Here is a 144179-nt window from a genome sequence, read left to right as displayed (position 1 = left end):
CATCACCGTCTCCACCACTCCCCTGAACGGGGGTGGGGTTCGATGGAATTGGAGGGCATAACCCTTCTGCAACGTCTGTTCTAGCCAGCGTGAGAGGGTACAGCTTCGCTGCCACTGCCAGCAATGCAGAGAAAGCGGGCGCGCACGAAGCTGTGGTGCATTCAGTAGGAAGGACCTGTATTCCTCTATGGCCCTCGCCGCCGCTATTCCCCAACACTGGGTTGGTGGAATAGCCCAAGGCGGGCCCCCCTCGAAAGGGAGAGGAAAATTCAGCACGTTCTGAGAGAATCGGGGGCCTTGATACGTTAGTTACGCCTGTAACTCTAGTATTCTGGCCCTCCGTGAACGTAGCACGGGTTTGAACTGGCTGAGGTATTAACCTGAGACAGAGCGCCTTCCCCGGATAGCAATTGCGTCATCATGCCATTGTCTGACCGAGACTGCTGCTTGCCATGAGAACCATCCACTACAGTACTCCTAAGAGCCTGGAAAGTGTGGTCTCTAACTGGTACCATAAGGTGGCGCCAAGATACCTCATTTTTACTAGTCTCATGAGACTGCTCAACTGCGCACTCTTGGTGTGGTGAGCTGTACTCAGAGTAGTGGGTATCATTACGTTCTGTATTAAACGGGGGCGCCGATACATTGGTTACACCTGTAACTCTAGTATTCTGGCCCTCCGTGAACGTAGCATGGGTCTGAACTGCGCTGACTGAGGCATTAGCCTGAGGCCAGGCGTCGTTCCCAGCTAGCGGCTGCGTCTTCATGTCATATTCTGACTGAGACAGCTGCCTGCTATGTGAGACCTTTACTACAGTGCTCCTAGGAGTCTGTAGTGTAAGGTCTTTATACGGTGAGCTAAGGCTACGCCTTGCTACCCTTTTCTCCTTCCTCTCCTGTGTGTGTTCAACTACGCACCTTCGGTGGGTTGAGCTACACTCAGGATGGTGGGAGAAAATCATGGGGCGTGAAGTACTCTGAACGTTTTCAATTGTGTCATGGAAAAGGGGCTCTTTTGTGACAATGTCAGTGGGAGCCAACACTTTATTTACACAAAAACAATCATTTCCCTCCATGCCCCGAACAATGGGGTGGGGGGGAACAGTGAGCTCTGATGCGTCCAGCGCCGAGCCATCTCCCGTTCTCGCCCCCTCGTCCCGTCATTGGCGTCGTCGCTTCTGGTTGCCCTTCTGGTGCTGCCAGGACGACTTCACCACGACTTCCCTCGCCGGCGGAATCGTCGCAACCACGGGTGCCGCTGGTGGTCGACGTCTGTCGCCTGGCACGTCGCCTCCCCGTAGACCTACTGGGGGCGTTGGAGGGTGGCGGTTTAGTCGGCGCCTGGCTAGACCTCCCTGCCAATGGCAGGTGTCTAGCCAGCTGCTTTCTGTCTTCGTTGAGCTTTGCAAATCGCTCCGTCGCCTCCTTAACGGCGACCCCAAAGAGGCCTTCGTCAGAGAGGGGGGCGTTGAGCAGCGAGGCTCTGTCCGTCTCCTTCATGGCTGTCATCGACAGCCAGAGGTGACGTTCCATGACCACCGAAGTGGCCATTGACCGGCCTGCACATATTGCCGACGCAGGTGAAGAATAGCGCCAGAAATCCTGGACGCCTCTTCAACCTCCTCGCTGGTCAACTCAGACCTTCCCGTTGTTAGGCGGGATAGGGAGGCCGCGAGGAGAGCAATGTTGTTTGCTGCCGACACAGCTTGGGCTCCCAACGTGAAAGACTTATCAGCCAGCTGTGCTGTGAGTCTGTCTTTCTGCGCTGGCAGGGTGGCTTTCTTGGAGGCCGCCCAGAGACTCGAACCCGGCACCAGATACGCCGCCATGGCGCTCTCGAGCCTAGGGATTCCCTTGGCAGCCCACTCACGTCCAGCCACTCTCGTGAATGGGCAGTACACCCTGGCCGGCGAACGCGCCGCAAGGGGTGCTTCCCACGAGCCCTCGACATATTTGCCAAGAGAAGGCATAGCAGGAGCCAGTGGCTCAGCTGCCTTCCTTGGCCGAGAATAAGGGCCGCCCTCCATCATATCTACCTCCGCAGGGGGGGGAATAGGGGGCAGCGCTATCTCCAGTCGCTTAGCGGCCCTCTCAATGAGTCCAGGGAAGTCTGCACGCAGAGAGGCCGCTGCGAAGGACAGGGCTACTGACGTGTCAGAGCCCGCGTCATCTTCGCCCAAGGAGCCATAAGACCTCTCGCTCCCCAGAGGGAAGGGGGTCTTAAAGGTTTGCGTCAGAGGGTCGGATTGTTCCATTGGAACATCCATCTCCGCGTCTCTCTCCTTGTCATCCTCCGAGTCTGCGCTGTCTGACGACGCCTCTGAAGCAGAGGCGAGTAAAGACAGCACATCCTCCAAAGGGATATCCTCCCTAAAAAACGCCCGGCGCTGCTTCCTCTCCTTCATAGGAAGGAGGGCGCAGGAGGCGCAGTTAGGGGGATTGCCGGTCCCGTCCATGGCATGCTGCGGACCCAAACACACGAAACAAAGGTCGTGGGGGTCCGTAGACGCCATGGAGGTACATCGGCATTGAGCCCTGAAAAGGGCTTTTGGGGGTGGAAAATCTCCAGGAGTGCTCATTTTAGAAGACGACGATGGCTGGATCATCGACGACGAGTTCTTCATGAGTCTTCTTACTTCGTCTCTTCTTGCTTCTTCACAAGTCCAGTCGCTGAAGATAAAGGGAGGCTGATTGAGGGGAGGCATCCCCTCTTATAGGGACACCTGTACTCCTATTGGCTGCAGGTGTGTGCATAATTTTGTCTCAGGCTGATGCTGCCTTAGGGCAGAGGGTAAACCACTAGGAGCAGAGCTCCCCTATGGGGCGGAGCTCCACGATATAGAACAGCTTAAACAAATGCAAATGCAGCAACTTTGCTGTTATTCTGGCGGAACTTTTTGACGTGACTGTAAATTAGCCGTAGTTGGCTAGCAAGCGAGGGATAAGAACGTTGCCAGCCAGTATGGCAATGGAACGTTTAGAACGAACGACTGGGTCGCGTCTCTAGCAACCGTAGATTTGTGTCGGGACTATATCTTGTGGAAGGATGAAATGGCACGGATAAATGAATCAAAATAACGTTTTTAATGAAAATATGTCAATTATTTGAATATGTTGGTAACCCGTTGTATAAAAGTGATAATGCCTTCGAAGCCGGTGTTTGTTGGATATATTAGCACGGTTTGTCTGCCCTCGACTTCGTCTCGGGCCTAACAACACCTGTGCCAATATATCCAACACCGGCTTCTCGGGCATTATCACTTAAATAATACTCCCAATGAAAATCCAAAATAAATCTCTCAGGATGTTGCACAGTTTTATCAGCCGAGTCAACTTCCAGTATGGATTCTTTCTTAGACAATGTAGCCAACATTGCTAAGAAGTTAGATAATGATTTCAGGGATTTTTGTGATGGTGATGTATCCAAAATTGAGATAAAAGCTTGTATTAAAAGCCTTAAGGAAAATAGATCCCCTGGAAATGATCGTTTAACAAGCGAGTTCTATAAAACATTCAATGATCGATTGATTCCTTTCATTCTTGCTATGTTCCAAGAATCAATAAAAAAAGGGCAGTTACCAGCTTCCTTAACGCAAGGTGTAATGACTTTGATTCCCAAACCTAATAAGGATAGTCTTTTTTATATAGACAACTGGAGGCCCATTAGCCTGTTGAATAATGATGGGAAGGTATTTGCCCTTGTATTTGCTAAGAGGTTGAAACAAGGCTTACATCATTTAATTGATGAAGAACAATCTGGTTTTATGCATGGTCGACACAAGTAATAACATCAGGTTGATCTTAGATATGATTGACTATAATGACCTCCCTAGTTTGTTGATTTTGTATAAAGCTTTTGACACTGTATAACATGAGTTTAAGTTCAAATCAATATGTTTTTTTGGGTTTGGTGACTGAATTTTTTCAGTCCATTATTTATATAATGGTTGTACTAGCTCTGTGAAATTAGCTCACGGGACATCCCAAAGATTTGATATTGGGCGTGGCATTCGGCAGGGCTGCCCAATTAGTTTATTTTTATTGGTTACTCAAATTATGGCTCTTCATATCAAGAAAATGAATTTAAGGTATTTCAGCACTTGGCAAGGAATTTAAACTATGTCAACTGGCTGACGATACCACCATATTTTTGAGAGACAGGAATGAGGTTTCTAAAGCAGTTTCCTGTATTGAAGACTTTTCCTTGGTTTCAGGTTTGAAAATTAATATCAATAAGCCAGTCTTATTTCCACTCAAGGACTGTGTTTTACAGGAAGTACAGTGAGGGAAAAAAGTATTTGATCCCCTGCTGATTTTGTACGTTTGCCCACTGACAAAGACATGATCAGTCTATCATTTTAATGGTAGGTTTATTTGAACAGTGAGAGACAGAATAACAACAACAAAGTCCAGAAAAACGCATGTAAAAAAATGTTATAAATTGATTTGCATTTTAATGAGGGAAATAAGTATTTGACCCCTCTGCAAAACATGACTTAGTACTTGGTGGCAAAACCCTTGTTGGCAATCACAGAGGTCAGACATTTCTTGTAGTTGGCCACCAGGTTTGCACACATCTCAGGAGGGATTTTGTTCCACTCCTCTTTGCAGATATTCTCCAAGTCATTAAGGTTTCGAGGCTGACGTTTGGCAACTCGAACCTTCAGCTCCCTCCACAAATTTTCTATGGGATTAAGGTCTGGAGACTGGCTAGGCCACTCCAGGACCTTAATGTGCTTCTTCTTGAGTCACTCCGTTGTTGCCTTGGCCGTGTGTTTTGGGTCATTGTCATGCTGGAATACCCATCCACGACCCATTTTCAATGTGCAAAATCAGCAGGGGATCAAATACTTTTTTCCTTCACTGTATATGGTATCCCAATTAAAGATAAGTTACCTTATCTTGGAATTGTTATATGCAAGGATGAAAAACAAAGGAGTGAATTAAACTTTTACCCCATTATTGAGAAAACAAAGAAATTGAACCTCTGGTTACTGAGAGAGATTTCATTATATGGTTGGGTTTTATTGTCCAAAGCTGAAGGGTTATCCAGATCGGTTTATCTCGTTATCACTTGACTTACCCCCTAAAATTGTAAAGGACTTAGTTAAGATTCTTTATTATTTTATTTGGAGAAACAAGCCTCACTATCTACGGAAAGATATTCTCAGTAATACCCAAGAACAAGGAGGTCTTGAAGTTTTAGATTTCAATACTCTAAATAATACATTTAAAATAAATGTGGATTCTGTGAAGTATATTAAGAACCAGAACCGTATTTGGAATGTCTTCCCTAAGTATTTATTTGACTCTGTTGGTGGTTTAGAATTTCTGCTTCGGTGTAATTTTGATGTTGATAAAATCTCAGTAAAATTGGCCAAATTCCATAAGCAGGCACTTTTAGCTTGGATGTTAGCGTATAAACATCAATTTCCCCCTCACAGATACTTTCTATGGAACAACAAAGATATACGATAAAAAAAATAAGTCTGGTGATATACAATGGGGGAATGCATGGAAAATTCCTAACAAAAATGGTATCAGTAACAAGGTAAAGGGAGTTTCATTTAAAATGTTACATAGAATTTATCCTGTGAAACAACATGTTTTGGAAAGATTCAAGCTGAATATTGACTATAATTGTGATTTCTGTGGAATGGAGAAGGAGACCATTTTTCATTAGTTTTTGTCCTGTATTTATAAATAATTATTTTGGATTGACATATAGAAAACAGGACCGGTTGTACAATTTTAATGGTTTTGATTTAATTATTTATTTAAGAAATTCTGACATTGATAAAGATGTAGTGTATTTAATTAAACTGCTAATAATATTAGGTACATTTCATATTCACAAATGCAAATGGTCTAGTTCAAAACCTTTAAATGAATTTAAACAAAATGGCACTAACTAAAATGAAAAACAAAAAGGTAATTCGAACTTGTATTATTAATTAATATGATTTGTTTGTTTAGGATTCCTGGCAATGTAAATAGTTTGTATGCTTGTTTGCATGTGACTATTCCTCTTTTGTTTTGTTATTTGTTTGTTGATAAAAATTACATGAAAATAAACATGCTGACTAGACCGGGCATGCGTCCGCGATCTTGCGCATGTTGATTTTGTCCATCCACACCAGATGCGATCAGGACACGCAGGTTGAAATATCAAAACGAACTCTGAACCAACTATATTAATTTGGGGACAGGTCGAAAAGCATTAAACATTCATGCCAATTTAGCTAGCTAGCTTGCATTGCTAGGTCATTTGTCCTGGGATATAAACATTGGGTTGTTATTTTACCTGAAATGCACAAGGTCCTCTACTCCGACCTATTAATCCACAGATAAAAGGGTAAACAGAGTTTGTGTCTAGTAATCTCTCCTCCTTCAGGCTTCTTCTTCTTTGGACTTTATATGGCGGTTGGCAACCAACTTTAAGGTGCATTACCACCACCAACTGGACTGGAGTGTGGACCGCAGTTCATCTTTCAATCACCCACATGGGTATATGCTCCTAAAAAAACAATGAGGAGATGGGCGAGGCGGGACTTGCAGCGCGTCAAGCGTCACAAATGGAACCAAGTTCTATTTTAGTGCCTGGCCATGCAGACGCACGCGAGCAGTTTGGATGCAATTATTGTGTACATTTATATTGCAACTCTCACACATGTAACGCGAGCGTTGTGGTCAGCATGTTAGACTTGCTTTCAATGAGTGACAGATTTATAACATTTCTATGTGAATTTGTTCTGTTTCCTAAAAAGTTACATATTGCAGCTTTAAATAATATTGACGTGTTTACACAAAACTCTACTGTAGCCTTACTCAGAATTGCAGACTGCAAATCATACATGAATTTAAGCCATTCAGACTATTCTGCATGATCATTCAGTCTCGTTCTTCTCTAGTCCCGATTGTGGCGACGCGTTCGATTTACATAGAAAAAACCCTTAACATCCCTTGTTTGTCAGGAATGTTGAATACAATTATATTTGAACTTATACTGACGATTGTCCGTGGAGTTGATCCTTCAGTGGGTTGAAATTTTAGACAATATCCACAGGAAAGTATTAATAAACTGACTTCAAAACACGGGTCTCTGTGTAGCAATCAAGATTTGTTTGCTCGTGACCTAAGGCACGTGCACAAGACAGAAGTACATGCATGCATACCGAAGTCTTGTATGTGTTTACATGGTTTTGCGCATGTGCCAGGTGATACTCTACCGGCGCTCTAAAAAGTTGGGTAAATAATACTTTTCCTGGGGGGATATTTTGTCTCAAATTTCGACCAACTGAGGTACCAACCGCTCAGACAACCGGTAGAGTAAGTTTAAATGTAATTTTATTAAACATAAGGAAACTTCCCAAGTTTTTGCAGTGGCTTGTTTAACTGTATACCAAAAATTGGTATCTGTCTGATTTATTAGGCAAGTTCTCCTCTAGTTTAAAGTCACTGACTTCACTCCTCCCTCTCTTTCTCAATCCCCCTGGCCGCTCAAAGGTTCCCAGTTGCATGTGACGGTCACTTGTTAGCCAGGCCAAGAGGAGTAGCAGTCTGTCCACACCGACACAGCCCAGTCCTATTCTATTCAACTACAGGTAGGCTGTACCTCTATTCTAAGATGTCATGTACACACTTCATATGATTGTCCGTGGGTCCTGTATGATTATGCTGTCCCACTTTACTGTAATTCTAAATCCCAGACCACTGAACAATATGAGTGCGGTCAATGTCTTTATTGCAATTGTGCAACAATAACTGCAGATGATCAGATCTCACAATACCTGGACAGGTGTGACCCTGTTGAGAGAGATTGTGAGATGCAGGTTTACGTTTATTGTCATGAGTCTTGTCTTAGAGGCAGAACTGAGCGTTTTCCCCTTAGATAGGCCAGCTGCAAAGTCAAAATTGGCTATATTGTAAAAATTAATGAAAACAAACATTTGCTTTTTGGTCTTAATTTAAGGTTAGGTTTCAAATCTATGACTTTGTGGCTGTGCCAGCTAGTGACCACTCTGCAATGCTAACCTGCTTGTGAGACAGGCAAAAATATCCTAAAGGTTAATGGACTCATACTGGAGCCTAGAACACAGCCTGATCAGAACACAGCGAGACCGCAGAGTCAGAAAATGCACGTGATAACGGACATATGCGTGTTGTTCCATTATCACGTGCCTGGTCTGACTCTGGTGTCTCGTTGGGTGAGAGGTTGTTCAACTTGAATGAATAAATAAATCGGTGTATAGACGACAATACCTCAGCTCCCTTTTTGGTAAAAAAAAAAAAAAACATGACTAGGCTACTTAATGAAAGCTTGGATCAGATTACAAATGCAATATTAATGGGTTTTTCAGTTTAGAGAAATTGGCCAATTCTAAGATTTGAATCCAATATTTCTGTCCCTGTGTTAATGTGTCAGTGGTTAGGTTGTACTTTTTGAACTGTCCCTGTGTTAATGTATCATAGTGGCTAGGTTATTTGATCTGTCCCTGTGTTAATGTATCATAGTGGCTAGGTTATTTGATCTGTCCCTGTGTTAATGTATCATAGTGGCTAGGTTATTTGATCTGTCCCTGTGTTAATGTATCATAGTGGCTAGGTTATTTGATCTGTCCTTGTGTTCTGTGTCTCAGGCTTCAGTATGAGTAGTAAGAAGCTGCTGGTGGATGTGGACTGTGGGGTGGATGATGCTCAGGCTATCATGATGGCACTGGCCGCCCCTTATGTAGAGGTCCTGGGCATCACCTGTGTCCATGGCAACACCAATGTGGAGAACGTGTGCAAGAACACGCTGCGGGTGCTCCAAGCCTGCAACAGACTGGAGGTATAGTGTTCATCTGTGGTACACAATTACATTTATCGTTTATTTAGCTCAAATTGTTTTGACATCTTTGTCTAAGTAAACAAACACCCAATGGGATCCAGGGATGTGCTTATATCATCACATGATACATAGAAAGTGCATTTAACGGTAAAGCTTATACACAGTGTACAAAACATTAGGAACACCTGCTCTTTCCATGACAGGCTGACCAGGTGAATCCTATGATCCCTTATTGATGTCACTTGTTAAATTCACTTCAATCAGTGTAGATGAAGGAGAGGAGACAGGTTAAATTATAATTTTTAAGCCTTGAGACATGGATTGTGTATGTGTGCCGTTCAGAGGGTGAATGGACAAGACAAAACATTTTATGTGCCTTTGAACGGGGTATGGTAGTAGGTGCCAGGTGCACCGGTTTTAGTGTGTCAAGAACTGCAATGCTGCTGGGTTTTTTCACGGTCAACAGTTTCCTGTGTGTATCAAGAATGATCCACCACCCAAAGGACATCTAGCCAACTTGACATAACTGTGGTAAGCATTGGAGTCAACATGGGCCAGCATCCCTGTGGAACGCTTTTGACACCTTGTAGAGTCCATGCCCAGACTAATTGAGGCTGTTCTGAGGGCAAAAGGGGGTGCAACTCAATATTAGGAAGGTGTTCCTAATGTACATTCGGTGTATAGACTAAAGTATGCATACCCTTATACAGAGAGAGGGGAAGAGATCACATGATGGGGAAGGATGCTATGAGAGTCTGTTGACCTCTCTCTCTTCCTCTCTGACAATACATGGTTGTTCTGTCTTAGACACATGACTGTGGAGCTCTACCCAATTATAGAGCTCTGGAAACTGATTTGACATGATGTTCTATTGAGTGTTTACAGCAGTAGCACATAGAGCAGAATTGTGGAGAGGCTGGAGTTTATATCAAATGTTGCCATGACAACAACAAAGTAGTTTGTTTAAGAAACAGATTGGCACCCAGACTAGTTTTTGACTCTGTATTTTGGGATGCCCACTGACATAGGCACGGCTCTTGAATTCATATCAAGTGAAAGTGTAGATGGAATACTATAAATGTTGTAATTTGCAACTATTGCATTCGGGGTTCTGACCTGTGTTCTGTGTTCTAGATCCCGGTATTCCGCGGTGCTGCCAAGCCTATCCTGGGGAATGTGATCAGTGCGGGAAACTTCCATGGCCAGGACGGGCTAGGGGATGCTCCAGACCCAAACGCTCCTGGGCTGGACATGCTGCAGATGGAAGGGGCGGTACCTGCACTGATCCGGATAGTCAACGAAAACCCTGGAGAAGTGAGAGCGGAGCAGACACAGGCTACTCAATGTGTGTGTGTGTGTCCCTGTTGTAAATGCAGGTGTTTCCCTGTTTCTCCCAGGTATCTCTGGTGGCCACGGCTCCCCTCACCAACCTGGCTCTGGCTGTAAGAATGGAGCCATCCTTCCCCAGCAAACTCAAAGGCCTCTACATCATGGGAGGCAACACAGAGTGTAAGGGCTATGATTTATTTGCTTCAGAAGGTCAATTTATCTAGTATATGAATGGTAAATAGATAAATGGGTCGATTGCCATAGGTTTTAATATGTGGTACCTGTGTTCTGCCTGTCTTCAGCCAGAGGAAACACCACAGTGTGTGCAGAGTTTAACTTCGCTGCCGACCCGGAAGCAGCTTACATCGTCCTGAATGACTTCCAGTGTCCCACTTACATAGCTGGCTGGGAGTTCACCTGCTACAGCAAGCTGCCCTGGGTAACATGAATTTCATCTAATCAATAAATAATAAAACACTACCTTCCACATTATGATTGAAATTGTTTTTCACCTAACAGTCGTGGTGTGATGACTGGCTGGCCCAGGAGTCAGAGAAGGCTCACTTCATGGCCCGGATCTTCCGCCACAGTATGGAGGAGTCGCACAGCGAGCGCTCCCAGACAGAGATGGTTGACGGCATGGGCTTTGTGTCATGTGACTCCTACGCCATGGCGGCGGCCATCGACGACACCTTTGTGACCGAGAGCAACCAAATGGCGGTGAGCGTGGAGCTGACGGGCACACACACGCGTGGCATGATGATCCTGGACACGCTGGGCATGCTGAAGAAGACTCACAAGGCCTTCGTTATGAGGAAGGTGAACATGGTGAGGTTTGAGCAGATGATGATGGACGCCCTGAAGTAATCTCTAGGTCTGCTACAGCTAACCACTAGATTGTAGAACCAAACTAACAACCAACAACTACGTGAACGCTCTATGGGACCGTAACCAGGGAAAAGTGACAACTCCAACCTCATCGGGTCACCCCAAGACCATACTTAATCAGTGACACTATGATCCATCTTGAATGAAAACATTACTACAGTGGTAATTGTAGACCTCTATTCATGAATGAGTTTAAATACATTTCATATTTAAATTTTTTAAATAATTTCTTACATTTTGTAATAGTCTGAAGGCATTTATAGATGTTAGAAGTATTATGATTGAGTCACGGTATTGTCTTCAGAAAATAATTTTAGGCCAGAGAATGTCCTCATTCTCAGTACTACTGCTGTTCACACTGAACGATGTAGGAATAATAAAAGCATTGGGCCAGTAACCGAAAGGTCGCTGATTTGAATCCCCGGGCCGGCGGAAAACAGACACATTTCGGTTGAATGCATTCAGTTGTGCAACCCCCTTCCATTTTACTGTATTATTGGCTCACGCTGATGTCAAGAATCATGCCTTGTCATTCAGATAAAAATGTAAAATAAATCGATGGAATTAAAGCTCATACCAGCAGTTGTGTGCATTTAACAATCCATTATGTCACGCAAGCACATTCACAACACTTAATCTGTTTCATGATACATTTATTACACCCAGTTGTTCAAAACAGATGCACAATGTAGAAATCAATCATCAGAGCAGTCAAGGGGAAGGACAGTCCTGGGTGTAATCATTACGCCAAATCTGTTGCAAAACATTTCACAACAAAGCGTTTACTCCAAATGGAAATCACAAAGGAGAGTTTCTATTAGAATAATTCAGGTAGGTCCTTCTCCGTTTCAAGTGAAGTTAGCATAATAAAATACAATCCCCAAACTGACCCATTTAAGTTAGTTTAGCTACTATTTACAATTAATCATTTCAGTGCTGTCAGTGTTCCAGAGATTTCCAATGTTGGTCCATTAGTAGCCTTTCCTTCCCTGGAATCTAGACCTGTTATCTAGCTGTAGAAAATAGGGTGATCAGAAACTAGTCAGTTCCATAAGGCTGATTTCTACAACAAACTTAGTGATGTAAAAAAACACATGACAGCTCAAAAACATACTCAAAAGGCAAAGCCTTATAACAGTTCCACCCAAAACAAGCTGACATTTATGGTTTAAAAAATTGACTGCAAAAAAGGCTGAGACCACCATGGCATTAGCTATCGCTGAACACTGTTCCATGCTGGCATGTGATCACATTGGAGAAGCATGTAGAGCTGCTTTCTCAGACTCCACTGCTGCTACCCACTTCAAAATGCACAGGACAAAGTGCACAGAAATGATTAATGGAGTTCTAGCACCATACTTTCTGAAAAAGTTGGTCGCAGATGTGGGTGACCAGCGTTTCAGCCTCCTCGATGAGTCCACGGATGTACCTGGGGATTGTGATAAGGTACTTTAGTGACACCAAGCAGACAATTGTATCAACATTTCTGGGGCTTGTTGAGTTGGAGGGAGGAGATGCCAAATCTATAGCCTGTGCTGTTGTGGCTTTCCTCGAAGTGTTGTCTTAAAAAAGAGAAACTCCTGGGGATATGGACTGACAATATCTCTTATGACGGGGATTAACAATGGGGTCCATAAAGTGCTGAAGGAGGAGTATGGCCTCAAAGATCTGGTTCTTATTCGCTGTGTGTGCCACTCTGCAGCTTGCTGTAAGTCATGCTTCCAATGACACCATCCCCCGTAGTGTGGAGTACTTGGTACAAGAGACTTATAACTGGTTTTCAGTGTCTCCAAAGCGCAGGGAGGCCTATAAGGCCATATGAGACCATCAACTGTGGGGAGAAACCTTTACAGATAACCAAGGTGTGTGCCACACGTTGGCTCTCCATTGAACCTGCAGTTTCACACATTTTGGACCAGTGGGAGGAGCTTAGGCTGCATTTCGCAGTCACCAAGTCCAGTGAACTGCCCTTTCCCACCTGGACAAGAGGAACACCTACGTGAGAATGCTATTCATTGACTACAGCTCAGCATTCAACACCATAGTGCCCTCTAAGCTCATCACTAAGCTAAGGATCCTGGGACTAAACACCTCCCTCTGCAACTGGATCCTGGACTTCCTGACGGGCCGCCCCCAGGTGGTAAGGGTAGGTAACAACACATCTGCCACACTGATCCTCAACACGGGGGCCCCTCAGGGGTGCGTGCTCAGTCCCCTCCTGTACTCTCTGTTCACCCATGACTGCATGGCCAGGCACGACTCCAACACCATCATTAAGTTTGCCGACGACACAACAGTGGTAGGCCTGATCACCGACAACGATGAGACAGCCTATAGGGAGGAGGTCAGAGATCTGGCCGTGTGGTGCCAGGACAACAACCTCTCCCTCAACGTGACCAAGACAAAGGAGATGATTGTGGACTACAGGAAAAAAAAGAGGACTGAGCACACCCCCATTCTCATCGACGGGGCTGTAGTGGAACAGGTTGAGAGCTTCAAGTTCCTTGGTGTCCACATCACCAACGAACTATCATGGTCCAAACACACCAAGACAGTCGTGAAGAGGGCACGACAAAGCCTATTCCCCTCAGGAGACTAAAAAGATTTGGCATGGGTCCTCAGATCCTCAAAAAATTTCTACAGCTGCACCATCGAGGCATCCTGACTGGTTGCATCACCGCCTGGTATGGCAACTGCTTGGCCTCTGACCGCAAGGCACTACAGAGGGTAGTGCGTACGGCCCAGTACATCACTGGGGCAAAGCTCCCTGCCATCCAGGACCTCTATACCAGGCGGTGTCAGAGGAAGGCCCTCAAAATTGTCAAAGACTCCAGCCACCCTAGTCATAGACTGTTCTCTCTGCTACCGCACGGCAAGCGGTACCGGAGTGCCAAGTCTAGGTCCAAAAGACTTCTCAACAGCTTCTACCCCCAAGCCATAAGACTCCTGAACAGCTAATCATGGCTACCCGAACTATTTGCACTGCCCCCCCCACCCCATCCTCTTTACGCTGCTGCTACTCTGTTAAGTATTTATGCATAGTCACTTTAACTCTACCCACATGTACATATTACCTCAACTACCTCAACTAGCCGGTGCCCCCGCACATTGACTCTGCAACGGTACCCCCCTGTATATATAGCCTCCCTACTGTCACTTTATTTTACTGTATATATAGCCTCCCTACTGTCACTTTATTTTACTTCTGCTCTTTTTTTCTCAACACTTTTTTGTTGTTGTTGTTTTATTCTTACTTTTTTTGTTTAAAATAAATGCACTGTTGGTTAAGGGCTGTAAGTAAGCATTTCACTGCAATGTCTGCACCTGTTGTATTCGGCGCATGTGACCAATAAAATTTGATTTGATTTGATTAGATTTTTGAATTGGTTTTATACTCCATGTACAGTGATCCTCAAATCATATTGTATCTGACTTTTTTGAAGTCAGTGCTGGGTGAGGTACAGTTGGCCATCAAGGCTTTTGAGGGAGAGCAAGTAGATCCTCTTAAGCTACTTGACAGCTTGGTTAGCCTGATCAAGTCGGTGAGCAGCAGGGTGCTGAATCCACTGGCAAATGTTGATGTACTCAAAGGGCCAATAGATGGATACATCACTCCCAAACCGTACCTTGGTTACCTTTTTGAGTCAAAGGCAGCTGAGCTCCACCTTGCGCCTGAGGATGAAAACAATGTCCGAAAGCGGTGTGTAGCCTTCACCATCTCCCTCACTAATGAGTTGAGGGTGACACTGCCGGACAACATCGAAGCATTGCAGTACATGTCAGTTTTCAATGTGGAGGAAACTCTAAAGCACAATAAGAGCCCTGGAGAAATAGAGAAAATAGCCAAGCTCCTTGGCTACTCCCCTGCAGAGACAGACAAGATTGTCCAGCAATGGCGTGCCATCCATCTTAGCAAATGGAATGAGACAAAAAACACACTGGGCTTCTAGAGTGAGATTTGTAAGTTCAGGGATGCAGCTGATATAAACCCGTTTCAAGAATTTGCCATGGCTGCTGTGTCTGTGTTGTCCTTGCCACACTCGAATGCTGAAGTCGATCGAGTATTCAGCCAGATGAGTGTGGTAAAAAGCAAACTTAGAAATCGGATGACCTTGCAGACCCTTAACTCCATCCTGTACATTCGATATGGACTGAAGCTGTCTGGTGAGGCATGCTATGAGCACCAGCTGCCTGATAATGTTTTGCAGCTTTTTGGCACATCAGCTGCTTACTCATTTAAGTCAGCTCCCTCAGTTGCTGAACCTGCCATAGAGAGCCTTGACCAAAATGACGATGACCCACTCCTTCTGTGAGCCAGCACAGCCTGTGTGTGTGGAGGGGGGTCTGGAAAAAACAAACAATTAACCTGAATTAGGGCCAGACTAGTTACCATCATTTTCTCACATTGCCATTGACAGTTTTTTTCTATTGTCTCTTTTTGGTCCATTTAGATTTTTAATGTAGATTGTATACAAATAAATGGTTAAAATGTTATGGTTAAAAATGTTCATGTTTTACTGTGACTTGTTGTAGGCTCCTAAGTGGACCATAAGGTTAAAAACCAAACTTAAGAAAAATTAAAATTAAATAAAAAAAATTATAAAAAATTAAAATTAAAAACTAAGTAACTCCGCCAGAGTGTCTCTTTTGGGTCACTTTTGCCAGTCCCAAGCCCGGATAAAGGAGGAGGGTTTGAATTGTGACATAAAAAAAAACAGGAATCGACAGAAGAAAGTTCATTTGTAGTCCTAAACATATTTAGGGTGTTTTTTACTCACTTTTTGTCTCTCCCACAACGTTATTCCTCTCTCCTACAGCATCCATCACAATTACATGCACATGGCCAATTATGCAAATTAGGTGATGACGTCATTTAGCGACTTTTAGGACAGGCAATAGCTACTTTCCTTACTGAGGAGTTGGCAACACTGTCAAACACTGAGTCGAGAGAGAAGAAAATGGTCAAGCCAGCAGAGGTAGGGTCCCGCGAGTGCACAGGACAGTCAAGAGTGCAAATGCAACTTGAGAGTTTATAAATGTGACACGAATATCTTGAACTGTAAGCAAAGAAACGTGATTCAAACGTATAATTTTTTTTGCTGAACGCATTACACAGTACCACCAGCAATAGTCACTTGTCATTGTCAAGTTTTCGCTCTCAATTCCTCAAATTGCTCTCTCAAATCTTGGCACCTTTGGCAGGGTTGCCAGGTCTATCTAAAATGTCTAGGCCAATGACCTCTGAAAACCCGCCCACAAGGCCTGAAAACTCGCCCAAAAATGTTTTTGCAGCAAGAGAGGAGTTGCCACATTAATTTTCCATAACGTTATCAGGCGAGTTAAGGAATACTGACGTCATTTTTAACATAGGCTAAGAAGCAAAATTCAGTTTTCCATCAAAATTATAATTCTTGCGAGTTTAAGAATATGTCGCAAGAGAAAATATAAATCGCTCTTATTAACCACTCCAGATCATTTTACATCAATGGATGTCGATTTAACTTGTTTTGACTGCTATGATTAAGCAATAAGGCCCGAGGAGGTGTGGTATTTTGGCCAATATATCACGGCTAACGTACATAGCCCTTAGCCATGGTATATTGGCCATTTACGACAAACCCCTGAAGTGCCTTATTGCTATTATAAACTGGTTACCAATGTAATCAAAACAGTAAAAAAAAAATAATGTCATGCCCATGGTACATGGTCTGATATACCATGGCTTTCAACCAATCAGCATTCAGGGCTCAAACCACCCAGTTTATAACTGTAAATAAATCCTGTTTGCACATGTGCATAACTATAGTTACATCAGACAGGAGAGTTTGAGTGATGAAAGTTGGACAGAGGACCTTGAAATCTCTGTGCAAGAAACACTTGGGATGGATTTCAAAAAACAAATGTTAAGGCTATTTTCTAGCCATTGTGCCATTATTATGTGCCAGATGTTAAGACTACAAACCCTTATAAATGGCCTATTTGCGAGATTGAGTTGTTATTTCAATAGGCATAGACTATTGATCATTTAGAACTGAATCCGTACACACAGCATTCAAAAGGAGGACTGAGGACAAAACAACACCATGCATTCACCAAACATTGCACTGAGGAAAACAGATTTAAAAAAATAAAAATTAGAGTAATTGTCTGATTGGGAACTACCATTGTCTATCAATTACAGAATCACAAATTATTTATATTTGACATTGGAAGTTTTATTGACTAGAGTCAATAATAGAGGAGTCAAATCGCATAGGGAGTCTCATCAGATTATCAGCAAGCCAGAGCCATCTGTGGAAAGAGCACAAGTACAACAAAGATATGTGCAAACAGAATACATTTATAAATTTAACATAAGATTCCAACTAAAACAATTACATAAACTCTGTCCCAATGAATCTCTGCCCAACTCCTCACTTCCTCTCGCATCCTTCTCAAAACTCATTGGAGGTCTTAGGCAAGGAACCTTGGGTCGTCTCCTCCGATGGGGTTTTAGAAGGAGGCACGATGGTCAGTCCTTGCATCCATAGCTCTGTCTATGAATTTGAGTGGTTACATTTCTCCAGCCCCATCCCTCAGCTTTTTACGAAACAGGGGTGTTACGGATACAGGTATCCTGTGTTTTTGTGTGTTTCTACTCTTTCTGCCCTAATCACAGGTGTCCTGTATGTTCCTGATTGGTGGTCGTTGAGGTGTCTGCTGATTGGACCAATCAGTGAACATTCCTGTTAATTGCACCACCTGTTATTCGTTTGTTCAATCACACATCCCATTTTATAAAAACCAGACTTGTGTTTGTTGGAGGAAAGAGAGACTTTTTGCCATATGTGAGTATGGACACGGTGGTGTCCTGTGTGTTGTGTACGCACTAAGTTGTTGGTTACCCTATTGGTAACATTATTAGAATATATTTCTTTACCTGAGTGTGGATACTGTTGTATCCTGTGTACTTATTTAATTGCTGAGTACCCTGTTTAGTAGTTTTGTGTGTTTTTGGGAAAAGGGGGTTTAAGCTAGTTGCCCTTGGGGCGTACATTACCCGAAGGGAAGAAATCTGTCTATAAACACCAGTTAGACCTGAGCGGACCACCCACTGTATTTTTGTATGGTAGCAGTAGCCTAGCGGTTCTTCAGGCAGGCTAGATCAGTTTAGGGGTTTTACACTATTGTTTCATTTCTTGGGTCCTGCTCAGCCCTTTTTCCCAAACCCTTACCGTGTGTTCATAAATAAACACTTTGTGTTTGACGGTAGTTCATGGTAGTTGTGTCTTATTTGTTCTCACTATTCCATGCCACACTTATAATTTACATGAATTTATGTTACGGGTCTCATGTCCATCCACCCTAGATGTTTAGAGCCACGGGGTTCGTAACAAGGGGCAAGGAGAACACTGTTATTGTTTCAACTGCTAATTGCCGCTTTAAGAAACACATAAATGAGCATACAAGTATGTTTAAGCATACATGACTGTTGAGAGTGTGGTGCCATACCTTTAACTCCCAGGTGCAGCAGAGCTGACACACTAAAGATGATGTTGCGGCAGATGTCTTGACCACCCTCTGGCTGTTCTCTAGACAGCGGTAGCACTGGAAGGTGTCCCAGGCACTGTTTGTGGCCACGTCACCTCCCTCAGAACCAGTGAAGATCTCCAGGTTTTTACAGTCGGGCATCAGCATAATCTATAGAGAGGGCAGAACAATACAGGAGATGGAAGTCGAAGTCCCAAATTAAAATCCTTGTACAATCCATAGATATTGGTAAAAAGGTAAACAAAAAGTATGGCATTGGAGTTTGAGGAAGGTGTAGCGATACATATGTGCAGAGTTGTGTAAGGCATAAGATGAGTTGGTGATCACTGGTCCAAACTTGAGGTCCTCTGCCTCATTGGTGTAGTGGTCTAGGGCGATGAAGTAGAAACAGGACTCCACCTGGTCAAACACACTGACCTGACTCCTGAGAACAACTGGATTGAGAGAAAGAGGAAAATAAGATGTCAGGAAGTGTCACAGACAGAGTTCAATTGGAGTTTAAATGTTTTAACATCTTAATGTTGCATTCAAGGTAGGTAGCAGTGTCAAGACTGCGGTGTCAAAAGAGAAAACTATGCTTAATAATTTAGCCAAATAAGTGATAACAAGATGTGGGACCATGCTGAGCCGTGCTGTAGGGCAAATCCACGGACACAGACTGATGCTGACACTCACATTTCTCACTTTAAAATGTATGTCACACAAAAAACAATGATTTCAAAGGGAAACAAACCATACAACTATGCACAAGGCCTACTTTTAACAATTTGCAATCATTGGTTTCTTTGACATACATTTTAAAGTGAAAAATCTGAGTCTCAGCATCACTCCCTTACCCTGGAATTGCCCTTTACCAATCCATGCCACTTGTCAGTCAGTATTGAACAGCATGCTGTCAATTCCACTGCGCTCCCAAGTGGTGAAGTGGTCTAAGGCACTGCATCTCAGTGCTAAGGTCACTACAGACCCTGGTTCGATTCCAGACTATCAAATCCGGCCGTGATTGGGAGTCCCATAGGGCGCGCACAATTGGCCCAGCGTCGTCCGGGGTAGGCTGTCATTGTTTAACTAGTTAAGAACAAATTCTTATTTACAAAGGTTAAAACACACAACCCACCACGTGGATAACTATCCTATAGGTTCACTGCATCCCTTACCTACATTACTCATATTGTTTAGCAATGACTATCACATACATTCAGTATAAAACCATCCTTCAAACCAATATACAGCAGCTTTGGTTAAACCACATAGCTAACGTTAGCTTCCTAGCTAGCTGACGTTCACATAGCGTGCCTCATCAATAGCCTGCTTTAATAACAGAAGACCGAATAACAACCTACTTACATTTCAATACATGAAATCAGTTGGTTAGCTAGTTTCTCCACTGAAAAACGATCTAATTTACTCTATATATTTGAAAGCCATGGTCAAAAATCCGGTTAGAGCGCAGTCAAGAAGTGATTGGTCCAAAAACCTGACCAATTGCGTTTCAGTAGACTGCTACAGGCTACATTCAATGGCTAGAATTTCCCCATTAAATTATAGTAAATTGATTTGGGAGAGCAAACTGGGAAATTGGTGTGAGCGGGAGAAAAGACACCGGTGTGGGAAGCGGCTCACTTGCGAGTGTGCAGTAATTTCTGAATCTTGATATGTAGTAAGTACTTCTCAGGTGAACACATATCTGCTCTCGAATTAATTTACTGCGTGCGGGAATGAAGTTCTGTTCGCTCAGTCACACTTGTAAACTCTCAAATTTAATTTGTGCGCGCCACACCGGCCTGCACTCGCGGAACCCGTCCTCTGCTCGCTCGCCCACATTTCTTCTCTCTCGACTCAAGCGTTTGCTCACGCAATGATGTTTCATCTTGCTCGCTCGCGCGCGCCATCTAGTGCTCCTTCGACTTTTGGATCGGATTTGACACCATACATAACTACAATTATCAGGCTGGTGCAGAACGCTGTGCACTTTGCAATGGAAATGTGGCTTAACCAACCAGCATTTACACAATTGATGGTAGGCCTATGCTTTAAAATAAAGGATGATAAAAGTTACTGTTAACGTTAGTCTTTGCTAACTGAGGACCAGACTGCTAGCTAACGTTAACGTTACCTTCACAACGCAGTCGTGTTGGAGACATGCGTTGAAGTCCTCCCTTATTCCAGAAAATGCATGCCCTTCCATCCTATTTGTCCTCATAGTATTTAGGCATTGTGTTGCACTTACATTTAAGACAGCTATCGGATCAATTACGCAAGAAATGTAGAAGAAAATAGCTATTTGACATGACCGTTTTTATGAAAGGAACCATCTTTGATTCGTAAAGTATCCTGGGAATACGGATGTGAACTATATGTAAAATATAGTTAAACTTAAGTTGGCGATTTTAATATGTACTTCTTCAAGTCTACCGCTAGGTGCCGCTCAAGGCTCACAGCTCTCAGAACATCAAAAGGAGCAGAATGGCTAGGATTCAAAAATAGCAACTTTGAGTCTCCAACATGTTAATGCCATCTCGTTGATTTTAACCTGGCTGGTTCTACATGGATGTGTGGCTGATGGTGATGAGTCATTCTCCCGTCAGACAGTGACTGCAAATTATTTGAAATAATAAAACCAAGGCAGAAAACAGATGGGCATGAATTGTATCAACAACTTTGATTTATTTAAACGATGACAATGTACATCCATGTCAAAAGCAGAGGCAGACATACTGTCCATGAAGGCACATGGACTGATTGGGAGAAGGTGGAGGCAGGCAGGGGTGGGAGAGCCTGGCTGTGTCTCAATAGTCTAGCTTCCTTTCTTTGCTGTCTCCCTATCCTTCATCCCCTCCTAGGGTCTAGGCAGGCATCCCAACATACTTCCTCCATATTAATAATAATATAATGTAATAATGCTTTTATATACAGTGTTCGATAAGCGTGGATCAAGGGCACAAGGACAAAGATGGAAGGAACCCACTTTTAACTATTGAGACACACCCACAGTTTGTGTTCCACTCTGCCCCAGCCATCCTCCACATGAAGGGCAGGGGTTTATACAGGAGGGCGCAAATACTTCGCTAGAGCATTGCAGATAGAAATGTAATGTTTAGATCTGGCACGATTCCCATTTCTAGAGAATCAGATCTGATCTAAATAATAAATTTCGAGCTGAAAGTTCTATAATGTTGCACTCTTTACATAAGCCCCAGGTGTGAGCAAGGGTCTGGTTTGACCAGGGGTCTCAGGGGAGGGGCCAGCTCCATGCAAAGGTGGTTGGTTGACCAATCAATCACACACCATCAATAACAAACAAGCAAACCTGGTACAAAGTGTCCCGCTTTTGAACGTTTTGCCCAAATCCCAATAGAGTAACCACAGTCTGAGTCATAATACCCTTCAAACAGGGAAATGGTTCCAATCATTTTTCCACCATTCATTTTTCCCATAGGTGATTTTAGAAACACTTAAAATAAAGGGCTGTGTTTCGTGTAAACTTACCCTGGCGTGACGTTTTGATAACCGTGTAAATCTCTCTAGGTCAAGGTGACTTATCAATATATTCGTCTGTATTTTTACCCCCCAAAAATGAAATGCTAATTAGCTGCTAATGTGGCTAACATAAAGAACTACAAATGCCATGATGATCTGGACGAGACTGCAGAATCGAGGCAAAGGTAAGGATCTCTGGATTAACTAATGTTAGCTAAATGTAGTAATGAATAAATTCGATTAATTTCTTTAAATGGACAATTCTGTGAACGGTCTTGTGCAAGTTGTAAATTTACACAATACCTGTTAGCAAAGGTATCAGCTAAAGATGACATGCAGGAGCTTGCAGGGATTTGTAGTTTTGCATGTCTATTTTGATGCTAATTAGCACTTTCGAATCTGAAAGTAAATAAAGCCTAAATATATTGATAAAAATCACCTTGTCCGAGAGAGATTTATATGGTTATCAAAACGTCACGCCAGGGTAAGCCTACACGAAACACAGCCCTTATTTTAAGTGTTTCTAAAATCCACTATGGGAAAAGTGGTGGAAAAACGATTGGAACTATTTCCGTTTGACCGCTAGGTTTTATGGGTATTATGACACCTCCACTGTGGGACTCTATCGACCCCTAGTCAGTATCCTAACTAGGATTTTTTTTTTTTTTTAAGGATCTGGTTGGAATTAGCAATAGCAAGGATCCTGAAATGAGGCAAAGAGTATGTAGGACGTTTAGACAATGCAAGTTGCTTTTCTGTATATCTACAGAGTGAAAAAGACGCCACACCAAGGGGAGCCTGGCTGTCTGCATGCAGCCCTCTGCAACAAGACGGCACATAGAAAAAGTACAGTAGTCAACATCCTGTCCAACAACTACCAGCAGTCTCAGATTGGACGGATTCAGGCATCACATGGGGTAGAACTCATGATGAGGATGTCAGAAGTGTAAAATCACATGTCCATTGGATATGGTAAATGAGAGCACACCAAAAAAAGTATAGAACATTCAAAAATTAAAGTACAAAATTCAGTGCAACTTTCTAAATAGCATTTGATCTTCAGTTTACACAGATTCCTTCCCAATTTACAGAAAATAAAATAAAGTCAAAATAAAATATATCCCCCATTGCTGACGGTAAACATGGGTCACACTGTACAATTGGTGGTGATTTATGGTGGAACCGCTACCCCTGTGTAGCCATCTGTCAGTCAAGTATCACGTATTCTGTAAGGACCTATAGCATTTCAAATCCTTTCAAATCTCCAAGGGTTAGTCAACACCCTCTATGTAGGGTAGAGGAAAGGGAGGGAGTGAAGGGTTTGGAACAGAGCCATTCAGGAAGTTCTGCTCCAGACTCTTGGAGGAGCAGGACTTTAAGGCACTTGGGTCTGATCTAGCACAGCCTCAGCCAGGATCTCTGGCTTAAACTTGCTACATCCATTTTTGGACTTATAAATTAATGATATATATACACCCATTGATTCTTGAAGAATATAACTTATAAATGCCTCATGAGCTTAGTTCAACAGTAGTACCCAATCAGAACCCAACATAAGCTTGTTTTACTCCAAAGTTTGTAAATAATGTAAATGTAAACAAACACTGTATAGCCTCAAAACATGGTTAAAACTATAATTTTGATATATTGGATGGTCAGTCCTCTGTCTATGAATTTGAGAGTGGTTACATTTCTCCAGGCCAATCTCAGCTTCTTTTTTTTTTTTTTACCAAAACAGAGGCGGGGTGTCCACGTCGTTAATGTTTCAATTAAGGGTTCTAGCTTTAAGGACTGTTCTGACATCTCTCATTTATCATTTTAACTTTGACTGTCTGGGAAAGGTCATCCAAAAACAGACTGTTTGGAGTCAACCTCTATCTGAACCAACCAGCAGACAAGAGAACATGAAACACAAAGCAGCACTGAAAACAATTATTCCTTTTCGGAACAAAAAGAGCGCATGCACGCACATATCAACTACCGTAATATAAACTCTTCACAGACGTTTTGACTTTTAACCTCTTGTACAAATTAAGGATTTATTTCAAATAAATTAATTCACCTTCATAGATCATCGTCATAGTAATAATAATATTAGTATCAATATAGCAATATATCCCTTCAGGTAAGCAAAGTCAAGGCCAAAGTCTGATTGGTTTACCACTAAAAGGACACTGGAGGTCTTTCAGCCTGACAATAGATATGGTTTCCTTCAGTCACCAAGATTCTTCATTTAATAATGAATAGGATGAAACTGTCCCAGACACAGATCATATATACTGTAGGTTTCAGGTTTTTGCCATAGAATGGTTAAGGTTGGGACTGGGACCTGGGCAAGGTAAGCTGACCCTAGATCTGCGCCTACGGGTTACTTTTACCCAGAGCATTCTTCATCAAGATATAGTTTGACAGACCTGTCACTTTAAAGATGGGGAACCACATTTTGTTTTCTGCTTCGTTTGCCATAGTCATTGTAATCCCCTTCAGAAGAAGAGCTGAGGAGAAAGGAACAAAGGCAGTTATCCACCACCATAAGATGACTGACAACTTACTTGTCTATTACTTGCTGTTTCGCTAGAACACACAACCCTGTGGAAAACAACAAAAAGCAACAGGTCCGTGAGGCTGATATACATTCTTCAGTCACCAGCAGGGGGCTCCACTATGGCTCCAGTGACAGTGCAATACCCCAGCTGACCAGACCAGAGATGGGGATGGTAGAGAGCACATGGAGTAGTGAGCATCTACTTTGCACCAGTGTCTGGGTGACATCAGCCCCTCAGGTCAGTCTCTCCAAGTCACAAGCCCTCTGTGTAACACACAGTTACCTCGACAGTCAGAGTTGGGAACGGAATTCTGCAGGATACACCCAATTCCTTCTGATATTTTATATCTGTCTCTTTTGTACAGTAGCATTCACATTCACGCAAAAAGATAGAGAGCAAGTGATAGAGAGAGTGGGAGAGAAAGAGGAAGAGATGGAGGGGTAAAAGAGAGGGAAGAAAGGAGAAGCAGAGAGAGATAAAGCGATTGAATGAGAGCGTCCTCAGACAGAAGCCCTGAGAGGAGTGGCTCTGGTGCGGCCTGAGGACGTCTCTGCTGGTTGCTAGGTGCCAGAGGGCCTCTGGTCAGTACATTTTAGGTGCGTCTGCGAGCAACCCGGGGCCGGGGGCCTGGATTGTGGCCCCCCGCCTGATGTCAGCCTGGTAGCTTTTTTATGTGGATCTACAGAGAGACACAGAGGAGCACAGACATGTCACACACACCTGTCGTTATACAGGATAACATTACCTTGGGTACATAGAACAATAGATACATTTGGTAAAAGATAAAAGGACAGATGATGCTGTGTGATTGGCTGACCTCACTGAGGATGGCCCAGACAGCTGAGTCTTTGACAACAGAGAGACGCAGCGCCACCACTGGGTTGAAGGAGGTGTCTACAGCCCCCTCCGCCACACCCTTCTCAAACTGACCTAGGGAGAGAAAGGGGGGGGAGCTGTGATTGAGGACCTTTGACAGGCAGTTTGTACATTGTTTATCAGTCTGTGGCAGGAACAATGCGAGTGGGTAATCTAATCAGGGTGTGTGTGTTCTGAGTAAAGAAAGCTAACAGGATAAGAGGGTTGGGTGCCTGTCCACTCACCGATTCTGTAGTAGCGGTCTTCAGTGTGCTTGTACTTCTCTTTGGTCTTTGGTCCAGTTTCCTTCAGACACAGACATATTCTGATTATTTTCGTAATGTTATGCATACACTAGGTAGAGAGCCTTGTTAACTAGTATCTCCCGCCTCATGCAGTGATATTTATTGGAGCAGGCAATGCTCATGATCTTTTCAATAACCAAATCAATACACATTTTGAGTGATGAGTCAATAAACCAAATCAGAAACAAGTGCTGGGTCTGATCTACTGACTCTGTTTACGTGTCATTGCACACTGTCGTCTGAATGTTGTCTTTGCGATGTCTGAATGTTGTCTGTGCATTGTCTGAATGTTGTCGTCTTACCGAGAAGGGCAGTATCTCTACGGTGGTGTTTTCTATCCTGTCCCCAGGGTGTTCCTGGTTCCCACTGCGGAACAGGAACCTGCCAATCACACAACACCTATTAATGCATATTCACGTCCCACGGCACACTCATGAATATGCATGCTTACAAGCAACACTGTCCTGTCACACAATGTGCTGTGCTTTTGGAACGACACATCTGACAAGTCTAAACCAAGCCTGAGGCAGCAATGGCGCATGCGCACACACACCCCTCCACTTAAGGTGTTAATGAAGCTTGTCACACATCACATGGCTAATAGATGCAAATCAAGCCCAGACACCAACACTGGAGAGAGGTCACTGACTGCTATGAACAAAAACACAACACATGAAACAGAGTGATGAGTTGTTCTCTTTTCTTCTCTCTTTCTCCCTCTCCTCTCTGTCAATCACTCTGAAGCTCCCTGACTTATCCAACACCTCTATAGCCTCTTTACTCATTTATCCCATCCACATCCCCTCATCTAGCTCCTCTTCCACATCCCTTTCTTAGCCCTTCCTTTCTCCCTCCAAACCCTTCCGCTATTTCTTTCCGTGAATCTCACTCGCAGTTTCGGGAGTTCTTATTTTAGAACACTCTCATTAGCACACACTGAGCCCCAGAGAGACAGGCACGCTAAAGCTTGTGGAAGAGTGTGTGAGTGGCACGACCTCCCTTTTCCCTCTCAGAAATGCACACACTTACACACACAAGCATGCGTGCACACAAACACAGCTCCCTCTCCCTCCTCACCTCTCTATGCTGACGGGCCTGTCGAACTTGAAGAGGACGTAGTCTCCAGCAGTAGGGTTGATGGCCCAGAAGAAGTCTTCTCCTAGGTAGGTCTTCTCCAACGTGTGGCCCTGGTACACCTACACAGCACAATGTCAGCTAAATGCACTCAAAACCTCTCAGTACACTTCTCAAATAATTACACAAATCAAACTTTTGAAATGCATTTAAATCATTAATACTGGGAATACTACCTTATTGAAATAAAAAGCCAATATTGAGGCTTTAAAACAATAGACATTTTTCAACTCATAAGAAGGCCAAGCTAGAAAGTTGTGTTGTGGTTTAAGGGTGATGTACCTTGAGAGATGTGGACACCTCAGCAGGCGGGTTCACGTGGATTTTATGGAGCAGGGGTTTCAGGAAGTCCTTATCCTAAACAGGAAGTCAAGGGGAAAGGAAGAGGAAGTGAGACACCAGCAGAGACGACAGGAAGTGGTCATACCAGGGGGAAGTCAGCATGGCCTAGTATGATGGCCGTGAGTTGGTGGGCTGAGGTGATATTTGGGTAGATGGGGGTGGTGTTTGGGGGTACTTAAGACATATGGTACAGGAATTTTGATCTAAGGCTGATGCAGGGAGAGTGATCCAGAGGGAGTGTGATAGAGAGAGGTTTAGGACCCACAGTGAGTTTCTGTATCTTTCCAGCCAGAGAGGAGTGCAACCCCACATGTTGAAAGAGGGAGGGCCTGAACCGCACACGCAGACTTGACTTCTGCCTCTCACAGTGCTTCTGTAGGGAGAAAGGGTAGATGGAGAGAGAGTCAAGAGAGTTGTTGAAGATACCACCCACATACAGGTAAAAGTCAGTAAATTAGAATATTTTGAAAAACTTGATTTATTTCAGTAATTGCATTCAAAAGGTGTAACTTGTACATTATATTTATTCATTGCACACAGACTGATGCATTCAAATGTTTATTTCATTTAATTTTGATGATTTGAAGTGGCAACAAATGAAAATCCAAAATTCCGTGTGTCACAAAATTAGAATATTACTTAAGGCTAATACAAAAAAGGGATTTTTTAGAAATGTTGGCCAACTGAAAAGTATGAAAATGAAAAATATGAGCATGTACAATACTCAATACTTGGTTGGAGCTCCTTTTGCCTCAATTATTGCATTAATGCGGCGTGGCATGGAGTCGATGAGTTTCTGGCACTGCTCAGGTGTTATGAGAGCCCAGGTTGCTCTGATAGTGGCCTTCAACTCTTCTGCGTTGTTGGGTCTGGCATTCTGCATCTTCCTTTTCACAATACCCCACAGATTTTCTATGGGGCTAAGGTCAGGGGAGTTGGCTGGCCAATTTAGAACAGAAATACCATGGTCCGTAAACCAGGCACGGGTAGATTTTGCGCTGTGTGCAGGCGCCAAGTCTTGTTGGAACCTGAAATCTCCATCTCCATAGAGCAGGTCAGCAGCAGGAAGCATGAAGTGCTCTAAAACTTGCTGGTAGACGGCTGCGTTGACCCTGGATCTCAGGAAACAGAGTGGACCGACACCAGCAGATGACATGGCACCCCAAACCATCACTGATGGTGGAAACTTTACACTAGACTTCAGGCAACGTGGATCCTGTGCCTCTCCTGTCTTCCTCCAGACTCTGGGACCTCGATTTCCAAAGGAAATGCAAAATTTGCTTTCGTCAGAAAACATGACTTTAGACCACTCAGCAGCAGTCCAGCTCTTTTTTTCCCTTAGCCCAGGTGAGACGCCTGCGCTGTTTCTTGGTCAACAGTGGCTTGACACGAGGTATGCGGCAGTTGAAACCCATGTCTTTCAAGCGTCTCTTGGTGGTGGATCTTGAAGCCCTGACTCCAGCAGCTGTCCACTCCTTGTGAATCTCCCCCACATTTTTGAATGGGTTTTTTTCACAATCTTGACTAGGCGCGGTGATCCCTATCGCTTGTACACTTTTTCTGACCACAGTTTTTCCTTCCCTTTGCCTCTCTATTAATGTGTTTGGACACAGAGCTCTGAGAACAGCCAGCCTCTTCTGCAATAACCTTTTGTGTCTTTCCCTCCTTGTGCAATGTGTCGATGGTCGCCTTTTGGACAGCTGTCAAATCTGAAGTCTTCCCCCATGTTTGTGTAGGCTTCAGAACTGGACTGAGAGACCATTTAAAGCCCTTTGCAGGTGTTTTGAGTTAATCAGCTGATTAGTTTGTGGCACCAGGTGTCTTCAAAATGTAACCCTTACACAATATTCTAATTTTGTGACACACGGAATTTTGGATTTTCATTTGTTGCCACTTCAAATCATCAAAATTAAATGAAATAAACATTTGAATGCATCAGTCTGTGTGCAATGAATAAATATAATGTACAAGTTACACCTTTTGAATGCAATTACTGAAATAAATCAAGTTTTTCAAAATATTCTAATTTACTGACTTTTACCTGTACACAAACAACCAAACAGGGTGTGTACGTACTGCGTCTTTCTCCGGGTTACACACTTTGACCCAGAGGATGTGGTCCAGTAGCCAATCAATGGGCTTCTCCTTATAGAACATGAAGATAAACTCTACGATCAGATTGAGATCTGGAGCCTGGAACATCTTACCTGAGAGGAGGAGGGAGAAGGAGAGAGGTAGATGGGGAGGGAGAGTGAATTGAGGAGAGAGTGAATCGAGGAGAGGGGGGTATGGGGAATCGAGATTGAGGGGAGAGAGTTGAAAAAGAGGGGAAGGAGGGAGGAAAGAGAGAAGGAAAACCAGTGGGCTGGCTATTCAAACCTAGCTTCGTTTTTTTACACTCTAAAAAGTCTCCTTTCTGACTTTCCTTCATTTTAGCTGACAGTCAGTGTTCGTTAAGGGTCAAGGATTCCTTGTTAAGCCTCAGTGACCGTTCGTTAAGGACCATTAATTGCTGACTAATAGCTTGTTAGAGGGTTGCTAAATGCCCAGAGTGTGTGTGTGTGTGTATGTGTGTGTTACCGATAAAGCCAAGCTGGGAGAACTCGAGGATCATCCAGTCCTCGGAGGAGAGCTGCAGGGCAAAGTTCTTCATGGTGGCAAAGTAGTTGGGCTTGGCCACAATGTCATCCTCCAACTGGGAGGAGAGGGAGGGGGTGGAGAGGGAGGGGGTGGAGAGGGAGGGGGTGGAGAGGGAGGGGGGTGGAGAGGGAGGGGGGGTGGAGTGACTGGTGAGATTAGGCTTGAAGGGGTTCGGCCATCACACATCTAGTCATCTACTTATCACACATACAGCTGACCAACATGGAACACCACACAAGTCTCTCACTAAGCTACTTTCTATAGGCACTGAATGTCGTCTACAAACCTACAGTAGACTGAACTAAACACTGTCAATGACAGCATTCAGTACCTCTGCCCACTCCTCCCCTGAGTGGAGACAACGTCAACACAGGATGGAAGATGAAAACAACCAAAACAGAAAGAAGGAAAGAAAGAACGAGAGAAGGGGTTAATAGAGGATGAGATGAGATCCAATGTGGTAGCTCATTATACACTGAGTGTACAAAACATTAGGAACACCTGCTCTTTCCATGACGTAGACTGACCAGGTGAAAGCTATGATCCCTTACTGATGTCACTTGTTAAATCCACTTAAAATCAGTGTAGATGAAGGGGAGGAGACAGGTTAAATAAGGATTTTTAGGCCTCGAGACAATTGAGACATGGATTGTGCCATTCAGAGGGTGAATGGGCAAGACAAAATATTTATGTGCCTTTGAACGGGGTATGGTAGTAGGTGCCAGGTGCACCGGTTCGAGTGTGTCAAGAACTGCAACACTGCTGGGATTCACACTCAACAGTTTCCTGTGTGTATCGAGAATGGTCCACCACCCAAAGGACATCCAGCAGACTTGACACAACTGTGGGAAGCATTGGAGTCAACATGGGCCAGCATCCCGGTGGAACGCTTTCGACACCTTGTAGAGTCCATGCCCCGACGAATTGAGGCTGTTCTGAGGGCAAAAGGGGGTGCAACTCAATATTAGGAAGGTGTTCTCAGTGTATCTATATATGTTTGTGATCAATGGAAGGGAGGGAGCAGCAGGTGGTTGATATAACAGATAGAACAACCTGTACAGTATATCTGATCTTTACATACACTAAGAGGAGGAGAAAAGGGCTGTCCAACTCTTGATGAAAGAGCATGCAACTCTGCTGCAGACACAGTATGTACACCTTGTACCAACACACACACAGACTAGCAACTGGCCTCGTTTAATGTAAAGAACACGTCCAAATTGGGCACGCCTTGTTCCAAACTGCTGGCTCACCAGTGTTTCCATGGTAACAAACCCTATGATGCTGAAGTGTGTTGGTACAAGGTGTACTACAGCTCTGCCCCAGACACATACTGCTCCTGCCGGCATATTCCAATGGGAACGCAGGTTTAGTAGGGCTAGGGGCAGAATGTGCGTTCCAAGGACATACACACCTGGACATAGTAGACTCCTTTGCTCACAGCATACATCATGAGGAAGGAATAGTCCAAATTCTGCTTGGTCCGCCATCTACAACACACACAAACACACGATTATGAATCCTTTCCTCAAACCCTGTTACTAAATGACTGATGAGTGGTGGCTGGAGGGAGCAGGTGTGCACATCACTGCCTGACGGCAGGTGTTGGGACCAGCACACGAGCATACACACACATACAGGGAGGCGGACGCACGCACGCACGCCACCCACAAACGCACGTACGCCACCCACACTAATGAGTTGCATTGTACTTCATTCCACCTCAGCAGCAGGGATTCCAGGGGGCTTCTCATAAATATTCAATGAGCAGAAATTAAATCAAGCGCTAACAAAGGGCAGCACACATCTAACCGAGTTCAAACATTGTTTACTCTCCAAAACATCAGCTCTCTATCAGCCCCCACACACAGAGTGAGAGACAGCCAGAAAGACAGACAGCGAGAGAGCCAGCGAGAGAGAGACAGACAGACAGACAAAGAGACCGATGGACCGCGACAGAGACGGACCGCGGCAGAGACAGACCGCGGCAGAGACAGACCGCGGCAGAGAAAGACCGAAACAGACTGCGGCAGACAGAGAGCGACAGACCGAGAGCGACAGACCGAGAGCGACAGAGCGACAGACAGAGAGCGACAGAGGGACAGACCGAGAGCGACAGAGGGACAGAGAGAGCGACAGAGGGACAGACCGAGAGCGACAGAGGGACAGACTGAGAGCGACAGAGGGACAGACCGAGAGCGACAGAGGGACAGACCGAGAGCGACAGAGGGACAGACAGAGAGCGACAGAGGGACAGACAGAGAGCGACAGAGAGTGACAGAGAGTGACAGACAGAGCGACAGAGGGTGACAGAGAGCGACAGAGAGAGCGACAGAGAGCGATTGAGACACAGAGAGAGAGGTTTCCACAGCACAGTCAATGTAGGAGGGAGGGGGAAGGGGGAGGCAGGGAGAAGGGAAGGAGATAGGGAGGGGTGCAGTCGACCTTGAGCTGACTTTGAGGGATGCCTGTGGAATACTGAGTGCCTGGCCCACCCCTTACAGCTCATCCCTCTCTCCTCTCTCATTCTCTCCGTATTGTCATTGGCAATGCCCACCGGACGTGGCACATCAACAACAAATAACCAGAACAAAGTCATTTTGGGGTGTGAGCAGTGGAGATTGGCTGGAGATGTACAGAAGTGATGGAGTGTGTCTGTTATTTGAACGTTTGCCAATGTTTGTCACCAATTGAAGATGAGGAAGTTCTTCTGATTCTTTACAGATTCAAATGTTGAATATTTTACTTCACCTGACCCGCTCTCTGGAGTCTCCGAAGGTCTCCTTGAGGTCTTTGAGATCTGGGTAGTAGCTGGCAGGAGGAGAGATCAGCTCCAACAAACCTGAACTGAATTCTGAAGAAAACCTGGGATAGACGCACGCACGCACACAAAAGTTGTCATACTACTTCTGTCCTCTATAAACAGCCAGGGGGATTATCAGACAGGAAACAGTCATCACAAAGACAGGACGCGATGTCACTCACTCTTTCTCCAGTCCAGTAACCACGCTTTGGACGTATTCAGTTTCCGTCTGCAGAGACACAGAATATAATGTTCTTATTTGTATGAAACAGTGTGTGTTTCAATGTGTGTGTGTGTGTATATATACACACACACACACACACACACATAGAGGGAAACAAGTATTTGATCCCCTGCTGATTTTGTACCACTGACAAAGACATGATCAGTCTATAATTTTAATGGTAGGTTTATTTGAATAGTGAGAGAGAATAACAACCAAAAAATCCAAAAATGTTATAAATTGATTTGCATTTTAATGAGGGAAAAAAATATTTGACCCCTCTGCAAAACATGACTTAGTACTTGGTGGCAAAACCCTTGTTGGCAATCACAGAGGTCAGATGTTTCTTGTAGTTGGCCACCAGGTTTGCACACATCTCAGGAGGGATTTTGTCCCACTCTTCTCCAAGTCATTAAGGTTTCAAGGCTGACGTTTGGCAACTCGAACCTTCAGCTCCCTCCACAGATTTTCTATGGGATTAAGGTCTGGAGACTGGCTAGGCCACTCCAGGACCTTAATGTGCTTCTTCTTGAGCCACTCCTTTATTGCCTTGGCCATGTGTTTTGGGTCATTGTCATGCTGGAATACCCATCCACGACCCATTTTCAATGCCCTGGCTGAGGGAAGGAGGTTCTCACCCAAGATTTGACGGTACATGGCCCCGTCCATCGTCCCTTTGATACGGTGAAGTTGTCCTGTCCCCTTAGCAGAAAAACACCCCCAAAGCATAATGTTTCCACCTCCATGTTTGACGGTGGGGATGGTGTTCTTGGGGTCATAGGCAGCATTCCTCCTCCTCCAAACACGGCGAGTTGAGTTGACGCCAAAGAGCTCCATTTTGGTCTCATCTGACCACAACACTTTCATCCAGTTCTCCTCTGAATCATTCAGATGTTCATTGGCAAACTTCAGACGGGCATGTATATGTGCTTTCTTGAGCAGGGGGACCTTGCGGGCGCTGCAGGATTTCAGTCCTTCACGGCGTAGTGTGTCACCAATTGTTTTCTTGGTGACTATGGTCCCAGCTGCCTTGAGATCATTGACAAGATCCTCCCGTGTAGTTCTGGGCTGATTCCTCACCATTCTCATGATCATTGCAACTCCACGAGGTGAGATCTTGCATGGAGCCCCAGGCTGAGGGAGATTGACAGTTATTTTGTGTTTCTTCCATTTGCGAATAATCGCACCAACTGTTGTCACCTTCTCACCAAGCTGTTTGGCGATGGTCTTGTAGCCCATTCCAGCCTTGTGTAGGTCTACAATCTTGTCCCTGACATCCTTGGAGAGCTCTTTGGTCTTGGCCATGGTGGAGAGTTTCGAATGTGATTGATTGATTGCTTCTGTGGACAGGTGTCTTTTATACAGGTAACAAGCTGAGATTAGGAGCACTCCCTTTAAGAGTGTGCTCCTAATCTCAGCTCGTTACCTGTATAAAAGACACCTGGGAGCCAGAAATCTTTCTGATTGAGAGGGGGTCAAATACTTATTTCCCAAATTAAAATGCAAATCAATTTATAACATTTTTGACATGCGTTTTTCTGGATTTTTTTGTTGTTATTCTCTCTCACTGTTCAAATAAACCTACCATTAAAATTATAGACTGATCATTTCTTTGTCAGTGGGCAAACATACAAAATCAGCAGGGGATCAAATACTTTTTTCCCCTCACTGTATATACATATACATATATATACACACATACACACACACACACACACACACACACATATACAGTTGAAGTCGGAAGTTTACATACACTTAGGTTGGAGTCATTAAAACTCGTTTTTCAATCACTCCACAAATTTCTTGTTAACAAACTATAGTTTTGGCAAGTCGGTTAGGACATCTACTTTGTGCATGACACAAATAATTTTTCCAACAATTGTTTACAGAGATATTATTTCACTTATAATTCACTGTATCACAATTCCAGTGGGTCAGAAGTTTACATACACTAAGTTGACTGTGCCTTTAAACAGCTTGGAAAATTCCAGAAAATGATGTCATGGCTTTAGAAGCTTCTGATAGGCTAATTGACATCATTTGAGTCAATTGGAGGTGTACCTGTGGATGTATTTCAAGGCCTACCTTCAAACTCAGTGCCTCTTTGCTTGACATCATGAGATGTCAAAAGAAATCAACCAAAAAATTGTAGACCTCCACAAGTCTGGGTCATCCTTAGAAGCAATTTCCAAACGCCTGAAGGTACTACGTTCATCTGTACAAACAATAGTACGCAAGTATAAACACCACGGGACCACGCAGCCGTCATACCGCTCAGGAAGGAGACACGTTCTGTCTCCTAGAGATGAACGTACTTTGGTGCGAAAAGTGCAAATCAATCCCAGAACAACAGCAAAGGACCTTGTGAAGATTCTGGAGGAAACAGGTACAAAAGTATCTATATCCACAGTAAAACGAGTCCTATATCGACATAACCTGAAAGACCGCTCAGCAAGGAAGAAGCCACTGCTCCAAAACCGCCATAAAAAAGCCAGACTACGGTTTGCAACTGCACATGGGGACAAAGATCGTACTTTTTAGAGAAATGTCCTCTGGTCTGATGAAACAAAAATAGAACTGTTTGGCCATAATGACCATCGTTATGTTTGGAGGAAAAAGGGGGTCGCTTGCAAGCCGAAGAACACTATCCCAACCGTGAAGCACGGGGGTGACAGCATCATGCTATGAGGGTGCTTTGCTGCAGGAGGGACTGGTGCACTTCACAAAATAGATGGCATCATCTCAAGACATCAGTCAGGAAGTTAAAGCTTGGTCGCAAATGGGTCTTCCAAATGGACAATGACCCCAAGCATACTTCCAAAGTTGTGGCAAAATGGCTTAAGGACAACAAAGTCAAGGTATTGGAGTGGCCATCACAAAGCCCTGACCTCAGTCCTATAGAAAATTTGTGGGCAGAACTGAAAAAGCCTGTGCGAGCAAGGAGGCCTACAAACCTGACTCAGTTACACCACCTCTGTCAGGAGGAATGGGCCAAAATTCACCCAACTTATTGTGGGAAGCTTGTGGAAGGCTACCCGAAACGTTTGACCCAAGTTAAACAATTTAAAGGCAATGCTACCAAATACTAATTGAGTGTATGTAAACTTCTGAGCCACTGGGAATGTGATGAAAGAAAGAAAAGCTGAAATAAATCATTCTCTCTACTATTATTCTGACATTTCACATTCTTAAAATAAAGTGGTGATCCTAACTGACCTAAGACAGGGAATTTTTACCAGGATTAAATGTCAGGAATTGTGAAAAACAGAGTTTAAATGTATTTGGCTAAGGTGTATGTAAACTTCCAACTGTATATACACATACACACATACATATATATATATATGTGAGAGTGAGTGAGTGAGTGAGTGAGTGAGTGAGTGAGTGAGTGAGTGAGTGAGAGAACGTGCACGTGAGCATTGGCGTGAGAGTATGATAATTTTTCCCCCCACCTCTCCAACGAAGACGATGATGACACAGTCGAGTTTCTCCTCAGGTGAGAGCTTGTCGATGAGCGAGTGCAGAGTCTCGGCCAGGTACGACTTCACTTTACGCTTTACGGTAGGAATACCCATCACCATGGAGACTGGGCGGAAATGAGAGGACCCGGGTAAGAACAGGGTCAGACCATAGAGGAAGAAACACAGGCAGAGAACAGGACGTGTTAAATGTGGTAACTCTTAAGTCGCATTGTATTTTAAGAAAACAAACATTTTCAGTTCATGGAGGGCAGAAGTTCAACTAAGGAAAGAGAGAGAGAGAGAGAGAGAGAAAGAGACAGACAGAGAGAGCAAGGGAGATGGGTGAGACAGCAGCTACTGTTATTCTCCTGGCTATCAGTCCTACCGTATGTGTCCTGAAGGGGGAAGAGAGACAGTTCTGTACCTTAGATGGGGAGATTCAGTGAAAACCACACCACACTGGAATAGAAGAGACTGTACTACAGACATATCACTCCATTTGTACTACACAGACACAATAGGCCCAGGGATCCCTTCTCTGGGGAACAGGGCTGCGTGTGTGCACTACTCAATAGCACTCTGCTCTTCATTCTCGCTGAGGACCACATTATTTACTCCCTCGCTCCCACCCTCTCTTTCTTATTTTAGACTGGCGAGCGTGGGATGTTTGCCTTTCAAAATTCAAATTGTGGGGCAGAAAAAGGAAAATATTCACATGTATTCTTTCTCCCCAAAACAATATCCTTCTGCACCAGGAGTGAGAATGAGAACAACAGGGAGTAACACAAACAGTGACTGTAGCACTATGGTACAGAACTTCACATCTACAGTGTGTGGGTGTTTATTCTCTATTCTGGTGCCAATATGGAGAGTAGCTCTAGGGCAAACACTGGAAAATAAGGGGGAACGGTCAGGGAAGACAATTCACAGACTGAAAGACTGTGAATGAATGAGTGTGTGTGTGTGTGTGTGTGTGAGTGAGAGAGAGAGAGCGCGAGAGAAGGAGAGAGCAAGACAGAGAGAGCGAGAGCGAGAGAGAGAGAGAGCGCGATAGAGAGAGAGAGAGAGAGAGAGAGTGCGAGATCTGAGAGACAAGGCAAGAAGGGCCCTGTATGCCATCAAAAGGAACAAAATTTGACCTACCAATTAGGATCTGGCTAAAAATACTTGAATCAGTTATAGAACCCATTGCCCTTTATGGTTGTGAGGTCTGGGGTCCACTCACCAACAACAAATTGAGACTCTGCATGCAGAATTCTGCAAAAATATCCTCTGTGTACAACGAAAAACACCAAATAATGCATGCAGAGCAGAATTAGGCCGATACCCACTAATTATCAAAATCCAGAAAAGAGCCGTTAAATTCTATAACCACTTATATTTACATTTTAGTCATTTAGCAGACGCTCTTATCCAGAGCGACTTACAGTTAGTGAGTGCATACATTTTCATACTGGCCCCCCGTGGAAAACGAACCCACAACCCTGGCGTTGCAAGCGCCATGCTCTACCAACTGAGCTACAGGGGACTACACTGAAAAGGAAGCGATTCCCAAACCTTCCATAACAAAGCAATCACCTACAAAGAGATGAACTTGGAGAAGAGTCCCCTAAGTAAGTAAGTGTGGTCCTCTGTAGCTCAATTGGTAGAGCATGGCGCTTGTAACGCCAGGGTAGTGGGTTCGACCCCGGGACCACCCATACGTAAAAATATATGCACACATGACTGTAAGTCGCTTTGGATAAAAGCGTCTGCTAAATGGCATATTATTTATTTATTATTAAGTAAGCTGGTCCTGGGGCTCTGTTCACAAACACAAACAGACCCCACAGAGCCCCAGGACAACAACAACCCAATTAGACCCAACCAAATCATGAGAAAACAAAAAGAGAATTACTTGGCACATTGGAAAGAATTAACAAAAAAACTGAGCAAACTAGAATGCTATTTGGCTCTAAACAGAGAGTACACAGTGGCAGAATACCTGACCACAGCGACTGACCCAAAATTAAGGAAAGCTTTGACTATGTACAGACTCAGTGAGCATAGCCTTGCTATTGAGAAAGGCCGCCGTAAGCAGACCTGGCTCTCAAGAGAAGACAGGCTATGTGCACACTGCCCACAAAATGAGGTGGAAACTGAGCTGCACTTCCTAACCTGCCAAATGTATGACCATATTAGAGACACATATTTCCCTCAGATTACAGAGATCCACAAAGAATTCGAAAACAAACCCAATTTTGATAAACTGCCTTATCTACTGGGTGAAAAACCACAGTGTGCCATCACAGCAGCAAGATTAGCAAGATTTGTGACCGGTTGCCACAAGAAAAGGGCAACCAGTGAAGAACAAACACCATTGTAAATACAACCCATATTTATGTTTATTTATTTTCCCATTTGTACTTTAACTATTTGCACATTGTTACAACACTGTATATATATATATATATATATATATATATATACACATAATATGACATTTGAAATGTCTTTATTCTTGTGGAACTTCTGAGTGTAATGTTTACTGTTAATGTTTACTGTTTATTTCACTTTTGTTTACTATCTACTTCACTTGCTTTGGCAATGTTAACATATGTTTCCTATGCCAATTAAGCCCTTAAATTGAATTGAATTGAATTGAGAGAGAGATGAAAGTGGTGGAGTGTGATCTGTGCAGCATGGAGAGTCGGTCCTTGTTTTGCTTTGTGTCCCTTCACACAGCACAGAACAGCACAGAGACACACAGGACCAGGAAAGTAGGTTGAGGATGAAAGGAGAGAGATTAGGGAGAGGAAAAGAGACCAAGAAAAGAGTGTGAGGCAGAGCGAGAGAGAGCGACATAGGGAGGAAGAAAGAGAGAAGCTGGTGAGAGGGAGAACACAAGTGCAAATGGAAGCTAAAGGGACACAATGAGGGAGGGGGGAAACAAACACTCACCAAAACCATCCCTCCCTCCAGTTTTGTTTACTTCTCATGCCATCACTCAACCCCTTTCTCCCCCCATCATCTCTCTCAGAAAAGAACCCTAATCATCACATCCATCTGTGCCTCAGCTCCTCTGACAGAGGAATGGTGATTGGTGAGCTGACGTCTGCGTACAAACAGAATGGGGCGGGGGGTGTATGTGTGTCCAGTGTGTGCATGGGTGTATAGTAAGGCCTAGTAGAGATAGAGGGGTGATGTGTTTGAGTTTAGATCCTAGACAAGGGATCAACTAGATTCAGCCGCGGGCCAATTATTTATTGAGCGGATGGTCAGGGGGCCGGAACATGTAATTTTGTTGCTCAGAAAACTTAGGGGACAAAATAAAACCACCCGCGAGCCAAATAGAGCCAGTTGGGGAACCCCGTCCTAGATCCTAAGCCCCTCAGACACCAGATCCAATACCAGTAGGGATTAATGGACCTCAAGGCAATCAGCTTCCCCCTGCTAACTGCTAGCTAGGCTAGTACATAACACTCAAACATCAGGCTACATGGCAATCATCGTCAATCACTCATTCCCAAACAATTATATAAAAATAGAACATACAAAACGATAGACAAATGTACCAAAATAAAACCAGAATACATATGAATAGATACAATACACACAGTCTTTATGTTCCCTATGAGTCATGCCTAAAAGACAGGCTGGAGAGAGAAAGTCCCTCCTACTCCCATTCTCTCATCATCTTTTTCATTAACTTTTTTTCTCTCTCCATCTCGCTCTCTGCATTCAGATGTCCCAATTTGCACTGCTTTAAATAACCCTAATGTCAAACACCCTCTCTCACACACACACACACACACACAGAGAGAGAGAGACAGAGACAGAGAGAGAGAGAGAGAGAGACAGAGAGACAGAGAGACAGAGAGACAGAGAGACAGAGAGACAGAGAGAGAGAGAGAGAGAGAGAGAGAGAGAGAGAGAGAGAGAGAGACAGAGAGACAGAGAGACAGAGACACAGAGACACAGAGACACAGAGACACAGAGACACAGAGACTGAGAGACCGAGACAGAGACAGAGAGAGAGAAATTGAGGAAGAGAGAACGGAAAGAGAATGAGAGGGAGAGATGAGAGGATAGAGAGTGAAAGACTTGATGAGAGAGGGGGAGATTGAGAGGGGAGGGCCGGTAGGGAGCTCTTGACCCTAAACCAAGTTATTGTCCATCACTTGTTAGATATTAACTGAATTGTTAGATACTACTGCACTGTCGGAGCTAGGAACACAACAGTACACCCGCAACAACATCTGCTAAATATGTGTATGTGACCAATAAAATTTGATTTGTCAGGAGAGCAGCAGCACAACAACCACAACAAGTTTCCATACAGTATGACCCCCCCCCACACCAGAACACAAAAACAACTCTCAGGCTAAACTAATCAGCCAATAACGGCAACAAAGGAGCAGGCATCACAGTGGAGTAGGATGTCAACAGACACCCTATGAGAGGATCAGAGCCTCTACCTCAGAGAAAAACCAGACAAAGAGCTATCAAAAGGCTTCAAAAGACCTGTCTGCATCCACAGATCACACACATGTTACACACATAACACCAAAAAACTGTTGTCTTCCTCTTTCTTTGTCTCAGAGTCCGTCTGGGCAAACATCAAACTGATGTCACTGGGCTTTGATGAGACAAAGGAGATACAAGAGACACAGTGTTGTGTGTTTGTTCCAAACTGCCAGCTAGTGTCCTCCACCCTTTAGAACATGTATGTCCTCCCTAAAGCCTGTCTAGTCACTGGGAAGTCCAATTAGTCATGTTAACACTCTCCTCACCTTACTTACCGGCCCTTGACCCTGCTCATCCTCCTAACCCTGTCTAACACACACACACCTCTTTAGGAGAATGTGATATAGTGACCATGCTGTGTAGGACAATAGGGGTCTGAGTGAGACTGGGGCCTAGATTGGCCTCCGGGCTACAATAGCAAGACTAATCGCTCACCACTATGCCTGAAGTCACAAACACACACTGACCTCAAAAGGTCCTGATGGGAGGCCGTGTAACACACTAGCCTAGGACAGGGCTGACAATAGGAATGTGTGTGCGAGCGAGCGTGTGTCTCTCTTACCTCCGGTGCGGCCCATGCCCACCTGGACAGCGGGTTGCAGGCTGCCCTCATTGTTGAGCAGGTGAGGCATGTGGTGGTAGATGTTCGGCACCTGAAGGGGCTTCCTACTGGCTAGCTCCTTCAGCAGCTTCTGGGTCTCATCTGCCATAATCATACAGGAAGGAATCGGAGATGGTAGAATGGTTGAGAATGATATTTACAACTGGTCGAATGGTTGAGAATGATACTTACAACTGGTAGAATGGTTGAGAATCATAAAATTACAACTGGTAGAATGGTTGGGGGGGGGGGGGTTGTAATGGAAATCAATTTTAGATCCCCACAAGGATAGTAAAATATATGGTGTGTGTACCTGAGAAGTTGGCGAGAGCGTCCTTACTGCCGTTAGTCTCAGCGATGGCCCGTCTGAACTGCTCCAGGATGTTGTTGAGCTCTGAGGAGCGCTGCAGGGTCCGGTGCTCGGCCACACGGAGGCGCTCTTTCAGGGCATGGAACTCCCTCTGGTACGCTACCAACTTCTCTATAGGGACAGAGAGAGGGGAAGGATTAGTTATCCTGCTCTTTATTCCAACATTAACTCTCACTGTGTCCCAGTGTAGGCTAATAGTCATGTAACAACTTCTAATACAAAATAGATTATTAAGTGTTGTAAGAACCTTTACAAACTGTGGGGGCAGTATACTTCCCCTTTAGTGCTGTGGTAGTAGATAGTGTTGTCATATCTTGAAAATACTGAGTATTATGTGGTGGTGGTTTAGTGTTATGAGAAACCCTGTTCCTGGTACTGTTATCTGGACTGGGGAGTTGAAGGAAGGTTATCAGAAGGTTGAGGGGAGGTTGTGGTCAGAAAGGAGGAGATGGACAGGGGTAAGTGCTCCTGCCTGGGTTTTACTGAGAAACCAGCCTGTTATACAGTGTGTGTCTTTGTCTCCTCCTTTTTGATATGTATGTGTGTGTGCATACGTGCAAGAGAGAAAGTGTGCACCTCAACCTTCCTAAGCCCAAGTCAACATGCGAGGATTAGCTCCACTAAGACAATGCTCTTATATAATTCATACAAGAAGCTAGACCACACACAGCAATGTGGAAATGTGAATGAATGTCTCAGAATGTACAGTAGTTATTTTTGTGCATATGCAAGTGTGTTCTCGTTTTTTTCTTTCCTCAGACTCACTCTTCCTAGTACTCCCTCCATCTATCAAGCTATCTTTCCATCTCTTTATCCCCCTCTACCTAAGGTTGTTAAAACTGAAGAAAAAAACCTGACGATAAGCATAGAGTAATAGGTGGTTATGTTGCCCTTAGTGGACGGTATTGAAGGCATCCCCCGATGTACTGGGGACCAGGACAAACATTGAATACTGAAGTCTATCTGCTGTGATCTCGCTGCAACTACGGGGGATACAAGGCGCAACGAGGCGCAATGAGAGAGTATGGTGCTGAAGCACGAAATCGACGGTGTATGATAGGCAGCCTAGTCTTTGCAAGTCTGATCTGCAATGGATTTGTTATAATGTTTATACTGGTCACAAACTGTGTGGTAGTCTTTTCAACATTTGATTGAGCAAAAGTTGTGTGCTTAAGGAAATAGACGCTTGGCTCAAATAGAAGCCTGTCTCTAATAAGCGCTGGTTGTGTTCAGTGATTGAAGCATATAAACGGCTGGGCTATTAGTGAAAGTTTTACGGTACACAATTACAACACACTCAGTCTAGAATCATGACATTGCTGTGTGTGTGTGTGTGTGTGTGTGTCCCCTCCCTGGCCTGCACGGTTGTTTCCCTCTAACCATAGAGAGGAAGCAGGTGCAGGGGGCCGCCCAGAATCAACAGTATGTGGTGTTGCTAGAGAGGAAATGCTGAAGAACCTGCCTGTTCTGAGACGCAGCACACAATGAGAGAACACACCACCCTAACAGAAAGTCTCCTTGAGTTATTCACTCTCTGACAGGATCAATAACACACACCCACACCTCTTTGTTGGCAGTGAAAGAAAAAATTAATATCACATGTTGTGAAAACACACACATCCTTTATGATGTGCAGTCAAAATCACTACCACACATAGGCTACTAGCAACATACACTCCAAAATGCAGTTGATGACTTTGCACACCTACAGTTGAAGTCGGAAGTTTACATACACTTAGGTTGGAGTCATTAAAACTCGTTTTTCAACCACTCCACAAAATGTCTTGTTAACAAACTATAGTTTTGGCAAGTCGGTAAGGACATCTACTTTGTGCATGACACGTAATTTTTCCAACAATTGTTTACAGACAGATTATTTCACTTATAATTCACTGTATCACAATTCCAGTGGGTCAGAAGTCTACATACATTAAGTTGACTGTGCCTTTAAACAGCTTGGAAAATTCCTGAAAATGTCATGCTTTAGAACAGGGGTCCCCAAACTTTTTCCTGTGAGGGCCACATAACTTTTCCCTTCTCTGATGGGGGGCCGGTGTCAGTTTGTAACAGAAAAAGTGTGACGATCGTAGGGGAGCTTAAAAAATGTATTGTTTTCCAGAAAGCCACACATAACCAAATAACCCTTTCCAGGTTCTTTACAGAAAAAAAGTCAGGAAACAAATAATAACACTATTAATGAAATAAATAATAACTAAATAACCCTCTCTGAGTTCTTCACAGAAAAAACAGGAAATAAATAACACTATTTATGAAATAAATAATAACTAAATAACTCTCTCTGGGTTCTTCATAGAAAAAAAAGCCATGGAACATTAACTTTCTGTTGTGCCATGCACAATCTTAACAGATAAAAGTTCAGCTCAGTTGTCAGAGCAGAATCTCTCTGACACATATGAGCAGTCTCTTAAAGTTCTTGTGTTCCTTCCTTATAATCCTTTTGTAGGTTCCAGTAGGCTTGTAGACACCGCTGTTTGCAGCTCTCTCTCATCAACTTCCCTGTGAAAACCACAAAGGAAGCAGGTTGAGAAACTGAACTAAGTGATACAGCACCTACACAGCACAATACATTTCACTACCAGTATGGTTGTAAAGATGGATTTTATCCCAGTAGATTTTATTATGATTATATTTGTTTATGCTCAGAATGACTCATTCAAGTCAGAAAAGTGAGCTTACCTATGTATGTTCATCAGTGTGAACTGTGGGCCTGCATCTGGCTGGTGAGAAGTTGAATATCAGGTTCCATTCTAGTTACAGCCAGTCTCAAGCACTGATGCAAATGTTCATCTGTCAATCTTGATCTCATCGGAGTTTTCAGCAGTTTCATGCGAGAAAAGGTTTTCTCGCAGATATACGTGCTGCCAAAAACTGTGGACATTTTCATTGCGTGTTTTTTGATGTTTGGATATGTGTCGTTTGGGAGGGCGGCATAGAAGTCAATGAGACTGTTGGGCTTGAATGCGTCTTTCAGAACATCACAGTTCTGTAACTCAGCCAACTCAAACTGATATGAAGGCTGGGCTTCATCAATGTCGGCAACAAAGGGGTTCTGAAAAAGACGGATTTCTTTTGCATGAACATGTAGTTCACTGAATCGCACACCGAACTCCGCCTTCAGCATTTCCAGTGCTTCCACGCACTTTTCAGCTGGGAACGGGACCGCTGGGTTCTCTGTCGACAGGTTTTGGGTAGCAGGAAGATGGACGAAGTTGCGCTTTTCACTTGTTCCAAAAGCAGCGCTAATTTCACCTCAAATGCTTTTATGTGTGAATACATGTCGCAAATGAGTTTCCCCTCGCCTTGTAGCTGCAAGTTAAGGCTGTTAAGTATTTCTGTCACGTCTGTTAAAAATGCGAGGTGCCATTTCCATTCTGGGTCGATCAGCTCTGGGACCGTTTTGTCTTTTAAATGAAGAAATGCGTTAATTTCGGGTAGCAGCTCGTAAAAACGCCTCAAAACTCTGCCCCGGCTCAGCCATCGGACCTCTGTGTAGTACAGCACATCTCCGTGCGTAGACTCCAGTTCAGACAGGAATTCTTGGAACTGCCTGTGTTTAAGTCCCTTTGCTCTGATGAAGTTTATGCACGACACCACAACCTTCATTACAGAATCCCACGTCAACACTTTGCAGCACAGTGCTTGCTGGTGAATTAGGCAGTGGACTCGTAGCGGGGCGGTGAGACCCCTTTTTTCCAACTCCCGGTTCATGTGTCCTATTAGACCGCGAGTTTCGCCCACCATGCTAGGAGCCCCGTCAGTCGTGATGCTAGCTAGCTTTGACCAGTCCAGGTCCAACTTCTCCATGGTTTGGCACACTTTGTCAAAAATATCCTCTCCCGTTGTAGTCCCTTTGAGACTTTGGAGGGCTGCCAGCTCCTCGCATATCTCAAAGTTTGCACTAACTCCACGAATAAAAATGAGCAGTTGCGCTGTGTCTTGCACGTCCGTGCTCTCATCCAGTGCTAATGAAAAAAAGTCAAATTCTTTCGTCTTCTGCTGCAGCTGGGCATATACATTACTCCCGATTTCTTCAACGCGTCTGGTGATTGTACTCGCCGACAGACTTACGGCATTAAATGCATCTTTCTTCTCGGGACACACCTCCTCCGCGACAGCATCCATACATTTCTTAACAAACTCTCCGTCAGTGAAAGGCTTACCGCTGCTTGCTATCAGTTTAGCAACCCGAAAGCTGGCCCGAACGGATGCCTGGTTCAGCTGAGCTTGGCGTACAAATGTATTCTGCTGAGATAGTAGTCCACTTTTTAGCTTTGAGAGTTTGTCTGCTCGTATTTGGCCTTGCAAGCTATCGTACTTGTCTTTGTGACGGGATTCATAGTGTCGGCGAAGATTGTATTCTTTGAATACCGCCACCGTCTCTTGACAGATGAGACAAACAGCCTTTTCTTTGCATTGAACAAAAAAATAATCGTTTGTCCACTGCAGGTTAAATACCCTGCATTCTGAATCAATTTTTCTCTTACCTAACCTTTTCGCCATTATTCCGTTCTCTCTTTGACAGGGCCGGGCCTAGGATTTTTTTTCTGGAGGCCAAATAGGAAAAAAATCCGATAGCGTCTCTGGTATTGTTCAGAGGGCCGGGCCAAATGTGCTGATGGGCCGTATCCGGCCCGCGGGCCGTAGTTTGGTGACCACTGCTTTAGAAGCTTCTGATAGGCTAATTGACATCATTTGAGTCAATTGGAGGTGTACCTGTGGATATATTTCCACAAATCTGGTTCATCCTTGGGAGCAATTTCCAAACGCCTGAAGGCACCACGTTCATCTGTACAAACAATAGTACCCAAGTATAAACACCATGGGACCACGCAGCGTCATACTGCTCAGGAAGGAGACGTGTTCTGTCTCCTAGAGATGAACGTACTTTGGTGCGAAAAGTGCAAATCAATCCCAGAACAGCAGCAAATGACATTGTGAAGATGCTGGAGGAAACCGGTACAAATGTATCTATATCCACAGTAAAACGAGTCCTATATCGTCATAACCTGAAAGGCCGCTCAGCAAGGAAGAAGCCACTGCTCCAAAACCGCCATAAAAAAGCCAGACTACGGTTTGCAACTGTACATGGGGACAAAGATCATACTTTTTGGAGAAATGTCCTCTGGTCTGATGAAACAAAAATAGAACTGTTTGGCCATAATGACCATCGTTATGTTTGGAGGAAAAAGGCAGTGGCTTGCAAGCCGAAGAACACCATCCTAACCGTGAAGCAAGGGGGTGGCAGCATCATGCTGTGGGGGTGCTTTGCTGCAGGAGGGCCTGGTGCACTTCACAAAATAGATGGCATCATGAGGAAGGAAAATGATGTGGATACATTGAAGTAACATCAAGACATCAGTCAGGAAGTTAAAGCTTAGTCACAAATGGGTCTTCCAAATGGACAATGACCCCAAGCATACTTCCAAAGTTGTGGCAAAATGGCTTAAGGACAACAAAGTCAAGGTATTGGAGTGGCCATCACAAAGCCCTGACCTCAATACTATAGAAAATGTGTGGGCAGAACTGAAAAAGCCTGTGCGAGCAAGGAGGCCTACAAACCTGACTCAGTTACACCAGCTCTGTCAGGAGGAATGGGCCAAAATTCACCCAACTTATTGTGGGAAGCTTGTGGAAGGCTACCCGAAACGTTTGACCCAAGTTAAACAATTTAAAGGCAATGCTACCAAATACTAATTGAGTGTATGTAAACTTCTGACCCACTGGGAATGTGATGAAAGAACTAAAAGCTGAAATAAATAATTCTCTACTATTATTCTGATATTTCACATTCTTAAAATAAAGTGGTGATCCTAACTGACCTAAAACAGGGAATTTCTACTAGGATTAAATGTCAGGAATTGTGAAAAACTGAGTTTAAATGTATTTGGCTAAGGTGTATGTAAACTTCCGACTTCAACTGTACTTCCTACCGTGACACTGACCTTGTGTGTGTGACCTCCATACCCCTCACTGATTTATGCTGCTGACGGTGTGTTCATGAGTGCTGAAGAGGTACATATGCAGTTTTAGTGTGTGTGTGTGTGTGTGTGTGACATTATTTATGTGGGTGGCTGAGTTAACTTGATGCTGAAATGTTCTCACTTTCCCTCTCTCTAAGTGTCCTCTTCATCTTGAGATCCAGGCATCTCTCCAAAGTTCCAATCAGGTCAATTGATTTTCTAAAACTATTTTACACCCCCTCTCCAAATATCTCATCTTCGCCTTCACAGCAACACCCTGTATATGGGCAGGAGACACTAATAGTTCCCATACAACACGTTGAGACTGGCACAATAAAAATCAATCTAGACATCCATTAGTGCTTTGTTGTGTGTGTCATACCCATTAGAGAGTAAAAATTGAGAATGTGTGAAGAGGAAAGCAGTTGGTGCGCGTCTGTGAGTGACTGTCTCCCTATTGAGGTGCACCTGCGACTTCCATGCCATCCCACAATGCCTTGCAGCAGCCTGGAGCACGGCAACACGTTTCTAGGCTCTTTTCTTAAAGTAGGTCAGATGTTCCAACACGGAGGGGGGGGGGGGAATGATGAACACAGACAGAGAAGAGCAGTCAAATCATATTGTGTCTCCAAGCCACTGATGGCTAAGCTGCTAGCCATCAAGCTAACGAAGTTGGTACCAGATGAGTTTTGCAATGGAGCCCTCTTTGTCTGGAGAACTAAATGAACGGTTCCAGCGCTGTAGGAGCTGTATCTATTACGCTTTGTTTCAGGACAAACCGGATCACTCGGAGTTCCAATGCAGCAAATTGTTTACTTGCCAAGGATTATAGGCTTGAGGTGGCTTCCTTGATCACGCAGGTCGCCAGCCTACGTAAGAAACTGGGGAAAACGCAGAGTGGAATGTTCACATTTTCTACACTGGTGGCTGGACGGCGTTCGCGCTTGTTGGATGCGTCTCCGCCTTCTCGTTTGTCGTTATCCGACTGGCCGGTGTTGCCCGGTGCTCCCCCATCTGATAGCGCCGTTGAAGGAGCACAGCATGATGAGAAAGGCAATCAACGATGGTCGCATGTCACGAGCCATGGAAGCCAAAGACAGCAACCTCCCGCAAAACAGTATACACTACCAACGACAGGCCCGGAACGGATACAAACAACTAATAGTTTCGCCGTCCTGGAGCCTGATCTTCCAGCACCTTCGTCGCTGGGGGTGCCTGTGTCTCTGGCCGCAGTGCCTACTACTGCGATTTCGAAGTCGACGTCGGCAACCTTCCGTCCCTGCTCTGGATCGAGCGGGGATTCTCCATCTGTCGGAGGCCTGCATCCTGTGAAGCGTGGGAGTGGGCGGATTTCCTCGTCCTTCTCGCAAGCCGTGATTTTGGGCAGCTCCATGGTAAGAAATGTGATCGTTCCTGGTGCAAAAACAATGTCCTATCCCGGAGCTTGAGTAAATGACATTACTAAGCTGCTCCCGAATGTACTACATCAGGACATGGAAATCGATTCTATCGTAGTCCATGTGGGTTTTAATGACATTATGAAGGGCAGCTCTGAACAGTTGAAACTGGATTTTAAAAGAGCTGATTGACTCTCTGCTAGACACTAACAAAAAACCCATCATATACAGTGGGGGAAAAAAGTATTTAGTCAGCCACCAATTGTGCAAGTTCTCCCACTTAAAAAGATGAGAGGGGCCTGTAATTTTCATCATAGGTACACGTCAACTATGACAGACAAAAAAATCCAGAAAATCACATTGTAGGATTTTGTATGAATTTATTTGCAAATTATGGTGGAAAATAAGTATTTGGTCAATAACAAAAGTTTCTCAATACTTTGTTATATACCCTTTGTTGGCAATGACACAGGTCAAACGTTTTCTGTAAGTCTTCACAAGGTTTTCACACACTGTTGCTGGTATTTTGGCCCATTCCTCCATGCAGATCTCCTCTAGAGCAGTGATGTTTTGGGGCTGTTGCTGGGCAACACGGACTTTCAACTCCCTCCAAAGATTTTCTATGGGGTTGAGATCTGGAGACTGGCTAGGCCACTCCAGGACCTTGAAATGCTTCTTACGAAGCCACTCCTTCGTTGCCCGGGCGGTGTGTTTGGGATCATTGTCACGCTGAAAGACCCAGCCACGTTTCATCTTCAATGCCCTTGCTGACGGAAGGAGGTTTTCACTCAAAATATCACGATACATGGCCCCATTCATTCTTTCCTTTACACGGATCAGTCGTCCTGGTCCCTTTGCAGAAAAACAGCCCCAAAGCATGATGTTTCCACCCCCATGCTTCACAGTAGGTATGGTGTTCTTTGGATGCAACTCAGCATTCTTTGTCCTCCAAACACGACGAGTTGAGTTTTTACCAAAAAGTTCTATTTTGGTTTCATCTGACCATATGACATTCTCCCAATCCTCTTCTGGATCATCCAAATGCACTCTAGCAAACTTCAGACGGGCCTGGACATGTACTGGCTTAAGAAGGGGGACACGTCTGGCACTGCAGGATTTGAGTCCCTGGCGGCGTAGTGTGTTACTGATGGTAGGCTTTGTTACTTTGGTCCCAGCTCTCTGCAGGTCATTCACTAGGTCCCCCCGTGTGATTCTAGGATTTTTGCTCACCGTTCTTGTGATCATTTTGACCCCACGGGGTGAGATCTTGCTTGGAGCCCCAGATCGAGGGAGATTATCAGTGGTCTTGTATGTCTTCCATTTCCTAATAATTGCTCCCACAGTTGATTTCTTCAAACCAAGCTGCTTACCTATTGCAGATTCAGTCTTCCCAGCCTGGTGCAGGTCTACAATTTTGTTTCTGGTGTCCTTTGACAGCTCTTTGGTCTTGGCCATAGTGGAGTTTGGAGTGTGACTGTTTGAGGTTGTGGACAGGTGTCTTTTATACTGATAACAAGTTCAAACAGGTGCCATTAATACAGGTAACGAGTGGAGGACAGAGGAGCCTCTTAAAGAATAAGTTACAGGTCTGTGGGAGCCAGAAATCTTGCTTGTTTGTAGGTGACCAAATACTTATTTTCCACCATAATTTGCAAATAAATTCATTAAAAATCCTACAATGTGATTTTCTGGAAAACAAATTCTCAATTTGTCTGTCATAGTTGACGTGTACCTATGATGAAAATGACAGGCCTCTCTCATCTTTTTAAGTGGGAGAACTTGCACAATTGGCGGCTGACTAAATACTTTTTTTCCCCACTGTATGGCCCTGTGCCCACTCTGAATCGTGGCATTGAACGCTTTAGCAGGATTCTTGCTCTTCACAACTGGCTACGTGATTATTGCAGCTCAATGGGTGTAACATTTGTTGACAATTGATACCTTTTGGAAACAAAACACATTTTATAAGGAGGATGGGATCCACCCAAATCATTTGGGTTCCTGGATTCTTTCACAGCATTATAAGGCTGTGTTGAGACAATGACTTAGCAATGACCCAAGCCCAGCTCAGCTAATCCCTACCATTGTGACGCAGAGTTGTCAAAATGCTTCAGCAAATGTACATTACATCAGGGGCGTCGGTAGACACAATGTGGGTAACCTGGTTTGTGTCCCTCTAGCTGCCCTGGGTACCTCTGCTGACCCTGCAGCTGTTGTGTGCAGCGATCATGTGCCTAGGAACCAGATTTATACTGTTAACGCTGAGCCGGTGTGCCCGAGGAGGCAGTCCACTGTGTGCAGCTCACCCTGCACTAACATAAAGAACATTAGCACATCTACTGCTGCTAAACTTCCCAGTAAAGCAATAAAAACAAGTAAGCATCCCAGAAGAAAAGTGCTCAAAATAGCCCACGTTAACATTTGTAGCTTAAGAAACAAGGTTCATGAAATTTATAATTTGCTAGCAACAGATGACATTCATATTCTGACTATCTCTGAAACTCACTTAGATAATACCTTTGATGATACAGTGGTAGCAATACAAGGTTATAACATTTATAGAAAATATAGAAATGCCAATGGTGGAGGTGTCACTGTTTATATTCAGAACCACATTCCTGTGAAGATTAGAGAGGATCTCATGTTAAATACTGTTGAAGTAATATGGCTACAGGTTCATCTACCTCACCTAAAGCCAATTCTGGTGGGAAGCTGCTATAGACCACCAAGTGCTAACAGTCAGTACCTGGATAACATGTGAAATGCTTGATAATGTATGCGATATCAATAGAGAGGTATACTTTCTGGCTGATTTAAATATTGACTGGCTTTCATCAGGCTGCCCACTCAAGAGAAATCTTCAAACTGTAACCAGTGCCTGCAACCTGGTTCAGGTTATCAGTCAACCTACCAGGGTGGTTACAAACAGTACAGGAATTAAATCATAAACATGTATTGATCATATCTTTACTAATGCTGCAGAGATTTGTTTGAAAGCAGTATCCAAATCCATTGGATGTAGTGATCACAATATAGTAGCCATATCTAAGAAAACCAAAGTTCCAAAGGCTGGGCCTAATATTGTGTATAAGAGGTCATATAATACGTTTTGTAGCGATTCCTATGTTGTTGAGGTAAAGAATATATGTTGGTCCGTTGTGTGTAATGAGGAGCAAAGAGACACTGCACTTGACACATTTATGAAATTGCTTATTCCAGTTACTAATAAGCATGCACCCATTAAGAAAATGACTAATTACGGTTAAATCCCCGTGGATTGATGAGGAATTGAAAAATTGTATGGTTGAGGGATGAGGCAAAAGGAATGGCAAATAAGTCTGGCTACACAACCGATTGGCAAACGTATTGCAAATTGAGAAATCATGTGACTAAACTGAATAAAAAGATGAAGAAACAACACTATGAAACAAGGATAAATGACAAAGAATGATAGTAAAAAGCTTTGGAGCACCTGAAATGAAATTTTGGGAAAAAAGGCAAACTCAGCTCCATCATTCATTGAATCAGATGGCTCATTCATCACAAAACCAACTGATATTGCCAACTACTTTAATAATTTTTTCATTGGCAAGATTAGCAAACTTAGGCATGACATGCCAGCAACAATTGCTGACACTACACATCCAAGTATATCTGACTAAATTATGAAAGACAAGCATCGTAATTTAGAATTCCGTAAAGTGAGTGTGGAAGAGGTGAATTTTTTTGTTGTTGTCTATTAACAATGACAAGCCACCGGGGTCTGACAACTTGGATGGAAAATTGCTGAGGATAATAACGGACGATATTGCCACTCCTATTTGCCATATTTTCAATTTAAGCCTACGAGAATGTGTGTGCCCCCAGGCTTGGAGGGAAGCAAAAGTCATTCCGCTACTTAAGAATAGTAAAGCCCCCTTTACTGGCTCAAATAGCTGACCAATTAGCCTATTACCAACCCTTAGTAACCTATTGGAAAAAATTGTGTTTGACCAGATACAATGCTATTATACTGTAAACAAATTGACAACAAACTTTCAGCATGCTTCTAGAGAAGGACATTCAACAAGCACAGCACTTACACAAATTACTGATGATTGGCTGAGAGAATTGATGATAAAACGATTGTGGGGGCTGTTTTGTTAGACTTCAGTGCGGCTTTTGACATTATCGATCATAGTCTACTGCTGGAAAAAACGTATGTGTGGCGCAGTGGTCTAAGGCACTGCATCGCAGTGCTAACTGTGCCACTAGAGATCCTGGTTCGAATCCAGGCTCTGTCGCAGCCGGCCGCGACCGGGAGACTCATGGGCGGCGCACAATTGGCCCAGCGTCGTCCAGGGTAGGGGAGGGAATGGCCGGCAGGGATGTAGCTCAGTTGATAGAGCATGGCGTTTGCAACGCCAGGGTTGTGGGTTTGATTCCCACGGGGGGCCAGTATAAAAAAAAAAAAATGTATTCACTAACTGTAAGTCGCTCTGGATAAGAGCGTCTGCTAAATAACTAAAATGTAAATGTAAAATGTTATGGCTTTACACTCCCTGCTATAATGTGGATTAAGAGTTACTTGTCTAACAGAACGCAGAGGGTGTTCTTTAATGGAAGCCTCTCAAACATAATCCAGGTAGAATCAGGAATTCCCCAGGGTAGCGGTTTAGGCCCCTTACCTTTTTCAATCTTTACTAACGACATGCCACTGGCTTTGAGTAAAGCCAGTGTGTCTATGTATGCGGATGACTCAACACTATACACGTCAGCTACTACAGCAACTGAAATAACTACAACACCTAACAAAGAGTTGCAGTTAGTTTCGGAATGGGTGGCAAGGAATAAGTGAGTCCTGAATATTTCCAAAACTAAAAGCATTGTATTTGGGACAAATCATTCACTAAACCCTAAACCTCAACTACATCTCGTAATGAATAATGTGGAAATTTAGCAAGTTGAGGAAACTAAACTGCTTACAGTAAACCTGGATTGTAGACTGTCATGGTCAAAGCATATTGATACAACAGTAGCTAAGATGGGGAGAAGTATGTCCATAATTAAGTGCTGCTCTGCCTTCTTAACAACACTATCAACAAGGCAGGTCCTACAGGCCCTAGTTTTGTCGTACCTAGACTACTGTTCAGTAGTGTGGTCAGGTGCCACAAAGAGGGACTTGGGAAAATTGCAGTTGGCTCAGAACAGGGCAGCACGGCTGGCCCTTAAAAGTACATGGAGAGTGAACATTAATGACATGCATGTCAGTCTCTCCTGGCTCAGAGTGGAAGAGAGATTGACTTCATCACTGCTTGTTTTTGTAAGAGGTGTTGACAAGCTGAATGTACCGATGCATACCCCACAAGACATGCCACCAGGTCTCTTCACAGTCCAAGTCCAGAACAGACTATGGGATACGCACAGTACTACATAGAGCCATGACTACATGGAACTCTATTCCACATCAGGTAACTGATGCAAGCAACAGAATCAGATTTTAAAAAACAGGTAAAAATACACCTTATGGAACAACAGGGACTGTGAAGAGACACACACAAGGGTATAGACGCATGCATACGCACACATTGTGATATTGTTGTATGGTGGTATTAAACATTTTGTATTGTAGATAGGTAGTGGTGTAATAATGTCATATGATGTACTGTTTTATATTTTGTTTTATATGTAATGTAAGTACTTTAATATGTTTGGACCCCAGGAAGAGTAGCCTTGGCAGCAGCTAATGGGGATCCCTAATAAATACAAATACAAATCCCCAGGTTAATATGATGGAACTGGAATGTCTCTTTATCTCATCTGATGTGGAGCTAAAAGCTAAATCAACTGACCAACAGCACAACAGGTCAATCCCTCTCAGAGGTTAAAACACACAGCATGAAGAGGTTGCAATTGCAAAACACGCACAGAAGACATATGTCACACACACACACACTGCAGTAGTTGTGGTTATTGATCTCTGATCGTGTTCCCCTGAGGGTAGAGCTGTGTCGATCCAGTGCGGGGTGATCTTGTGACGCTGTAAGTGATACAGCCTATACACGTTGCTACAGAGAACCCACCCACACCTCTACTGTTTCTGCCTCCAAGAACAAGACTCCTGACAGAGCTTAAACCGCAGCCCTAAATCTTTCCCTCACCTAGGGCTGGGCGGTATACCGTATTTTACAATATACCGGTATTGATGCATGGACCGATTTTGGTTTTTACTTTACAACGCTCCTTGAGTCATCTCTCTCCGCTCTCTCTCCATGCCGCTTTCCACACAGATCCAGCCCCGCCCCGTCACTCAAGGAGCGCATTTGTTGTTGCTTGACCACGAGACTCGCGTTCAAGTCTGCATGGTCAATGCAGCACATACAACAATGTTGATGACAACGATGTTTCCACTTTGCTTCTTAATATAAATCCACTAGCGTTCTATAATGATATAAATCCACAAGCATTCTATAATTACACTAGTTTGTTTCTTACATTTGCAAACAGCTATTTTGTTTTTTCTTAGCAAGTTTTAGCTAAATCGTGTAAACCGGTAATCACGAGTTAGCTAATAAATGTACTGAGTCAGAGAAAACGTATCTAGCTAATACAGCCTGATACCAATGCTGTTGTAGGCCTAAATCAGCATGTTGTTTATAAAACGGCATCTTCTAAATCAAAGAGGAATAGGCGAAGCATGAATATGTTGGCTACATGAAGAAACATTTAATGTAGCTAAATATTATAGGGTCCCCTAGGAAACGCTGACCCTTACTTTGGTTCCTACCCTGTCACAATAACTCCTCCCTGGCATTTTCATTCGTTGTCATGTCAAACACTGTATTAAAAATGCACACTATTATTTATATGCTAACTGTAGAATTAGAATAAACATTATATTTCCATGATTACAACAGTTCACCCAAGGGTGTGTTCGTAAATTCACTCTGGAGTGCCAGAGTGCGTTCAGAGTGCACGCTGGGCGTTCGTAAATTCAGAGAGTTGTCAGATTGTCCGTTTGTAAATTCAGAGTGTTTAGCTCTTGGAGCGTTCAGAGCGCACACTGGACGCTCTGGCCGAGGAGTAGGGTTGATCCGAGCGTTCTGACCTCACAACGGCAGTCAAGCACCCAAGCTAACTAGCTAAAGTTGGCTAGCTTGCTAGCTACTTCCAGACACAAATGAGAAAACACCTCACTCTGACCATTTTACTTAACACGTACTCCAACTGCATACCACCTCCCTCTGGTTTTTAATGAAGTTATTTTTCCCCTTAATATTTACGTCATTTAGCAGACGCTCTTATCCAGAGCGACTTACAAATAGGTGCATTCACCTTGTAGCCAGTGGGATCACCACTTTACAATGTTTTTTTTTTGTTTTAGTTTTTTGGGTTGGGGTTTGGGTTGGGGTAAGGGGGGGGTAGAAGGATTACTTTATCCTATCCCAGGTATTCCTTAAAGAGGTGGGGTTTCAAATGTCTCCGGAAGGTGGTGAGTGACTCCGCTGTCCTGGCGTCGTGAGGGAGCTTGTTCCACCATTGGGGTGCCAGAGCAGTGAACAGTTTTGACTGGGCTGAGAGGGAACTATGCTTCCTCAGAGGTAGGGGAGCCAGCAGGCCAGAGGTGGATGAACGCAATGCCCTCGTTTGGGTGTAGGGACTGATCAAAGCCTGAAGGTAACCATGAACTGTTATCTAGAGCGTTGGTGACTAACTGTGCTGCTGGTAACAATTTAATAACGTTTTTTTGCCAACGTTTACTGACACCGGTCATATTCAACCGGGTTCGTAAATTCATCAGTTATTCTGCGCTCTGGCACACTCAAAAGAGTGTGCTCTGAAATCGTAGTAGATAGCCAGAGTGAATTTAGGAACACACCCCAAGTGTTTTGATCTAAATTGCAAGTCAAATCGCAATTGCAACATTTGGTAAAAAATAAGGCCTAGTTTTTCCCCCCATATCGTGCAGCCCTACGTGGCAGTGTGGAAATTATCTCAAATGAGTGCAGGAAATGCAGAAATTGATGGAAATGCAGGAAATAATTTTGGGTTGAATTGAACAGTTTAAAACAATCAGAATGGAGAAATACCAATTGAAAATCACTTAGAATGTACAGTGGGGGAAAAAAGTATTTAGTCAGCCACCAATTGTGCAAGTTCTCCCACTTAAAAATATGAGAGAGGCCTGTAATTTTCATCATAGGTACACATCAACTATGACAGACAAATTGAGAAAAAAAATTCCAGAAAATCACATTGTAGGATTTTTAATGAATTTATTTGCAAATTATGGTGGAAAATAAGTATTTGGTCACCTACAAACAAGCAAGATTTCTGGCTCTCACAGACCTGTAACTTCTTCTTTAAGAGGCTCCTCTGTCCTCCACTGCTACCTGTATTAATGGCACCTGTTTGAACTTGTTATCAGTATAAAAGACACCTGTCCACAACCTCAAACAGTCACACTCCAAACTCCACTATGGCCAAGACCAAAGAGCTGTCAAAGGACACCAGAAACAAAATTGTAGACCTGCACCAGGCTGGGAAGACTGAATCTGCAATAGGTAAGCAGCTTGGTTTGAAGAAATTAACTGTGGGAGCAATTATTAGGAAATGGAAGACATACAAGACCACTGATAATCTCCCTCGATCTGGGGCTCCACGCAAGATCTCACCCCCGTGGGGTCAAAATGATCACAAGAACGGTGAGCAAAAATCCCAGAACCACACGGGGGGACCTAGTGAATGACCTGTAGAGAGCTGGGACCAAAGTAACAAAGCCTACCATCAGTAACACACTACGCCGCCAGGGACTCAAATCCTGCAGTGCAGACGTGTCCCCCTGCTTAAGCCAGTACATGTCCAGGCCCGTCTGAAGTTTGCTAGAGTGCATTTGGATGATCCAGAAGAGGATTGGGAGAATGTCATATGGTCAGATGAAACCAAAATATAACTTTTTGGTAAAAACTCAACTCGTCGTTTTGGAGGACAAAGAATGCTGAGTTGCATCCAAAGAACACCATACCTCTGTAGCTGTAGCTCAGCTGGTAGAGCACGGCGCTTGTAACGCCAAGGTAGTGGGTTCGATCCCCGGGACCACCCATACACAAAAATGTATGCACGCATGACTGTAAGTCGCTTTGGATAAAAGCGTCTGCTAAATGGCATATTATTATTATTATTATACCTACTGTGAAGCATGGGGGTGGAAACATCATGCTTTGGGGCTGTTTTTCTGCAAAGGGACCAGGACGACTGATCCGTGTAAAGGAAAGAATGAATGGGGCCATGTATCGTGAGATTTTGAGTGAAAACCTCCTTCCATCAGCAAGGGCATTGAAGATGAAACGTGGCTGGGTCTTTCAGCATGACAATGATCCCAAACACACCGCCCGGGCAACGAAGGAGTGGCTTCGTAAGAAGCATTTCAAGGTCCTGGAGTGGCCTAGCCAGTCTCCAGATCTCAACCCCATAGAAAATCTTTGGAGGGAGTTGAAAGTCCGTGTTGCCCAGCGACAGCCCCAAAACATCACTGCTCTAGAGGAGATCTGCATGGAGGAATGGGCCAAAATACCAGCAACAGTGTGTGAACACCTTGTGAAGACTTACAGAAAACGTTTGACCTGTGTCATTGCCAACAAAGGGTATATAACAAAGTATTGAGAAACTTTTGTTATTGACCAAATACTTATTTTCCACCATCATTTGCAAATAAATTCATTAAAAATCCTACAATGTGATTTTCTGGATATTTTTTTCTCATTTTGTCTGTCATAGTTGACGTGTACCTATGATGAAAATGACAGGCCTCTCTCATCTTTTTAAGTGGGAGAACTTGCACAATTGGTGGCTGACTAAATACTTTTTTTCCCCACTGTATGTGTTGCCACTGTAGGGTCACGCACGACTCATGAAGCAAATTTAGAACTTTTATTATTCAAAAAAATCAAATACCGTCAAATACAGTCATACCAAAAGAAAAACATATTGCCCAGCTCTACTCTCACCTACCCATCTTTCGCTCACTCCCCTCTCCTGTCTCTCGCTTCTCCTCTCTAACTTCCTTCAATCTCTACCTCACATGCTCTAGGGATGGAGAGAAAAAGACTTGACTGATCCCTCCCCCAGCCTTCTTTTTCCATTAATCCTCACTATTTCTCTACGTCACTCACTCAGTCACTCACCCTGGAATGTTGTCCTCTCACTGCCCTCACACTAGACCTGGGCGATATGTACAAAAAGTCATATCGCGATAAACGTAACTATTTTGATCGATAACGATAAATACAATATTTTTTATGGACAGTTAGGCCTACTTTCCATTAGCGGCAGGGATTTTTTTTTTACAGTGCCAAGTAAGACAACTGAGATTGTTCAACAAATATTCCATTTAATTTAACATAACAGTGGCGCAACGGTCTAAGGCACTGCATCTCAGTGCTTGAGGCGTCACTACAGACCCCCTGGTTCGATTCCAGGCTGTATCACAACCGGCCGTGATTGGGAGTCCCATAGGGCGGTGCACAATTGGCCCAGCGTCGTCCGGGTTTGGCCGGTGTAGGCCATCATTGTAAATAAGAATTTGTTCTTAACTGACTTGCCTAGTTAAATAAAGGTAAAATAATAAAAAAATATCCAAGGAATGCAACTATTGATATTTTGATGTGCAACCTGCCAAAATAGGATCCAGAATGATCATATATATTTTTGGCTCTTCAGAAATGAATTTGCCAACATCTTTGTGCATAGGCCTATTGGCCTAGCTATATTGTTCACCTCCTGAGAAAGTGGGAACTCAAATCCCTTAGCTAGATTGCTAACTTAAAATATGAGCTTGTTGAGTAAATGTAATGACCTACAAAACATTCCAGCACTAGGCCTAGGCTACTTGATGTAGGCCTATTCACCGCAAATGGCGATCTGCTCAACTCTGCGGGCTCATCAAAACCATACTACATAGCCTACGCCAGTTGTAAAGTGGTGTCGAACTCAATACTGAGAGAGGAATAAATTATATACACACAGAAAGCTGCGACTCCTCTCTAACTAGAAAAACAGCAGTTGCTTTGAAAACTATATTTCCTGCAACTGCATTTTGAGCAACGGTCAAATGGTTGTGCTTCTCAGAATATGGAGTGACTCCCGAGTGGCGCAGTGGTCTAAGAGATCCTGGTTCGAGTCCAGGCTCTGTCGCAGCCGGCCGCGACCGGGAGACCCATGGGCGGCACACAATTGGTCCAGCGTCGTCCAAGGTAGGGGAGGGTTTGGCCGGCAGGGATGTGGGTCCGTTTCCCACGGGGGGTCAGTATGAAAAAAAAAAAAAAAAAAACATGTATGCATTCACTAACTGTAAGTCGCTCTGGATAAGAGCATCTGCTAAATGACTAAAATGTAAAATATATATCTCTCCGTGCGCACAGTGGGAAGAGGGAGTGGCTCACTCACACAACAGCCGACAGCGAAATGGGGACAGGCAGATACTTTCTCTCGTTATCATGCCAAACCCCTTTGCCCTTTCAAGGCTGGCACACACTCCTCAATATCCCTCCATCTGTCCCTGCTCCTTCTACACTCTTCTCCTCACCCTGCTCTCTCTGTCCATATCTTACATCTCCCTTCATCCACAAACAAAGGCTAAACCAGCCAATGGACATCTGCACTAGCAAATGAACATCACCCAGCCACAACCATGAGTGACAGAGAGGAAATTACTACATCACTATGAGGCAAGGCAGGTCCATAATGCTGATGGTGTAAGATCAGAGACAGGCTAGATAAGACACAGAGAGAGAGCAGTAGGAATCATGTCGACAGATCAGTCAGGCAGCAGCCTTAAAGGAATGAGGTGGTGTGTGTGTGTGTGTGTGTGTGTCCAATGCTGCCCATGTGGTCAGCACAGTAGTACATAGGGGACAAGAACAACTCTAAAACTGTGTGACAATTGTCCCGTCAGTGGGGAATGCAAAGGCGGATGGGAACGGGAGGAGCGATGAATGAGGAGCAGACAACCTGGAAAGAGGAAGATAATGAGAAAATGGAGTGTTAGGCCGAGGGACTGTGGACGCTTGTTCTTGTTTAATCAAGAGTTGAGAACAGGAGGTAGGCCTATGTCTGGGATAAAGGGTGTGTGTGTAGGGATTGTTCTGCCATTGAAATCCTTGGGCAGGCCGAACAGTGTGTCAAAAAATAAAATAATTGGGATGGAAAAACACTTTCAGTCTAAACTTAAAACGACTAAAAACAGATATAAGGTACAGTGCCTTCAGAAAGTATTCACATCCCTTGACCTTCTCTACATTTTGTTGTGTTACCGCCTGAATTTTACAATGGATTATATTGAAATTGTGTCACTGGCCTACACACAATACCCCATAATGTTAAAATGGAATTATATTTTTTAGAAATTAATTAAAAATGAAAAGCTGAAATGTCTTCAGTCAATACGTATTCAACCCCTTTGTTATGGCACGCCTAAATAAGTTCAGGAGTAAAAATGTGCTTAACAAGTCACATAATAAGTTGCATGGACTGTGTGTAATAATAATGTTTAACATGATTTTTGAATGACTACCTCATCTCTGTACCCCACACATACAATTATTTGAAAGGTCCCTCAGTAGAGCAGTGAATTTCAAACAGATTAAATCAAAGATCAGGGAGGTTTTCCAATGCCTCGCAAAGGTCACCTATTTTACAACCCTAAATCCGTAAACATGGGTACCCTCATAGATATCATCCTGACTAACTTACCCTCTAAATACACCTCCGCTGTCTTCAACCAGGATCTCAGCAATTACTGCCTTATTGCCTGCGTCCGTAATGGGTCCGCGGTCAAACGACCACCCCTCATCACTGTCAAACGCTCCCTAAAACACTTTAGCGAGCAGGCCTTCCTAATTGACCTGGCCCAGGTATCCTGGATGGATATAGATCTCATTCCGTCAGTAGAGGATGCCTGGTTGTTCTTTAAAAGTAATTTCCTCTCAATCTTAAATAAACATGCCCCATTCAAAAAATACAGAACTAAGAACAGATATAGCCCCTGGTTCTCCTCAGACTTGACTGCCCTTGACCAGCACAAAAACATCCTGTGGCGTACCGCATTAGCATCAAATAGCCCCCGCGATATGCAACTTTTCAGGAAAGTTAGGAACCAATATACACAAGCAATTAGGAACGCAAAGGCTAACTTTTTCAAACAGAAATTTGCATCCTGTAGCACTAACTCCAAAAAGTTTTGGGACACTGTTAAGTCCATGGAGAATAAGAGCACTTCCTCCCAGCTGCCCAGTGCAATGAGGCTAGGAAACACTATCACCACCGATAAATCTACAATAATCGAGAATTTCAACAAGCATTTTGCTACGGCTGGCCATGCTTTCCACCTGGCTACCACTACCCCGGCCACCAACTCTGCACCCTCCGCTGCAACTTGCCCATGCTCCCCCCGCTTCTCCTTCACACAAATTCAGACAGCTGATGTTCTGAAAGAGCTGCAAAATCTGGACCCCTACAAATCAGCTGGGCTAGACAATCTGAACCCTTTCTTTCTAAAACTAGCCGCCGAAATTGTCGCAACCCCTATAATCAAATCAAATCAAATTTTATTGGTCACATGCGCCGAATACAACAGGTGCAGACATTACAGTGAAATGCTTACTTACAGCCCTTAACCAACAGTGCATTTATTTTTAACAAAAAAAGTAAAAATAAAACAACAAAAAAAGTGTTGAGAAAAAAAGAGCAGAAGTAAAATAAAATAACAGTAGGGAGGCTATATATACAGGGGGGTACCGGTGCAGAGTCAATGTGCGGGGGCACCGGCTAGTTGAGATAGTTGAAGTAATATGTACATGTGGGTAGAGTTAAAGTGACTATGCATAAATAATAAACAGAGTAGCAGCAGCGTAAAAAGGATGGGGTGGTGGGGGCAGTGCAAATAGTCCGGGTAGCCATGATTAGCTATTCAGGAGTCTTATGGCTTGGGGGTAGAAGCTGTTGAGAAGTCTTTTGGACCTAGACTTGGCACTCCGGTACCGCTTGCCGTGCGGTAGCAGAGAGAACAGTCTATGACTAGGGTGGCTGGAGTCTTTGATAATTTTGAGGGCCTTCCTCTGACACCGCCTGGTATAGAGGTCCTGGATGGCAGGAAGCTTGGCCCCAGTGATGTACTGGGCCGTACGCACTACCCTCTGTAGTGCCTTGCGGTCGGAGGCCAAGCAGTTGCCATACCAGGCGGTGATGCAACCAGTCAGGATGCTCTCGATGGTGCAGCTGTAGAATTTTTTTGAGGATCTGAGGACCCATGCCAAATCTTTTTCAGTCTCCTGAGGGGGAATAGGCTTTGTCGTGCCCTCTTCACGACTGTCTTGGTGTGTTTGGACAATGATAGTTCGTTGGTGATGTGGACACCAAGGAACTTGAAGCTCTCAACCTGTTCCACTACAGCCCGTCGATGAGAATGGGGCGTGCTCACTCCTCTTTTTTTTCCTGTAGTCTACAATCATCTCCTTTGTCTTGGTCACGTTGAGGGAGAGGTTGTTGTCCTGGCACCACACGGCCAGGTCTCTGACCTCCTCCCCTATAGGCTGTCTCATCGTTGTCGGGTGATCAGGCCTACCACTGTTGTGTCGTCGGCAAACTTAATGATGGTGTTGGAGTCGTGCCTGGCCATGCAGTCATGGGTGAACAGAGAGTACAGGAGGGGACTGAGCACGCACCCCTGAGGGGCCCCCGTGTTGAGGATCAGTGTGGCAGATGTGTTGTTAGCCTACCCTTACCACCTGGGGCGGCCCGTCAGGAAGTCCAGGATCCAGTTGCAGAGGGAGGTGTTTAGTCCCAGGATCCTTAGCTTAGTGATGAGCTTAGAGGGCACTATGGTGTTGAATGCTGAGCTGTAGTCAATGAATAGCATTCTCACGTAGGTGTTCCTCTTGTCCAGGTGGGAAAGGGCAGTGTGGAGTGCAATAGAGATTGCATTATCTGTGGATCTGTTGGGGCGGTATGCAAATTGGAGTGGGTCTAGGGTTTCTGGGATAATGCTGTTGATGTGAGTCATGACCAGCCTTTCAAAGCACTTCATGGCTACAGACGTCAGTGCTACGGGTCAGTAGTCATTTAGGCAGGTTATCTTAGAGTCCCTGGGCACGGGGACTATGGTGGTCTGCTTGAAACATGTTGGTATTACAGACTCAGTCAGGGACGTGTTGAAAATGTCAGTGAAGACACTTGCCAGTTGGTCAGCACATGCTCGGAGTACACATCCTGGTAATCCGTCTGGCCCTGCGGCCTTGTGAATGTTGACCTGCTTAAAAGTCTTACTCACATCGGCTACGGAGAGCGTGATCACATAGTCATCCGGAACAGCTGGTGCTCTCATGCATGCTTCAGTGTTGCTTGCCTCGAAGCGAGCATAGAAGTGGTTTAGCTCGTCTGGTAGGCTTGTGTCACTGGGCAGCTCGCGGCTGTGCCTCCCTTTGTAGTCTGTAATAGTTTTCAAGCCCTGCCACATCCGACGAGCGTCAGAGCCAGTGAAGTACGATTCAATCTTAGTCCTGTATTGACTCTTTGCCTGTTTGATGGTTCGTCGGAGGGCATAGCGGGATTTCTTAAAAGCGTCCGGGTTAGAGTCCCGTTCCTTGAAAGCGGCAGCTCTACCCTTTAGCTCAGTGCGGATGTTTCCTGTAATCCATGGCTTCTGGTTGGGGTATGTACGTACGGTCACTGTGGGGACGACATCATCGATGCACTTATTGATGAAGCCAGTGACTGATGTGGTGTACTCCTCAATGCTGTCTGAAGAATCCCGGAACATGTTCCAATCTGTGCTAGCAAAACAGTCCTGTAGCTTAGCATCTGCGTCATCTGACCACTTTTTTTATTAACCGAGTCACTGGTGCTTCCTGCTTTAGTTTTTGCTTATAAGCAGGAATCAGGAGGATAGAGTTATGGTCAGATTTGCCAAATGGAGGGCGAGGGAGAGCTTTGTATGCGTCTCTGTGTGTGGAGTAAAGGTGGTCTAGAGTTTTTTTTCCTCTGGTTGCACATTTAACATGCTGGTAGAAATTAGGTAGAACGGATTTACGTTTAACCCTATTACTAACCTCTTTCGTAAAGTCTGAGATCCCCAGAGATTGGAAAGCTGCCGCGGTCATCCCCCTCTTCAAAGGGGGTGACACTCTAGATCCAAACTGTTACAGACCTATATCCATCCTGCCCTGCCTTTCGAAAGTATTTGAAAGCCAAGTTAACAAACAGATCACCGACCATTTCGAATCCCACCGTACCTTCTCCGCTATGCAATCCAGTTTCCGAGCTGGTCATGGGTGCACTTCAGCCACGCTCAAGGTCCTAAACGATATTATAACCGCGATCGATAATAGACAGTACTGTGCAGCCGTCTTCATCGACCTGGCCAAGGCTTTCGACTCTGTCAACCACCGCATTCTTATTGGCAGACTAAATAGCCTTGGTTTCTCAAATGACTGCCTCGCCTGGTTCACCAACTACTTCTCAGATAGAGTTCAATGTGTCAAATCGGAGGGCCTGTTGTCTGGACCTATGGCAGTCTCTATGTGGGTGCCACAGGGTTCAATTCTTGGGCCGACTCTTTTCTCTGTGTATATCAATGATGTCGCTCTTGCTGCTGGTGACTCTCAGATCCACCTCTACGCAGACGACACCATTTTGTATACATCTGGCCCCAGTGGCGGTTCTAGACACATTTTACTAGGGGGGCCAAGGAGGGGCCAGTGTTTAATCAGGGGGGCACACATAAAAAAACTGGCAACACATGATATTCAAAGATTAAACTTTATTTTACTTTAAAATCATATGACATTTATTATAACACGTATTTTGTACAAGAGTGCAGATGCAAGAGAGATAGTGCCATAAAAATGGAAAAAAAAAAAAAAAAAAAAAAGTACAGGGTACAAATACAGGGTTCATATTCAATGTGAACAAAACTCCAGGATACAACAAAGGGTACAACAATGTGCCATTTCCTATTTATGGAAGCCCCACTACTGTGGACAGTTGATTCCACATTTTGTTTTAAGAAAGAAAACTTTCTGAGTGATTTATAAACAAAACACACTACCCTGTATCCATTTAGGTAAAATAAACCAAATCAGAAAAGAAATTCAATTCAAAGAGGCTTTACTAGCATGACCATATTGACATACAGTATTGCTAAAGCACATAAACAGGGAAACGTGTTACACATTAACATCCAGTAGTCCAATAGGATGCAGACAATAAACATTAAGTTAACATTCGTTTAAAAGCAACAATCATGTCAACACAATGTAGCATATGAACAACACTGATGGATATCAGCAACAACATGAAAACAAGAATATTACAGGTGTCTGTGTGTGTGTGTGTGTGTGTCTGTGTCTTTGTGTACTTCACTGTCAGTTGATGAGCAGGTGTACAAAAAAAGGCTTTACAACATATATGGGCAAGTCCATTTAGGACAGCACATTTCCACCATAGTTCACATTAGGAAAAAATGACAGCATGAATGCTCACTAAACAAACATATACTACATATACCTTTTTATACACATTTTTTTTCAGTAATTTTTTAAGAGTGAAAGGGAAGTAAGCAATCGCTCATCATAGGATCATACATATTTCAGTTACAATATTAGTGTTAGTTAGATCATCATGTCAAAGCTGGACCTGCAAAGTCTGAACGACACAAGTGTGCAATGATTGGAGTGATTTTGTTTCTTTTTTTTCTTGCTTTGCTTGTTTTCAAAAGGAAAAATCATAGTTGGTAAAAAATAAAATAAACTTTAGTTGAAAGGTATCACACTGTATAATTTACAAATATCTAAAGAGGTTTAGTGGATGCCATAAAACATCTGTGGAGCTTGAAGATTTGTAGTACATAGATGTTTGGCAGAGATAATTCAAAATAATAAAATCATAAACTCTATCTATCGATCGATCGATCGAGAGAGAGAGAGAGAGAGAGAGAGAGAGAGAGAGAGAGAGAGAGAGAGAGAGAGAGAGAGAGAGAGAGAGAGAGAGAGAGAGAGAGAGATGTTTCCTTAGAGCAGTACATGCAGCAATCACTTAATGGAGTGATGTCATAATGGGCCACAAAACTTTGGGGATGTGGATGGAAAGTTACAGGCAGGAGAGGGGAACCAACAGAAGCAGGTCTTGAGACATGAGTTTGCCCCTTTTTGAAAACCTCTTGAGAGAGGATTGGTGGGATATATATACATACATACAAACATACATACACTCTAGTAGTGTGTGGAACTACTGGTACTGTGAGGAAAAAAAGATAGATGATGTAAAATGAAAAATAAAACAAGCTTCAGCTTCTTAAGACACGGTGGGTTCATCTAAGTAGACACATGTAACTTCATGTGGACACCAGACTGTCTTTGTCTACACATCTAACTTCATATGGACCCCAGACCGTCTCTGTTTACACATGTAACTTCATATGGACACCAGACTCTTTGTCTACACATGTAACTTCATATGGGCACCAGACTGTCTCTGTCTACACATGTAACTTCATATGGACACCAGACTGTCTTTGTTTACACATTTAACTTCATATGGGCACCAGACTGTCTCTGTCTACACATGTAACTTCATATGGACACCAGACTCTTTGTCTACACATGTAACTTCATATGGGCACCAGACTGTCTCTGTCTACACATGTAACTTCATATGGACACCAGACTGTCTCTGTCTACACATGTAACTTCATATGGACACCAGACTGTCTTTGTTTACACATTTAACTTCATATGGGCACCAGACTGTCTCTGTCTACACATGTAACTTCATATGGGCACCAGACTGTCTCTGTCTACACATGTAACTTCATATGGACACCAGACTCTTTGTCTACACATCTAACTTCATATGGACACCAGACTCTTTGTCTACACATCTAACTTCATATGGACACCAGACTGTCTGTCTACACATGTAACTTCATATGGACACCAGACTCTCTGTCTACACATGTAACTTCATATGGACACCAGACTGTCTCTGTCTACACATGTAACTTCATATGGACACCAGACTCTTTGTCTACACACGTAACTTCATGTGGACACCAGACTAACTCCATTCATTTTACCGGTGGTATTGAGAACAGATAAACCCACCGTGTCTTAAGAAGCTCAAGCTTGTTGTTTTATTGTTCATTATATCTCTTTTTCCTCACAGCGGCACTCATACGCTACTAGCGTATATATCATATAGATACACTACAGCAACAGGATACGGCGGTTGTGCTGTCTGGCAAAACGGTCCACAAATACATCAAGATCCAGAGCCTTGGCCCTTCTGGACTCTATGCTCAGGACACCAAGATCACTGAGTCTCTCATCACTAGTGGTGGACCGCAGGAAGGTTTTTATCAGTTTCAGTGTGGAGAAACTGCGTTAGCAAGAGGCTGAGCTTACAGGAAGGGTTACAGCACCACACGTGGCAGGCAGGCAGATGGCAGGATACAGTTTTTGGGTGCGCCACTCTAATTTACCCGTGTAGAACGTTGCCGTGTAGAGCGTTGCATTAGTTCCGCTTTTGGCGCTCGCGTGTAAAATAGTTATAAATTCATAATTTTTTATTTGGTCAGCACGGGGGGGGCCACAGGGGTGGCCAGGGACATTTCCAGGGAGGCACGGGCCTCCCCCGGCCTCCGTGTAAAACCGCCACTGTCTGGCCCTTCATTGGACACTGTGTTAACAAACCTACAAACGAGCTTCAATGCCATACAACACTCCTTCAGTAGCCTCCAACTGCTCTTAAACACTAGTAAAACTAAATGCATGCTCTTCAATCGAACGCTGCTGGCACCCGCCCACCCGACTAGAATCACCACTCTCGACGGGTCTGACCTAGAGTATGTGGACAACTACAAATACCTAGGTGTCTGGTTAGACTGTAAACTCTCCTTCCAGACTCATATTAAGAATCTCCAATCCAAAGTTAAAATCTAGAATCGGCTTCCTATTTCGCAACAAAGCCTCCTTCACTCATGCTGCCAAACATGCCCTCGTAAAACTGACTATCCTACCGATCCTTGACTTCGGCGATGTCATTTACAAAATAGCCTCCAACACTCTACTCAGCAAATTGGATGTAGTCCATCACAGTGCCATCCGTTTTGTCTCCAAAGCCCCATATACTACCCACCACTGTGACCTGTACGCTCTTGTTGGCTGGTCCTCACTACATGTTCGTCGTCAAACCCACTGGCTCCAGGCCATCTAGAAATCACTGCTAGGCAAATCCCCGCCTTATCTTAGCTCATTGGTCACCATAACAGCACCCACCCGTAGTCTGCGCTCCAGCAGGTATATCTCACTGGTCATCCCCAAAGCCAACACCTCCTTTGGCCGCCATTCCTTCCAGTTCTCTGCTGCCAATGACTGGAACGAATTGCAAAAATCTCTGAAGCTGGAGACACTTATCTCCCTCACTATCTTTAAGCATCAGTTGTCAGAGCAGCTTACCGATCACTGCACCTGTACACAGCCCATCTGAAATTAGCCCATCCAACTACCTCATCCCTATATTATTATTTATTTTGCTATTTTGCACCCCAGTATCTCTATTTGCACATAATCTCTTGCACATTTAGCATTCCAGTGTTAATACTAATTGTAATTATTTTGCACTATAGCCTATTTATTGCCTTACCTCCATAACTTGCTACATTTGCACACACTGTATATATATTTTCTGTTGTATTTTTTGACTTTGTTTTTTTTACCTCATATGTAACTCTGTGTTGTTGTTTTTAATCGCACTGCTTTGCTTTATCTTGGCCAGGTCGCAGTTGTAAATGAGAACTTGTTCTCAACTGGCTTACCTGGTTAAATAAAGGTGCATTTTTTTTTTTTTAAGGAATGGCGGCTTCCTGGAAGGAATGGCGGCACTGTGATGGACTACATCCAATTTGCTGAGTAGAGTGTTGGAGGCTATTTTGTAAATGACATCGCCGAAGTCAAGGATCGGTAGGATAGTCAGTTTTACGAGGGCATTTAAAAAAAAATATTTGGTAGATGGGTTAAAAGAAAGCAGACATTGAATATCCCTTTGAGCATGGTGAAGTTATTAATTACACTTTGGATTTGGTGTATCAATACACCCAGTCACTACAGAGATACAGGCATCCTAAAGGCCTCATGTCCACCAGATGCGTGCAATGACTGTTTATGAAATTCTGTTTGTACCACCGAACGGTAAAGCAACGCACAAGTTTAAAATATTGAACGCATGCGGTACACAGAACGCACCGCAGCCTTGTTCCCACGGGGGGCCAGTATGGGAAAACAATTTATGCACTCACTAACTGTAAGTCGCTCTGGATAAGGGCGTCTGCTAAATGACTAAAATGTTAAATGTAGTGCGGACTAGGCTGTGGTGCGTTCTGTGTACCGCATGCGTTCAATATTTTCAACTCGTGCGTTGCTTTACCGTTCGGTGGTACAAACAGAATTTCATAAACAGTCAAGACCGTTAGCTAGCTATCTAACTAACTACAAAGCTTACCACTTTGCTAGATAGCTTAGCTAATACATTGCCAGGACCTAGCTTCCACTTTTCAGCTAATTATTTCACATTCAACTGACCAGGTAATCCAATCGTATTGGCAATGTGTCTCCATGCACCATTTCTAGCATGGAGGTCCCGGTAGTAATCGGCGCTTTAGTCGAACACGGCAGGGAACCTAGAGACAGAGAAAATTATATTCTCCATGCTGCAACATTTCTGCAGCCTTGCAAGGCAATGCAGACAAGACAACATACTGCAAAACACATGCGCATCTGGTAGACATTCAGCGTAACTCCGTTGTCGGAGAGGAAGGAAACCGCTCAGGGATTTCATCATGAGGCCAATGGTGACTTTAAAACAGTTAGAGTTTAATGGCTGTGATAGGACAGAACTGATGATGGATCAACAACATTGAAGTTACTCCACAATACTAATCTAAAAAGACAGTGAAAAAAAGGAACCCTGTGTACAAAAATATTCCAAAACTGCAAAAAATGTGGCAAAGAAATTAACTTATGTCATGAATACAAAGCGTTGTGTTTGGGGCAAATCCAACATCACATTACTGACTACCACTCTTCATATTTTCAAGCATGGTGGTGGCTGCATCCTGTTATGGATAAAGGCTTGGGCGATATACCGTATACCTGGTTTTTCCAATACTGTTGGAACTCTGTATTTAGACATGTTTTTAATGCATTTGAATATTTGTAGCTACTTTAAGTAAATACCTGAAGTCAACTTGTGCAATAAGTTGGGAGATAAAGAAGATTGCGTTCTTCATTTCACTAGTCACAATTTTTCATTTTGACGCTTACCAGTAGTCCCCACTCATGTGGTGTTTGTTTACAAGCACACAATGACTTGTTAGCATTGCCAACCTTCGGATTACAGAAGCAGTGGAGTTTGAAAATAGCGCCCCTTGCCTTCAGTGCCGGCATTACCGAATATCCCAGTATGGCACAAGGTTGGTATGACAATCTGGATACCGCCCAAGCCTATATGGGGGGATTGTCTAATTTGATATACACAACATGCCTACCACTTTGAAGATGCAAAATATTTTTTTTTTGTGAAACAAACAAGAAATAAGATTTTAAAAACTGAAAACTTGAGCGTGCATAACTATTCACCCCCCCCCCCAAAGTCAATACTTTGTAGAGCCACCTTTTGCAGCAATTACAGCTGCAAGTCTCTTGGGGTATGTGTCTATAAGCTTGGCACATCTAGCCACTGGGATTTTTGCCCATTCTTCAAGGCAAAACTGCTCCAGCTCCTTCAAGTTGGATGGGTTCCGCTGGTGTACAGCAATCTTTAAGTCATACCACAGATTCTCAATTGGATTGAGGTCTGGGCATTGACTAGGCCATTCCAAGACATTTAAATGTTTCCCCTTAAACCACTCGAGTGTTGCTTTAGCAGTATGCTTAGGGTCATTGTCCTGCTGGAAGGTGAACCTCTGTCCCAGTCTCAAATCTCTAGAAGACTGAAACAGGTTTCCCTCAAGAATTTCCCTGTATTTAGCGCCATCCATCATTCCTTCAATTCTGACCAGTTTCCCAGTCCCTGCCGATGAAAAACATCCCGACAGCATGATGCTGCCACCACCATGCTTCACTGTGGGGATGGTGTTCTCGGGGTGATGAGAGGTGTTGGGTTTGCGCCAGACATAGCGTTTTCCTTGATGGCCAAAAAGCTCAATTTTAGTCTCATCTGACCAGAGTACCTTCTTCCATATGTTTGGGGAGTATCCCCACATGCCTTTTGGCGAACACCAAACGTGTTTGCTTATTTTTTTCTTTAAGCAATGGCTTTTTCCTGGCCACTCTTCCGTAAAGCCCAGCTCTGTGGAGTGTACGGCTTAAAGTGGTCCTATGGACAGATACTCCAATCTCCGCTGTGGAGCTTTGCAGCTCCTTCAGGGTTATCTTTGGTGTCTTTGTTGCCTCTCTGAATAATGCCCCCCTTGCCTGGTCCGTGAGTTTTAGTGGGCGGCCCTCTCTTGGCAGGTTTGTTGTGGTGCCATTTTCTTTCCATTTTTTAATAATGGATTTAATGGTGCTCCGTAGGATGTTCAAAGTTTCTGATATTTTTTTATAACCCAACCCTGATCTGTACTTCTCCACAACTTTGTCCCTGACCTGTTTGGAGAGCTCCTTGGTCTTCATGGTGCCGCTTGCTTGGTGGTGCCCCTTGCTTACTGGTGTTGCAGACTCTGGGGCCTTTCAGAACAGGTGTATATATACACTGAGATCATGTGACACTTAAATAAAGTCCACATGTGTGCAATCTAACTAATTGTGACTTCTGAAGGTAATTGGTTGCACCAGATCTTATTTTAGGGGCTTCATAGCAAAGGGGGTGAATACATATGCACGCACCACTTTTCCATTATTTACTTTTTATAATTTTTTGAAACAAGTTATTTTTTTCATTTCACTTCACCAATTTTGACTATTTTGTGTATGTCCATTACATGAAATCCAAATAAAAATCCATTTAAATGACAGGTTGTAATGTAACAAAATAGGAAAAACACCAAAGGGGATGAATACTTTTGCAAGGCACTGTATACGCTTGCATTGTTATTATTAGCAGCTTGGGTCTTTTTTAATAGAGGAATATTTCACTTTTCTCATAGGAGTAACAACGTGAATTTGTGCATGAGGCAGAAATAATGTGATGCGACTCGAGTTTCGCCATCAGCTGGAAGACGGTGTCCCTTTTTGGTCAGTGTCAGTGGCGGAAAGGGAGAGCGGAGGGATGTTGAGAGGCGGACACAGTCTGCTGCTCTCTCCCTCTGTTGAGACTGACCATCAGCCCAGTAAAATAAAAATAAAAAGCAAATTATTTAAATGTATGCTCACTCAGCTGTGCCTCACAAGTAATACAACAACAGATCTATTACCGGTGTGATCATATAGCCTACCTCAGATTTTGAAATATAATTTTTAAAAATGGCCCGAACAATGCATTGGCAGGGCAATTCAAGCAAAGCTAATATGCGGTGATAATGTATTGGGCCTATAGAATACTGCACAAACCTCATTGCTACAGTACTGTTTTTAATTGGTTAATGTTGCATAGGCTTACATTTTTTAAGTAATGTTAAAAACAAAACTGAGCGGTAGATCTCAGCTTGCATTTTGAATCAGAAAGTGATCTGGACTCAGAAAAGGTTGGTGACCACTATTCTAGAGTTTTCCCTGTTAACACTATCAACGTTTCCTTTTACTGTGGAAATTGTGATCGAATCAACGCAATATTAGCCACTTTCAATGCAACATACGAAACAAAACGAACGACGCAAGAGATTTTGTTGTAGGCGGAACGCATCCCAGTAGGATTCTATTGCACTGACAAGCACTACTCAGCCCGTACTCTACACAGACCAGAGTGGCATAAACAATCAGAGCTGCAGTCGGCCTATATGCAAATAGACTACCTGGCGCCGATGAAGATGGCGGCCTCGCGACTAGCTCTTAGGAAACTGCAGTATTTTGTTTTTTTATGTATTATTTTTTTACATTATTAGCTCAGAAAGTGTTTGGCATCATTACATACAGCCGGGAAAAACTATTGGATATCAGAGCGGCTGTAACTCACCAGCATTACGACCAGGAATACGACTTTCCAGAAGCAGATCCTTTGTTTGCTCTCCCCAGGGCAACTGAACGGATTCCAGCGGCTGACCCAAAACATCGCCGGCGGAGGAGAGGCACTCGGAGTGGCCTGCTGGTTCGACTTCGGAGGCGCGCACACCACCCACCACTTCCAAGTATACTACTCGCTAATGTTCAGTCTCTGAATGCAGAACAGCGCCGGAAGAAGATGGCTGCCGTTTTACAGCCCTCTAACCAATTGTACTATTATGTGTGTTTTTCCGCGTTATTTGTAATTTATTTTGTACATAATGTTTCTGCCATCGTCTCTTATAACCAAAGAGAGCTTCTGGATATCAGGACAGCGATTACTCACCTCGCGTTGGACGAACACTTTTTCTTCAACGAGGCGTTCGCGAAGGATATTCTACAGACTCCCGACAAGGCCCAGATCCCCGTCATTCGCGTGAGGAAGAGACGGAGATATCGTGGGACGTAGGTCGGGGTGCCTTGTAAGGATCCGACGGCGAACGAGTAAACTGCCTCTCCCATCAATCCTATTAGCCAACGTTCAAGCTTTGGAGAATAAAATGGACGATTTAAGATTACGGTTATCCTACCAACGGGACATTAAAAACTGTAATATCTTATGTTTCACGGAGTCGTGGCTGAACGACGACAATGATAACATTCAGCTAGCAGGCTATACGCTACATCGGCAGGACAGAACGGCAGACTCGGGTAAGACGAGGGGTGGCGGTCTCTGTATATTTGTAAACAACAGCTGGTGCACCAAATCAAATACTAAGGAAGTCTCAAGGTTTTGCTCGCCTGAGGTAGAGTATCTTATGATAAGCTGCAGACCACACTATTTACCAAGAGAGTTTTCATCTATATTTTTCATAGCTGTCTATTTACCACCACAAACCAATGCTGGCATTAAGATTGCACTGAATGAGTTGTACAAGGCCATTAATCAACAGGAAAACGCTCATCCAGATGCAGCGCTCCTAGTAGCAGGGGACTTTAATGCAGGGAAACTTAAATCCGTTCTACCTAATTTCTACCAGCATGTTAAATGTGCAACCAGAGGGGAAAAAACTCTAGACCACCTTTACTCCACACACAGAGACGCATACAAAGCTCTCCCTCGCCCTCCATTTGGCAAATCTGACCATAACTCTATCCTCCTGATTCCTGCTTATAAGCAAAAACTGAAGCAGGAAGCACCAGTGATTCGGCTAATAAAAAAGTGGTCAGATGACGCAGATGCTAAGCTACAGGACTGTTTTGCTAGCACAGACTGGAACATGTTCCGGGATTCTTCAGACAGCATTGAGGAGTACACCACATCAGTCACTGGCTTCATCAATAAGTGCATCGATGATGTCGTCCCCACAGTGACCGTACGTACATACCCCCAACCAGAAGCCATGGATTACAGGAAACATCCGCACTGAGCTAAAGGGTAGAGCTGCCGCTTTCAAGGAACGGGACTCTAACCCGGACGCTTATAAGAAATCCCGCTATGACCTACGACGAACCATCAAACAGGCAAAGAGTCAATACAGGTCTAAGATTGAATCATACTACACTGGCTCTGACGCTCGTCGGATGTGGCAGGGCTTGAAAACTATTACAGACTACAAAGGGAAGCACAGCCGCGAGCTGCCCAGTGACACAAGCCTACCAGACGAGCTAAACCACTTCTATGCTCGCTTCGAGGCAAGCAACACTGAAGCATGCATGAGAGCACCAGCTGTTCCGGACGACTATGTGATCACGCTCTCCGTAGCCGATGTGAGTAAGACTTTTAAGCAGGTCAACATTCACAAGGCCGCAGGGCCAGACGGATTACCAGGACGTGTACTCCGAGCATGTGCTGACCAACTGGCAAGTGTCTTCACTGACATTTTCAACATGTCCCTGACTGAGTCTGTAATACCAACATGTTTCAAGCAGACCACCATAGTCCCCGTGCCCAAGAACTCTAAGATAACCTGCCTAAATGACTACCGACCCGTGGCACTGACGTCTGTAGCCATGAAGTGCTTTGAAAGACTGGTCATGGCTCACATCAACAGCATAATCCCAGAAACCCTAGACCCACTCCAATTTGCATACCGCCCCAACAGATCCACAGATGATGCAATCTCTATCGCACTCCACACTGCCCTTTCCCACCTGGACAAGAGGAACACCTACGTGAGAATGCTATTCATTGACTACAGCTCAGCATTCAACACCATAGTGCCCTCAAAGCTCATCACTAAGCTAAGGATCCTGGGACTAAACACCTCCCTCTGCAACTGGATCCTGGACTTCCTGACGGGCCGCCCCCAGGTGGTAAGGGTAGGTAACAACACATCTGCCACACTGATCCTCAACACGGGGGCCCCTCAGGGGTGCGTGCTCAGTCCCCTCCTGTACTCTCTGTTCACCCATGACTGCATGGCCAGGCACGACTCCAACACCATCATTAAGTTTGCCGACGACACAACAGTGGTAGGCCTGATCACCGACAACGATGAGACAGCCTATAGGGGAGGAGGTCAGAGATCTGGCCGTGTGGTGCCAGGACAACAACCTCTCCCTCAACGTGACCAAGACAAAGGAGATGATTGTGGACTACAGGAAAAAAAAGAGGACTGAGCACGCCCCCATTCTCATCGACGGGGCTGTAGTGGAACAGGTTGAGAGCTTCAAGTTCCTTGGTGTCCACATCACCAACGAACTATCATGGTCCAAACACACCAAGACAGTCGTGAAGAGGGCACGACAAAGCCTATTCCCCCTCAGGAGACTAAAAAGATTTGGCATGGGTCCTCAGATCCTCAAAAAATTCTACAGCTGCACCATCGAGAGCATCCTGACTGGTTGCATCACCGCCTGGTATGGCAACTGCTTGGCCTCTGACCGCAAGGCACGTACGGCCCAGTACATCACAGGGGCAAAGCTCCCTGCCATCCAGGACCTCTATACCAGGCGGTGTCAGAGGAAGGCCCTCAAAATTGTCAAAGACTCCAGTCACCCTAGTCATAGACTGTTCTCTCTGCTACCGCACGGCAAGCGGTACCGGAGTGCCAAGTCTAGGTCCAAAAGACTTCTCAACAGCTTCTACCCCCAAGTCATAAGACTCCTGAACAGCTAATCATGGCTACCCGGACTATTTGCACTGCCCCCCCACCCCATACTTTTACGCTGCTGCTACTCTGTTAAGTATTTATGCATAGTCACTTTAACTCTACCCACATGTACATATTACCTCAACTACCTCAACTAGCCGGTGCCCCCGCACATTGACTATGCAACGGTACCCCCTGTATATATAGCCTCCCTACTGTCACTTTATTCTATTGTATATATAGCCTCCCTACTGTCACTTTATTTTTACTTCTGCTCTTTTTTTCTCAACACTTTTTTGTTGTTGTTTTATTCTTACTTTTTTTGTTTAAAATAAATGCACTGTTGGTTAAGGGCTGTAAGTAAGCATTTCACTGTAATGTCTGCACCTGTTGTATTCGGCGCATGTGACCAATAAAATTTGATTTGATTTGATTTGATTTGGTTAACAAGCTCGACGAACTACGGGCAAGGATTTCTTTCCAGAGAGACATCAAGGCCTGTAACATACTCTGTTTCACGGAAACATGGCTCTCTTGGGATATTCTGTCGAAATCGGTCCAGCCAGATGGGTTCTCAGTTCATCACGCAGACAGGAATAAATATCTCTCCGGGAAGCAGAAGGGCCGAGGTGTGTGTTTCATGATTAACAACTCATGGTGTAATTGTAGTAACATACAGGAACTCGAGTCCTTCTGTTCACCTGACCTAGAATATCTCACAATCAAATGCCGACCGTATTATCTCCCAAGAGAATTTTCCTTGGTTATAGTCACAGCCGTGTATATCCCCACTCAAGCCGATACCACGACGGCCTTCAAAAGAACTTCACTGGACCTTATACAAACTGGAAACCACATATCCTGAGGCTGCATTTATTGTAGCCAGGGATTTTAACAAAGCAAATTTGAGGACTAGGCTGCCGAAGTTCTATCAACATATCGACTGTTGTACTCGCGCAGCCAAAAAATCCTGGCAAAATCCTCGACCATTGCTATTCAAACTTCTGGGATGGTTATAAGGCCCTCCCCCGCCCTCCTTTCGGCAAATCTGACCACGACTCCATTTTGCTTCTCCCTTCCTATAAGCAGAAACTCAAACAGGAAGTAGCCGTGCTAAGGACTATTCAACGCTGGTCTGACCAATCGGAATCCACGCTTCAAGATTGGTTTGATCACGCGGACTGGGATATGTTCCGGGTGGCTTCCGAAAATAATTTAGACGTATACACTGAAACGGTGACTGAGTTTATCAGGAAGTGTATAGGTGATGTTGTGCCCACTGTGACTATTAAAACCTACCCTAACCAGAAACGGTGGATAGATGGCAGCATTCGCGCAAATCTGAAAGCGCGAACCACCGCATTCAACCATGGCAAGATGACTGGGAATATGGCAGAATACAAACAGTGTAGCTACTCACTCTGCAAGGCAATTATGCTGGCAAAACATCAGTATAGAGACAAAGTGGTCGCAATTCAACGGCTCAGACACGAGACGTATGTGGCAGGGTCTACAGACAATCACGGATTACAAAAGGAAAACCAGCCACGGAAGTCTCGCTTCCTGACAAGCTAAACACCTTTGCCCACTTTGAGGATAACACAGTGCCACTGACGAGGCCCACTACCAAAGACTGTGGCCTCTCCTTCTCCGTGGCCGACGTGATTAAGACATTTAAGCATGTTAACCCCCGCAAGGCTGCCGGCCCAGACGGCATCCCTAGCCGCGTCCTCAAAGCATGCGCAGACCAGCTGGCTGGTGTGTTTATGGACATATTCAATCTCTCCCTTTCCCAGTCTGCTGTTCCCACAAGCTTCAAGATGGCCACTATTGTTCCTGTACCCAAGAAAGCAAAGGTAACTGAATTAAATGACTATCGCCCTGTAGCACTCACCTCTGTCATCATGAAGTGCTTTGAGAGACTAGTCAGGGATCATTTCACCTCTGCTTACCGCCCAAAATAGAGCCACAGACGATGCAATCGCCATCACACTGCACACTGCCCTATCCCATCTGGACAAGAGGAATACCTATGTAAGAATGCTGTTCGTTGACTATAGCTCAGCATTCAACACCATAGTACGCTCCAAGCTCAACATTAAGCTCGAGGCCCTGGGTCTGAACCCTGCCCTGTGCAACTGGGTCCTGGACTTCCTGACGGGCCGCCCCCAGGTGGTGAAGGTAGGAAACATCTCCACTTCGTTGATCCTCCACAACGGGGCTCCACAAGGGTGCGTGCTCAGCCCCCTCCTGTACTCCCTGTTCACCCATGACTGCGTGGCCAAGCACGCCTCCAACACCATCATCAAGTTTGCAGACGACACAACAGTAGTAGGCTTGATTACCAACAATGACAAGACCGCCTACAGGGAGGAGGTGAGGGCTCTGGGAGTGTGGTGCCAGGAAAATAACCTCTCACTCAACATCAACAAAACGAAGGAGAAGGTGGAAACCTTCAAGTTCCTTGGCGTACACATCAACGACAAACTGAAATGGTCCACCCACGCAGACAGTGTGGTGAAGAAGGTGCAACAGAGCCTCTTCAACCTCAGGAGGCTGAAGAAATGCGGCTTAGCACCTAAAACCCTCAAACTTTTACAGATGCACAATTGAGAGCATCCTGTCGGACTGTATCACCACCTGGTACGGCAACTGCACCGCCCACAACCGCAGGGCTCTCCAGAGGGTGGTGCGGTCTGCCGAACGCATTACCGGGGGCAAACTACCCGCCCTCCAAGACACATACAGCACCCGATATCACAGGAAGGCCAAAAAGATCATCAAGGACATCAACCACCCGAGCCACTGCCTGTTCACCCCGCTATCATCCAGAAGGCGAGGTCAGTACAGGTGCAGCAAAGCTGGGACCGAGAGAATGAAAAACAGCTTCTATATCAAGGCCATCAGACTGTTAAATAGCCATCACTAGCACATTAGAGGCTGCTGCGGCCTATTGAAATCACTGGCCACTTTAGGAAATGGAACACTAGTTGTAACTGCCTCTGTCGCCAGTTTATTTCATGTATTTGCACTTTTTATTATTTAATTTCTTCTGAATTGTACGTTTACAGCAAGACGGAACTAATTATTGGTTCCGCCCGAGTGTTGTCACCCGAGCGCCTTTAGCGACGCACCGAGGAAACTTTACCGCCAAAAGCGAATTATTTTTCCACTGTTATCGTGTTTAAGTGCATACTTACAAAGAAAGTATACAGAAGAAGATAAAGGACATTTAAAAGGATGTTTAGTACCTCTGTGTGATAAGCAGCAATGAGGTTTGTTGACTACTTATTTTGCAATGAGGGTGTTTGTGTTTACGTGCGTCAGGTTTGGTGTAAAATATACATAAAGTGGCTAGCTGTATGAGCTTGATTATAACGCCAGATGTGTGAGACATGCATATGGCATTATTTTGTTAATGTATTTTTTCTTTCTTTAAACCAGTTCTCACGGGTTAACCAGCATTAAAGCCCTGTATTCAAATCAAGATCTCTTGCCTCATGCCTGTCACTGGAGGAGCTACAGTGAGAACTCATCTGCTCTGCATGAGTAGACGAGGAAGACAGTACCAAAGAGCCGTGATCCATGGACAAGAAGGGACATCTCTACATCCAAGAGTGTGCATCTGCTCCTGACATTTACACAGCCGCAGCATCCACAGAAGAATCCAGGCGCCTTACCATGAATCCAGCTGATGCAAAGAAGCTTAAACTATTTCCCACAAGAGACTGACACATTTTTGCCTTCATATTCATACGGTATAGTTGTGTGTATGTTTAAGTGTTAACTATATGTTTAAGTGTTAACTAAGCTACAACCAAGAGACTGAATTTTGCATTTCATAGAACAACGTGATATTGATTTGTGTGAAGTAGATGTGAATATGTTCTAAAAAATTATATTAGTGGTAAAAATAGTATAAATGTGAATAGCTAATGGGAGCTGAATCACTTAGCTACAGGCCAAATTAGATTTAACCCAAATTTAAGTACACCAAGTAACAATGTCAGAGCCTAGTCTTACCTCTGGGAGAAAGCAGGTTAATGTAGGTGAAAGTATAGAGCAGCAGTGCATAGACATGCAACCACAGGCTACTAAAGGCACAAGAGCTAATGACCACACTTCCTCACAAGAACCACGAAGAAGCCAAAGAGACCGAAAGTTAACAGAAAAGGGCCAAGAACTGTACAATGAGCAAATAAGAAGATTTGCTCACCGTTTCACTGTGAGCTATGAGGAGTGGAAGGCTATTGCTAAAGACGCCAAGCAAGCTTTGAGTGGACAATGCTCAAACAACCTGCTACATGAACACATAAGCGAAATAAGTGCTGCCTCAGAGAATCTGAACATTGCTTATGATGAGTTAAGGAGCATAGACAACCCTGACCAAGACACGCGTCGCAGAATTGACACCTGTGATGCTGTAACCAGGAAGATCATCCAAACTGCAAAAGATCGTTTGGAGACAGCAGATAACGGTGGAGGAGATGAACAACGAGGCAACAGGGCGACATCGTCTATATTCAAGTCTGTAGCCTCAGACAAGATAAGTATCAACTCCCAATGCACTAAGTCCTCTCATGCTCAAAGCAGCTCCAGACATTCAAGTCGGATTTCTGTTAGCAGACAAGATGCCGCTGCTGAAGTTGCTGCCAATGAAGCTACTCTAGAAGTACTACTAGAACAAGAGTGTTGCATTGAGGAATTGGAAAGGCTTGAAGCTGAAGCTGCAGAGAGACAAAAGGTGCTAGATGCAAAGCGGAGACAACTGGAGCGACTAGAGATAGTTAAAAAGTTAAAGGCTGCTAAGGCACGTCAGCGAGTGTATGATCAGAGTGAGTGCTCAGATAAAGAAATAAGCAGTCTACTCCATCAAAGTGTCTGTATGAAGGAAAAGGAAGAAGTTAAACATGAAAATAATCTGTTGCAGCACCATTCTTCACCACAAGACCGGGCACATTCAAAGCAGGATGACAGCACAGCAGCTCTTGTTAGAGCACTTGCAGAGTCCATCAGTGCAGGTCGTCTTCCTATACCTGAACCAACAATATTCAATGGCGACCCACTCAGATTCAATGACTGGAAGGTTTCATTTCAGACACTCATTGATCGGAAAAACATTCCAGCCGAAGAAAAGATATATCACTTGCGAAAGTATGTGGGTGGACCTGCTAAAAAGGCTATAGAGAGCTACTTCCTGCTTGGTTCAGAGTCAGCCTATCACGCAGCATGGAGGATTCTCGAGGAAAGATATGGAAATCCATTCCTCATAGCCAAAGCATTCAGAGATAAGCTGGAGGCATGGCCCAAGATAAGCTCCAAAGGCAGTATCGAACTTCAAGAGTTTGCTGATTTTCTTCGGAGCTGTGAGGCTGCTATGACTCAGATCAGAGGCCTCGAAGTACTTAATGACTGCAATGAGAACCAGAAGTTACTTGCAAAGCTTCCAGACTGGCTGACCTCGAGATGGAACAGAAAGGTCATAGAAGTGGAGGAAGAAAGTCACACATTCCCAAGCTTCCAGCAGTTTGTAAAGTTTCTCACACGTGAAGCTAAGATTGCAAATAACCCAATAACATCTCTCCATGCTCTGAAACCTGCTGAAGGTGAGCAGATCAAGGTTTTAAAGAACAGAGCTCTCGGAGCAAAGGTACTAGCAACTAACTCAGATGAAAAAGCTTCCTCCACAAGCTGTGTTTTTTGTGAGAAGTCAAGTCACAGTCTACACAAGTGTTGGAAATTTATGAATAAAACCATCTCTGAGCGAGTCAAGTTTGTTCAAGGGATGAAGTTGTGCTTTGGCTGTCTGAAGCCTGGCCATCGCTCAAAGGAGTGTGAAAATAGAAGGATCTGTGATACTTGTGAGAAAGGACATCCAACCTGCCTACACGATAATCGCAGCAAAGAAAGAGGAATGTCAACAAGGACTGGTGGAGAAAGGGAGAGTGACAAGTCAAGAGAAGGAACGACAGATCGTTCACAAGAGAGGGTGACAAAACCACCACGCGAGGTAACATCTAACAGAGTTATCCAGAATGTTAAAGGCACCCATACATCCTCAGTCATTCCTGTGTGGTTGTCCACTACAAGTAAGCCAAATCATGAAGTTCTTGTGTACGCTCTTCTCGATACACAGAGTGACACGACCTTCATCCTTGAAGAGACAGCAAAGGTGCTTCACACTAAAAATGAACCAGTCCAGTTAAAGCTCTCCACAATGGCTTCAAGAAATACAGTGGTGCCTAGCAGAAGGCTGACTGATCTACAAATAAGAGGATTCTACTCCGATAAGATAATCTACCTGCCAGTAACTTACTCAAGAGAATTCATCCCTGCAAACAGAGATCATATTCCCACACCAGAGACTGCCAAGGCATGGTCTCATCTTGAGCACATTGCAGATGAAATTGCTCCTCTGCAGAGCTGTGACATCGGCCTACTAATTGGCTACAACTGTCCTCAAGCTCTTGTACCAAGACAAGTGGTTGCTGGAGAAGAAAATGAGCCCTTTGCTCAGAGAACAGACTTGGGTTGGAGTGTAGTCGGCTATGGCAACCCATGTCTTGACTTTGGAGATGCCTTTGGAATAAGCCATCAAGTCATTGTGAAGCAAGTGACATCAGTTCTTCCAAATCTCCCAAACGAAGTGCACTATGTCTGTAGAACACAGATCAAAGAAGTAGTCCTTCCAACAGACGTCATCAAGGTGTTGGAATCTGATTTTGTAGAAAGAGCTTCAGAAGACAACCCAGCTGACCACGCCTCAAGGGGTGTCACAGCAGAACAACTCACAGCTTCTAACTGGTTCACGGGTCCAGACCTTCTTTGGCAAAAAGAGCTACCAACTGGAGTTGTCATGGTGGGAGAGATTGAGAGCAGTGACCCAGAGGTCAAGAAAGCTCAGGTTCATGACACTCAGGCAGAAGAAGCAAAAACAATTTTAGATCGTCTACACAAGTTCTCAGACTGGGCAAGAATGGTGAAGGCTGTTGCCAGACTCAAGCGCCGTGCTAAGGAAATCAAAGGTCTCAAGCCAAAGTCCTGTGAGGCCTCGAACTTGGAGGAAAGGAAAGAGGCGGAGCTGACCATAATCAAGATGGTCCAGGAAGCAACTCTCTCTCAAGAAATTCAACGCCTTAGACATCATAAGGAGACAAAGGTCAAAGACAAAGCCAACCAGTTGCACAAACTATGTCCGTTCCTGGATGATCAAGGTGTAATCAGAGTAGGAGGCCGCTTAGCTAATGCTGCCCTACATCCACATGTGAGGCATCCAGCAGTACTTCCTAGAGACAGTCATGTTTCTGCATTGCTCGTCAAGCACTATCATGAGAGAGTGTACCATCAAGGTCGAGGAATGACTATAAATGAACTCCGATCCAATGGCATATGGATCCTGGGTTGCAGCAAGCTTGTTTCATCCCATATTCACAAGTGCACAAGTTGCAGAAGGTTCCGAAGATGCACAGAGCAACAAAGGATGGCAGACCTTCCAGAAGAGCGGATGGAAACAACTGCTCCATTCACTTACTGTGGAATGGACTGCTTCGGACCATTTCACATTAAGGAAGGAAGAAAGGAGCTAAAGCATTATGGGCTGTTGCTCACCTGCATGTGTTCAAGAGGAGTTCACATTGAAGCACTTGATGACTTGACCTCAGATGCCTTTATCAATGCTCTGCGTTCATTCATCGCCATTCGTGGATCAGTAAGGCAGATAAGGTGTGATCAAGGGACAAACTTTGTCGGAGCAAGGCGTGAGTTCATTGAAGCACTGAAAGAGATGGATCAAGAAGAGCTCAAAGATTTGGGCTGCGAGTTCATCATGAACACCCCTGCCTCAAGTCATATGGGTGGAGTCTGGGAAAGACAAATCCGCACTATCAGAAGTGTCCTGGCGTCCATTCTAGAACAGTCGTCCAGACAACTTGACTCTTCTTCCCTACGAACATTTCTATATGAGGTTATGGCGGTTGTGAATAGCAGACCTCTAACCACTGATCATCTGAACGATTCTACCAGTCCAGAGCCCTTGACACCAAACCACATCTTGACCATGAAATACACAATCATTCTCCCTCCTCCTGGAAAGTTTGTCAAGGAGGATCTCTACCTCCGCAAAAGATGGCGCAGAGTTCAACTCTTAACCAACAACTTTTGGGTACGATGGAAAAAAGAGTATCTCCTGAATCTCCAACACAGACAGAAGTGGACCAAAGATCGCAGAAATGCAAAGGTCGGTGACATTGTTCTGTTACAAGATGCTGCCACACCACGAAACCAATGGAAGCTAGCAAGAGTCATCGAGGTCTATCCTGGAAGTGATGAAAGAGTGAGGAGACTCAAGTTACTCATCAGTGACTCCTCCCTGGATGGAAGAGGAAAGCGTACAGCCAAACCTGTTTACCTGGAGAGACCCATTCAGAAAACAGTTACATTGCTAGAAGCAGACTGATGGTTCTATCATACACTCACACACAGTTTATTAGTTGTTTATTAGGACAGAGTTTCATTTTATTTATTCATGCAGTAGGTTTGTCTCCAAGTTTTAAGAAATCACTTGTGATTTGGTGGGAGTGTAACTGCCTCTGTCGCCAGTTTATTTCATGTATTTGCACTTTTTATTATTTAATTTCTTCTGAATTGTACGTTTACAGCAAGACGGAACTAATTATTGGTTCCGCCCGAGTGTTGTCACCCGAGCGCCTTTAGCGACGCACCGAGGAAACTTTACCGCCAAAAGCGAATTATTTTTCCACTGTTATCGTGTTTAAGTGCATACTTACAAAGAAAGTATACAGAAGAAGATAAAGGACATTTAAAAGGATGTTTAGTACCTCTGTGTGATAAGCAGCAATGAGGTTTGTTGACTACTTATTTTGCAATGAGGGTGTTTGTGTTTACGTGCGTCAGGTTTGGTGTAAAATATACATAAAGTGGCTAGCTGTATGAGCTTCATTATAACGCCAGATGTGTGAGACATGCATATGGCATTATTTTGTTAATGTATTTTTTCCTTCTTTAAACCAGTTCTCACGGGTTAACCAGCATTAAAGCCCTGTATTCAAATCAAGATCTCTTGCCTCATGCCTGTCACTGGAGGAGCTACACTAGTCACTTTAATAATGTTTACATATCTTGCACTACTCATCCCATATGTATATACTGCATTCTATTCTATAATATTCTACTGTATCTTAGTCCATGCCGCTCTGTCATTGCTTGTCCATATATGTATATATTCTTAAATCCCATTCCTTACTAGTTTTGTGTGTATTGGGTATATGTTGTGAAATTGTTAGATATTACTTGTTAGATATTACTGCACTGTCGGAGCTAGAAGCACAAGCATTTCGCTACACCCGCTATAACATCTGCTAAACACGTGTATGTGACAAATACAATTTGACTTAGACCATCGACATATATAGATCTGTGACGTTTACTTTGAACTGGATTGTGTTTACAGCATGAGCGGTTGTGAGCATAGCTCGTGAGCGGAGTTGAGCGGTTGGAAATCCCGCTCAGCTCATCGCTCATGGAGCGGTGTGCAAGCTCCAGCACTCCATGTGCTTTCCTACCGCTCTGCTAAAAACCGCTCCTGAGTTGCCTAGTGCCAGTCAACTTAAAAATCAGCTTGAAAATCTATGGCATGACTTCAAAATGGCTGCCTAGCAATGATCAACAACCAACTCGACAGAGCTTGAATTTTCAAATATTGTACAATCCAGGAGTGCAAAACTCAGACTTAGCCAGAAAGAATCACAGCTGTAATCGCTGCCAAAGGTGATTCTAACATGTATTGACTCAGGGGTGTGAATGATTACGTAAATGAGATATTTCTGCCCCCAATTCCTGCTTGTGCTTTAGTTTTTCCAAGGAAGTAGGTTAAGGTTCAGCAAGCTAGTGGAAATCAATCCAGCTAAAAGTAATCTATAGAGATTTTCTACAATGTCTGAGACATTCCGAAATTACATTCTTAAAAATTGTCGCAGTAGCTGCCGGCTGCACTGTGCCTCCTAAAACTACGGAAGCCCATCTCCACCACCAAAAACAGATCATACAAATATGTTTTTTCATTTGTAACATTGTGTGGTGATTTCAGAGGTGGCACCACATGTCCCAGAGTGGTGGGGGGGAAATTGTTCTTGGGGCCCAGAGTTTTTCCTTTTCTGGTAGTAGGCTAACCTAACCAACTCCAGACCGTAGTTGTAGCGTATGACATAGCAATAAATCATCTTTTAAAAAAGTTATACAGTGAGGGAAAAAAGTATTTGATCCCCTGCTGATTTTATATGTTTGCCCACTGACAAAGACATGATCAGTCTATAATTTTAATGGTAGGTTTATGTGAACAGTGAGAGACAGAATAACAACAAAAAAATCCAGAAAAACGCATGTCAAAAATGTTATAAATTGATTTGCATTTTAATGAGGGAAATAAGTATTTGACCCCTCTGCAAAACATGACTTAGTACTTGGTGGCAAAACCCTTGTTGGCAATCACAGAGGTCAGACGTTTCTTGTAGTTGGCCACTAGGTTTGCACACATCTGAGGAGGGATTTTGTCCCACTCCTCTTTGCAGATCTTCTCAAAGTCATTAAGGTTTCGAGGCTGACGTAAAACCTTCAGCTCCCTCCACAGATTTTCTATGGGATTAAGGTCTGGAGACTGGCTTTTGGTCTCATCTGACCACAACACTTTCACCCAGTTCTCCTCTGAATCATTCAGATGTTCATTGGCAAACTTCAGACGGCCCTGTATATGTGCTTTCTTGAGCAGGGGGACCTTGCGGGCGCTGCAGGATTTCAGTCCTTCACAGCGTAGTGTGTTACCAATTGTTTTCTTGGTGACTATTTTCCCAGCTGCCTTGACATCATTGACAAGATCCTCCCGTGTAGTTCTGGGCTGATTCCTCACCGTTCTCATGATCATTGCAACTCCACAAGGTGAGATCTTGCATGGAGCCCCAGGCCGAGGGAGATTGACAGTTATTTTGTGTTTCTTCCATTTGCGAATAATCGCACCAACTGTTGTCACCTTCTCACCAAGCTGCTTGGCGATAGTCTTGTAGCCCATTCCAGCCTTGTGTAGGTCGACAATCTTGTCCCTGACATCCTTGGAGAGCTCTTTGGTCTTGGCCATGGTGGAGAGTTTGGAATCGGATTGATTGATTGCTTCTGTGGACAGGTGTCTTTTATACAGGAAATAAACAGAGATTAGGAGCACTCCCTTTAAGAGTGTTCTCCTAATCTCAGCTCGTTACCTGTATAAAAGAAACCTGGGAGCCAGAAATCTTTCTGATTGAGAGGGGGTCAAACACTTATTTCCCTCATTAAAATGCAAATCAATTTATAACATTTTTGACATGCGTTTTTATGGATTATTTTGTTGTTATTCTGTCTCTCACTGTTCAAATAAACCTACCATTAAAATTATAGACTGATCATTTCTTTGTCAGTGGGCAAACGTACAAAATCAGCAGAGGATCAAATACTTTTTTCCCCTCACTGTATATGGGCTATGATGGAACCAGATTATTTTTATAAAATCAGGTCACATGGTTTAAAAAATTAAGAAAACTCCAGAAAAACTCCTGGCCCTAGAGAGGATGAAAACATTAAAACCCCTTACACAGACAAAGTCAACAACTGCGATTGGACAAAAACGAACAGGGCTGAGCTCGGTTGCATGGTGTGGGCCTTTGCATCTGTAATTAAAAAGATACTCATACAGTATGTCATCACAACTGAGTTGATTAATTCCTGTCAATAATTTGGGATTAAAAAAGGCCTAGATAGCCTAGCCACCCGAAGTGTGTAAAATAAAAAAATAAAAAATTATATACACTGCTCAAAAGAAATTAAGGGAACACTAAAATAACACATCCTAGATCTGAATGAATGAAATAATCTTATTAAATACTTTTTTCTTTACATAGTTGAATGTGCTGACAACAAAATCACACAAAAATGATCAATGGAAATCAAATGTATCAACCCATGGAGGTCTGGATTTGGAGTCACACTCAAAATTAAAGTGGAAAGCCACACTACAGGCTGATCCGACTTTGATGTAATGTCCTTAAAACAAGTCAAAATGAGGCTCAGTAGTGTGTGTGGCCTCCACGTGCCTGTATGATCTCCCTACAACGCCCTTGGCATGCTCCTGATGAGGTGGCGGATGGTCTCCTGAGGGATCTCCTCCCAGACCTGGACTAAAGCATCCGCCAACTCCTGGACAGTCTGTGGTGCAACGTGGCGTTAGTGGATGGAGCGAGACATGATGTCCCAGATGTGCTCAATTGTATTCAGGTCTGGGGAACGGGCGGTCCAGTCCATAGCATCAATGCCTTCCTCTTGCAGGAACTGCTGACACACTCCAGCCACATGAGGTCTAGCATTGTCTTGCATTAGGAGGAACCCAGGGCCAACCGCACCAGCATATGGTCTCACAAGGGGTCTGAGGATCTCATCTCGGTACCTAATGGCAGTCAGGCTACCTCTGGCGAGCACATGGAGGGCTGTGCGGCCCCCAAAAGAAATGCCACCCCACACCATGACTGACCCACCGCCAAACCGGTCATGCTGGAGGATGTTGCAGGCAGCAGAACGTTCTCCATGGCGTCTCCAGACTCTGTCACGTCTGTCACATGTGCTCAGTGTGAACCTGCTTTCATATGTGAAGAGCACAGAGCGCCAGTGGCGAATTTGCCAATCTTGGTGTTCTCTGGCAAATGCCAAACGTCCTGCACGGTGTTGGGCTGTAAGCACAACCCCCACCTGTGGACGTCGGGCCCTCATACCACCCTCATGGAGTCTGTTTCTGACCGTTTGAGCAGACACATGCACATTTGTGGCCTGCTGGAGGTCATTTTGCAGGGCTCTGGCAGTGCTCCTCCTGCTCCTCCTTGCACAAAGGCGGAGGTAGCAGTCCTGCTGCTGGGTTGTTGCCCTCCTACGTCCTCCTCCACGTCTCCTGATGTACTGGCCAGTCTCCTGGTAGCGCCTCCATGCTCTGGGCACTACGCTGACAGACACAGCAAACCTTCTTGCCACAGCTCGCATTGATGTGCCATCCTGGATGAGCCACTTGTGTGGGTTGTAGACTCCATCTCTATGCTACCATTAGAGTGAAAGCACCGCCAGCATTCAAAAGTGACCAAAACATCAGCCAGGAAGCATAGGAACTGAGAAGTGGTCTGTGGTCACCACCTGCAAAACCAGTCCTTTATTGGGGGTGTCTTGCTAATTGCCTATAATTTCCACCTGTTGTCTATTTCATTTGCACAACAGCATGTGAAATGTATTGTCAATCAGTGTTGCTTCCTAAGTGGACAGTTTGATTTCACAGAAGTGTGATTGACTTGGAGTTACATTGCGTTGTTTAAGTGTTCCCTTTATTTTTTTGAGCAGTGTATATACAGTGGGGGAAAAAAGTATTTAGTCAGCCACCAATTGTGCAAGTTCTCCCACTTAAAAAGATGAGAAAGGCCTGTAATTTTCATCATAGGTACACGTCAACTATGACAGACAAAATGAGATAAAAAAAATCCAGAAAATCACATTGTAGTATAATAATAATAATAATAATAATAATAATAATAATAATAATGCCATTTAGCAGACGCTTTTATCCAAAGCGACTTTCAGTCATGCATGCATACATTTTTTTGTGTATGGGTGGTCCCGGGGATCGAACCGACTACCTTGGCGTTACAAGCGCCGTGCTCTACCAGCTGAGCTACAGAGGACCAAATTATGGTGGAAAATAAGTATTTGGTCAATAACAAAAGTTTCTCAATACTTTGTTATATACCCTTTGTTGGCAATGACACAGGTCAAATGTTTTCTGTAAGTCTTCACAAGGTTTTCACACACTGTTGCTGGTATTTTGGCCCATTCCTCCATGCAGATCTCCTCTAGAGCAGTGATGTTTTGGGGCTGTCGCTGGGCAACACGGACTTTCAACTCCCCTCCAAAGATTTTCTATGGGGTTGAGATCTGGAGACTGGCTAGGCCACTCCAGGACCTTGAAATGCTTCTTACGAAGCCACTCCTTCGTTGCCCGGGCGGTGTGTTTGGGATCATTGTCATGCTGAAAGACCCAGCCACGTTTCATCTTCAATGCCCTTGCTGACAGAAGGAGGTTTTCACTCAAAATCTCACGATACATGGCCCCATTCATTCTTTCCTTTACACGGATCAGTCGTCCTGGTCCCTTTGCAGAAAAACAGCCCCAAAGCATGATGTTTCCACCCCCATGCTTCACAGTAGGTATGGTGTTCTTTGGATGCAACTCAGCATTCTTTGTCCTCCAAACACGACGAGTTGAGTTTTTACCAAAAAGTTCTATTTTGGTTTCATCTGACCATATGACATTCTCCCAATCCTCTTCTGGATCATCCAAATGCACTCTAGCAAACTTCAGACGGGCCTGGACATGTACTGGCTTAAGCAGGGGGACACGTCTGGCACTGCAGGATTTGAGTCCCTGGCGGCGTAGTGTGTTACTGATGGTAGGCTTTGTTACTTCGGTCCCAGCTCTCTGCAGGTCATTCACTAGGTCCCCCCGTGTGGTTCTGGGATTTTTGCTCACCGTTCTTGTGATCATTTTGACCCCACGGGGTGAGATCTTGCTTGGAGCCCCAGATCGAGGGAGATTATCAGTGGTCTTGTATGTCTTCCATTTCCTAATAATTGCTCCCACAGTTGATTTCTTCAAACCAAGCTGCTTACCTATTGCAGATTCAGTCTTCCCAGCCTGGTGCAGGTCTACAATTTTGTTTCTGGTGTCCTTTGACAGCTCTTTGGTCTTGGCCATAGTGGAGTTTGGAGTGTAGACTGTTTGAGGTTGTGTACAGGTGTCTTTTATACTGATAACAAGTTCAAACAGGTGCCATTAATACAGGTAACGAGTGGAAGACAGAGGAGCCTCTTAAAGTAGAAGTTACAGGTCTGTGAGAGCCAGAAATCTTGCTTGTTTGTAGGTGACCAAATACTTATTTTCCACCATAATTTGCAAATAAATTCATAAAAAATCCTACAATGTGATTTTCACTTTCTCAATTTGTCGGTCATAGTTGACGTGTACCTATGATAAAAATTACAGGCCTCTCTCATCTTTTTAAGTGGGAGAACTTGCACAATTGGTGGCTGACTAAATACTTTTTTTCCCCACTGTATATATAATACAGTTGAAGTCGGAAGTTTACATACACCTCAGCCAAATACATTTAAACTCAGTTTTTCACAATTCCTGACATTTAATCACCACTTTATTTTAAGAATGTGAAATGTAAGAATAATAGTAGAGAATTATTTATTTCAGCTTTTATTTATTTCATCACATTCCCAGTGGGTCAGAAGTTTACATACACTCAATTAGTATTTGTTGCATTGCCTTTAAATTGTTTAACTTGGGTCAAACGTTACGGGTAGCCTTCCACAAGCTTCCCACAATATATTGGATGAATTTTGGACCATTCCTCCTGAAAGAGACAGTTTATGCCAAGTGTGCAAAGCTGTCATCAAGGCAAAGGGTGGCTAATTGAAGAATCTCAAATATACAATATATTTTGATTTGTTTAACACTTTTTTGGTTACTACATGATTCCATATGTGTTATTTCCTAGTTTTGATATCTTCACTATTATTCTACAATGTAGAAAATAATAAAAATAAAGAAAAACCCTTGATTGAAAAACCCTTGATTATAGCTTAGGCTATAAAAACATTACCTTTCGTTTCCCCTGGCCCGGATGGGATCAGAGCGCATAGGCTTCTCTAGGCCAGTGGTTCCTTTTTTTAAAAGGAACTCAGTCCAGCTTTCAACTTTCTCTTGAAAGTTGTAATAGTAGAATGCACAAGATGCAATTTTGAATTTTGGTAGTGCATCATCAGTTTTCCTTTTGTCATGTCAGTCATTACATACCTTAAATAGCCATTTATAACTTGTCAGAAATGACCAGACCAAAACAAAGTTTTTTTGCTAGGTTTTTCAGCCCATAGAATTTGTAGTAATGTTCGAGTCTTTCAAATATCACATGAATACACATTAGACATGGCAAATTGTATAGAATTGCAAGAAAATTAGCTTTACAACTGCAACATTTTCTATGCATCCCATGACAAAAATGTGTAGAATTGCAGGAAATAAGCTTTAAACCTGCAAAATTCTCTCTCCGCCAACAAGAGGGGTGTGAACAGTTTGTGTCATGAACAGTGCTTGTGCCCATAGAAATAGACATGGCCAGGGATGTTCCCCAATGATGGAAGGGGGGCCTGAGTGAAAAAGTTTGGGAAGCCCTGTTCTAGGCTACCTGCAGCTGTGGTTATCAGTAGGCTACAGTTGATCCGACTGAAGCACCGACTAATTGTGCATGTTTAATCATGAGGAATGTAGAATTTATTTGGTGGCGGGTATGAGCTTCCATATAAAAAAAAACAGCTAATCGCCGTGAATTCACTTACACCCACGTTCAGTTGCAATTTGCTTTTACCGCATGTAATGATCTACATGATATTGATCAAAATTAAACCCGGTTTGTTGTAATGTTGTAAGGTAGGTCTACTGTAGTTTTATATTCATACGAGGGTTAATCGTTAAAATTGTTGATAGGCAAACGTTACTTGTTGAAGACTATAGCTGTGTTCGAATGCTCATACTAACCGCGCTATTTGTGACGTAAATTGAGTATGTAGTATGCTTATTGGTCATAGTATGGATATAGTTAGTATGTCAATTTCCCAGATGTCGTACTATATTCGCCAAAATACGTACTATTTCCGTTATTTTAGGGCCCTTATTTTAGGGTCCATAATGCAATTCTTCCGAAATTGGCGTGGCTTCACAACGGTTTCAGCTTTGAAGAAAATGCCCGAAAATATGCAGCCCGAGTCCGACGAGAGCGGATACAAATTAATTGCTTTAACTAATTATGACAAATGTTAAGAAAATGTTGAGCAATGTAATAAAGTAATGGCTTTTCAAATAAGTTACAGGTTATGTTGGCTGACAATTTGTTAGCTACGCTATCCTTACGAACCGCATAGCATATCATTACAGCAGTATGTACCGGTATGTTAGCTAGCTACCTAAAGTTAGTTGGCTACTAATCCATCGAACTTTCCAGTACATTAACTATATGCTATCTAACTACCCTACGTTTATTGACTTGATTATTCACGTCATTCTTAGCTTAGCTAAGTGGTATAGTCGTTGTGTGTTCACAATGGACATTGTTAATTTGGTGCATTCATAAATTCGCTCTGGCTATCTACTCCGATTTCAGAGCACTCATCTGAGTGTGCCAGATCGCAGAATAACTGATTAATTTACGAACGCTCAACACCCGTTGAATATGGCCTATGTCAGTAAACGTCGGCAGAAAAGCGTAATTAAATTGTTGCCAGCAGTACAGTTACAGTCACCAACGCTCTGGGTAACATGAAAACAGGCTAACGAGCTCTGCTATGGCGAGTAAAATGGTCAGAGTGAGGTGTTCTCTCATTTGTGCCTGGAAGTAGCTAGCAAGCTAGCCAACTTCAGCCTGTTAGCTTGGGTGCTTGACTGCCGTTGTGAGGTCAGAACGCTCGGATCAACCCTCCTCAGCCAGAGCTTCCAGTGTGCGCTCTGAACGCTCCGAGAGCGAAATGCTCTGAATTTACGAACGGACAATATGACAACGCTCTGAATTTACGAACGCCCAGAGCGCACTCTGGCCCTCCAGATTGAATTTACGAACACACCCTTCGTAAGACGTCTAGGTAGTAATTTGTTACGCTAACAAGCAAGCAAGAGGTTGCATAGCAACAGCATCAACTTCCGGTAGACAGGTGTAGCACTAGTACGCTCAACTGAAAGGATACCGTTCATTTACAGTATACAAAAATTAACTAATAGTATATACTCATTAAGTATGTAGTATACAGTATGTTAGTATGGGTATTCGAACACAGCTATGCTGTTATAGCAACAATCTGTGCTTTTGTCTTGAGCGTAGCCTACAGAGAAAAATAAACCCTTTAATTGCCTGCACATACATGCTTGTGAATTGTTGCATTATTCAAGAGTAATATGGTTTGGTTCCATTATTCAATAGTGTAATATGTTTAGAAGAAAGTTTGTCATTGTTTAATAGTTTGTGCTTACTGCTGATCAAGAATGCCGCGTTGCCAGCCACAGCGAAAGGTAAGGCAAGGATGTAATGTGAATTGAAAAGTAGAATAGGGCCTAAGTTTCTTTTACAATTCTCCAGTGAAACGAGGCCCGCCATGCATTTATCAAAACACTTGTTTCCAAAGCTCAAATGATATCGCACTCTTCTTACAGTTCTACTGGAATATTAAATATGTCAATCAGATTTTTATTGTAACTTGAACAATCGTGGTGTCGTGACATGTGTGATATACGCAGTTTATTATTAGTTACAACTCTGTTTCCTACTATAGGCAGTTGGCTGCCTAGCAGTTGCAACATTGTAACTCTCCGATGTGAATAGTTGGCAACCCAAGTGCTACTGAATAAGCAAGTTCAACTGAAATGCACCAATTGCTCATGATACACATCATTATTGTAGTCTATCAATTCATTCCAAATCTTTATTAAACTGTTGCGCACGTTCTATATCGTGGAGCTCCGCCCCATAGGGGAGCTCTGCTCCTATTGGTTTACCCACTGCCCTAAGGCAGCATCAGCCTGAGACAAAATTATGCACACACCTGCAGCCAATAGGAGTACAGGTGTCCCTATAAGAGGGGATGCCTCCCCTCAATCAGCCTCCCTTTATCTTCAGCGACTGGACTAGACTGAAGAAGCCAAGAAGAGACGAAGAGAAGACTCAGGACGAAGAAAACGCAGTCGATTTTCCAGTCATCGACGTCGTCCTAAAATGAGCACACCAGGAGATTTTCCACCCCCAAAAGCTCTTTTCAGAGCTCAATGCAGATGCTCCTCCATGGCGGCCGGCGACTCCCACGACTTATGTTTCGTGTGTCTAGGGTCCCAGCATGCCAAAGAGGGCGTCTGCAGTCCCCCTAACTGCGCCTCCTGCGCCCTCCTTTCTACAAAGGAGAGGAAGCAGCGCTGGGCGTTTTTTAGGGAGGATATCCCCCTAGAGGATGTGTTGTCAATACTAGCCTCTGCTTCAGAGGCGTCGTCTGACGGCGCAGACTCAGGGGATGATAGGGACTATGAGGAAGAGGCTGACATTCCTATGGAACAGTCAGACCCCGTCCCTCATACATTCAAGCCCCCCTTTCCTTTGGTTAGCGAGAGGGCTTGTAGTTCCTATGGTGATGACACGGGCTCTGAGAAATCAGAAGCCCTGTCCTTCACCGCAGCGTCTCTGAGGACGGACTTTCCGGGTCTCATTGAGAGAGCTGCCAGACGGCTGGAGATACCGCTGCCCCCTGTTCCCTCCGCACCGGAGGTTGATTTAATGGAGGGCGGCCCGTATTCCAGGCCAAGAAGAGCGGCAGAGCCACTGGCTCCTGCCATGCCTTCTTTGGCTAAATACGTCGAGGGCTCATGGGAGGCACCTTTAGCGGCGCGTTCGCCGGTTAAATCGTACCTCCCATTCACTAGAGTGGAGGGAAGGTTCCAGGGCCAAGTCAAGGGAATCCCCAGGTTAGAGAGCGCCATGGCGGCGTATCTCGTACCGGGTTCGAGTCCCTGGCCCTCTTCCAGAAAAGCCACGTTGCCATCTCAGAAGGACCGTCTCACAGCACAGCTGTTAGAGAAGTCCTTCAATTTGGGAGCCCAAGCTGTAGCAGCAGCTAACAACATTGACCTCTTGGCAGCCGCTCTGTCCCGTTTAACCACGGGTAAGACAGAGCTGGAGCCAGAGGAGGTGGAGGAGGCGGTCACAGTGGTTCCCCAGGAGCAAAGGAACAAGGGGCTATATTCGCCCTACTTCCTGGTGCCCAAAAAGACGGGGGGAATGAGGCCGATATTGGATTTACGCATTCTCAACGAGAGCGTAACCAAACGGCCCTTTCGAATGCTAACGACAAAACGTCTGCTGAAATGTGTCCAGAAAGGAGACTTTTGTACGAGCATAGACCTAAAGGACGCGTACTTTCATGTGCCGGTACAGCCGCGTCACAGGAAGTTTCTGCGATTCGCCTTTCAAGGGGTGGCGTACGAATACACGAGGATGCCATTTGAGGATGCCATTTGGGTACGCCCTGGCACCTCGCACGTTTTCCAAGTGTGTGGAGGCGGCATTGGAACCGTTGCGTCGTCAGGGAATACGGCTACTAGCCTACCTAGACGACCTACTGGTTCTCGCCCCGTCAGCAGAGCTGGCGATCACTCACACAACACAGACAGTGATTCATCTCACACGTCTGGGGTTCGCTGTGAATTGGAAAAAGAGCACACCCTGGCCCAGTCATCAGATTGTCTACCTGGGGATACAGCTAGACACTGTAATGATGAGGGCTCGAATTTCAGACCCCCGAAGGGTAGCCTTGTTGCTAGCCCTGAGGAAGTGTCGTCCGAATCACACGGTGACGGCGCTGTCGATCATGTCACTCTTGGGTCTCATGTCGTCAGCCCACTCTGTGGTTCCGCTGGGACTCCTGCACATGCGCAGGATGCAGCGATGGTTCGCCCAACTAAGACTAGACCCATTGCGTCAATGTCATCGGTTGGTGGTGGTTCCCCTCTTGCACAGTGCAGATCTGAACTATTGGAGAAACCCGCGCGTTCTCACGCACAGAGTCCCGATAGGCAAAGTGTCCTCTTACATCCCAGTGTTCACAGATGCGTCTCTGACGGGATGGGGAGGGACATGTCAGACCCAAGCGATAGGAGGTGTGTGGCCTCTTTCGAGTCGTCACATCAACCTCTTGGAGTTGGAAACGGTTCGAATAGTTTTGACCCACTTCGCGTCTACCCTTCGGGGTCGCGATGTGTTGGTCTGGTCAGACAACCGGACCACAGTAGCCCACATAAATCGCCAGGGAGGAGTCAGGTCTCCTGCTCTCCATCGGGCGGCAGAGGAATTGTGGCTGTGGGCTCACGAGCACCTTCGCTCATTGAGAGCAGCACACATTCCGGGCTACTTGAACGTAGGAGCAGACCTCATGTCAAGAGGGGGTCCTCGAGACGACGAGTGGTGTCTGCATCCGGACATTGTTCTCCAAATTTGGGAACAGTTCGGGAGAGCCGAGGTGGATCTATTCGCGTCACGTGTGAACGCGCAATGTCCCCTATGGTTCTCTCTGAGGGAACAGGAAGAACCGCCACTAGGAAGAGACGCCTTTGCGCACCACCCGTGGCCGAGAGTTCTTCTGTATGCATTCCCTCCGCTGTCCTGCATTCTCCCACTGTTAGCCAGGGTGAGGTCAGGAGGGCTGTCAGTGATACTGGTAGCCCCCGATCGCCCAGGGGCTCCTTGGTTTGCGGAGATGAGTCAGATGTTGATTGCGCCACCTTGGCCAATTCCACATCGACGGGACGCGTTGTCTCAGGCGGGGGGCACTATAGGGCAGTTGCCCATAATCGGCAAACCACTGAAGGCCTGGCTGCTGAGAGGGACAGGCTAGAGCGCCGTGGGTTATCTGATGCGGTGATCAGGACCATACAGGGTTCACGTGCCAGTTCCACTTCTAAGATGTATGCCAGTAGATGGAACGTGTTTTCACAATGGTGTGTCACACAAGGTGTGTCACACAAGGTGTAGACCCCATGAGCTGTCAGGTTGAGAGTATTCTCTCTTTCCTACAGCTTATGTTTGACGAGCAGAGATCGCCCGCCACCATTAAGGTGTTTGCAGCGGCGATTTCAGCTTGTCACGAGGGGTTTGACAGAGACAATGTCTTTAGCCACCCTCTAGTGAAACGTTTCCTATTAGGAACGCGGCGGCTTAGGCCAACACCTAGAGCCACGCTTCCTCAGTGGGATTTGGCTTTGGTACTCGAAGCGCTATGTAAGTCGCCGTTCGAGCCATTGAATCAAATACCCCTCAAGATGCTGTCTTTGAAGACAGCACTGTTGCTCGCTTTGACTACGGCTAAGCGTGTTAGTGATTTGTGTGCTCTTTCGACGAGACCCGACTGCCTGGCCATTAATGGCGATCTGAGCAGAGCGGTGTTACGTCCTAACCCGGCATTTGTGCCGAAGGTTATTAGGAGTTCATATAGATCACAGACCGTGGAGCTATGGGCTTTTTCTCCTCCTCCTCATAGAGAGGAGTGAGGAAATGCTCCATCGCCTGTGCCCAGTACGCGCCTTGGCGTGTTACGTTGAGCGCACAGCAGCTTTTAGGTCATCGCCTCAGCTGTTTGTGTGTCATGGTGCTGCTGCACTAGGTAGACCACTTTCGAAACAGCGTCTGTCTCATTGGCTCTGTGAGGGCATTGAGACAGCTTGAGGCAGTGGGGCGACAATTGCCTCAGAGTATCAGAGCTCACGCCACTCGTGGAGTAGCAGCTTCTACTGCCCTTTTCAGAGGAACAGGGGTAGAGGATATGTAGAGCGGCGTCATGGTCAACACCATCTCCATTTATCAGTTTCTATCTCTTGGATATGTCTTCTAACTCTTTGGCTCAGTCTGTACTCAGCGTGGCTGAAGGGAGACTTTGAGCTAGGAGGAGAGGAATGCAGGACTGTGGAGACAGGGTCTCTATCAGGTCCGCTTCTGATAGAAGGACATATTTTTGGCATGACTCCTGACTGACAGGTTCAGTACAGTAGAGGGCATGTATTGATCTGCCCACCAGTGATTCACTGGAGTGAGGCGGGATGATGAGGGATATTAGTAGTAACCTGGGTTACGATACTATTAGACCGGTCATGACAATTTGACAGAATGTGACGTCATCTATCTGCTTGTTCAGATTAGTATGAATCATGTTCTGGGATCTGCCCACTAATCTCTGGGGTTCCATTGATTGAGTGAGGCGGTCTACCGTGTACACAATGTAGAGTGACACTTTGTGTCATTCCATTAGTGGTCGGTAGTATTGTAACAGGATATTGAGGTACCATCTATCTGCTAGTACAGATTAGTATGGCCTGTATTCGGGTGATCTGCCCACTAGTCATTGGTGTTGCCATTGGACTAGGTGGGGCGGGTTTTTAACCGATGACGCAGTATATTGTGACACTTGTAGGGTGACAGTGGTTACAGTACTGCGGGAATTGGTTGCAGCCATTGCTAGGCCTGACCTTTTCATTTTGATGGGAAGTGTTGGGCTCGGCAGGGAGTACATTTTGGAGCGCTACGCTCCGCATTAAACCAATAGGAGCAGAGCTCCCCTATGGGGCGGAGCTCCACGATATAGAACGATTAGTTACCGGAGTGTAACTCCAGTTCTATGAGTGGAGCGGAGCCCCATAGGACTTAAGGCCCTGCCGACCCTCTATAGTCTCGCTGAAGATAAATATCTCGGGAGGCTGATTGAGGGGAGGCATCCCCTCTTATAGGGACACCTGTACTCCTATTAGCTGCAGATGTGTGCATAATTTTGTCTCAGGCTGATGCTGCCTTAGGGCAGTGGGTAAACCAATAGGAGCAGAGCTCCCCTATGGGGCTCCGCTCCACTCATAGAACTGGAGTTACACTCCGGTAACTAATCGTTCCACTCCGCCATACTATGCATGACACAGGGGCGGCATATGTTGATCTTGCCTAGAGCGGCAGAACTTGGCGCGTCGACCCTGGTCAGGGAGAATTTAAAATTTTAAAAAACAATGAATTTAGCAGTATTGATTTTGTTATTATGTTTAAGCAAAATAACAGCGTTAGCCATGGCAAAATGCAAAGAATTGCAGGAAATTAGCTTTAAAAGTGCAACATTTTATCTCAGCTTCATAGAGAAATTTGTAGAATTGCAGGAAATTATCTTAAATATTCCCCCAAAATTATATACACCACCTCTAAAATGATACCCCAAAAAATAATCAAGCAGTACCGATGGGCCAGCCGCGCCCATTGCCATGCCCCCGCCCACCACCTAAGCCCTTTTTGATCCAGAAAAAACCCTGGTGTGTGTGTGTGTGTGTGTGTGTGACTACCCTCATCCTAAAGAGAAAGGCACAAACACTTCACCAGTGTCTCAGGGTCAAAGCTCTTCCCCCCTCTCAATCCTTCTCTCTCCCTCGGCTTCTCTCCCTCGCTCTTCTATAATCTTGGCCCTTGGCTCCTCCTCCCTCTGTCTTTCTCTTCTCTCCATTTGGTCCATTTCAAAGCTTCTGGCAAGAGTCCCTCTCCCTCAGTCAGAAAATACACCACACAACCATAACAAAACACACACCAACCCAAACAGACCACAACAGTACAAAAAGAGATATATAGAGGCTCTCTCTCATTCTGTCTCTCCCTCTCTCCTCCAAGGGCACGGGCAGCACAATTCTTGGCTACCCCCTCTCTTTATCTCCCGAGTCAATAGCATTTGTTTGCCGTAGTCACGCCTTGCTCCGGCTATTTTGGGACCATTGTGTTTGCAATGACGAGAGAGACAAGGAAGGGGAAAGAATGGAGGTAGAAAGGCAGAGCGGGGAGGGAGGGGATTTATTTCAACCCGATTCCTTTTTATCCTCAAATGTGTTGATTAGCCTAATAGTGATGTTTCCCTTCCTGACACTCTTTACTGAAGGACAAAGGTCTTGACAACAGCCTCCTGTCTTCCAGCCAACTCTAAGCACAGACCCCAGATATCAGCACTCGGACCTCTGTTCCCACAGAGCACTTGTTGACCCATATGTTCTGCACTGGACCTCCATTGGCAAGGTCTCTTCCTACACAATAAGAGACCAATCAATAGAGTGTAGCACACTGCTGAGGAGTACGTCTGTTAGAGATCTTGCAGTCCTACATTCAGAGATCTTGCAGACTGAGGGTCATCCAGAGGCTGCTTGACTACTTAGACAGCTGATTCTCATCGCAATTACCGACACACACAATATCAACTGTCGCCAAAATGCTTACACACAAAACACTCAAGTACAGTCCCCCACAGTCCAAGAAACATTGGCCTAAAGCCACGCATACAGAGTTAGCATCTAGGTCTATCCACACCATTCCCGCAGTGTTCTCTGCATGCACTAACAGAGAGCATTCAAACACTTCACTTTCAGAGTGACTCATTGCCTGAGGCTAAGTAGACTAAACACCCACACTAAAATGAGAATTAAAGAAAGTAGGACCCAGAGTGAGAGAGAGGGGGAGGATGAAAGGCACTAGATAAAGAGGAGAGAGAGGAGGCCTTGAGATAAAGATAGAGACTCTTAGAGCGATGGAGACAGACCTTGAGGGGGATGGAGTCGAAGACAAGCAAAAGAGGGCAAGACTAGGGAGAGAAAAAAGAAAGATGGAACACAAGAGGTTTATAGAGATAAAAGACAGGAAGGGGTGTGAGAGGAAGAGAGGGGAAGTGATGCATTGTAAAACAAGCTCTTTATGCTTACTTGGATACTCAGTGTTTATCTAACCTTCAGGCCATAAAATGTGACTAGTTTCAGGAAACTAGGCATATGTCGCACGTCACTACTTCACAGGAGAGGCATTTGAACATTAATTTTTTGGGCAGAAATGCCTTCTGGAACATGCGAACTTTCATGTGCCTTAATAACAAGCATGTATGCCATATGTAAATACGAATAAAATTGTTAAATTACGAGCCTAGTTGATTTAGCCACGGAAAAAGACAGGAACCTTCCCGCTAGCCATGATTGGCTGAGATAATGGATGGGCTCGACATGCCGAGAGATTAGTTCAGATTGGTCTGCCACGTAGCTCACTTCTGTCTATAACATGAGCTGCTAAGTATGTGTAGGTAATCCTATCTAACGCTGCTTTTTTGAAAGATATCACAAAGAACTGCAAAGTGTTGCTCTCCACTTTCTGGAGTGGAAAATCAGTGGAAAAAAATGCCTGGTGGAAGCAGAGTATGATAGCTAAGGAGATAGAGAAAATGCTGGCGTTTGAATGCACCTGTTTCCGGATTACATCTTCAAACTAAGGGCAACCATGGCATCCGTGACAAGCGCTCATCCAAGTTAAAGCATACTGTTAGCTGGCTCGCTAATGTTAAGTGTATGATCTGTGTACTAATATAATTTGTATCTCAGCGCCATTTGCATTGCTAGTTATAGTCTAATGTTAGCTAGCTACCTTATCATTGAACCTAGTTTGTTTGCTTTAGCTACCTGCAGATAGAAACTAACCAAAATATTGTTTAGAAAGGTTTTAGTTGCCTGGTTTGCTAGATTGACATATACTAAATTAATTGTTAAATGGATGGGGTTATTGGTGTTAAAATACACCAGTTATGAGTGGCCTTTTATTGTCCCCAGCACAAGGTGCACCTGTGTAATGATCATGCTGTTTAATCAGCTTCTTGATATGCCATACCTGTCAGGTGGATGGATTATCTTGGCAAAGGAGAAATGTTCACCAACAGGGATGTAAACAAATTTGTGCACAACATTTGAGAGAAATATAACTTTTTTTGTGCATATGGAACATTTCTGGGATATTTTATTTCAGCTCATGAAACATGGGACCAACACTTTACATGTTGCGTTTATATTTTTGTTCAGTATAAATAGTCAAGAAACACAAGGACAAAGTCTCACTTCAGTAGAATTTCGTTTCAAGTAAATTAGACCAACATTTCTGCCTGTGCGCAGCTCTTCATGTGCGCACCGCCCCCAGCCAGGCAGTGTTGCAGCGCAAGTGGAATAGGCTATATAGGATTTGTAGTTCTTTGACTTTGTGCGATTAATCTACCAGCTATGAAACAAAACGGCAGAAATACTTTGTAAAACAGCTACTGCAGCATTTATTTTACTATAAATGTGATCATACGTGACTATTTTTATTCACAAATGTGAGTGAAATGCTCGCACTGTAGAGACCTGACAACCTGCCAACGTGGCTGGTGAAATAGATATCTTATGCCAAAATCTACCCGCATTTTGCAGGTGTTAATTTTAGGCCCTGCTAACCTTATTCATACCAGGGACAGCCAAGCTATGGTTCTTCCACCTTGGAGGACCGTCTGCTTCCATTAAAACTAGCACTTGAAAAGAACTTGAGACTAAATGAATGTCAGCGACCCATCTGAGGGACAGGTCAGCAACATCCCAGGGAGCGGTGCTGGGGAGGTTGAGGAACACTCTGCTGTAGTACCAAAGCAGCAGCACTCACTGGTCTGAATGTGAGAAACACAAGAGACCCTGATCCAAAGCACAGCACAACTTTGCTATGAATTCTGACTGACTGTTGGGCCAGGTGGAGCAGCCAGTGAGTGTTTATGAATGCAAAGCTTTGTGCCACAATCATTACGCTTCTCTTCAACGTCCTGCTGGCTGACATTTGGGGAGGCGTTTATCTGCCTGCCTGCCTGCCCGCCCGCCCGTCTGTTTTCCTCCTAAACGCAGACACAAACAGTAAACCCATGCATGCATGAGGTGCTTGAGTGGAAGAATGCGTGCAGTAATGCAGTTTTATAATCATTCCTCCAGTTTCAGAAGGATTTAACTATGACAACCAAATATTGAAAAGTATGCAGTGCATGATTGAGGCCTAGTCATTTGTGAGGATTTCTGATTTCAGTGTATTTGTGTGGAATCCCTTCAATTTTTCAGAACAGCACCGCTTAACATTACAGAATAAAGACTGAACAATAGTGAAGTTTCTACTGAAGGGAGTGTCTGAAACCCAGAGCTTGTGTCAATAGATTTCTCTTCAAACCTCTTCCTCAAAGATGGAGTTTTAGATGGAAATCAATGTTTGCCCGTTCTCTGATCTTATCCCACTATGAATCAATGCCTGGTTGATACTTCTCTTCTAGGACTGCAAAAACATTCCAGAACAAGGAAATACACTTAGCATACCTCAGAACTAGAATGAGACTATTATTTATGTATCATCCCAACAAATCCTAAACAATTCATAACACCTCTACCATCACTAACTCCACATTCCATGACAACCAAACAATACAAAAACCAATCTAACAGGTATGCCTAGATTATCTTGTACTGTGCCATCATTCATCACTGTGATCGCGATCAGTCAGAAAGAATGTTTTAAATTAATTTCCTGCCGTTAGAAAATGTATAGATTTAGTGACACGTCATAACATAAGCTACTGCAGAGGAAGGAAACCCTAACCTGTGCCCCCGCACATTGACTCTGTACCGTTACCCTGTATATAGCCCGTTACTGTTATTTTATTGTTGCTCTTTAATTATTTGTTATTTTTCTATTTTCTTATTTTACTTTAGTTTATTTAGTAAATACTTGTAACACATTTTTCTTAAAACTGCATTGTTGGTTAAGGGCTTGCGAGTAAGCATTTCACTGTAAGGTCTACACCTGTTGTATTCGGCGCATGTGACAAATAACATTTGATTTTGATTTGCACATCATGTGTTGGTTTTATCTAATAAAATGTGAGGCCTACAGCAGGTTGACATTTGGGTCGTTCCACTTAATTTCAATAACTTTTTGACCGCACCCCTTTTGATTTGAACGAAACGTTCTAGACCTATTTGCCTATGGTAGAAGTGGTCAGAAAGTAACTTATTATATAGCTTTCATACCATGAGGTTTTTCGTCCAATTTGACCATGCCGCCAACTTTTTGCCGCCTTTTCTTTACATCTGAACAGTATTGCCGGCAACAAAACCCTGTACTTTTATTTTCACCAACCGACCTAGTCATGATTGCGGTAATGTATTTAGAAGTCCCACCTCAGTATAAACGTTGCCTTTTACCTTACTGTCTTCGGCACGGATTAATTCATGAACATTCTATTGTTGTCCAACATCAAACTTGTCCTTGGCAATCACAAAGCTTCACAGAATTAGGTTACATTTATTCTCTCCATTTAAATGTATGTAGTTCTGCCCTTGTTAATTGTCACAAAAATGGTTTGGCATTTAGCCTGGGGGAATGCAGTGTTGCACACTGCTATTTAATCTTTTTTTCGTGACTTTGACAGGTAAATAATTAAAGGCCCTTATATTTAGCTAATAAATGATGGGTTAATGTGCATAAGTTTCTAACTTAAACTACAAATCATTAGTAGACTGTCTTCAGCCAAAATATATGTTGGGGAGTTTGAAAAGAGAAACCTCGCAATGGTGTGACCACATCCAATGTGAATCACACTCAAAATATGCTATTCTATTGAAAATACATTTTATTAGTCTTAAATGTTTTCTAGGACCTGTATAAAGAAATTAATAATGGATTTGTCTAGCCAGCTCATATAATTACCAGAACATATCTGACAACGTTTTGAGTAGCAAACTTTTTATTCACAGTAAAGGGAAAATAAAACGTAATTTACAAGTAGGCTATGGCAAGCTGCTAACTTACTGTTGTGAATGTAAAGAAATTAGGTGTGCATAAAAATAAAAATTACATGAAAACAAAATCAGAATTAACAAGAACGCCGAAGTCATGTCGGGAAATGTTTTTCCTGGGGTGGTGTGATAATATGGAGGAACCGGCAAGCCAGCCTATTCCCTACAATGTAAACTGCAACAGAAATAACTTCTAAATATATAACTTCAAATTAAACCAAAATCAGGGAGAAAAAAAAAAGTCATGAAAAATCCAATAGCTATAGCGAGAAAAATCCAAAATAGATAGATTCCATGTGCCAGTCAGCTAGCACTAAGCCAATGTGGAAAACGTTACAAAACACAGAGAACATGCCGAAAAGTTGACAAAAACAAAAAGGAGAAGATGAGGGATCACTGTTACACAATTAGAGCAAGCATGTATAATTTTCCTTCGTTTTGAGCCCACGGCAAGAAGGCACCAGAGCATTCAGTGCTAAGGGGTTCACACTAGATAGCCACATGCTCTTCAGACTTTGTGCCTGTGCTAACATTAGACAGCTTGATCTAGCATACGAACTCGGTAGCACAAAGTAGAAATAGTGGATTGTGGGTAGTTCTGAAGATATTTATTCCCGGATATGTAAAAAAAAATGTATAGGTAACCAGACCATGACTACAACTAAGTTACTAAGTCATTTTGACCACACTGTGTTGTTACTTTGAATAAAAACATGCTTCCTACCCTTTCAAATTGAGGAATTTAGAACATGCAGCTGTCAGGTTACCATGACAACAGTTGCAACAACAGGCTCCCCTCTCTCCACTGGGATTCTCTGCCTCTGACCCCATTACAGGGGCTGAGTCACTGGCTTGCTCACGCTCTCCCATGTTGTACCAGGCTTTTTTAGCTATACTCAACTTGAGAAGGTTGAGTCACTGACGTGATCTTCCTGTCTGTCCGGTTTTGCGCCCCCTTGGGCTTTTGCAGTGGGGGAGATATTCATGGCCTATACTTGGCCTTGTCTCAGAGTAGTAAGTTAGTGTTCTGTTGATATCCCTTTGGTAGTGTGGGGGCTGTGCTTTGGAAAAGTGGGTGGGGCTATATCCTGCCTGGTTGGCCCTGTCCGGGGGTAACTTTGGACGGGGCCACAGTGTCCCCCCCTCCCCCCGTCTCAGTCTCCAGTATCTATGCTGCAATGTGCCGGGGGCTAGGATCAGTCTGTCCTATTTGGTGTAATTCTCCTGTCTTATCTGGTGTCCTGTGTGATCTTAGGTAGGCACCCTGTAATTCTCCCATCTCTCCCCTCCCGGACGACCTGAGCCCAAGGACCATGTCTCAGGACTACCTGGCCTGACAACTCCTGTCTGTCCCCGTCCACCTGGTCGTGCTGCTAATCCAGTTTCTGCTGTTCTGCCTGCGGCTATAGAACCCTGACCTGTTCACCGGACGTGCTACCTTGTCCCGGACCTGCTGTTGCATACCCCACTCTACCATGAGACATCCATGTCTTCATCCCTGGAAAAGATAAACGGTTGAGTTTGATATAACTTAAACACTTACAAAAACAGTATTGTCAAACTATTTTATAATTTGTTGAAAGAAATTAATTAAAAATGGACATTTTCCATCAATATTATAATCTGATGTGTTTGTTGTGCCCGCCATCGGTTGAGACACCGCATACTCTTGAATACAGGCTGGGTGTCACGTTTTGGCTGATGAATGTAAACTTGCAAATGGTATCACAAAGATTGTTGGAGGTCCACACATCACAGAATGTTGAATGGGAATATCGTTTTTAAATTATACTGTCAATCTTCTATAGGAAACCTATTGAAATCATAGAACTATAGAATTATAGACATCCCTACTTAAATTTAAAATTGACAGTGGGTAAACCAGTTAATTTCAATTCAACTTAACATTTCAGTGACGTACCAGCTAGGTTTGGGCGGTATACCGGGTATTTGGAAATAGCCATGGAATGGTTTTTCCAATACCGTCAAAAATATTTATTTGAAGTTTTTCTATACATTATTATATTTGTACCTTCTTTCTAAGTAAATACCTGCAGTCAACTTGTGCAATATGTTAGAAGATAAAGCAGATTGCGTTCTTCATTTCACCGGTCACATTATTTTACATTATGAAGCTTACCGTAGTTCCCCAGAACAGTTGAACCAGTCACGTGTTTGTTTGTAAACAGCATAACTGGAGAAAGCGGGAGCAGGTGAGTCCAACTGTGTATTGACAGGGGTCGCATTTTATATTGAAAGTAACATTTTTTTTTTGCTTCAATAGGGTGATCAGGGACTTGATTCTATAGTTTTCCTTCACAGAAAATGCATTAGTGCAACACATTCAGCAGAAAATAGTTTCATTTTTATCAAATAAGAAGTTCAACACTATTTGGCTTGCAGCCACACAAATAGGCTAAATGAGCATACAATGAAAAAGCAAGCCTAATCGCATTATCAAAGTAAGTGGCGGAATTAATAAAGGTGACGGGGCATCATTTTGTGTTGGCTTTCTGACATGTTTGAGAAGTCAAAGCCCTTTAGATGAGTCATCTGTACAGCTGCCACTGCCATCTTTTGATTTCCTTGTGGGTTCTTTCTCCTCTCCGTTTTCAGCCCCTCCATCTTCTCTGAGCAGGGCAGGCAGGCCCGTTGCCCTAGTGACTCCAGACTCCACACAGACACAGTGTGTACACATGCTCCTCTGTAGCTCAGCTGGTAGAGCACGGCGCTTGTAACGCCAAGGTAGTGGGTTCGATCCCCGGGACCACCCATACACAAAAAGAAAAGTGTATGCACGCATGACTGTAAGTCGCTTTGGATAAAAGCGTCTGCTAAATGGCATATTAAGAGCAAGTACTATTCATTTGCACAAGGTATTTCATTCACATTCGCTTGTAAATGTCCAAACTCAACAAAAATGACATTCGGTAGCTCCTACCTATATACATAACTTTATGAGTTGGACTGCCTGTCTGTTAGCATATTTAGCTAGCAGCCTCCATGGACATTCGCTATTACTTGTGCAAATTTTGTTCGCATTCTGGTAATAGAAGCCTAAAGGAATTGTTTTGCATTTTTTGGCACCCCCTTGCATACTAAGCCAGTAATACTATAAATCACGGGATGAGAGAAGGACGGTATGACCATATCAAAATCTGGATAACGCCCAACCCTGGTACCAGCTAAATTGCAGTGGTCTGATTCTATTATTTATAATTCTATGATTGAAATGACACCCACCCTGTATACAAGAGTTTGCTGTGTCTCAACTGATGGCGGCCACAACCCACACAACCCAAATCACATTGTATGATTTTTAAGTAATTAATTTGCATTTTATTGCATGACATAAGTATTTGATCACCTACCAACCAATAAGAATTCCGGCTCTCACAGACCAGTTAGTTTTTCTTTAAGAAGCCCTCCTGTTCTCCACTCATTACCTGTATTAACTGCACCCGTTTGAACTCTTTACCTGTATAAAAGACACCTGTACGCACACTCAAACAGACTCCAACCTCTCCACAATGGCCAAGACCAGAGAGCTGTGTAAGGACATCAGGGATAAAATTGTAGACCTGCACAAGGCTGGGATGGGCTACAGGACAATAGGCAAGCAGCTTGGTGAGACGGCAACAACTGTTGGCGCAATTATTAGAAAATGGAAGAAGTTCAAGATGACAGTCAATCACCCTCAGTCTGGGGCTCCATGCAAGATCTCACCTCGTGGGGCATCAATGATCATGAGGAAGGTGAGGGATCAGCCCAGAACTACACGGCGGGACCTGGTCAATGACCTGAAGCGAGCTGGGACCACAGTCTCAAAGAAAACCATTAGTAACACACTACGCCGTCATGGATTAAAATCCTGCAGCGCACGCAAGGTCCCCCTGCTCAAGCCAGCGCATGTCCAGGCCCGTCTGAAGTTTGCCAATGACCATCTGGATGATCCAGAGGAGGAATGGGAGAAGGTCATGTGGTCTGATGAGACAAAAATATAGCTTTTTGGTCTAAACTCCACTCGCCGTGTTTGGAGGAAGAAGAAGGATGAGTACAACCCCAAGAACACCATCCCAACCATGAAGCATGGAAGTGGAAGGGGACAGGACGACTGCACCGTATTGAGGGGAGGATGGATGGGGAAGGTCTGTATGGAGTAGTGGGCCAAAATCCCTGCTGCTGTGTGTGCAAACCTGGTCAAGACCTACAGGAAACAAATAATCTCTGTAATTGCAAACAAAGGTTTCTGTACCAAATATTAAGTTCTGCTTTTCTGATGTATCAATTACTTATGTCATGCAATAAAATGCAAATGAATTACTTAAAAATCATACAATGTGATTTTCTGGATTTTTGTTTTAGATTCCGTCTTGCACAGTTGAAGTGTACCTATGATAAAAATGACAGACCTCTACATGCTTTGTAAGTAGGAAAACCTGCAAAATCGGCAGTGTATCAAATACTTGTTCTCCCCACTGTAGGTGTATTTGAACAGTGAGAGACAGAATAACAACAACAAAATCCAGAAAAACGCATGTCAAAAATGTTATAAATTGATTAGCATTTTAATGAGGGAAATAAGTATTTGACCCCCTCTCAATCAGAAAGATTTCTGGCTCCCAGGTGTCTTTTATACAGGTAACGAGCTGAGATTAGGAGCACACTCTTAAAGGGAGTGCTCCTAATCTCAGCTTGTTACCTGTATAAAAGACACCTGTCCACAGAAGCAATCAATCAGATTCCAAACTCTCCACCATGGCCAAGACCAAAGAGCTCTCCAAGGATGTCAGGGACATGATTGTAGACCTACACAAGGCTGGAATGGGCTACAACACCATTGCCAAGCAGCTTGGTGAGAAGGTGACAACAGTTGGTGCGATTATTCGCAAATGGAAGAAACACAAAAGAACTGTCAATCTCCCTCGGCCTGGGGCTCCATGCAAGATCTCACCTCGTGGAGTTGCAATGATCATGAGAACGGTGAGGAATCAGCTCAGAACTACACGGGAGGATCTTGTCAATGATCTCAAGGCAGCTGGGACCATAGTCACCAAGAAAACAATTGGTAACACACTACGCCGTGAAGGACTGAAATCCTGCAGCGCCCGCAAGGTCCCCCTGCTCAAAAAAGCACATATACAGGGCCGTCTGAAGTTTGCCAATGAACATCTGAATGATTCAGAGGAGAACTGGGTGAAAGTGTTGTGGTCAGATGAGACCAAAATCGAGCTCGAGGCATCAACTCAACTCAACTCGCCATGTTTGGAGGAGGAGGAATGCTGCCTATGACCCCAAGAACACAGTCCCCACCGTCAAACATGGAGGTGGAAACATTATGCTTTGGGGGTGTTTTTCTGCTAAGGGGACAGGACAACTTCACTGCATCAAAGGGACGATTGACGGGGCCATGTACCATCAAATCTTGGGTGAGAACCTCCTTCCCTCAGCCAGGGCATTGAAAATGGGTCGTGGATGGGTATTCCAGCATGACAATGACCCAAAACACACGGCCAAGGCAACAAAGGAGTGGCTCAAGAAGAAGCACATTAAGGTCTTGGAGTGGCCTAGCCAGTCTCCAGACCTTAATCCCATAGAAAATCTGTGGAGGGAGCTGAAGGTTCGAGTTGCCAAATGTCAGCCTCGAAACCTTAATGACTTGGAGAAGATCTGCAAAGAGAAGAGTAGAACAAAATCCCTCCTGAGATGTGTGCAAACCTGGTGGCCAACTACAAGAAACGTCGGACCTCTGTGATTGCCAACAAGGGTTTTGCCACCAAGTACTAAGTAATGTTTTGCAGAGGGGTTAAATACTTATTTCCCTCATTTAAATGCAAATCAATTTATAACATTTTTGACATGCATTTTTCTGGAATTTGTTGTTGTTATTCTGTCTCTCACTGTTCAAATAAACCTACCATTAAAATTATAGACTGATCATGTCTTTGTCAGTGGGCAAACGTACAAAATCAGCAGGGGATCAAATACTTTTTTCCCCTCACTGTATATATACATACATACATATATGTCAGTCAAAAGTTTGGACACACCTACTCATTCAAGGGTTTTTCTTTATTTTTTAAATTGTAGAATAATAGTGAAGAAATCAAAACTATGAAATAACACATGGAATCATGTAGTAACCAAAAGTGTGTTAAACAAATCAAAATATATATGTTATAGTTGAGATTCTTCAAATAGCCCCCTTTGCCTTGACAGCTTTGCACACTCTTGGCATTCTCTCAACCAGCTTCATGAGGTAGTCACCTGGAATGCATTTCAATTAACAGGTGGGCCTTCTTAAAAGTTAATTTGTGGAATTTCTTTTTCTTAATGCGTTTGAGCCAATCAGTTGTGTTGTGACAATGTAGGGGTGGTATACAGAAGATAGCTCTATTTGGTAAAATACCAAAAAGTCCATATGTCAAGAACAGCTCAAATATGCAAACGAAAAACAACAGTCCATCATTACTTTAAAACATGAACTTTGAAAGTTTCTTCCAGTGCAGTCGCAAAAGCCATCAAGCGCTATGATGAAACTGGCTCTCATGAGGACCGCCACAGGAATGGAAGACCCAGAGTTACCTCTGCTGCAGAGGATAAGTTCATTAGAGTTACCAGCCTCAGAAATTGCAGCCCAAATAAATGCTTCACAGAGTTCAAGTAACAGACATATCTCAACATCAACTGCTCAGAAGGGACTGTGTGAATCAGGCCTTCATGGTCGAATTGCTGCAAAGAAACCACTACTAAAGGACACCAATAAGAGACCTGCTTGGGCCAAGAAACATGAGCAATGGACATTAGACCGGTGGATAATTTGTCCTTTGGTCTGATGAGTCCAAATTGGAGATTTTTGGTTCAAACCGCCGTGTCTTTGTGAGACGCAGTGTGGGTGAACAGATTATCTCCGCATGTGTAGTTCCCACTGTAAAGCATGGAGGAGGTGGTGTTATGGTATGGGGGTGCTTTGCTGGTGACACTGTGTGATTTATTTAGAATTCAAGGCACACTTAACCAGCATGGCTACCACAGCATTCTGCAGCGAAACGCCATCCCATCTGATTTGGGCTTTGTGGGACTATCATTTGTTTTTCAACAGGACAATGACCCAACACACCTCCAGGCTGTGTAAGGGCTATTTTACCAAGAAGGAGAGTGATGGAGTGCTGCATCAGATTACCTGGCTTCCACAATCCCCCTACCTCAACCCAATTGAGATGGTTTGGGATGAGTAGGACGTCAGAGTGAAGGAAAAGCAGCCAACAAGTGCTCCGCATATGTGGGAACTCCTTCAAGACTGTTGGAAAAGCATTCCAGGTGAAGCTGGTTAAGAGAATGCCAAGAATGTGCAAAGCTGTCATAAAGGTAAAGGATGGCTATTTGAAGAATCTCAAATATAAAATATATTTTGATTTGTTTAACACACTTTTGGTTACTACATGATTCCATGTGTTATTTCATAGTTTATGTTTTCACTATTATTCTACAATGTAGAAAATAGTAAAGCTAAAGAAAAACCCTTGAATGAGTAGGCGTATCCAAACGTTTGACTGGTTGTGTGTGTGTGTGTGTATATATCAAAATTACATTTTCCATCCTGACCTTTGCCACTTCAGAAATGTGTTTGTGAAATGTATTTGAAACCTTCTCAAATAGTACTTGAGTACCCCTGCCTTAGATCATGTAAAATAGGGTCTAAGCGACAACATAGCTACACTATGTATTACACACACACACAAAAGTATGTCGACACCCCTTCAAATTAGTGGATTCGGCTATTTCAGCCACACCCGTTGCTGACAGACGTATACAGTCTAGCACATAGCCAGGCAATCTCCATAGACAAACATTGGCAGTAGAATGGCCTTACTGAAGAGCTCAGTGACTTTCAATGTGGCACTGTCATAGGATGCCACCTTTCCAACAAGTCAGTTCGTCAAATTTCAGCCCTGCTAGTGCTGGCTCGTTCAACTGTAAGTGCTGTTACTGTGAAGTGGAAACGTTTAGGCGCAACACAAGCTCACAGAACAGGACGGCCAAGTGCTGAAGCGTGTAAATATTGTCTGTCCGCGGTTGCAACACTCACTACCGAGTTCCAAACAGCCTCTGGAAGCAACGTCAGCACAAGAACTGATCGTCGGGAGCTTCATGAAATGGGTTTCCATGACCGAGCAGCCGCACACAAGCTGAAGATCACCATGCGCAATGCCAAGCGTCGGCTGGAGTGGTATAAATCTCGCCACGATTGCACTCTGGAGCAGTGGAAACGTGCTCTCTGGAGTAATGAATCACGCTTCACCATCTGGCAGTCTGACGGACGGATCTGGGTTTGGCGGATGCCAGAAGGACGCTATCTGCCCCAATGCATAGTGCCAACTGTAAAGTTTGGTGGAGAAGGAATAATTGTCTGAGGCTGTTTTTCCATGGTTCGGGCTAGGCCCCTTATTTCCAGTGAAGGGAAATCTTAACTCTACAGCATACAATGACATTCTAGACGATTCTGTGCTTCCAACTTGGTGGCAACAGTTTGGGGAAGGCCCTTTCCTGTTTCAGCATGACAAAGCGAGGCCATACATAAATGGTTTGTCGAGATCGGTGTGGAAGAACTTGACTGGCCTGCACAGAGCCCTGAGCCTCAACCCCATCGAACACCTTTGGGATGAATTGGAACGCCGACTGCGAGCCAGGCCTAATCGCCCAACATAAGTGCCCAACCTCACTAATGCTTGTTGCTGAAAAGGAAGCAAGTCCCCACAGCAATGTTCCAACAGCTAGTGGAAAGCCTTCCCAGAAGAGTCAAGGCTGTTATACCAGCAAAGGGGGGGAACCAACTCCAAAATAATGCTCATGATTGTGGAATGAGATGTTCGACGAGCAGATGTCCACATACTTTTGGTCATGTAGTGTGTGAAAATGATTATTTATTTTCTTCAATAAATTATAAAAGTTTGACAACCCTGTTTGTAAGCTTTAAAATTGTTCTTTAAATCTAAAAAGGGGTGCAGTCAAAAAGTGATTGAAATATAATGGAACAACCCATTTACAAGACAACCAGTATTTGGTTTCACAATGAGCCACACCTCTCATACACGTGATTTGGAAAAGCCTTCCCTCTCCATACAAGGTTAACGTAACCCGTTAGGGTGGTACCAACAGGTGCATGAAAAGAGGGGTGACGCTTCATGATGTACAATCGTTCCTTATACTAAAGGATTTTAATGTACTTGCTCTTGTACACTACACATCCAATTTGTCCTTCATTTTGATCCAATCGATGAAACACTGATGGCCTGACCTAGCTAAAGCAGTAAAGGCACTTGATTCCCTCGAGAGCTGTGTAGCTATGTTCCCATTGAGCTGATAAAAAGCCTAATCATTGTGAGGCCTTGGCTTGGAATTTATCTAAAAGGTCACAATTATTTACACTCTGTTGATAACAAGCCACTGCCACCCATATAACTGTTTCTAGTTCCCACATTGGACTGAGTTAACCTTGGACCAGACACATATTACAGTATTGGATGTGTGTGTTTCTTTAATTTAGTTTTGTGAAGAGTAACCACAGAAGCATTTAGTTGGAAGGAACACGACACCTATGAATCACTTTGCTTTCGTTAGTTGTGAAAAGAATGAAGCAAGAGAGAAAGAGGGGGAAACAGAAGACGTAGCTGGCATCTTATCAACAAACTAGGCCTACATTTTCAGTGCACAAGCGTGCACACCACACACACTTTTAAATGAGTGGCAAGCAGTCATGGCAAGCATGTAAAATTGCTTCTAATCAATAAATAGAGGAGTTGAACCTGGAAATGATTGACTGCTGAATGATGATGTCAAAATACATGAGCAAGAGAATCGATCTTGTCCTCAGCTCCCTAGCTTGCTGGGTTGCATGCAAAACTCAAAGGCTGTGGATTTTCATAGCTTTGCTGTATCTGGCATGAATAACCTGCTATCCTCACAGACAGACAGATGCTATCATTATTATGGATAGCCATGTCCCCCTGTGATAGTGTAGGGATGGTTGCCATCTATAGCCCTCGCACAAAGAGGACCCTGTTACATAGCAATCTGTGTCAATATCCTAATGTCCAGTTTTGAATAGGGCTGGGCGGGACACCGTATTTGACGATATTCCGGTATTGATGCACGATACGGTTTGGGGTTTTACTGTACCTTCTATAACAGTATTGAAATGTTTAGTTTGTTAAATGTAATACGCCGTGTGTAACGTAAATTTTTATAGTTTACTCCGGTACGTTAGTCATCCCTCTCCGCTCTCTCCATGCCGCTTTCCACACAGACCTATCCCCGTTCCGTCACTCAAGGACAACATGTGTTGTTGCTTGACCACGAGACACTTGCGTTCAGTCTCCATGGTCAATGCAGCGCAAGCAACAATGTTGTTGACAACGACGCTGTTTTCACTTTGCTTCTTAATATAAATCCACTAGCATTCTATAATTACACAATTAGTTTGTGTTTCTTACATATGCAAATGGTTAGTTTGTCTGTTCTTAGCAAGTTGGGCCTAAATCTTGTTAGACGCTAATGCTAATCGCTAGTTAGCTGGCTAGCTAAGTAGCTAATAAATGTACTGAGTCAGAGCAAAGGTAACTAGATATACAGTCTGACAATACCAGTGTCGGTGTAGACCTAAAAGCAGCATGTTTGTGCAACAGTACCTTCTAAATCAAAGAGGAATACGTGAAGCATGAATGTTAGCTACATGAAGTAGCTAAGATAAAACATTCAACGTAGCCAAAGATTAGAGTGTTCCCTAGGAAACACTTAGGTTTCTCCCTTCACAATAACTCCTCCCTGGCATTTTCATCCATTGTAATGTCAAACAACACTATTCAAAGTACCCACTATTATATCCTAACTATAGAATTAGAATAATCATTCTACACTGAACAAAAATATACACGCACCATGTAAAGTGTTGGTCCCATGTTTCAATCCCTAAAATGTTCCACATGCACAAAAAGCTTCTCTCAAATTTTGTGCACAAATTTGTTTACATCCCTGTTAGTGAGCATTTCTCCTTTGCCAAGATAATCCATCCACCTGACAATAGTGGCATATCAAGAAACTGATTAAACCGCATGATCATTACACAGGTGCACCTTGTGCTGGGGACAATAAAAGGCCACTAAAACATGCAGTTTTGTCACACAACACAACGCCACAGATGTCTCAAGTTTTGAGGGAGCGTGCAATTGGCATGCTGATTGCAGGAATGTCCACCAGAGCTGTTGCCTGAGAATTGAATGTTCATTTCTATACCATAAGCTGCCTCCAATATCGTTTTAGAGAATTTGGAAGTACATCCAACTGGCCTAACAACCGCAGACCACGTGTAACCACGTCAGCCCAAGACCACCACATCTGGCTTCTTCACCTACTGGATAATCTGATGGGGGGTGGACCTGGCTGCCAAGTGGGTGGGTCTATGCCCTCCAAGGCTGCACCCCTGCCCAGTCATGTGAAATCCATAGATTAGGGCCTAATGAATTTATTTAAAATGAACGCAGCAAAGTACAGAGAGATCCTTGATGAAAACCTTCTCCAGAGCGCTCAGGACCTCAGACTGGGGAGAAGGTTCACCTTCCAACAGGACAACGACCCTAAGCACACACAGCCAAGACAACGCAGGAGTGGCTTCGGGACAAGTCTCTGAATGTCCTTGAGTGGCCCAGCCAGAGGCCGGACTTGAACCCGATCTAACATCTCTAGAGAGACCTGAAAATAGCTGTGCAGCGACGCTCCCCATCCAACCGGACAGAGCTTGAGAGGATCTGCAGAGAAGAATGGGAGAAACTCCCCAAATACAGGTGTGCCAAGCTTGTAGCGTCATACCCAAGAAGACTTGAGGCTGTAATCGCTGCCAAAGGTGCTTCAACAGAGAACTGAGTAAAGGGTCTGAATACTTATGTAAATAGATTATTAAAGTGTTTAATTTTTTATAAATGTGCACCAAAAAAATCTAAAAACATGTTTTGGATTTGTCATTATGGGGTAGTGTGTAGATAGATGGGGGGGGGATGTCTACATACAAAAGTATGTAGACATCCCTTCAATTTATTGGATTTGGCCATTTCAGCCACACCCGTTGCTGACAGGTGTATAAAATCGAGCGCACAGCCATGCAATATCCATAGACAAACATTGCCAGTATAATGGCCTTACTGAAGAGCTCAATGACTTGGCACAGTCATAGGATGCTACCTTTCCAACAAGTCAGTTCGTCACATTTCTGCCCTGCTAGAACTGCCCCGGTCAACTATAAGTGCTGTTATTGTGAAGTGGCAACATCTAGAAGCAACAACGGCTCAGTGGTAGGCCACACAAGCTCACAGAACGGGACCGTGGAGTGCTAAAGCACGTAGCCTGTAAAAATCTTCTGTCCTCGGTTGCAACACTCACTACTGAGTTCCAAACTGCCTCTGAAAGCAACATCTTGGCATGGTTCTGTTATAATCTCCACCCGGCACAGCCAGAAGAGGACTGGCCACCCCTCATAGCCTGGTTCCTCTCTAGGTTTCTTCCTAGGTTTTGGCCTTTCTAGGGAGTTTTTCCTAGCCACCGTGCTTCTACACCTGCATTACTAGCTGTTTGGGGTTTTAGGCTGGGTTTCTGTAAAGCACTTCGAGATATTAGCTGATGTAAGAAGGGCTATATAAAATAAAATTGATTGATTGATTGATCAGCACAATAACTGTTCGTCTGAACTTCATGAAATGGGTTTCCATGGCCAAGCAGCCGCACACAAGCCGAAGATCACCATGTGCAATGCCAAGCGTCGGCTGGAGTGGTGTAACGCTCGCCGCCATTGGACTTTGGAGCAGTGGAAACGCGTTCTCTGGAGTGATGACTGACGCTTCACCATCTGGCAGACTGACGGACAAATCTGGGTTTGGCAGATGCCAGGAGAATGCTACCTGACCGAATGCATAGTGCCAACTGTCAAGTTTGGTGGTGGAGGAGGAATAATGGTCTGGGGCTGTTTTTCATGGCCCCTTAGTTCCAGTGAAGGGAAATCTTAACGCTACAGTATACAATGACATTCTAGATGATTGTGCTTCCACTTTGTGGCAACAGTTTGGGGAAGGCCCTTTCCTGTTTCAGCATGACAATGCCTCAGTACACAAAGCGAGGTCCATAGAGAAATAGTTTGTCGAGATCGGTGTAGAAGAACTTGACTGGCCTGCACAGAGCCCTGAGCCTCAACCCCATCGAACACCTTTGGGATGAATTGGAACACAGACTGCGAGCCAGGCCTAGTCGCCCAACATCATTGCCCAACCTCACTAATGCCCTTGTGGCTGAATGGAAGCAAGTCCCTGCAGCAATGTTCCAACATCTAGTGGAAAGCCTTCCCAGAAGAGTGGAGGCTGTTATAGCAGCAAAGGGGGAACAAACTCCATATTAAATGTCCATAATTTTGGAATGAGATGTTCGACAAGCAGCTGTCCACATACTTTTGGTCATGTAGTGTATATGTTGCCACCCTAGGGTCACTCACTACTCGTAAATGTATAACTTATTATTCAAAAACATAAAATACCCTAAAACCATCAAAACATTTTAAAAATACTGTGATATGATATGCTGGCCATATCGCCCAGCCCTAGTTTAAGATGATAAAGCATTGTAGGCAGCCAACAAGACAGTTCATATAAAGTGCCAATCTGTTCGTCCATCTGTCACTGCATTAAGTTCAGTTAGAAAAGGTGTTGCTAGCTAGCCAGCCTGCTGTCCATCAACCAGTCATAAACAGCTGTCAAAAACGTTAGCTAGCTAGGTTAGCCAGCTGTCAGTTATTGACTTATAGTAATACAGTGGTAGCTAGCCACTAGCTTACCTTTGCTATTCTGCCAGGCTGTGTACCAAGACAGGCTGAGAAACGACGTGAAGAAAATGATAGCAGTTGCAACCGTTCCATTTCTGAGCCTCATCTCATTTCAGCGATTCTCTCCACGAAGCGCGGGGACCCCGGTGCTGGCGTGCCTCTCTTGTTCACTGCCTTCAGGGTTGTCCGTCTAGGCTGAGGTGCGTACATACGGTAGCTTGCCTCGGTAGGAAGGGAGGAGGTTTGAGAAGTTGGGCTAGCTTAAAAGGTGGATGATGTATTTCTTGATCGTTCCCTGTCTGTCGCAATTAGTCCACACTCAGTGCCTTTTCGGTAAGTGAGTGACTTGTCGAGCTCTCTTTCCCTCTCGCTTGAGGGTGGTCAGTCACGAGGCAGCCCTACCTACACCGAGGCTTCTGCGCGTTCTACAATCTGAATCTCCCCGTGTTTTGAGCATGGTCGGGCGGTATGATTATTCACCTCCACTCAGTGGCAGTCACCGCACAAAGTGAGGATGTAGAAACTGAAAATTAAATATCCTGAACCTTAGTGTTGACGATACGCCTCCTTGAACTTCTGCACTCTGGTGATTCTGGGGATGGCAAGAGTAAACAGAATCAACTGGTTTGACACGAAGAGAACATTGCATTAGTCTAGATAAAAAAAACTAGATAACGTTACTGTAACTGCCACATTTAGAGGGTAAGAGATAAGGGTAGTCTTTGCTAGGAACCAGACCATTATGTAGTGTCTGTGCTTCTCCATATTTACATTTTAGTCATTTAGAAGACGATCTTATCCAAGATAAGGTTAACTATATTAATGAAAAGACTTAGTTACACCTACACTAGCGGATGGCAGACTAATACATAGCTAGCTAAGTTACCTGTCTGATAAAGACTCCCACGCCGGCTACTGGCTGGTTATTCTGTAGCTGCTGCACAGCACACATAACAGGCTCGGGACTTGTTCTATTGAAGCTTCTTAAACATGAAATGATTAGCTAACGTTAGCTACGTGATACATAGCTAAATGACAGTTTAACAATTAAAAACGACGTTTGCTACACTTACTCTCTGTTAAACTGTTGTAGTCTGACGTGTATTCTAGAAGTTGGCCAAATTCTTGTTTTGTGACGAATAATCACTGAATAGAAAAACTCCTTTATCTGCAAAACATTCTCAGACAGGCAACGCCAACCGTCTGCCAATGCACGAGGCGCCACCCCATTCAAGACGCCATTTGTTGCGGAGTACCAACACACAGCAAACTTGCGCATTGCATAATTTATGGAATGCTCGAGTAAGTAAAACACACGCCTCTCTTCAGCATCAATATTAGAAAATACCGTTTGTCAAAAAAAACGAAAACATTTTTTATAACTAAATATATGATGCACTACTTCAGGACTGAATCTGTCCAGCTTTTATTTAGCGGACTATAATTGTTTTAATGTCTAAAGAGCGCCACCTTGCTTTCATACTATCATTCTACAGCTGCTAGAAAAATATGCATCTTGAGCAATGCATAATTATGCAGAGCATACCTAAATTAACAGTGACCTAATGATAAGAAAAATAGAACACTTGATCAGCTTTACTGGCAAAAAAAACACATAAGCACCAAGATAGACAATGCTTAAAAAATACAGTGATTGAAAGATTGGGAAAACATTTAAATTATTTGACCAAATCATTTGTATTACGTTCCCAACATTGCATGTACAGTTTTACAATCTATAACAATATCATTAATTAAACTTCTGCTTTAGATCATGCACAACGTCATTGACACACTCACATTTTAAAAGCTGTTTTCTTCAGACTCAGATACAGCACCACAGCATAAAATAGAAAGTTGACTTGACAGTATGAAGCACTCAACAACACTCAATATCAAAGTCAAGATCTATTGTCCACCAGAGGAGTCTACTTTAGGTAGGTTGTTGATTTGCCATTGTCTAGCTGTTGAACAGAAGATTGTGAAAAGCTTGGTGGTAGCATTGGATAAACAACATCTGCAAAGCAAAAAAATCATTCTGTACATTCAACAAAATCTTTACATTAATAGGAACAATCTCCAGTGTCTGCTTATATGCATCTATATCTACTTGTCTGTATATTCACATTCTGTAGAAGCTTTCCCTTGAACTGCAAAAACACGTATCTGTTAGTGCAAACTGGTTGATATGGGGGACATCTTACATTTAGATGTTACCTCTGCATGCACCATGGTTAGACCACTCACACTCAGCCTAGAGAAGATCTAGAACTGAACACTTGATTCTTCCCCATTTCTCTTCAAAATATTCAAGAACTAGAGCTTTTAGAGTCTCCAATTCTGTTCTTATGTGTTTGAGTGGTGATGAATGTGGTCAGAGGACAGCTGTTGTGGCACCCATAGAAGCTAACACCCTGTCTTGTATTGGTACACGTGTGTCGTATTTGGCACTGTGCAGTAAATTAATATAAACTGTGGATGAAGTTCCTCTCAGTAGGGTGTGGCTTTGAAGTAGTCTTCCAGGGGGATGAGTGACACCCCTCCAACCCAATCCTGGAGCCAGACCTGTTTGAGCTCCAGCTTCATAAAGAACCAGTTGTGTCCCACTGGCCATTTCCTCATCACAGGGTGTCTGGAGGGAGAGGACAAAAGAGAGCATTATACACACTAAACAAGCAGGCAGGTGTGCTATGTATTGCCCATGTGTAGTCCCTGACTTCATTACTGGTGAGCTGGTGAGAGACAATTGGATAGACAGAAACACACACAGAACATGTTCAGGGAGGACGAGTGATTAACGTGCGCAAACACCTAGAGAACATGGCCTCCTGGGCAAACTCCACCTCCTCTGGGCCCACTTCCACCATCTTGCCTGTCAGGGTCAGTCTGGCACAGCGGGGGTCCTCAGGATCATACACCTGCTGCCTGTGGGATCAGAGCACAATGTGTAACCATCACACACAGCAAGACTTGAAATGTGCCACTTCAACCTAGTACTGGGTGGGGACCCAAGATTACCCACCCATTCACCCACCCAAGAAAAGGCGGTGAGTGTCACTCAGTCCTACCTGCAGAAGTCTCCCTCTGCCTCTGAAAAGGTGAGAGAGGCGAATGGGAAGCTTCTCAGGTCTGCTACAGTGTTGTCCATCAGAGTGACGTAGAAGTAGACAACTCCTGTACTGTTGTCCATTGGGCCATCACTGACCGAGAAGATATTCCCGAACGGAAGGTCCTTAATCTGAAGATACAAAATAATGTTGTTATACACAGGTACAGACACACACATACAGGCTTCAGACCAGCTGGCTGTTGTCTAAAAACAAGGCATAATAGTCCATTGAGTGTTAATGTGCTTCATGGAGCAATTGCAATACTGAGGAGAGGACACTTTCTTTAAGTAGGTCTACAAGCTTTACTGTACCTTGTCTTGAGTGGAAATGGTGGCGAGATGTCCCCAGTCGCTGTAGTGGGCCATGTATCTGGCGGTTCTCGCAGTCTCCTGATGTGGGGGAGGTGAGGGGGCACTGGCGGGTGCTTTCACCTCCTCCATCCGATAGGAGAACACCCTGGACGCAGATGACACGGGCGCTGCATCCTCCGTTTTCGATTTGACGGTTTCTTTGGGCTTCTCCGCACCATTTCGTAAAACGGAGGGTGGGTATGCCTGTTTCCACAGCCCGCTGTTGTCCACTAGCAAAGCGGGGGCGACCTCCTCCTCGGACACGGCGTCCAGCTCTTCCTCCACAACGACATCGTTGGAGGCGACAGCCCAAGATACTGAGTTTCTGAGAGTGTAGTTCTCACAAAGGCACAGTAGCGCGGCAAATAATGCCAGGGAAAGATGATGTGGCTTCATCAAACTGCGCGATATTTTCTTTCCTTCTCCAGTTCGTCCTTCTGTTTGTGTTTAATGACTCACGTGTGTCTGTTGTGTTTTCATAACACACGGAGAGGAATGGGCGGAGCCACAAGTTACAAAATTGGTAGACGACAATTGCCACAGCGCCATCCCCTGGTATGCCAAGGAATAATAGGGTGAATGTTGCCCTCCTTTCTTTATTGAGAAATTCTCCCAGGCCAGAACTAATTTATTACTATCATACTCTCCATCTATGGTATTTTGCAATAGACACTGAACAAGATTCATACACACAATTAATTTTCTCCTTTCCCCCCTTCTGATAACCAGGTGACGAATCGCATCTCTGCATGTCTGGCAGACATATCAGTGTGGATGTCGGATCACCACCTCAAACTGAACCTCGGTAAGACGGAGCTGCTCTTCCTCCCGGGGAAGGACTACCCGCTCCATGGTCTCGCCATCACGGTTGACAACTCCATTGTGTCCTCCTCCCAGAGTGCAAAGAACCTTGGCGTGACCCTGGACAACACCCTGTCGTTCTCCGCTAACATCAAAGCGGTGACTCGATCCTGCAGGTTCATGCTCTACAACATTCGCAGAGTTCGACCCTACCTTACACAGAAAGCGGCACAGGTCCTAATCCAGGCATTTGTCATCTCCCGTCTGGATTACTGCAACTCGCTGTTGGCTGAGCTCCCTGCCTGTGCCATTAAACCCCTACCATTTATCCAGAACGCTGCAGCCCGTCTGGTGTTCAACCTTCCCAAGTTCTCTCATGTCACCCCGCTCCTCCGCACACTCCACTGGCTTCCAGTTGAAGCTCGCATCTGCTACAAAACAATGGTGCTTGCCTACGGAGCTGTGAGGGGAACGGCACCTCCTTACCTTCAGGCTCTGATCCTACACCCAAACGAGGGCACTACGTTCATCCACCTCTGGCCTGCTAGCCCCCCTACCTCTATGGAAGCACAGTTCCCGCTCAGCCCAGTCAAAACTATTCGCTGCTCTGGCACCCAAATGGTGGAACAAGCTCCCCCACGACGCCAGGACAGCGGAGTCACTGACCACCTTCCGGAGACACTTGAAACCCTACCTCTTTAAGGAATACCTGGACTATTATAAAAGTAATCCTTCTACCCCCCCCAATAAAAAATAAGGTGGTTGTCCCACTGGCTATCATAAATTGAATGCACCAATTTGTAAGTCGCTCTGGATAAGAGCGTCAGCTAAATGACGTAAACGTAAACATACTGCTTTAAATTTGGTTTGGCAAATTTCATATTTCTGTGCATTAATATTTCTGTTGTGCTTTCTAAAGTTGTAAATTTGCTTAGAATATTCCCAAAATAGTTTTGAAATGAAATACTTTAAAGGCTCTGTTTGTGTGGTCAGCAAAAATAAAATGACAGAAAACATTTGCAATTGTATTATTCATCATAAACAATTAGAGATAAAGAGTTAGAACAACACTGGGGCATTTAGTCACATACATAAGCATTTATTCAATTCATAAATATCTTATAAATTATTTATTTCTGATATATAATTAATATATAATTTAAACAATATATCAATAATATTTTTTCCCATCTCTAACATAAGCCCAGAGTTTGGGACAAAAATATGTTTGGATCAAAACCCTCAGAGACAGAAAACGTACGAATTCAGAGATAGAGAACCATTCTAATTCATGGTCATCCCATACGCAAACATACAATACAAAGATTGTTTCACAAACACAGCAAGCCTGTACATTCAAGGGAAGCAGATTTTACAGCTTGCTTATAGCTTTTGCTTCCAAGGTCAACTAAATTCCACTTCAATGAACTCAACATCTCACTTTGTCCTTCACTCACTCTACATTCCCATCACTACTGTTGTTGCTGTTTCTCTCCCTCTGTCTTGCTCTGTCTCGATCACTCTCACAACTTGCAATTGAGCCATTTTAGCAGACGCTCTTGTCTAGACAATAAGTGCATTCAAATAAGAAACTCCCCCTCTCTCTCTCTCTGTATCTCTCCCTATCTCTATATACCCCCCCCAGTGCTCCCCCTCTCTCTCCTTATCCCTCTCCCCCTCTCTTTTTCTCTTTCTTTCTTAATCTATCAGTCCATGGTCTTGTCATTCCAGGCCATTGACTTCCTCTTGGCCAGTTCCATCCAAGATGGCTGCCCCCCGCTGTCAGAGTTGGTCTGCAGGGGGGATGATGATGAAGGTGATGATGAAGGAGACGCCGACGTTGCCATGTTCATTCTCTGCCATTTGTCCTCTCTGTCTGCAAGCCTACCTGCCACTTTAGTTGGGCTTGACTCTGAGAGAGGAAGACAGAGAGACCGTTATGACCATATAAATTAATAGGGTCTTAACCATGCACAACCGTAATAACATTTATAAAATGTTATAACTATAACATATTTCAGTCATTTTTCCAACCCATCCAATTTAATTAACATCTTTGTACCTGGTCTCCCATCAAGTTGAGCAACTTTAGTGTCTCTGTGAGTGGGTGGCGTTTTGGAAGGAGCAGCAGATTCAGCTGTGGGCTGAGACTCAGGTGGGGTCCTCGTTCTCCTGAGCTCCACCTGTGTGGGGGAGGAGAGTGAGAGTGAAATGAAACTCTGTTTGATTGACACCTCTGTTCTCAGAAGTGTAGTTACCTTGCTCCCAGCAGGAGGGGTCCACTCTGCCCGTTTCTCCAGAAAGGCTGCCCTCCCTCCCACAGTCCCTGGCCTGTCCCGCTCCACCCTCTTCTCTGTTGGCACAGCCGCCTCCTCACTCTTCCCTTGGAGAACAGGGGTCCTCTCACCTCTCCCTAGTGCTGGGGCTGGGGCTTGGACTGGGGCTGGGGTTGTTGTTGGGGCTAAGGCTGGTTTGGGCTGAGGGGTAGGGTTGAGACCTCGTGCGCTCCAGGGGGGCTGGCTGGGTGTGGAGCTTGGGCTTGAAGAGAGGGAAGACGGGGCTGGGGGCTGAGTGGAAGTGGCACCCATTGGGGCGGACCGTAGTGTGGCTTGGGCTTGGGGCTGTGGAGTGGAGTGCAGGGTGTGCTGGGTTGCTCGTAGGTTGGACTGTGCGGTCACCCGAGACACAGAACATAGGGTAGATTGTGCTAGAGGTTGAGTGGCGGTGGTTGGTTGTGCTGCCTGAGTGTTGGTTTGGTTTGACGTGTGTGTTGATGGTTTTGTGTTCTGTGTTGATGGTTGGGTCACTGTCTGTGGTTGTGTTGCGTTCTGTGTCTGTGGTGTTTTGGCAGTCTGCTGTTGTTTTGTGGTCTGTGTGGGTGCTTGTGCTGCTGTCTGTGGTGGTTGTGCTGAATTCTGTGACTGCAGTAGTTTAGCAGTCAGGGGTTGCATTGTGGTCTGTGATTGTGGTTGTGCTGCGGTCTGAGCCTGTGGTGGCGTTGTTGTCTGTGTCTGTGGTTGTGTTGCATTCTGTCTCTGAGTTTGCGTCACGATCTGAGCCAGTGACGACGTCTGTGGTTGTGTTGTGGTCTGACATTGCGGTTGAGTTGGGGACTGCATGCCAGTGAACTCTCTGGGCAGACTGCTGGTGAAGAGCTGCTGGAGGCCCCTGGTCTTCCCCCATGCCATGCTCATCCAGGATACGGTAGCCTGGGGGACCGCCTGGGGGCCAGTCGGGGGGTCCTGAGGGGCTGAGGAGGTAATGTGGGCTTCCATGGCTGGGACAGGGGTGGTTTGGACCTCCTTAGGGGTAGCTGGGGTGGTAGGCTGGGCTGAGGTTGCTGTAGACAGGGGGTTAGACACATTCACATGATGACACATAGTACTGTCATGGTGTTACAACAAGCACAAAGTTCCTTCAGAGGAATAAGTCTTTATCATTCTGGTGTAACCTGTCATTTTTATTCTAGTGTAGCATATCTCCTTCATTGGTTAACGCCCCTGATAACATAGAGATTATATATTCTGTATAAGTAGCTTGGGGACAAAGTCCAGCACTGACATCCCTATTCAGTAAATGCATGACCTACTGTATATTATGTTCATTATTTACCCAATTGGCTGAATATTCTGCCTTTTCAGAGAGGGAGTCTCACCTGCTTCTCTGAGGGAGCCAGCTCTCCCCCTGGGTGAAGACAGTGTTGTTGGGGCATCCCAGGTGTTCGTATTGAGCTTTTTGGGCATGGAGTTGGTTGACGGAGTGTCCTGTAGCCCCCCAAGCCCGGTGGGTTTTGAGGAAGGGGTGTAAGGGGTTAGAGGGAGAGCACCCACCTCCTGACTTTGGCGCTTAATCTTGAGATCTGATTTGCTGGTGGCTGCCTCCGCCCGGACCCTCAGAGAGAGATAGGTGGAGCGAAGCTTCACGCCAAATGCTGATTTCCCCTCTTCCTCCTCTTCCTGTGCCTCCTCCTTCACTTCCACTGCCTCCTCCACTCCCTCCCTGCTCTCCTCCTCCATCTCCTCCCCTTCCGAGACTTTCTCCCCCATATTGCTGGCAGTCAACTCCTCTTCTTTGGGCTTGGCCTCCTCTTGCCTGCCCCCCTGCTGCTCCTGCCCCCTCTGGCTGGTGTTTGAGGGGGTCAACTTCACCTCTCTCCCCTTCTCCCTCCCCTCCCTCTTCGCCCCAGCCCCAGCCTGCTCCACCACTCCCAAGAAACCACCACTTCCCTTCCTGGGTCTCTCCCGCTCCCTGGTAGAGTTGATGGAGAAGCGGAAGGATCCGGAAACTGGCCTCAGAGCTCCTCCAGTGGACAGTGGCTCAGCCTGACCTGGGTCCTCCTGCCCAGCAGGTGGCTCTGTGGTACTCTGACCAGCAGCCCCAGCCTCTGGCTTCCACCTCAGAGAGGATGTTCTGAGAGCCACCACTGAGGCCAGGCTAGCTGCGGGCTGGGTGGCCGGGACTGGGTTTTCTTTGGGGCTACCCTCTGTGCTGGGGGTTGAATCTTTCACCCCACTCTTGCTCAGGACATCCCTCTTGGTTTGGGACGGGGCTGAGGGCTTGGGGTCTCCCAGGGACTGTTTCAGAGTCTGCTGTTGTGGAGTGTATCTCAGGTCCTGGACTGTGGTCACAGAGGAGGACTGTGGCTGTTTGCCTGGTACAGTTTCCACTGGTCTCAGAGCAACCCCAGGATGGGGCTGCTCCTGTGGAGAGGGCTTGCAGGGGAGGGTTGGGGTAGAGGTAGAGGGTTTTGGGCACACCTCAGCCTCTGTGGGACCAGACTTAAGGGGTGTCAGCTCTGAGGGTGCAGTGGGGGTGGTCGACCCCCCTTGCTCCGCCTTTAGGATCTGGGTAGAGTGAGAACGTAAACGTGTTTTCCCTCCAGTAATGGCAGGCCCGTCGTCTTCCTCCTCTGTCAAGGGCCGGTGAAAGTTGTTAAGACTCTCTGAGCGTGGTCTCGACTCAGTCTGGGGAGAGAGAGAGAGAGAGAGAGAGACAGACAGAGAGACAGACAGATCATCGAGCAATAGTGTATCCGGTATTTTGATCTTTCCAGAGCCTTCCTCTATGTGTGAGTTCCAGAGGCAAGGGCCCCATGTGTAGTTGGTATGCCCAGGCAGGACTCACCATGGTCAGCCTTTTGTTCTTGGCGCTGGCCCTCTGGTTCCTGGGCTTGATGGACATACGGTGGCGGGCGGCAGAGTTATCCAGGGAGGGGGTGAACTGGGCTGGGATGCTGAAGTCCAAGGCAGGAGAGGCAGGGGAGAAGGCAGAGAGGGGGGCAGATGGGGTGGGGAGCAGGAAGCTGGTAAGAGGAGGTTTGGGCATGGGAGAGAGGGGACGGGACAAGGGTTGGGAGGAGGCCTATGAACAAAGATAACACAGAATAAAGATTTTGATCTATGACGACTCATAGTTGATATCAAGTGATATAGTGACTGACCCGCAAACAGGAAGCGGGATTACCTGCTCTTCCTCCTCACTTCCTGTTCCTGCTAAACTCAGAGAGCTATGGTGCCTGGGAGGGGCAGGGAACTGTGGAGGAATAGGGAAGGGTTTGGGTGACACACAATGGCTGATGAGGAATGCAAAGTTCAACTATTGGCACTGCTGGAATGTAAACATACAGTTACATACCGACTCATTGAGAGAAAATGGAGGTATGGAGGATTTTATGGAGAAGTTTTTTGAGGGTGGAGGTTGGAGAGACTATGGAGACAGTACCTGAGGATGCAGTTGGGCTCACCTTGTAAGATGCCCCCCGGGGGTGTCTGTTGTCGCCCATGGAGATTTCGGGAGGGCTGTGGGGCAGACCATCGTCCTCTGAGCTGCCCCCCAGGTCCTCAGGACGTTTGATTGGCAGGACCATTGGGGACGGGTCTAGACGCATGTTCTGCTGCTGGAGCTTCATCTGGCCAATCAGAAATAATATAGAAACCTACCTTGAGATCTGCTTGGTAACCCATTGACTTCAATTCCTGATTTACACAGAAGGACGAGGGTTCATGAGGTGTGGGACTCCTTTTGAATGGGGGTTGGGCCTTTAAATGCACATGCAGGTTTCTAGATCCAGGGTACACCATGGAATGAAGACTCACCTGGAGTTCTTTGATCCTGCCTTGGACGATCTCCTGGGATAGAACCCTGGCCTGCTCCGGACTAGACAGATCCTGGTCGGCCAAGAAAATACTGTCATGTGACAACGCCCGTGATCCCAACACGCCTGAACACCTGGTAGAGAATATTGAGAGGAGGGAATATGGATGTCATGGAATCAATCATACATTTGTAAATATACACACACACACTTACAGATGCTCAGCTGAGCCCAGCCCCTCCGCGTCAGTGACATCACTAGTAGACTGGCTGAGTTTGGTCTCTCTCTTGGTCCTCCCAAACAGACGTTTCTTCAGGGTCTTCAGCTTGGACTTCCTCTTACCTGGAGGACACAGGCCTTGGTCATGACGCACGCATACAGATGTATTCTTATTGATACTCATCCATGCTTCTACTGCTACAGATACAGACACACCCTCTACATTCATGCAGATACACACTCTGACTCGCCCACTCCAATACAGATTACGTAATAGATACAGACACACTCTAACACACACTAACATGTGCCTAGTTAGATACACTCTACTAACACTCCTACACACACACACTCAGTCTAACCCACTCTAATAGATGTTTATTACAGAGATAGATACACACGTACACTAACTGAGCTTTTACATGCTTTCTAAACATCATCCAAGTTTTCCACTGTCTCACCTCCTGTAAAGTCATCAGTGCTGCCCTCCCCATCTCCTGCGAAAGACTCCATCGCTCCTTCCTTTCAACAACTGCAGGAGGAATATATAGAGAGAAAGAAAGGGATCAATAAAGAAAACAGAGAGACAGACAGACCAACAAATGGAAGCAGAGATAGCCAGAGAAGTCAGCAGTCAGAGAAGAAAGAGAGATGCGGAGATGTTGTAACATACAGAATGTCCTTTCTACCATGGAGTGAATGATCAAACTCGGTACTCTCTGACCATGCTTTAGTCTCTGTGAACACGCTTCTATGCTGCACATGTATGAGTCTGATAAAACACACCCAAACAGGACACTATCTCTCACTCCACCTGAGCACAAAGGTTTATTGGCACTTAGACTTTTACCTTCACCTAGTCAGGAAGGTGGGGTGAGAACACACTCTACTTCTCTATAGCTACCTGGATGAATCAATGTTTACAACTTATAGCAGATGGACAAATGGTTAATGGAACTCTAATAGATGGGGATCTATTAAGTTAACACACACATGCGCACACACACACACAAAACCCACCACACTTACAAATGCAAACACACACACACGCAGGCACACAGACAGACAAACATGTCAGTGCAGTACACTCCGTGATGACCCAGGTAGCACACCCTCTCTGTTGTTATTAGAGGCCTATAACCTGGCTCTCTAGCGAAGTATTGAAGTCTACACAGTGTGAGCTGCTGGTCGATGGCCAGAGGCTGATAAGACAGACAGCATGTAGCTATGGAGAAACATGCAAAGTTCAACCTGCTCCTGAGTCCTCATTGAGACTTAGGGAGTCTTCATGAGTTGATCTATGGGTCAAGTTTAATAGCACTACTGTTGCATAGTCATAGGAGAGGCTATGTCCCAAATATAACCCTTAATATGCTTTAGGGAATAGGTTGATATTCAAGATTTTCCCAGACCTCCACAGTAACAGCTGCTGCCCACATACACTGTGTAAAATGGAGTTTGATTCAAAAGTAGAACAACTCGCTAAACCACAAGGCCCTTGAGAAATATGGTGTCAAAAGAAACCATACAGATCCTCAGAGAGCCGTCTAATGAGCCCAAGGAAAGCAGCACCAGAAAAGAGAGATAATCTGCAGGATTATTGACATTGCATAGAGATCCCTACGATTTCACAGCCCCACAACAATAGATGAATCACCAACTTTCAATGTCCCAGACCAAGCGACACAAAACTTAGCTGAGATGCATTGATCATACAAGCACACAGACACAGACTCACACACAGTCGTGCAGACACACACACAAAGAATATAGGCTAGTATTTGCACACATGATGTACTACATACTGTACACATGCTGTACCTTGGCAATTAGACACAGTAACCCAAAGTCAATATGCTGCGGCAACATAAGCCCATTCTCAAATATAAGTGCTTTTAATAATGCATCACTATCTAAAGGTACTTTTCCTTTAAATAATGCTACGTTGCTAAACCAAATCTCCCCAGGGACTAACATTCCTGTGTTTACTAACCCAGTTCTACCAGACGCTCTTACTGCACTGTAGCTATCCCTCCCTCTCTCCTCCTCTTCCTTCTCTCCTCTTCCTTCTCTCCTCTCCTCTCTCACACAGCGTTGTGTTCCCCCTCTCAGCGGAGCCTTTGTCCCTCTTTAAAGCCTCAGGCTGCTGTCCTCCACACCTGCAGATGGAGGGAGAGACTGAGAATAAGGACAGATGAAAGGAGGGAGAGAGAGAAAGAGAGAGAGAGACAGACAGGGAGAGAGAGAATAAGGACAGAGAGAAAGGCAGGGACAGAGAAGGTCAAGCCATGCCGGGGTCAGCATATGCAGAAAGGGAGAAAAGAGGGCAGAGCGGGGAGAGAGAATGAGAGAGAGAGAGAGCGAGAGAGCAAGAGAGAAGCCAGAGACTATTACATTAGTAGCACACTGTGGCCCACTGTGCTAAGCTCCTTATGAAACACTAACCTGATTTTAGGCCCAGAAACAAGGAGAGAGAGAAAAAAATAAAGCTGCAGTTGGAAAGAGTACATTTACACATTACCACCACAAGACCACAATGCACTGGGGTGGGCTGGGCCAACCATAGACAGACACAGGGGTGTGATTTGAAGAAAGATAGAGAGAGAGTGTGTGTGTGTCTGTGTGTATCTGTGTGTGTGTGTGTGTTAGAGAGAGAGAGAGAGAGAGAGAGAGAATACAGATATGGGCAGTTGTTGAAGGCTTGGGGGGGAAGCCCTGCACTGTTCAGTTAACAATGAGAAGCTTTCAGCTGAGTTTAAAGTTCCCTCCTTGGGCTAACGTCATCAACACCTGGAGCACGTACTTTTCCAACTCATTTGACAAGGGCTATTGACTTAACTTCTATAGTTGCGTCAAATTTAAATAAACTCCAATGGCGCCTGTAGGAGATTTAACCTACTGGAACTGTTGTCATAGCTAGGACAAAAAATAGAGGCGCTGGGGATTTGCATGCATGATCTTTCAGACGTGATAAAACAGTTTAATTATTTACAGTTACAGTAAGCACAGCCCATATCAGTGTTGTGGCCAAGCCACCGTGTTGGGAGGGGAGGGGAGGAGAGGTCCAACCAATGTTCCCTCAGCCCGATGTTCCCTTAACCTACAGTACCAGTCAAAAGTTTGGACACACCTACTCATTCAAGGGTTTTTCTTTATTTTTACTATTTTCTTCATTGTAGAATAATAGTGAAAACATCACAACTATGAAATAACACATATCGAATCATGTAGCAACCAAAAAAGTGTTAAACAAATCAAATTATATTTTAGATTCTTCAAAGTAGCCACCCTTTGCCTTGATGACAGCTTTGCACACTCTTGGCATTCTCTCAACCAGCTTCATGAGGTAGTCACCTGGAATGCATTTAATTAACAGGTGTGCCTTCTTAAAAGTTAATTTGTGGAATTTCTTTCCTTCTTAATTGGTGGAATTTCTTTCCTTCTTAATGCGTTTGAGCCAATCAGTTGTGTTGTGACAAGGTAGTATACAGAAGATGGCCCTATTTGGTAAAAGACCAAGTCTATATTATGGTAAGAACAGCTCAAATAAGCAAAGAGAAATGACAGTCCATCATTACTTTAAGACATGAAGGTCAGTCAGTACGGAACATTTCAATAATTTTTTTAGTTTCTTCAAGTGCAGTCGCAAAAACCATAAAGCGCTATGATGAAACTGTCTCTCATGAGGACCACCACAGGAATGGAAGACCCAGAGTTACCTCTGCTGCAGAGGATAAGTTCATTAGAGTTACCAGCCTCAGAAATTGCAGCCCAAATGAATGCTTAACAGAGTTCAAGTCACAAACACATCAACTGTTCAGAGGGGACTGTCACGCTCGTTGATAGACGGATCAGACCAAGGTGCAGCATGGTATGCGTACATATTCCTTTATTAACTGAATAAAGAATCAAAACAACAAAATACAAACAAACGTGAAGTTCAACAGGCTACAGTAACCCCCCCCGCCCCCCCAAAGGTGCATACTCCGGTCGCACCAACCTGACTCATTAGGGGAGGGTCCGGGTGGGCATCTAGCCTCGGTGGCGGCTCCGGGCGCGACGTCGGTATTAACCTCTACTCCCTTCCTGCCTCCCCGTTGCACACCCGGTCCGGTCTGGACGCCGGTGCGATGCTTCCCCTCTCAGTCCTCCCACGATGCACCAAGCCCTGTCTGGACCCTGGTGTGGGAGCCCTCGACCCTGGAGAGGGGTTAACGTCTGGTTCCGGCCCGGCAGTCCTCCCGCAATGCACCAAGCCCTGTCTGGACCCTGGTGTGGGAGGCCCCGACCCTGGAGAGGGGTTGACGGCTGTTTCCGGCTCGGCAGTCCTCCCGCGATGCACCAAACCCTGTCTGGACCCTGGTGTGGGAGGCCCCAACCCTGGAGAGGGGTTGACGTCTGGCTCCGGCTCGGACCCCGGTGGAGCGGATGGCTCCGGCATGGGGGAAGAGCAGATAACCGGAGCTGGACTAAACACCGGTGGACCGGACTAATCGAGCACAGGAGTGGAGCAGCTAACCGGAGCTGAACTTGGCGCCGGTGAAACAGACTGCCCCGGCACTGGTAGGGAGAAAATAACCGGAGCTGGACAGGGCACCGGTGGAGCGGACTGCTCCAGCACTGGAGAGGAGCAGCTAACCGGAGCTGGACTAGGCACCGGTGGAGCGGACTACTCTGGCACCGGACTGGACCAGCTGACCGGAGCTGGACTAGGCACCGGGGTGGAGCAGAGGACCCTCGCTGGAGGTCGGGTGCATGGCGCTGGAACGGGCCGTCCGGACTGGGGACACGCACCACTGGTTTGGTGCGAGGAGCAGGCACGGGCCGTACCGGGCTGGGGACACGCACCACTGGTTTGGTGCGAGGAGCAGGCACGGGCCGTACCGGACTGGAGACACGCACCACTGGTTTGGTGCGAGGAGCAGGCACGGGCTGTACCAGACTGGAGACACGCACCACTGGTTTGGTGCGAGGAGCAGGCACAACACGTCCTGGCTGAACGCTCACTTTAGCCTGGCAAGAGCGGGGCGCGGGCACCAAGCGCATCGGGCTGTGAATGCGCACTGGAGATACAGTGCGTATCACAGCATAACAGGGTGCCTGAACGGTCCCACGCTCCTTAACGCGAGTGGGGGGAGTTGGCTCTACTCTGAAACCTGGCTCCGCCAGCCTCTGCTCTGAGGACTGCGTTCTCTTTTGCTGTAGGGTTAACTTCGCTCTCAGCTCCTCCTGTTGCCTAGCCAGCTCCTCTCTCAGGGCCTCCTGCTGCTTCGCCAACCACCCCGTGTGCCCCCCAATTTTTTTTATTGGGGCTGCCTCTCGGGCTTCCTTCGTTGTCGTGAACTTCGGAGTCGCCGTTTATCCTCCCTCGCTGCCTCCGTCTGCTCCCATGAGAGGCGATCCATTCCTGCCTGGATCTCCTCCCAAGTCCAGGATCCCTTACCGTCCAAAATATTCTCCCATGTCCAGGATGTCTGCTCTTCCTGGCCACGCTGCTTGGTCCGTTGGTGGTGGGATCTTCTGTCACGCTCGTTGATAGACGGATCAGACCAAGGTGCAGCGTGGTATGCGTACATATTCCTTTATTAACTGAATAAAGAATCAAAACAACAAAATACAAACGAACGTGACGTTCAACAGGCTACACAAACACAAGCCAAAACAGAAACAAGATCCCACAACTAAGGTAGGCAATAATGGCTGCCTAAGTATGATTCCCAATCAGAGACAACGATCGACAGCTGCCTCTGATTGGAACCACACCCAGCCAACATAGAAATAGAAAATCTAGAATTCACACCCTGACCAAACCAACTAGAGAAAACAGGGCTCTCAAGGTCAGGGCGTGACAGGGACTGTGTGAATCAGGCCTTCATGGTCGAATTGCTGCAAAGAAAACACTACTAAAGACCTGCTTGGTACAAGAAACACGAGCAATGGAAATTTGTCCTTTGGTCTGGAGTCCAAATTGGAGAGTTTTGGTTCCAACTGCCGTGTCTTTGTGAGATGCGGTGTGGGTGATCGGATGATCTCTGCATGTGTAGTTCCCACCGTAAAGTATGGAGGAGGAGCTGTTATGGTGTGGGGGTGCTTTGCTAGTGACACTGTCTGTGATTTATTTAGAATTCAAGGCACACTTAACCAACATGGCTACCACAGCATTCTGCAACAATACGCCATCCCATCTGGTATGGGACTAGTGGGACTATCATTTGTTTTTCAACAGGACAATGACCCAACACACCTCCAGGCTGTGTAAAGGCTATTTTACCAAGAAGAAGAGTGATGGAGTGCTGCATCAGATGACCTGGCCTCCAGAATCCCCCTACCTCAACCCAATTGAGATGGTTTGGGATGAGTCGGACGGCAGAGTGAAGGAAAAGCAGCCAACAAGTGCTAAGCATATGTGGGAACTCCTTCAAGACAGTTGGAAAAACATTCCTGGTGAAGCTGGTTGAGAGAATGCCAAGAGTGTGCAAAGCTGTCATCAAGGCAAAGGGTGTCTATTAAATATATTTTGATTTGTTTAACAGTTTTTTGGTTACTATATGATTCCATATGTTTTGATGTCTTCACTATTATTCTACAATGTAGAAAATAGTAAAAATAAGGAAAACCCTTGAATGAGTAGGTGTCCAAACTTTTGACTGGTACTGTATATACAGTATCTCACAAAAGTGAGTACACCCCTCACATTTTTGTAAATATTTGAGTATATCTTTTCATGTGACAACACTGAATAAATGACACTTTGCTACAATGTAAAGTAGTGAGTGTACAGCTTGTCTAACAGTGTAAATTTGCTGTCCCCTCAAAATAACACAACACGCAGCCAATAATGTCTAAACCGCTGGCAACAAAAGTGAGTACACCCCTTGGTGGTCCTCTGTAGCTCAATTGGTAGAGCATGGCGCTTGTAACACCGGGGTAGCGGGTTCGATCCCCGGGACCACCCATACGTAAAAATGTATGCACACATGACTGTAAGACGCTTTGGATAAAAGCGTCTGCTAAATGGCATATTATTATTATTATTATTATTATAAGTGAAAATGTCCAAATTGGGCCCAAAGTGTCAATATTTTGTGTGGCCACCATCATTTTCCAGCACTGCCTTAACACTCTTGGGCATGGAGTTCACCAGAGGTTCACAGGTTGCCACTGGAGTCCTCTTCCACTCCTCCATGACGACATGAGCTGGTGGATGTTAGAGACCTTGCACTCCTCCACCTTCCGTTTGAGGATGCCCCACATATGCTCAATCGGGTTTAGGTCTGGAGACATGCTTGGCCAGTCCATCACCTTTACCCTCAGCTTCTTTAGCAAGGCAGTGGTCGTCTTGGAGGTGTGTTTGGGGTCGTTATCATGTTGGAATACTGCCCTGCGGCCCAGTCTCCGAAGGGAGGGGATCATGCTCTGCTTCAGTATGTCACAGTACATGTTGGCATTCATGGTTCCCTCAATGTACTGTAGCTCCCCTGTGCCGGCAGCACTCATGCAGCCCCAGACCATGACACTCCCACCACCATGCTTGACTGTAGGCAAGACACACTTGTCTTTGTACTCCTCACCTGGTTGCCACCACACACGCTTGACACCATCTGAACCAAATACGTTTATCTTGGTCTCATCAGACCACAGGACATGGTTCCAGTAATCCATGTCCTTAGTCTGCTTGTCTTCAGCAAACTGTTTGCGGGCTTTCTTGTGCATCATCTTTAGAAGAGGCTTCCTTCTGGGACGACAGCCATGCAGACAAATTTGATGCAGTGTGCGGCATATGGTCTGAGCACTGACAGGCTGACCCCCCACCCCTTCAACCTCTGCAGCAATACTGGCGGCACTCATACGTCTATTTCCCAAAGACAACCTCTGGATATGATGCTGAGCACGTGCACTCAACTTCTTTGGTCGACCATTGCGAGGCCTGTTCTGAGTGGAACCTGTCCTGTTAAACCACTGTATGGTCTTGGCCACCGTGCTGCAGCTCAGTTTCAGTGTCTTGGCAATCTTCTTATAGCCCAAGCCATCTTTATGTAGAGCAACAATTCTTTTTTTCAGATCCTCAGAGAGTTCTTTGCTATGAGGTGCCATGTTGAACTTCCAGTGACCAGTATGAGGGAGTGTGAGAGCGATGACATCAAATTGAACACACCTGCTCCCCATTCACAGCTGAGACCTTGTAACACTAATGAGTCACATGACACCTGGGAGGGAAAATGGCTAATTGGGCCCAATTTGGACATTTTCACTTAGGGGTGTACTCACTTTTGTTGCCAGCGGTTTAGACATGAATGGCTGTGTGTTGAGTTATTTTGAGGGGACAGCAAATGTACACTGTTATACAAGCTACACACTCACTACTTTACATTGTAGCAAAGTGTCATTTCTTCAGTGTTGTCACATGAAAAGATATACTCAAATATTTACAAAAATGTGAGGGGTGTACTCACTTTTGTGAGATACTGTATATATATGTGTGTTTGTGATGGGATGTATAGACATTATGGACAGTATGTGGATAGAATATGTAGTATATCTGAAGAATACGTGGACAGAATAGTCTCTGTACAGCAATAGTTGGCCTTGACTAGAACACAGTATATACAGTGCATTCGGAAAGTATTCAGACCCCTTCACTTTTTCCACATTTTGTTACGTTACAGCCTTATTCTAAAATGGATTAAATTATTTTATTTCCTCATCAATATACACACAATACCCAATAATGACAAAGCAAAAACTGATTTTTATAAATATTTGCAAATTTATAATGAAGAAACCCCCGGAAATATCACATTTACATAAGTATTCAGACGCTTTGCTATGAGACTCGAAATTGAGCTCCGGTGCATCCTGTTTCCATTGATCATCCTTGAGATGTTTCTACAACTTGATTGGAGTCAATTCAATTGATTGGATTTGATTTGGAAAGGCACACACTTGTCTATATAAGGTCCTACAGTTGACAGTGTATGTCAGAGCAAAAACCAAGCCATGAGGTCGAAGGAATTGTCCGTAGAGCTCCGAGACAGGATTGTGTCAAGGCACAGATCTGGGGAAGGGTACCAAAACATTTCTGCAGCATTGAAGGTCCCCAAGAACACAGTGGCTGGCCTCCATCATTCTTAAATGTAAGAAGGTTGGAACCACCAAGATTCTTCATAGAGCTGGCTGCCCGGCCAAACTGAGCAATAGGGGGAGAAGGGCCTTGGTCAGGGAGGTGACCAAGAACCCGATGGTCACTCTGACAGAGCTCCAGAGATCCTCTGTGGAGATGGGAGAACCTTCCAGAGGGACAACCATCTCTGCAGCACTCCACCAATCTGGCCTTTAAAGTAGAGTGGCCAGACGGAAGCTACTAATCAGTAAAAGGCACATGACAGCCCGCTTGTCCTTGAGTGGCCCAGCCAGAGCCCAGACTTGAACCCGATCGAACATCTCTGGAGAGACCTCAAAATAGCTGTGCAGTGACAGTCCCCATCCAACCAGACAGAGCTTGAGAGGATCTGCACAGAAGAATAGGAAAAACTCCCCAAATACAGGTGTGCCAAACTTGTAGCGTCATACCCAAGAAGACTCAAGGCTGTAATCGTAAAGGGTCTGAATACTTATTTTTAATACATTTGCAAAAATGTATAAACACCTGTTTTTGCTTTGTCATTATGGGGTATTGTGTGTAGATTGATGAGGGAAAAAAAACAAATTAATGCATTTTAGAATAAGGCTGTAACGTAACAAAATGTGGAAAAAGTCAAGGGGTCTGAATACTTTCCGAATGCACTGCACATATGAAATGGGTAAAAACAGTATGTAAATATTACTAAAGTGATCAGTGTTCCATGTGTATGTACATAGGGCAGCAGCCTCTAAAGTGCAGGGATGAGTAACCGGGTGGTAGCCGGTAAGTGACAGTGAGTTCAGGGCAGGGTACTGGGTGGAGGCCGGCTAGTCATGGCTATTTAACAGTCTGATGGCCTTGAGATAGAAGCTGTTTTTCAGTCTCTCGGTCCCAGCTTTGATGCACCTGTACTGACCTCGCCTTCTGGATGATAGCGGGGTGAACAGGCCATGGCTCGGGCAGCTGAGGTCCTTGATGATCTTCTTGGCCTTCATGTGACACCTGGTGCTGTAGATTTCCTGAAGGGCAGGAAGTGTGCTCCCGGTGATGCGTTGGGCTGACCGCACCACCCTCTGGAGATCCCTGCGGTTGCCGACGGTGCAGTTGCTGTACCAGGCGGTGGTACAGCCTAACAGGATGCTCTCAATTGTGCATCTGTAAAAGTTTGTGAGGGTCTTAGGGGCCAAGCCAAATTTATTCAGCCTCCTGAGGTTGAAGAGGCGCTGTTGTGCCTTCTTCACCACACTGTCTGTGTGGATGGACCATTTCAGATTGTCAGTGATGTGTACACCGAGGAACTTGAAGCGTTTCACCTTCTGCAAGTCCTGCAGGACAATAATCAAGATAAGATAAAACTAGAGCCTGCAGGACTTGCTTTGTGGAGTCAAAAAAGCAGAGGATCTCTTTATTACGTACAGACCTCTCCTCATCTTTACAACCATTTAATTTATATGTTTTGACCATGACAGTTTACAATCTAAGGTAAGACCAAGTTATTTAGTCTCCTCAACTTGTTCAACAGCCACACCATTCATTACCAGATTCAGCTGAGGTTTACAACTTAGGGAATGATTTGTACCAAATACAATGCTCTTAGTTTTAGAGAGGTTCCGGACCACTTTATTACTGCCCACCCATTCCAAAACTGACTGCAACTCTTTGTTAAGGGTTTCAGTGACTTCATTAGCTGTGGTTGCTGATGCATATATGGTTGAATCATCAGCATACATGGACACACATACTTTGTTTAATGCCAGTGGCAGGTCATTGGTAAAAATAGAAAAGAGTAGAGGGCCTAGAGAGTTGCCCTGCAGTGCACCACATTTTACATGTTTGACATTAGAGAAACTTTCATTAACATTTGTGTTAGTGCAGTACATGTTGAGTGCCATTCTCTATAAGCATGCTGAAAGTCTGTTGTTAATTTGTTTACAGAGAAATAGCATCGTATAGTTTTTTTCCAAAAGTTTGCTAAGAGCTGGCAGCAAGCTGATAGGTCTGCTGTTAGAACCAGTAAAGGCCGCTTTACCACTCTTGGGTAGCGGAATTACTTTGGCTTCCCTCCAGGCCTGAGGACAAAGACTTTCCTCTAGGCTCAGATTAAAGATATGACAGATAGGAGTGGCTATAGAGTCAGCTTCCATCCTCAGTAGCTTTCCATCTAAGTTGTCAATGCCAGGAGGTTTGTAATTACTGATCGATAACAATAATATTTCCACCTCTCCCACACTAAGTTTACAAAATTCAAACTTACAATGCTTTTCTTTCATTATTTGTTTTTTTATGCATGAGTATGATGGCTCACTGTTTGTTGTACCCAGTGAAAGTTGTGCCCCTGGTTGTTGGCATTTCTTGCCTAAGTTCGCCCACTTTACCAATGAACTAATCATTAAAATAATTAGCAACATCAAATGGTTTTGTGATGAATAAGCCATCTGATTTGATGAAAGATGGAGTTGGATTTGTCTTCTGCCCATAATTTCATTTCAAGTACTCCAAAGTTTTTTTCCCCAGCATTCTTTATATCATTGATCCTGGCTTCATAATACAGTTTCATATTTTTGTTGAGTTTAGTCAATTTCTCAATTTGCAGTAAGTCAGCCAGTCAGATGTGCAGCCAGACTTATTAGCCACTCCTTTTGCTCCATCTCTTTTAACCATACAGTTTTTCAATTCCTCATCAATCCATTGAGCCTTAACAGTTCTAACAGTCAATTTCTTAACAGGTGCATGTTTATCAATAATTGGAAGAAGCGATTCAACATTTCATCAACTGCAGCGTCTGGATGCTCCTTATTAATCAAATCAATTTGTATTTGCCACATGAGCTGAATACAACAGGTGTAGACATTACAGTGAAATGCTTACAAGCCCTTAACCAACAATGCAATAAAAAGTGTTAAGTAAAAACTAAAATAACAGTAGGGAGGCTATATACAGGGGGTACCGGTACAGAGTCAATGTGCGGGGGCACCGGTTAGTCGAGGTAATTGAGGTAATATGTACATGTGGGTAGAGTTAAAGTGACTATGCATAGATAATAAACAGAGTAGCAGCAGCGTAAAAGAGGGAGTTGGGGTGGGGTGGGGGGGCAACGCAAATAGTTGGGGTAGCCATGATTAGCTGTTCAGGAGTCTTATGGCTTGGGGGTAGAAGCTGTTAAGAAGCCTTTTGGACCTAGACTTGGCGCTCCGGTACCGCTTGCCGTGCGGTAGCAGAGAGAACAGTCTATGACTAGGGTGGCTGGAGTCTTTGATACTTTTTAGGGCCTTCCTCTGACACCGCCTAGTATAGAGGTCCTGGATGGCAGGAAGCTGTGCCGTACGCACTACCCTCTGTGTGCCTTGCGGTTGGAGGCCGAGCATTTGCCATACCAGGCGGTGATGCAACCAGTCAGGATGCTCTCGATGGTGCAGCTGTAGAACGTTTTGAGGATCTGAGGACCCATACCAAATCTTTTCAGTCCCCTGAGGGGGAATAGGCTTTGTCATGCCCTCTTCACGACTGTCTTGGTGTGTTGGACCATGATAGTTTGTTGGTGATGTGGACACCAAGGAACTTGAAGCTCTCAACCTGTTCCACTACAGCCCTGTCGATGAGAATAGGGGTGTGCTCAGTCCTCTTTTTTTTCCTGTAGTCCACAATCATCTCCTTTGTCTTGATCACGTTGAGGGAGAGGTTGTTATCCTGGCACCACACGGCCAGGTGTCTGACCTCCCTATAGGCATACAGTACAGGAGGGGACTGAGCACGCACCCCTGAGGGGCCCCCGTGTTGAGGATCAGCATGGCAGATGGGTTGTTACCCTACCC

At 44.6% G+C, this 144179-nt stretch overlaps 5 protein-coding genes across 8 annotated transcripts in view; 1 reads left to right on the top strand and 4 right to left on the bottom strand.

Annotated features, from left to right (window-relative positions):
- The window catches only part of LOC121554104 (probable uridine nucleosidase 1), an 18664-nt gene extending 7043 nt beyond the window's left edge, over nucleotides 1–11621 (top strand). For all 3 annotated transcript variants that reach the window (XM_041867557.1, XM_041867562.1, XM_041867565.1), the window contains exons 2-7: nucleotides 7507–7604; nucleotides 8640–8830; nucleotides 9965–10144; nucleotides 10228–10339; nucleotides 10462–10598; nucleotides 10679–11621. In XM_041867557.1, coding sequence (XP_041723491.1) covers nucleotides 7507–7604; nucleotides 8640–8830; nucleotides 9965–10144; nucleotides 10228–10339; nucleotides 10462–10598; nucleotides 10679–11026 — 1066 coding nt within the window. In that variant the 3' untranslated portion in view covers nucleotides 11027–11621. The remainder of the gene's footprint in view (nucleotides 1–7506; nucleotides 7605–8639; nucleotides 8831–9964; nucleotides 10145–10227; nucleotides 10340–10461; nucleotides 10599–10678) is intronic.
- Nucleotides 11622–23732: 12111 nt separating this feature from the next.
- LOC121554066 (alpha-1,3-mannosyl-glycoprotein 4-beta-N-acetylglucosaminyltransferase A) lies at nucleotides 23733–120778 on the bottom strand. The gene is made up of 16 exons (XM_041867527.2): nucleotides 120685–120778; nucleotides 41790–41957; nucleotides 41438–41578; nucleotides 36361–36494; nucleotides 32865–32911; nucleotides 32631–32744; nucleotides 31294–31369; nucleotides 29820–29934; nucleotides 29316–29446; nucleotides 27505–27612; nucleotides 27180–27254; nucleotides 26841–26959; nucleotides 26066–26144; nucleotides 25704–25764; nucleotides 25421–25533; nucleotides 23733–25282 (listed from the first exon to the last, which is right to left on the bottom strand). The coding sequence occupies exons 1-16, from the start codon at nucleotides 120776–120778 to the stop codon at nucleotides 25256–25258; spliced, it is 1602 nt and encodes a 533-aa protein (XP_041723461.1). The 3' UTR covers nucleotides 23733–25255.
- LOC123481767 (general transcription factor II-I repeat domain-containing protein 2-like) lies at nucleotides 44320–65906 on the bottom strand. 2 transcript variants are annotated; one of them, XR_006657308.1, is made up of 3 exons: nucleotides 65869–65906; nucleotides 44544–46525; nucleotides 44320–44363 (listed from the first exon to the last, which is right to left on the bottom strand). XR_006657308.1 is itself a non-coding variant. In XM_045206766.1 (2 exons), exon 2 carries the CDS (start codon nucleotides 46365–46367, stop codon nucleotides 44982–44984), a length of 1386 nt encoding a protein of 461 aa, XP_045062701.1. In that variant the 5' UTR covers nucleotides 46368–46525; nucleotides 65869–65906; the 3' UTR covers nucleotides 44421–44981. The 2 variants fall into 2 exon arrangements, 1 of the variants encoding a protein (XP_045062701.1); XM_045206766.1 differs by lacking the exon at nucleotides 44320–44363 and having other exon boundaries at nucleotides 44421–46525.
- A 1573-nt stretch (nucleotides 120779–122351) lies between the features above and the next one.
- On the bottom strand, nucleotides 122352–124616 carry LOC121554083 (protein CREG2). The gene is made up of 4 exons (XM_041867535.2): nucleotides 124094–124616; nucleotides 123741–123910; nucleotides 123484–123597; nucleotides 122352–123304 (listed from the first exon to the last, which is right to left on the bottom strand). Exons 1-4 carry the CDS (start codon nucleotides 124526–124528, stop codon nucleotides 123163–123165), a joined length of 861 nt encoding a protein of 286 aa, XP_041723469.1. The 5' UTR covers nucleotides 124529–124616; the 3' UTR covers nucleotides 122352–123162.
- A 1995-nt stretch (nucleotides 124617–126611) lies between these two features.
- LOC121555114 (flocculation protein FLO11) lies at nucleotides 126612–133460 on the bottom strand. Its single transcript, XM_041868926.2, has 12 exons — nucleotides 133240–133460; nucleotides 131708–131778; nucleotides 131243–131369; nucleotides 131029–131161; nucleotides 130677–130841; nucleotides 130397–130465; nucleotides 130058–130294; nucleotides 129127–129897; nucleotides 128589–129090; nucleotides 127192–128273; nucleotides 126996–127116; nucleotides 126612–126845 (listed from the first exon to the last, which is right to left on the bottom strand). Exons 2-12 carry the CDS (start codon nucleotides 131757–131759, stop codon nucleotides 126640–126642), a joined length of 3465 nt encoding a protein of 1154 aa, XP_041724860.2. The 5' UTR covers nucleotides 131760–131778; nucleotides 133240–133460; the 3' UTR covers nucleotides 126612–126639.
- Between the last annotated feature and the right edge of the window lie 10719 nt (nucleotides 133461–144179).

This window comes from Coregonus clupeaformis, chromosome 23, assembly GCF_020615455.1.
Source record: "Coregonus clupeaformis isolate EN_2021a chromosome 23, ASM2061545v1, whole genome shotgun sequence".
Taxonomy (NCBI): domain Eukaryota; kingdom Metazoa; phylum Chordata; class Actinopteri; order Salmoniformes; family Salmonidae; genus Coregonus; species Coregonus clupeaformis.
Note: the sequence above shows the minus strand (reverse complement) of the source record. Positions and strands in the feature narration are given on the sequence as shown.

Bases quoted from the DNA above. Each gene is read 5' to 3' on its own strand.
- LOC123481767 (XM_045206766.1), bottom strand. From the start codon at position 46,367: ATGGCGAAAAGGTTAGGTAAGAGAAAAATTGATTCAGAATGCAGGGTA.
- LOC121554066 (XM_041867527.2), bottom strand. From the start codon at position 120,778: ATGAGGCTCAGAAATGGAACGGTTGCAACTGCTATCATTTTCTTCACG. The intron at 41,958-120,684 runs GTAAGCTAGTGG...CTGTCCCTATAG, and splicing joins AGCCTGGCAGAATAGCAAAG to AGAAGTTGGTAGCGTACCAG. The intron at 27,255-27,504 runs GTGGGTCCTAAA...CTTCCTGTTTAG, and splicing joins GAAAGATACAGAAACTCACT to GATAAGGACTTCCTGAAACC.
- LOC121554083 (XM_041867535.2), bottom strand. From the start codon at position 124,528: ATGAAGCCACATCATCTTTCCCTGGCATTATTTGCCGCGCTACTGTGC. The intron at 123,911-124,093 runs GTACAGTAAAGC...TTGTATCTTCAG, and splicing joins CCATTTCCACTCAAGACAAG to ATTAAGGACCTTCCGTTCGG. The intron at 123,598-123,740 runs GTAGGACTGAGT...CTGATCCCACAG, and splicing joins GCAGAGGGAGACTTCTGCAG to GCAGCAGGTGTATGATCCTG.
- LOC121555114 (XM_041868926.2), bottom strand. From the start codon at position 131,759: ATGGAGTCTTTCGCAGGAGATGGGGAGGGCAGCACTGATGACTTTACA. The intron at 129,091-129,126 runs GCTGGGGCTGGG...GGGAGGGAGAAG, and splicing joins TCTTGGGAGTGGTGGAGCAG to GGGAGAGAGGTGAAGTTGAC. The intron at 126,846-126,995 runs GTACAAAGATGT...TTCCTCTCTCAG, and splicing joins TCAACTTGATGGGAGACCAG to AGTCAAGCCCAACTAAAGTG.